General features: G+C 43.2%; 1 protein-coding gene and 1 long non-coding RNA gene across 3 annotated transcripts; one reads left to right on the top strand and one right to left on the bottom strand.

Moving 5' to 3' along the window:
* The first annotated feature begins 54366 nt into the window (after window positions 1–54366).
* LOC143924102 (uncharacterized) lies at window positions 54367–75868 on the top strand. The gene is made up of 4 exons (XR_013261819.1): window positions 54367–54521; window positions 57882–57910; window positions 60628–60837; window positions 75650–75868. It is a non-coding gene; the product is annotated as an uncharacterized LOC143924102 (long non-coding RNA).
* Window positions 75869–79216: 3348 nt separating this feature from the next.
* Window positions 79217–131095, bottom strand: COL6A2 (collagen type VI alpha 2 chain). Of its 2 annotated transcripts, none has more exons than XM_077448159.1 (28): window positions 130941–131094; window positions 127431–127525; window positions 122746–123368; window positions 119979–119999; window positions 115591–115656; window positions 113809–113862; window positions 113677–113721; window positions 113560–113586; window positions 113448–113474; window positions 113318–113362; window positions 112934–112987; window positions 111724–111786; window positions 107616–107678; window positions 104863–104952; window positions 104685–104747; window positions 104530–104592; window positions 102335–102397; window positions 100056–100118; window positions 99614–99664; window positions 96381–96416; window positions 95682–95744; window positions 95434–95496; window positions 94321–94356; window positions 94067–94112; window positions 92146–92298; window positions 90221–90673; window positions 89810–89848; window positions 79217–81070 (listed from the first exon to the last, which is right to left on the bottom strand). In XM_077448159.1, exons 2-28 carry the CDS (start codon window positions 127516–127518, stop codon window positions 80472–80474), a joined length of 3057 nt encoding a protein of 1018 aa, XP_077304285.1. In that variant the 5' UTR covers window positions 127519–127525; window positions 130941–131094; the 3' UTR covers window positions 79217–80471. The 2 variants fall into 2 exon arrangements, with proteins under 2 accessions (XP_077304285.1, XP_077304286.1); XM_077448160.1 differs by lacking the exon at window positions 79217–81070 and adding an exon at window positions 83871–84420 and having other exon boundaries at window positions 130941–131095.
* Between the last annotated feature and the right edge of the window lie 13084 nt (window positions 131096–144179).

Genomic DNA, 144179 nt, shown 5'->3' with positions numbered 1-144179 from the left:
AATCAGTGGGTGGATCAGTAGCATTTACTGGCTGCAAAGCATAGATATGGGGCTTGACTCCCACTGTAGGGTGACCAGATGTCCCCGGTTTCAGGGGACAGTCCCCAGATTGAGGACACTGTCCCCGGGCCAAGTCTGTCCCCGGTTTTGTCCCCGGATTTGACTTCAACAGGAGCTGGGGGAATTTTCAAAGATAGTCAGTGCAGAATAAAAAAAAAAATCAGAATTATACACCCCTGCTCCTACTAGCTTAGGGGTGTATTTTTTCCATTATTTGTGTCCCTTTCTGATGATGATGCGCTGGTCAGAGCGGATGGACTATTTCTTCAGTTTACGGCACATGCCCATTCAGCTCCGCTCACATGTTCTTCTGCCTTTGCTCAAATCCCGGCCAGTCGCCTGCCTGCTTATCTCCTTGCCTTCCCCGGCAGAGTCATTTTCCTCTGCTCCCCACCATGTAGTAGCCGGGGCCCGGAGAGTGAGACCTGAGAGGCTGTGGGGCCGGCGGAGGCGGTGACGGGCAGAGAGAGGCAGCTGAGCTCAGCTGATGATGTCCAGCAGCAGGAATAGAGGAGAAGCAGATCCAATCATGGGGCTGCGAGTGCCTTCAAGGCTTCAGCACAGGTGTGCTTTGGGGGTGTCTGTGAATAGACTACATTGCACTGTGTCTGTCTCTCTGGCATAATGGATGGTATTAGAACTCACAGGTAAAGATGGCCTTGCGGTTTGCCCAGCGGTCGGTTCGCTGCGAATTTTGCTCGTTCGCGATTCGCCAAACCGGCGGACTTCTGGCGCTGTTTGCGAGGCGGACATATGTGTTTACATTGTGAAGAACTTTGACCCATGATGGGGTACAGGACAGCCAATTGAGACATTTCAGCACATGGGCAATTGGACATACCCCCTACCTTATAAATAGACCTGATCTGGCGGCCATTTTACATTCTGTCTTTTGTCAGTGTAGGGACAGGACACTGTGTGGAGCAGGGTCAGTCAGTTTAATCACTAGCTATTACTATTAGGTCCACAAAAGTCCTTTTAAGGACTGGTATAGGTGTACAGTATATAGGGTTGTAATACACTTAGAATATACTTTCTTTCAAAGATACAAAGTATATTCTGGTGCACTGCTGCTGACTGCTGTGCTGCTGAGTGCACTGCTGACCGATTCTGCAGCTGTCTTTTGTCAGTGTAGGGAAATTACGCTGTGTGGAGCAGGGACAGTCAGTTTAAACGCTAGCTATTACTATTAGGTCCACAAAGGTTCTTTTAAGGACTGGTATAGGTGTACAGTATATAGGGTTGTACACGCATAATATACTTTCTTTCAAATATACAAAGTATATTATGGTGCACTGCTGACTGCTGTGCTGCTGAGTGTTGACCGATTCTGCAGGTGTCTTTTATCAGTGTAGGGACTGAGGGACAGTTTGTTGTTTGGAGCAGGTACTGTCTGCAAATCACTAGCTACTAGGTCCACAAAGGTCCTTTTAAGGACTGGTATAGGTGTACATTATATAGGGTTGTACACGTATAATATTGTCAGGGCTGGCTTAGCCTTTCCTCCTCTGGGCTGGCCGCTCAGCTGTCGGCTAATTGCCAGCTCTCTTCTCTTTCCACAGTTACCAGCTGTTCCCGATGATGCTCATCTGACCTGCCTATTTAAAGCCTTCCTGCTCACTTTTCCATTTGCCTTCGCGTTGGTCACATCACAGGGAACCATCTCCTGCTGTTTGTTTCAAGACTGGCTTGCTGACATCCCACCTGGCTTCTTATCCTGCTTGCGGTTGCTCTCCTTGGATCCCTGACTTCCGGCCTGGCTGATTACCCGATCTGGTTAAAGAACTTTGGACTGGCTGACTACCCGATCTGGCTACTGGACTCTGGCTATGCTTGACTACGTTTTTTTCTATTTACCTTTTTATTTTTATTAATAAACAAGTGTGATTTGATTGTACTTCTGTCTCAGTCTGTTTCATAGTTTCTGACAAATATACTTTCTTTCAAATATAGAAAGCATATTATAGTGCACTGCACTGCTGTGCTGCTGACCGATTCTGCAGCTGTAGTTTTTCCCAGTGTAGGGAGGGACATTTTGGTGTTTGGAGCAGGGACAGTCTCCAATTCACTAGCTACTAGCTAGCTATTATTAGGTCCACAAAGGTCCCTTTAAGGACTGGTATAGGTGTACTATTTGGTGTGCAGTATATAGGGGTGTAATACACGTATAAAATACTTGCAAATATAGAAAGCATAGTATAGTGCATTTCCACTGTGCAGCATTGTGACTGCTGAGTGGTTCTGCAGCGATACTACAAAGAGTGACAAACGCAATTAGAAAAAAGTATTATAACTGGTGTGATAGACCAGTGACCCCCCAAAATGACAGATTGAAGCGGGGTGTTATATACCTTCTTCCACGTATACTGCACTTTTCTAGAGACTTTTGTCACAGGGTCATTTAAAAAATTACAGGCAGATGAAGAGGCAGGACCTTCCGCAGGGGTGGTAGGGGTAGGGCAGGAGCAACAGGCTTGAGCCAAAGTGGCAAATTGAAGAAGGTGCGTTCGATTACGTCAAAGGACGCACCAGACTTGGTTGAGTGGCTCACTCAGCCTTACTCTTCTGCACCCTCCTCATCCTCTCGATCTGCACCCTCTTCTTCCCTCTCTGCTGTGTGCACTCCCAAAGACGCTACCACCAACACCACCACCACCACCATATACCCTCTGCTTGAGTCACAGGAATTATTTTCCGATCCATCACAAGACATTGATGCGCATCCAGTCTTGGCATTGGATCAGGAAGAGGAGGTAGCAAAAACCGCCACTCAGCAGTCTGACGACAGTACCCAGATCAGCCCAAGGAGGAGGTTGGTCCCCGGTGTTGCTGCCTACTCCGAGATCTCTAATTATAGCGGTGGGAAAGATGATGTCGATAATGATGTGTCTAGTGATGTTACGTGGGTGCCCACAAGAGAGGAAAAGGAGGGGAGTTCAGAGGGAGATATGGACCAGCAGATAAGGAGGAGAAGCAGGCGGAACTTAGATTGCACAGGAGGGACAAAGCAGACTGCTAATGTATCAGGAGCGAGGCATCAACCATGTACGGTCACATCTGGCGCTCCCAGGACGCCGGCACATGGCTCCGCAGTGTGGGATTTTTTTTAACGTGTCCACTGCTGACAATAGTGTTGCCATCTGCAATCTTTGCAGTCAACGCATAAGTCGCGGTAAGCCCAACACTCACCTAGGGACGACCGCATTAAGAAGGCACATGAGCTGCCATCACCGAGCCCAGTGGGAGCAACGGAACACACAAAGCCACACTCCAGGCTCTCACTGTCCAGCCTTGTCTTCTACTTCTCCTCTCTCCTCACAATTGTCCTCCACTCCACCTTCCATCATGCCATCCTCACGTTTTTCTGGAAAAAGGCAGACTTCCGTGGGCCAAATGTTCGACCATAAAAAAATGATGACGCCGGATAACCTTCTTGCCCAACGGTTGATGGCTGGCTTGTCAAAACTGATAGCCCGCCAACTACTGCCATATAAACTGGTGGACTCGGAGGCCTTTTCGAAAATTTGTGGCCATTGGAACACCACAATGGAAGGTCCCAGGAAGGAAGTATTTCTCACAGAAGGGCATCCCAGAGCTAAATGGCCATGTTCAACGGCGAGTGAATGTAGCTCTGGTACACAGTGTCAGTGCCAAGACACATCTGACCACAGACACGTGGTCTAGCAAACATGGGAAGGGAAGGTATATAACTTTTACTGCCCACTAGGTGAACCTTCTGATGGCCGTCAAGCATGTAACCCGTGTTTTACCGCCACGGATGGCATGCAGGCCTGGCTCTTCTTCTCCTCCTCCTACTCCATCCTCCTCCCTCTCCTCCTCGGCTGACTCCTCCTTTTCTGCTACTAGCGCCTCTTCCGGTTCGCCACCCAAGATCCCCAGAACCTATTCGACATGCCAGGTGAGATGTTGCCATGCTGTGCTGTGTCTGTTGTGCCTGGAAGCCAAGAGCCACACTGGCCCTGCACTCCTTTCAGCTTTGCGTCCACAGGCAGATCAGTGGCTAACACCGCTCAATTTGACAGTTGGTAAAGTGGTGTGACAACGGTGCCAATCTGCCTAGCGCATTGAAACAGGGCAAAATTACACATGTGCCATGCATGGCACACGTCGTAAACTTGGTCGTGCATCGATTCGTTGTCAAATACCCTGGGGTCGAGGACATCTTGCGGCAGGCAAGGAAAATCTCGGCCCATTTCAGAAGATCTTCCACGGCCATGGCTCGCCTTGCTGACATTCAGCTGCGAAACAATATGCCGGTCAGATGTCTTATTTGCGATTGCCCGACGCGATGGAACTCAACCTTCTATATGCTTGATAGGCTGCTCCAGCAGAAACGTGAAGTTAACGACTACCTGTACTAACTCTGCGGCAGAACAGGTTCTGGGGAGCTTGGTTTTTTTTCACCGCACCAGTGGCTGCTCATGCGCGACGCATGCAGACTTCTGTGGCCATTTGATGAGATCACCAAACTGGTCAGTCGCAGCCATGGCACCATCAGTGACATCGTACCTTATGCCTTCTTTATGGAGCGTGCATTGCATCGTGTCATTGATCAAGCCGTGGAGGAGCAGGAGCAGGAAGATGAGGAAGTCGCAATGCTGGATGAATTTCCAGGGGGGGGGGGGGGCTACTCTATCTGAGACAAGTCAACAACAGGAGTCTGAAGAGGAGTCAGAGGAGGATGGTGCCGGGGCGGAGGAGGAGGAGCAAGAAGAGCACCTTTCTGGGATCCCTGTTGTTGTCTGTGGATGGGGAGAGGAGAACGAGGAGGACGACATTATTCTGGATGATGAGCAGGAGCCAGGCCACCACACCGCTTCCAGTTTAGTGCAAATGGGGGCCTTCATGCTCCAGTGTTTTAACAGGGACCCCGTATAAAAAGCATAAAGGTCAAGGACCAGTACTGGGTGGCAACGTACTTAGACCCCCGGTACAAACACAAAATGGTGGAAATGTTACCACCGTCACAGAGGGCTGTCAGAATGGAGCACTTACAGGCCTTGCTTCGAGAAATGCTGCATTCTGCTTTTGCGTGTGCTGGTAGAGGAGGAATTCCCACTCCCAGAAAAAGAGTTGCGGGTACCAATCCAACAGCGCCTGCAAGAAAAGGGCGGTTTGAAGATGTGTTCGTGACTTCTGATATGAGGTCATTCTTTCAGCCGACCCATCGACAGGTGTCATCCGGATCCAGCATCAGGGAACGCCTAGACCGACAGGTGTCTGACTACATCGGGTTAACGGCCGATGTGGACGCTCTGAGAAGTGATGAACCCCTGGACTACTGGGTGGGCAGGCTTGACCTCTGGCCAGAGCTTTTGCAATTTGCAATGGAACTGTTGGCTTGCCCCTCGTCCAGTGTCCTGTCCGAAAGGACGTTCAGCGCAGCAGGGGGGATCGTGACCGATAACCGCACTCGCCTAGTTCACGACAGTGTTGACTACCTCACATTTATAAAAATGAATGAGGCATGGATCTCGGAGGAATTCAACACATGTGACCAGTAGACCATGTATATGCATAACTCTATAAACGATTTATATAATCTAGCACACGGACCTTTTTTCTTTTTTCCTTTGGCTCACTTCCTTGTACAAAAAAAGCACACAGTACTATATGCCCGTACCCTTCTGTTTGAAGAGGTTGAGCGGTGTCATATTTTTGGGTCCCGCAGCGAGTTGCTACCGGTATCAGTGCTGGGGTCAGTGCTCTCTATCTCGGTGCTGGTGTGGTGTCAGTGCTCTCTATCTCGGTGCTGGTGTCAGTACTCTCTATCTCGGTGCTGGTGTCAGTGCTCTCTCTCTCGGTGCTGGTGTGGTCTCAGTGTTCTCTATCACAGTGCTGGTGTCAGTGCTCTCACGGTGCTGGTGTCAGTGCTCTCTATCATGGTGCTGGTGTCAGTGCTCTCTATCATGGTGCTGGTGTCAGTGCTCTCTATCTCGGTGCTAGTGTCAGTGCTCTCTATCTCGGTGCTGGTGTGGTCTCGGTGCTCTCTATCATGGTGCTGGTGTCAGTGCTCTCACGGTACTGGTGTCAGTGCTCTCTATCATGGTGCTGGTGTCAGTGCTCTCTATCTCGGTGATGGTGTCAGTGCTCTCTATCACGGTGCTGGTGTCAGTGCTCTCTATTTTGGTGCTGGTGTCAGTGCTCTCTATCATGGTGCTGGTGTCAGTGCTCTCTATCTCGGTGCTGGTGTCAGTGCTCTCTATCGCAGTGCTGGTGTCAGTGCTCAGTCTCTATCGCGGTGCTGGTTTCCGATAGTGAGGGAGATAGCAGCGGAGAAGCCAATCAACAGGCAGTGCCAGCACCATGGCTGAGGATCAGCACTGGACTGGCACCTCCGGACCACCACAGTGGAGCCCTGCATAGGTGGGGTAAGGGCCGGGCAGAGGGAGGGGTTCAAGCACAGGTTGGCACACTGGGACACTGGCACAGGACTGCGCTGCCCTGGCTGTGGCACTGATCATCTCCTGCACCCCCTTCATAACCTGGCCTGACCTTGCCTCTCCTCCATGGCCTTCATGTGCTCCTGAATTGTCGAAATTTCACAGATAAAAAAAGAATGCTTGTCGTTGTCGATCCCAGATTCACTTAATACTTTTGTTATGTCAGTGTCCATGTTGTGGGACTATGTGTGCACAGCTAGTAAGTATTTTGTGGCTGAAAATATGACCTGGAGGTTTTTAAGGTTCGCTGCCATTAAAGTCAATGACCTTGCGGTTCGCAAACTTTTGGCCGCGTTCGCGGTTCGTGAAACGTCCCGTCGGAAGTTCATCCATCACTACTCACAGGCAGCAGGCACTTATTGGTCAGAAGTGTAGCACTGACCCCCGAAGGAGCGGCTGAATTTTTCTGGGCTTACCAAATACCTCCACCAGCTCATCATTCGTTATTCTTGTCTAGGGGTTCCCAGGGTTGATCACCCAGTAACTGTAGAGACCGACACTTGAGTTCCTTTTTAGGATTTTTATTTTGCATAAAACAGTCAAACAAACTCAGTCTCTTTGTTGGGAATAGAAGGTATAAGGATAAAGTTTAGCTTTAAGTTTTAGCTGCTGACTTCAAGTCTCTCTGTATACAATCCAGGGAATAGCCACTCGCAACTGGATTCTTTAACTGTTGGATAAATCCTTGATCTTGGATCTAGCAGCCAACAAGTATTTCTAGCCTTGCAAAGTCTCTCACACAGACTTGGTTGAAAACTTAGTTGCAAACGGAAGGATAGAGGTAGTAACTTTTCTTACTGTACCAGAATCTTGCAGCCAGTCCGGCGATATCGTAAGAAATGTGGATTCAATCAATGTCCATGGCAGCTCAGCTTTCAGGCTCTTATCGAGCAGCCAGCCTCGTGCGTTGCCCTCTTACTGAAGAGCCCTCCCTTGGTTGCATGTAGAGTTGCTGGGCCTCTCCAAACCCGAGACGGCACCGGAACACCTTAAGCCGCGTACACACGGGCGGATTGTATGGCCTACTTAGTCCGTCATACAATCCGAAGGACAGTCCGTCATACTTTCGAATGAACGGACTTGACCACACACGGATGCACAAACAGTCCGTCGAAAGCTTGCGCAATGACATGTACAGCACGTACGACGGGACTAGAAATAGGAAGTCCAATACACAGCAATGCAACCTTCCGCCGTGTAAATCCTTTCTGAGCATGCGCCATTCTTAGTCCGTCGAACTAGCCTACTCACGAGCGGATTGTCCGCTGAAACCAAAGTATGACGGACAGTATTACGGAAATTCCGAAATACTTAGTACGCCAGACTGCACGCTGAAAAAGTCCGCTGAAGCCCACACACGAGCGGACTGTCCGCTGAAATGTGTTTCGGCGGACTAAGTAGGCCATACAATCCGCCCGTGTGTACGCGGCATTAGAATCCTCCTTCCAGTTACTGTGCCTCGAACTAGCCAGTTCCGAGGCTTGGAAATGGATGGATCCGCACCCCAGGCCATGAGGGCCTCTGGGGGCTGGTCAGGAGGACCAGGACCAAGGAGTCAGCAACAACTTCTGGACCGGAAACCCGTGACTTCGGCACCTTAATTACCCTCTCCCGGAATACACAGCGAGACAAACGCACCCACTGATTGGCTCCGAGAGAGAGATTGGTACCCAATGCGTCCAACCAGACTGCGTTCTAATGCCTCTCACAGGTGTGAACCCCACCTATGAACAGGCAGAACCTTAATACAGCCCAGCCAAACTGATGCCAAAGCATAATTTAGAACAATTAACCCCAAAACTCAACTACAGTTAAGGGAAAAAACTAAATTTACAAACATAGCGCGTACTCATCAGGAGTGCCGTCGCTACAGAAGTTAACAAAACCAGCACCCAGCAGCCATGTTATGTGACACACTGTGACAGAGCCAGCCAGAGCCATGATAGAGTGCCCGCTGCCTGTGAGTTATCATAATGCTGATGATCTTAACCAGATTTACTGCTACAGGGCGTTCGTGCTGCGCAGGATCACTTATATGCGTGATCTTGCATTTCTGGGTGTCAGAGCCAATCAGTGGATCCGGCAGACTCGCTTAGTGGTCTACCTATGTAAACAAGGCAGTTCGCCATTCTGTCAGTGTGGAAGACATTGATCCTGTGTTCCTGCAAAGCAGGTACAGGGATCTATGTCTTCCCTTAGTAAAAGCACCTCCCCCACAGTGAGAAAACACTTGTTAGGCACACATTTAACTCATTGATTGCCCTAGATGTTATCTCCTTCTCAGCCAGTGTCAGTACAGTGACCTATTTTTAGCACTGATCACTGTATTAATGTCACTGGTTTCCACAAAGTGTCAAAAGTGTAATTTAATGTCCGATTTGTCCACCGCAATATCACAGTCCCACTATGAGTGGCTGATTGCTGCCATTACTAGTAAAAAAATAAATGTCCCCGGATTTAATTTTAAAAATCTGGTCACCTTACTATACACACCATACCCCCCCCCCCTCCCCCCATGAGATGATGCCGCTGATTGGCCCTTCTCGCCACACACTCTATCAGTGTGAGCTGAGGAGAGCTTATAAACAGCACTTCCTTGTTTACATGTGACCGGGTGTGATTGGACCCAGCCGATCATATGGGTAAAGAGCGGAAGTTCTGGGGTGCCATCAGATGATGTTGTCATAGAACGAGAGCGCATCCCACCTGCCGTCATTTTACTATATGACGGGTGGGAAGTGGTTAAAATAACTTTGTTGTTAAAGCGGTAGTAAACCCGCAATTTTTTATTTTTTTTTAACACCTGCAAAGCAAAAGGCATAATGAGCTAGTATGCACCGCATACTAGCTCATTATGAAATACTTACCTTAGAACGAGGCCCCGACATCTGGCCCGATCCACACCGAGAGAGCTGACATGCTCCCTCGGCGTTTCTTCCGGGTATCGCAGCTCCGGCGCTGTGAGTGGCCGGAGACGCGATATCGTCACTCCCGCACATGCGCGCGGGAGATTTCATTCCGGCCGGCCGGCCACTGCCAGATTTTCAGGCCGAGAATACCCTTGTGCGCATGCGCCGCTGCAGTCAGCGGCGCATACCGAGGGGAATATCTCCTAAACCGTACAGGTTTAGGAGATATTTTTTTTACCTACAGGTAAGCCTTATTATAGGCTTTCCTGTAGATAAAAGTTAAAAAATTGAGTATACAACCACTTTAAGTAAGATAGTTAAAGTGCTTTCAGGTAAAAAATCCTGGCACAGAGTGGTACCAGTATGTATCAGCAGCAGCTTCTCATTGTACTTTAATGCAGCACATTATAGTGATCTTCATTGAGTACAGATCTGCATAAAAAGGGCTAATCTATGCTATTCCTAGTACCTTGTGCAAACAATCTCTGTTTGAATGTACAAAGTCTAATGCAGGGCCAGTGCTGCCCTATCTTGCGCCCCAGGCACGACCAGCTACTTGCACCCCCACAAATTATCATTATATCAAAAAAGCATATGATCTGCTGAATGTGGTGAGAGAGAGGAGGAGAAGCTGTCTTTCAGTGGCCGTAGGAAGAAAATACAGATGATTGGTTCTAGTAAATGCCACCCCTGCTGCCTTTCCTCTCCAGGAGTGACAGGGAGGGTGACCTGAGGCTGTCTATATCAATTAGTCAAATCTGAGCATGTTTGATGCTATAGCAACACTTACATTTTTCTCCCTTTAATAAATGCCTGATAGTTTGTATTGTATCTAGCAGCCAATAAGCTTTTTAATCTAATGAAGCTAATTGGTTGTTAGTGACACGGTTGCTAATCTGGCCTCTGACCATAAGGCAGAATGTAGAAGGTGCAGTGGAAAGTTTTTGCCTTCATATTTTCCTGGTGTAAACAGCATGAGTCATAACCTCACCCTGCAAGAGACAGAAAATACACATTAAAAGCAAACATTGTAAAATGTCCATAACTGGAAAAAAACTGTTAAAAGACTGAAGTTACACAAAGGTGCGGTACTGTAAAACAATAAAGGCAAAAATAAAAAATCTGACTTTTACTTGCCTTATTATACATAAATCAGTGGGTTCCCAGCTGATTCACATTCACTGCTTTACCTTACTGAAATATCTTGAAGAGACACTGTCACCTTACCTATGCAGGGCAAGGGTGACAGCGTGTCTCTGCAAAAGACCAACAAGATAGAATAATAGTTTGTCAGTCTTTGTCATATCCTTCCCCTACTATTCAGTACTTTGGGGTCCAAACCCAGAATTGGAGTGCTCAGATAAAGTTCCTCTGAACCTGGGTGTAGGCAACTGCACAGTGTCCCAAGAAAACTTTACTGTTCCTCTTTATTAGGGTAACATTAAATGTGACCTCTAATAATAGAAAATAAAAATAAAAGTATAGAATTTGTACCATCATCCAGAAATCAAATAGTGTAAGGATTGGTAGCCTGATCCCCAACCAGGTTACCAGAAATGGGGGCAGTTTGGACTATTGCGGTACAATAAGAACAATACAATGAATAATATAACAAGGTAATAATAATGAAAGATACAGATGATTTTATTGATGCCAGAAAACAAATCATCATTTACATATTAAAAACATAAGCGCAGTACATATGTATATCATCAGTGAGTAGTCACAATACAACTGTTGATCACAGATATCAGTTTCCTCGACTAGTTTCGCAGACTTATACTGCTTCATCGGGAGGTTATCTGTGATTAGATCAAAAAAGCGAAAAAATAATCAAAAAAGGAAAAAAAAAAAAAAATATAATAATAATAATGAAATTTTATGCAGCATCCCAATTAAGAAAATTGATTCAAAAAGGTTAAAAACGGGGAAAGAGCGACACAGCTTACCCATGCTCCAAACAGGCGTCAAGCTCACAGTGCTACCACCTGATAAATAGTCCCCTGCGGCAACTCGGGGAAGCTATATAGTGTGATGATTAGGGTCTAGGTAATGGAATAAAATAAATAAATGAATAAAATAAATCAGTATACTGTCAGCTTATCGGGGTAAGTCAAGTGAAGTGAGTAGATAATTGGATGATGGTGCGAATAATTGTGAAACCATATAAGTGAAACAAATGGAGGAAGGAACAATTGCGCGTGTATTGGAATGTGTGAAAAAAAGAAACCCAACAAGTCAAAAAGTGGTGGTGAAACGGTGAGAATTAGTGAAATTGGTGAAGGTTAGGGAGAGCGACGTGTGGGAAAAAAGAAAAAGAAAAGGTGAAAAGGGGAAGGGAAGGGAGGGGAGGGGAGATGGGGACAGTGAGGACGTGGGTAAAGATAAAAGTGCATGAAAGAAAATGAGTAAGGCAAGTGTGGATAAGTATGAAATAAAGTGAATAAAGAGAAGCAGGGTATACCTGAGATTGTTGTTAATAAAGGTAGAAGGATCCCGGGAGGGGCACACCCAATAGGGGAAATGATGCCGGTGCATGACCCCAGTAGGTAGTGATAAAGACCACGGGTTCAGAGTGGAGGCATAGTAAAGCCTATCCACCCATGCCTAAGTCTCCTGTAGAGGAAATAAATGGTAACACTTTTAAATTCGGTTCACAACGCCAGTAGTAATACCTGAAAATACAGGGTGTTATCTGGGGATTTAAGAGAGATATATAAGGTTGGAGAGAAACACTTACTGAGGGTTAGCTGGAACATACCATCCCGGGAACTCAAATCTAGATCCACACATCACAGGCAGACACCTGTTCTATATAGCTCCCAACCCTGTGACGTTTCAACAGCGCCATAAGGCGCCGGTGCATGACGTCACAAAGCCAGGCCAACGCACAGTGCGTGGGCAAGATAACAGCGCGCACGCATGCGCACCAGCCCCGCAAAGCCCCGCGCACAACGCCACAAGGTCAGAGCTCCCACACAGCGCATGCGTGAAATAGTCGCGCACACGCATGCGCATCGGCCACTAAGGCCAAAGGGACATAGTCCCTGCCAGTGCCAATGCAAGGGGAGGAGACCGACCCGTAAATGGGGTGGGCTCCACCACCCGGGGGCTCACCGGGCTGCCGCAAGGGGACGCAGATGGAACAATCCGAGTGAACGCCTGTCAAGGAGGGGGGTGAGGGAAAGCAGGGAGCTCATTTATAATAATACATAAAAGGGATGTATTAGCCATAAGGATTAATAGAAATATGTTTAGCACAGTAGTTAATTATATAACAAAAGGTACATATGAATAATATACATAGATAGGATGAAACATCCTATGAAGCCAATGCAAACTACAGATTCGAAAGAGGTCCAAGGTATCAAAAGGGCAAACGATTAGAGGCCATGATAGGGTATATCATGGTCAGGGGTGGCGGGTAGCCTATGGTTGGATCATAAAATATATCAAGCCCGACCTAATGGATGTCTAGAATGAATAGTTGCATGAAGGCTTACAGTAATAATAAATTAAATAGTAAGATAAGAGTAGTTAAATATAGAGAGAGGTCTTTGTAATGCTAGGAAAGGGGTTAGATAATGACGTCAAAAGTGGGGGGCAAAGGGGCGGCCCATCCCACCTAGATCATTCACCAACGAATCCAAGCCTAGCAACATGCCAGGTGTGTTATCCACCCAATAATTATGAGAAACATTAAATGTGACCTCTAATAATAGAAAATAAAAATAAAAGTATAGAATTTGTACCATCATCCAGAAATCAAATAGTGTAAGGATTGGTAGCCTGATCCCCAACCAGGTTACCAGAAATGGGGGCAGTTTGGACTATTGCGGTACAATAAGAACAATACAATGAATAATATAACAAGGTAATAATAATGAAAGATACAGATGATTTTATTGATGCCAGAAAACAAATCATCATTTACATATTAAAAACATAAGCGCAGTACATATGTATATCATCAGTGAGTAGTCACAATACAACTGTTGATCACAGATATCAGTTTCCTCGACTAGTTTCGCAGACTTATACTGCTTCATCGGGAGGTTATCTGTGATTAGATCAAAAAAGCGAAAAAATAATCAAAAAAGGGAAAAAAAAAAAATATAATAATAATAATGAAATTTTATGCAGCATCCCAATTAAGAAAATTGATTCAAAAAGGTTAAAAACGGGGAAAGAGCGACACAGCTTACCCATGCTCCAAACAGGCGTCAAGCTCACAGTGCTACCACCTGATAAATAGTCCCCTGCGGCAACTCGGGGAAGCTATATAGTGTGATGATTAGGGTCTAGGTAATGGAATAAAATAAATAAATGAATAAAATAAATCAGTATACTGTCAGCTTATCGGGGTAAGTCAAGTGAAGTGAGTAGATAATTGGATGATGGTGCGAATAATTGTGAAACCATATAAGTGAAACAAATGGAGGAAGGAACAATTGCGCGTGTATTGGAATGTGTGAAAAAAAGAAACCCAACAAGTCAAAAAGTGGTGGTGAAACGGTGAGAATTAGTGAAATTGGTGAAGGTTAGGGAGAGCGACGTGTGGGAAAAAAGAAAAAGAAAAGGTGAAAAGGGGAAGGGAAGGGAGGGGAGGGGAGATGGGGACAGTGAGGACGTGGGTAAAGATAAAAGTGCATGAAAGAAAATGAGTAAGGCAAGTGTGGATAAGTATGAAATAAAGTGAATAAAGAGAAGCAGGTGGTAGCACTGTGAGCTTGACGCCTGTTTGGAGCATGGGTAAGCTGTGTCGCTCTTTCCCCGTTTTTAACCTTTTTGAATCAATTTTCTTAATTGGGATGCTGCATAAAATTTCATTATTATTATTATATATTTTTTTTTTTCCCTTTTTTGATTATTTTTTCGCTTTTTTGATCTAATCACAGATAACCTCCCGATGAAGCAGTATAAGTCTGCGAAACTAGTCGAGGAAACTGATATCTGTGATCAACAGTTGTATTGTGACTACTCACTGATGATATACATATGTACTGCGCTTATGTTTTTAATATGTAAATGATGATTTGTTTTCTGGCATCAATAAAATCATCTGTATCTTTCATTATTATTACCTTGTTATATTATTCATTGTATTGTTCTTATTGTACCGCAATAGTCCAAACTGCCCCCATTTCTGGTAACCTGGTTGGGGATCAGGCTACCAATCCTTACATTATTAGGGTAAAGTAGGTTTTGCCAGTGGCCTCTCACCAACTCCTGGGGTGACAAATGGTCTCCTTCAGCTCTCCAGTGGTGGCTCAGCGAAGTAAGTGGTAGTGACATTCTCCAAAATGATCAGGCAGCAGGATCAGTCAGAAACAGTGACATTCTCAAATACCAGGAGATGTCTATTACTCCATAATGCAGTAGCAAATGTCTCCCGCAATTTCCTCCCCATATCTGCCTGGGGCCCAGGAACAGACCTTCCTTTTCCTCTCCACAGAGCTCCAGGTCATGCTGGGATATGTAGTTCCATTGCCATTCTGATACACAGGCTTAGTCTGTCTGGGGACTACAACTCTCACAAGTCTCAGTTCCTCCCAGCAGGCTCTTGTCACTCCCAAGATGCACAGCAGTCCATATCCCCTTCCTCTATGTCTTCCTTTGGCCAATCACAGTCCATCCAGCTTACATATTGGCTCACGCAAAATGGCCTCTCCATGGATTGAAGGGACTCCCTAGCCAAGTATTGTTCATGGCATTCCCCAAAATGGACACTGAAGCTCAGCATTGCAAGCAATTTATTTAACCCTCCTTGTATCACAGGTAAGGAACTGAGCTTCCAAACAGGGAAAAACATTTGTAACCACTGGCTACTGCTTCTTTATACCAAGTGTGTGAAGCTGGGTATGCTCATAACTAATAGCTCCTAAATACATCATTTTATGAAGGACATCAAATCTTTATGTGAATTAAGTTATTTTGGTGATGAGATGCTATCCATTTTCAGAGGCTATTGGTGCAGGACAAGGCAAGTACTGCAACACACAGCAAAGTTTATACCACAGTGCATTGTGGTGCCATTCATTTTGTGTTATTTAGACCCCAACACACTAATATAGTAGTGGCCATGCATATGCTGTGTGTTGTAGTGCATTGTATTGAAAAAAGAAACATTGGTCCTGCACAAAAAAATCTGGTGTCCTAAGTTCCACCCATAAAAGGGCACACCCAAGCCATGGCATGGGTGGTAATGATTCATTGGAGTCTCGAAGGGAGGAGGCAGAGTAATATAAGGGGTGATAGGATGACGGGAGGAATGTTAGAAAGGACATGTACGTTTACAGGAGGAGGGTAACATGGTTAGAAGAGGGAGAATTTGAGTATGTAAAGGAGATACAGGTTGCCAGGTCGGGGTTTAGACTCAACAGCATTATGGTCACCCTCAGATGGCCAGTTCTATCTGTAGCCCCCCACCATCAGAAGTCAAAGAGTCCCCCACCCTCCCTTACCATGTGCTGCTGGGGGTAGAGCTGGCAAGCAGAAACTGCAGGGTCTGGAGGAGGGTTGGAGTCAGCTGCCTAAGTCTGCTGAATGCTGAGACCAGTGGAGGCAAGGGGGTGCTGCGGCTACACAGAGAGGTGCAGGCTCTGTAGGAGGATTTATGTCCTCCTCTCTGCTGCCGACTGAAGAGATGGGGGGTGACAGAAATGAGCCCCTCTGTGGCTGCATGGAGAAGCACAGAATTCGGCAGAATATCTCTGTCCTCCTCTCTGCTGCCATCTGCTCAGACAAGGTGGGGCAGTGATGAGGGAGGTGTTGCAGATGCAGGAGAGGTGTAAGGGTCACATAAAGTGGCCTGGAGGGCCAGATTTGACCCACGGGCCTTGTGTTTGACACGCGTTATACAGTGTACATGTAAAGTTTACATAGGTTTAGCGCTCCCCCTTAGGAGCTGCAGGTGAACTTGGATCCCCCATTCCTGCACAGCCAGGCACACTGAATCTTCGTAAGTACCCAAGAGTCAGAGAACAATCCATGACTTAGTTTTTTTTTTATTAGTGGGTTAATAATCTAGATAGGAATGGGAGGGTTTTGGATGCCCACTTGACTTCAGCAAAACATCAACAACTTTAGGGAAATCTTCCTACATACAGGTATATACAGTCTCCTTTACTTTCCTCCTGTATACCCTTGCTGTTGATGATTTGACAGACTCCCTATCAGATTTATAGCAATAGCCTTTTACAGGCAGGGACTCACAGCCCCTTGTTGTGTACTAGAAATTTCAGGGAAACAGTGTGGCCGCTGATCCCAGTACCACTTCTTCAAGCATTGCCAACCCACCTGGCTGCAGCTGCTCCTTTTGCTCCTCCAGGCTAACTCTCACACCAGTCCTCCCAACTGACTTACACCAGCCCAACAATATAGGAGGACTCACACCAGTCCTCCCAACTGACTTACACCAGCCCAACAATATAGGAGGACTGCCATTGTTATCCAGGGATTTTCCTGCTGAATGGGAATTATTAGGTTGCCCCTATTTTTTGTATTGTACATGTGGGTCTCCTACAGGGACCATTTGATACATGTTTAAGGATCTGGAATAAATATGACTTATGTATGTATTTATGGGGTATAGGATGGAAGGTGAGTTGTAATTTTGGGATTCATACCACAGTGTTTTAACAATGCGTATGAGTAATAAAGATCTAAAGAAGAACATAGCTTTATGATTGTTTTACTGTATATACTAATATACTAATGACTAATGACACCACAAAGCAACTTATTCACTATTTACTTGATTATTTCCCGCCTTGACTTCTGCAACTCTCTCCTTAATGGTCTACCCTTACGCAGGCTATTCCCCCCTTTCAGTCTATTATGAATGCTGCTGCTATACTAATACACCTCACTAATCGACCTGTGACTGCTACATCACCAACCTCATCTGCAGATATCGCCCAAATCTTCCCCTTCGCTCCTCCCAGGACCTCCTGCTCTCTAGCTCCCTTGTTACCTCCTCTCATGCTCTTCTTCAGAACTTCTCCAGAGCCTCTCCCACCCTCTGAAATTCCCTGCCCTGGTAAATCCGATCAGCCCCTAACCTGTCCACCTTTAGGAGATCCCTGAAAACTCACTTATTCAGAAAAGCCTATCTCTCACCACCTAACAACCCAATCAAATCATTCCCCGCATCTATTAACTTTTGTATCACCACCCCCTCCCTTTAGAATGTAAGCTCTATGAGCAGGGCCCTCCTATCCCTTCTGTATTGTACTGTAATTGTGCTGTCTCCCCTCTACAATGTAAAGCGCTGCGTAAACTGTTTGCACTATATAAATTGTGAACAATAATAATAATAATATACCATATATTTTGCGTAAGAGAAATTTAAATAATGCTATACTCTTTCAAATAGGTCTTTTTTTGTTTGCTAAGTATGATATTCTGTACTGGTAGACTCCAGAATTTTTAAAGGCGTTTTGAAGGAGATGTGCTTTTGTGCCAAGACAAGCATTATGTAATACATTAAATGAATGAGTATTGGTGATTTTGACATGTGTTCTGTCAATTCATGTGAATTTTGACTTCAATTCATTATTTAAATTTCAGACAGGGCTGATAGACCTGTAAAAAAATATACCAATGTCTTGGTGACATCTGGTGGTAAAATAGTAAATTGTTAATGAACATATGAATCTAACGCAGACAATTGGTTTTTCTTTAGTTGTGCAAAGTGTGGGATTTAAATTGCTTTCAGGTATTTATTTCTGCACTAGGGAGATTTTTCTTGTTCTTGTGACACCAGTACAATAATGGTGAGGTGGTGACACTCAGATTGGTAACCCAGGGGACAGTAAACACAGCAATTAAATCATTGTCAGAAGCTCTAAGCTCTCACCTGTATGTCTGTTGGACAAAGATTCTATTGTTTCTTTTGTTGGCAAAAAGTTCTGCACTATAGCACAGTTTTTTTGATGTACACAGATGCTAATGCATATCAGATCAAGATACCCTAGTGAACTGCAGATATGACTTGCTGGAAGTTTCATTTGCACATTGTCAGACAAGTAAAGTCAGTTTTGCAACTTTTCATTAGTGAAAATTAGATTGTACTAGGATATTATGCAAAGCAATTTGAAGATAATGTTAATTTCCATGCCATGCTAGTACATGCAGATGTTGCTCTCCAGTGAGTACATATCATTTAACAGAAGTAGTAAAACCAACAGTCTCGTCCTCCTGTATATCGATACTTTATCATACTTTATAGAGCATAAAAATCTTGTAATTTGTGGGGAAAAAAATGCAATTTCAAAAAAGATTTTCGTAGAAATGCAATAGTTCAATACATCTACATGGTCTGTTGCATGCAGAAATGAATTCAATATAACTAAAAATACACATTACTGCAGTATAAATATAAAACACTCTCAATACACCATAAATAATATACACATTAAAAATAGAACATGAAAACCACCATAGCCACATAAAAGCAGAAAGAAATGAGAACCCTTAGGACTTCTCTGCCAGCAGAATACACTCATTAGCGCTACTGGCTATAGCCGGCGGTAAGCGGCAAAAATCCAACAGGGCAGTTGTACAGAAGTCGATCGGTAGATCAACTTCTGTACAACCTCCCTGCCCATACATTGTACTCACAATTACAGGGTTTTGCGGAATGAGATGATAAATAGGCTTACCAACCCCACTTGCAGGATGGTGCTATCCAAAGGATAGCGTTTCTCTATTCCGTCAGCAGCTCCCAATAGTAGTATAGAACATATCCCTTTAGTGCCAGAGTAATAGTTTGTATATTGTGTCAATTTTATGTAACCCACAAAAAATTGGCAATTTATTTAGTAATAGCTGGTATATCTGGAAGATGCCCAAGAGGTAAACCATCAAATAGAGAATGCCAAAGGGGAAAATCCTAGACCATTTTTTTTATCTGTAAGGTACTCTGTTAAATACATTTTCTTAATTTCAGGTCCTTCTGCGACCATAAGGCAGGGTCCCATTTTCCTATGTATTTTTTATTTTAGAAATGCATTATAAAGTCAGGAACTTTGTCAGGGAGATCTCACTGTTGGAGAATATAAGACATTTAAGAAGCCAGTGGTGCATAGCAGGAGATCTAGGAAAGGTGGTGTGTGGCATGCCTATATGGATAATTAAAAACTGTAACAAAAAGATTTGGAAATTTACTCTGTGAGAACAGTATTACAGTAGAGAGCAGAAAAAAAAATATTTTCCTGTGCAGCATATATAAGCATACAGTCCCTTGAAAAAGTATTCATACCCCTTGACATTTTCCACATTTTGTCAGGTTACAACCAAAAACGTAAATGTATTTTATTGGGATTTTATGTGATAGACCATCACAAAGTGGCACATAATTGTGAAATGTCAGGAAAATTACAAATCTTTTACAAATAAATATGTGAAAAGTGTGGCATGCATTTGTATTCAGCCCTAGCCCCCCGAGTCAATACTTTGTAGATTCACCTTTCGTTGCAATTACAGCTGCAAGTCTTTTTGGGTATGTCTTTACCAGGATTTGCACACCTAGAGTGAGTTTTTTTCCCATTCTTCTTTGCAAAATAGCTCAAGCTCTGTCAGATTGGATGGAGGGCGCCTGTGAACAGTAATTTTCAAGTCTTGCCACAGATTCTCAATTGGATTTAGGTCTGGACATTGATTGGGCAATTCTAATGCCCTGTACACACGGTCGGACTTTCCAATGGAAAATGTGCGATCGGATCTTGTTGTCGGAAAATCCAATCGTGTGTGGGCTCCATCTGACACTTTCTGTCAGAATTTCCGACACACAAAGTTTGAGAGCAGGATCTAACATTTTCCGACAACAAAATCTGATTGTTTAAATTTCAATCGAGTGTAGACAATTCCGACGGACAAAGTGCCACGCATGCTCAGAATAAATTACGAGATGAAAGCTATTGGCTTCTGCCCTCTTTATAGTCCTGTTGTACGTGTTCTACGTCACTGTGTTCTGAACGATTGAATTTTCCTACAACTTTGTGCGACCGTGTGTATGCAAGACAAGTTTGGGCCAAAATCCGTCGGAAAAAATCAGACGGATTTTTAGTCGGACTGTCCGACCGCGTGTATGGGGCATAACACATGACCCACTTTGATCTAAACCAGGGGTCTCCAAACTGTGGCCCGAGGGCCAGATGTGGCCCTATGCTAGCCTTTATCTGGCCCTTGGGGCACTATTCCTCCCACTGATATGGGGCTCTATTCCTCCCGCTGACACCAACAATGGGAAACTATTTATTCAACTGATACCAATGATGGGATACATTTCCTCCTACTAATAGGGGTAATCCTCCTCCTCCTATTGACCACCAACCATGAGGCCTTATTTATTCTCAATGATGCCAGTTTTGGGACATTTTGTGCCCCCGCTGGCTACAATTTGGCCCTCCTAGAGTCCAAAGGACATTAAACTGGCCCTTTGTTTGAAAAGTTTGGAGACCACTGATCTAAATCATTCCATTGTAGCAATGGCTGTATGTTTAGAGTCGTTGTCTTGCTGGAAGGTGAACCCCCGCCCCAGTTTCAAGCCTTTTGCAGACCCTTACAGGTTTTCTTCTAAGATTTCCCTGTATTTGGCTACATCCATCTTCCCATCAACTCTGACCAGCTTCCCTGTCCCTGCTGATGAAAAGCATCCCCACAATATGATGCTTCCACCATCATGTTTCACAGTGGGGAGGTAGGTGTGTTCAGAGTGATGTGCAGTGTTAGTTGCAAATGGGACGTCTTATGGCTTTCTTTCAACAATGGCTTTCTTCTTGCCACTCTTCCATAAAGGCCAGATTTGTGGAGTGCACGGCTAATAGTTGTCCTGTGGACAGATTCTCCCACCTGAGCTGTGGATCTCTGCAGTTCTCTCAAAGTTACCATGGGTCTCTTGGCTTCTTCTCTGATTAATGCTCTTCTTGCCCGGCCTGTCAGTTTAGGTGGATGGCCATGTCTTGTTAGGTTTGCAGTTGTGCCATACTCTTTCCATTTTCGGATGCTGGATTGAACAATGCTCTGTGAGATGTTCAAAGCTTGGGATATTTTTTTATAACCTAATCCTGCTTTAAACTTCTCCACAACTTTATCCCTGACCTGTCTGGTGTGTTTCTTGGCCTTCATGATGCTGTCTGTTCACTATGGTTTCCAGCTTTCGGTTTCTCCTTATCCATGAGTGGAAGCCGCGGCAGCACAGGATGTGAGACCAGCGGCAAGCGATTCCCTCATACAGTTTGGCAGGCTATCCTCAGTGCCAGGTTAGGCACCCACAAATGTAAGCAGACACCTTTTATGTACATGCAGTTTTAAAAATAAAATGCAGTATTGCGCTATGTAGTGCCCTTTGTCTTTCCACATGGGAACATTGGTGGACAGGAGGTCCTACTACTGAAGTGAAGATCCATCTGATAACCCTAGGGTATCCAATTCCAGGATTTCCCAAAATTGCATTAGACCGTTTTCTAATTAAAGAGGTCACAGACATCTGGTGAGCAGTTTTTAATTCTGAGCACATTGGGTGGTCCCTAAGACATACGGTGAAGGAATTCTTTTTTGTTTTGGGTTTGGGTCCATCAATCAAGATACAGTGTTATATATCATGGATGTTATATAGTTTCATCAAATTTTATTAATTAACTTTTGATAATTTTCACGTTCACTTTAATCCTTGTTGCAAAGTTTATTTATTGCCCTTTTATGCACATGTCCAATTTATTTCCATGTCATATGGTCATATAAGGGTTTTTCATTTTTTTACTTAGTGCCCCTTATCACCTCTCTTTTATTCTACAAGGTATTGATTCAGGGGGTTGAATACAAATGCACGCCACAATTTTCACTTATTTATTTGTAAGAAATTTTGAAAACCATTTATCATTTTCCTTCCACTTCACAATTATGTGCCACTTTGTGTTGGTCTATCACACAAAATCCCAATAAAAAACATCTACGTTTTTGGTTGTAACATGACAAAATGTGGAGAATTTCAGGGGGCATGAGTACTTTTTAAAGGCACTGTACCTCTGAGGGCTTCAGAGAACAGCTGTATTTATACTGATATTAATTTACACACAGGTGGACTCTATTTACTAATTAGGTTACTTCTGAAGGCAATTGGTTACACTAGTATTGACTTAAAGGGGGCTGAATACAAATTCACACCACACTTTTCACATATTTATTTGTAAAAAAAATTGAAAACCATAAATTTTTTTAATTCCACTTCACAATTATGTGCAACAAATACATTTACGATTTTGGTTGTAATATGAAAAAATGTGCAAGATTTCAAGGGGTATGAATACTTTTTCAAGGCACTGAATAAAAACACACATACTCTAGTATATCACTACAGTGCCATCTATAGTTCAGAGTGCATAGTACATGATGTTGCACATCCAACAGTCAGGTCACAGCCTGTCTGGGCTGAGGGGAAAATAGTTGAGTGATGCCGGCCATCAGTCTGAGGGCATTTTTTCGTGGAAAAGCAGAGCAGAAGAGACCTTTGGTATAAAAGTGAATATTGAAACAAAAGCTTTTTTTAGGTTTATCTTTTACAAACTATTTACTGTATCTTTTTATTTTTGTCTGTAGTTCTGCTTTAAATGAACAGGCATTTGGTTGAATGAATGAATGAATGAAATACTTATATAGCGCACAATGCGAACTGAATCGCCTCTAGGCGCTGTGGCGAGCTTTGATCATCTGCTAAAAGAGGAAGGTCTTGAGTTTTTTCCTAAAAGCCAGGTGATTTTCTTCCAGGCGGATGTTTATTGGTAGTGATGGACGAACTTCCGACGGGACGTTTCGCGAACGCGAAACGCGAACGGACACAAACGTTCGCGAAAACGACCGTTCGCCGCGGGCTCCATTGACTTCAATGGGAGGCGAATTTCGCAAACCTTTAGGTCGAATTTGCGGCCACGGGGTAATTATTAGGGGGTAGCACGTAGTCCCACCACCTGGACAATAGCATAATACATGTATGAGGTGAATTTGGGATCGATAACTACAAGCATTTTTTTTTTATTTGGGAAATTGTTCTGACAATTCAGGACTATGGAGCTAATGAAGGCAATGGAGGAGAGGGAAGGTCAGGGACCAGGGTAGGCAAACAAGAGGGTGCAGGAGATACAGAGCACTGACAGCAGCACCGTAATACAGAGCACTGACATCAGCACCGTGACATACAGCGCTGACAGCAGCTCCGTGACATACAGCGCTGACAGCAGCTCCGTGACATACAGCGCTGACAGCAGCTCCGTGACATACAGCGCTGACAGCAGCTCCGTGACATACAGCGCTGACAGCAGCTCCGTGACATACAGCGCTGACAGCAGCACCGTGACATACAGCGCTGACAGCAGCTCCGTGACATACAGCGCTGACAGCAGCTCCGTGACATACAGCGCTGACAGCAGCTCCGTGACATACAGCACTGACAGCAGCTCCGTGACATACAGCGCTGACAGCAGCTCCGTGACATACAGCGCTGACAGCAGCACCGTGACATACAGCGCTGACAGCAGCTCCGTGACATACAGCGCTGACAGCAGCTCCGTGACATACAGCGCTGACAGCAGCTCCGTGACATACAGCGCTGACAGCAGCTCCGTGACATACAGCGCTGACAGCAGCTCCGTGACATACAGCGCTGACAGCAGCTCCGTGACATACAGCGCTGACAGCAGCTCCGTGACATACAGCGCTGACAGCAGCTCCGTGACATACAGCGCTGACAGCAGCTCCGTGACATACAGCGCTGACAGCAGCTCCGTGACATACAGCGCTGACAGCAGCACCGTAAGCAGCCCCAGGAGGAAGTCAGCACAGCACAGGGATGGTGTGATCCCCTCATAATAAGAACCCCCAGGAGGAAGTCAGCACAGCACAGGGATGGTGGGAGCCCCTCATAATAAGAACACCCAGGAGGAAGTCAGCACAGCACAGGGATGGTGGGAACCCCTCATAATAAGCAGCCCCAGTAGAAATATGACACCGCTCAACCTCTTCAAAGAGGAGGGTAGGGGCATATAGTACGGTGTGCTTTTTTGGGTCAGGGAAGTGAGCCAAATGAATTAAGAAGGTCTGTGTGCTTGATTCCAAAAATTGTTTATAGACATATACATGGTCTACTGATCACATGTGTTGAATTCCTCCGAGATCCATGCCTCATTCATTTTTAGAAATGTGAGGTAGTTAACACTGTGGTGAGCTAGGCGAGTACGCTTATCGGTCACAATCCCCCCTGCTGCGCTGAACGTCCTTTCGGACAGGACACTGGATGAGGGGCAAGCCAACAGTTCGATTGCAAATTGGGCAAGCTCTGGCCAGAGGTCAAGCCTGCCCACCCAGTAGTCTAGGGGTTCATCACTCCTCAGAGCGTCCACATCGGCCGTTAACCCAATGTAGTCGGACACCTGACGGTCTAGGCGTTCCCTGATGCTGGATCCGGATGACACCTGTCGATGGGTCGGCTGAAAGAATGACCTCATATCCGAAGTCACCAACACATCTTCAAACCGGCCTCTTCTTGCAGGCGCTGTTGGATTGGTACCCGCAAATCCTTCTCTGGGAGTGGGAATTGCTCCTCTGCCAGCGCACGCAAAAGCAGAATGCAGCATTTCTCGAAGCAAGGCCTGGAAGTGCTGCATTCTGACAGCCCTCTGCGACGGCGGTAACATTTCCGCCATTTTGTGTTTGTACCGGGGGTCTAAGTACGTTGCCACCCAGTACTGGTCCTTGACCCTCATGCTTTTTATACGGGGGTCCCTATTAAAACACTGGAGCATGAAGGCCCCCATTTGCACTAAAGTGGAAGCGGTGTGGTGGCCTGGCTCCTGCTCATCATCCAGGATAATGTCGTCCTCTTCATTCTCCTCTCCCCATCCTCGCACAACAGGGATCCCAGAAAGGTTTAAAGCATGCTCTTCTTGCTCCTGCTCATCCGCCCCGGCACCATCCTCCTCTGACTCCTCATCAGACTCCTGTTGTTGACTTGTCTCAGATAGAGTAGCCCCCCCTGGGAATTCATCCAGCATTGCGACTTCCTCATCTTCCCGCTCCTGCTCCTCCACAGCCTGATCAATGACACGACGCAATGCACGCTCCAGAAAGAAGGCATAAGGTACCATGTCACTGATGGCGCCATGGCTGCGACTGACCAGTTTGGTGATCTCCTCAAATGGCCGCAGAAGTCTGCATGTGTCGCGCATGAGCAGCCACTGGCGCGGTGAAAAAAAACCCAGCTCCCCAGAACCGTTTCTTTCGCAGAGTTCATACAGGTAGACGTTAACTGCACGTTTCTGCTGGAGCAGCCTATCAAGCATATAGAAGGTTGAGTTCCATCGCGTCGGGCAATCGCAAATAAGACGTCTGACCGGCAGATGGTGTCGCCGCTGAATGTCAGCAAGGCGAGCCATGGCCGTGTAAGATCTTCTGAAATGGGCCGAGATTTTCCTTGCCTGCCGCAAGATGTCCTGGACCCCAGGGTATTTGACAAGGAATCGCTGCACGACCAAGTTTAAGACGTGTGCCATGCACGGCACGTGCGTGATTTTGCCCTGTTTCAATGCGCTAAGCAGATTGGCACCGTTGTCACACACCACTTTACCAACTGTCAAATTGAGCGGTGTTAGCCACTCATCTGCCTGTGAACGCAAAGCTGAAAGGAGTGCCGGGCCAGTGTGGCTCTTTGCTTCCAGGCACAACAGACGCAGCACGGCATGGCAACGTCTCACCTGGCATGTGGAATAGGTTCTGGGGAGCTTGGGCGGTGCAGTGGAAGAGACGCTAGCAGCGGAAAAGGAGGAGGCAGCTGAGGAGGAGAGGGAGGAGGATGGAGTAGGAGGAGGAGAAGAAGAGTCAGGCCTGCATGCAATCCGTGGCGGTAAAACCAAATCTACACGGGTGCCACGGGTTACATGCTTGACGGCCGTCAGAAGGTTCACCCAGTGGGCAGTAAAACTGATATACCTTCCCTGCCCGTGTTTGCTAGACCACGTGTCTGTGGTCAGATGTATCTTGGCACCGACACTGTGTGCCAGAGATACATTCACTTGCCGCTGAACATGGCCATATAGCTCTGGGATGCCCTTCTCTGAGAAATACTTCCTTCCTGGGACCTTCCATTGTGGTGTTCCAATGGCCACAAATTTGCGAAAGGCCTCCGAGTCCACCAGTTTATATGGCAGTAGTTGGCGGGCTATGAGTTCTGACAAGCCAGCCGCCAACCGTTGGGCAAGAGGGTTATCCGGCGTCATCATTTTTTTACGCTCAAACATTAGGCCCACGGAAGCCTGCCTTTTTGCAGAAAAATGTGAGCTTGGCGTGATGGAAGGTGGAGTGGAGGACAATTGTGAGGAGAGAGGAGAAGGAGAAGTAGAAGACGAGGCTGGACGGTGAGAGCCTGCAGTGTGGCTTTGTGTGTTCCGTTGCTCCCACTGGGCTCGGTGATGGCTGCTCATGTGCCTTCTTAAGGCGGTCGTCCCTAGGTGAGTATTGGGCTTACCGCGACTAACGCGTTGACTGCAAAGATTGCAGATGGCAACGCTATTGTCAGCAGCGGACACGTTAAAAAAAGCCCACACTGCGGAGCCATGTGCCGGTGTCCTGGGAGCGCCAGATGTGACCGTACATGGTCGATGACTCGCTCCTGATACATTTGCAGTCTGCTTTGTCCCTGCTGTGCAATGTAAGTCATTGCTGCTTCTCCTCCCTATCTGCTGGTCCATATCTCCCTCTGAACTCCCCTCCTCTTCCTCTCTTGTGGGCACCCACGTGACATCACTAGACACGTCATCATCAACGTCACCTTCCCCACCGCTATAAGTAGAGTAGGCAGCAACACCGGGGACCAACCTCCTCCTTGGGCTGATCTGGGTACTGGCGTCAGACTGCTGAGTAGCGCTTGTTGCTACCTCCTCTTCCTGATCCAATACCAAGAGTGGCTGCGCATCAGAAATGTCCTCTTGATATGGATCGGAAAATAATTCCAGTGACTCAAGCGGAAGGTATGTGGTGGTGGTGGTGGTGGTCGTGTTGTTGGTGGTAGTGTCTTTGGGGGTGCACATAGCAGAGAGTGAAGAAGAGGGTGCAGATCGAGAGGATGAGGAGGGTGCAGAAGAGTAAGGCTGAGCGAGCCACTCAACCAAGTCTGGTGCATCCTTTAAAGTAATTGAACGCACCTTCTGCAACTTCCCACTTTGGCTCAAGCCTGTTGCTCCTGCCCTACCCCTACCACCCCTGCGGAAGGGCCTGCCTCTTCCTCTGCATGTCATTTTTTAAATGACCCTGTGACAAAACTCTTAGTCCCTATACCGCTGAAGGACTGCTGCAGTATAGGTGAGCGGTCAGCAGTGGTGCACGTCAACCCTATCTATTGTGGACCTATAGCGGTCCTTACAGAACAGCAGACTGTACCGCACTCAAGCCTATGTACCGTAGCACCCTATACCAAGTTACCAGTCCTTATAAGAACTTTTGTGGACCAAGCAGGTTGTGTATTAGTGTTTAGCAGACTGTACGTCAGTCCCTATACCGCTGAAGGACTGCTGCAGTATAGGGCAGCGGTCAGCAGTGGTGCACGTCAACCCTATCTATTGTGGACCGATAGCGGTCCTTACAGAACAGCAGACTGTACCGCACTCAAGCCTATGTACCGTAGCACCCTATACCAAGTTACCAGTCCTTATAAGAACTTTTGTGGACCAAGCAGGTTGTGTGTTAGTGTTTAGCAGACTGTGCGTCAGTCCCTATACCGCTGAAGGACTGCTGCAGTATAGGGCAGCGGTCAGCAGTAGTGCACGGCAACCCTATGTATTGTGGACCGATAGCGGTCCTTACAGAACAGCAGACTGTAACGCACTCAGGCCTATGTACCGTAGCACCCTATACCAAGTTACCAGTCCTTATAAGAACTTTTGTGGACCAAGCAGGTTGTGTGTTAGTGATTAGCAGACTGTACGTCAGTCCCTATACCAATGAAGGACTGCTGCAGTATAGGGCAGCGGTCAGCAGTAGTGCACGGCAACCCTATGTATTGTGGACCGATAGCGGTCCTTACAGAACAGCAGACTGTAACGCACTCAGGCCTATGTACCGTAGCACCCTATACCAAGTTACCAGTCCTTATAAAAACTTTTGTGGACCAAGCAGGTTGTGTGTTAGTGTTTAGCAGACTGTGCGTCAGTCCCTATACCGCTGAAGGACTGCTGCAGTATAGGGCAGCGGTCAGCAGTGGTGCACGTCAACCCTATCTATTGTGGACCGATAGCGGTCCTTACAGAACAGCAGACTGTACCGCACTCAAGCCTATGTACCGTAGCACCCTATACCAAGTTACCAGTCCTTATAAGAACTTTTGTGGAACAAGCAGGTTGTGTGTTAGTGATTAGCAGACTGTACGTCAGTCCCTATACCAATGAAGGACTGCTGCAGTATAGGGCAGCGGTCAGCAGTAGTGCACGGCAACCCTATGTATTGTGGACCGATAGCGGTCCTTACAGAACAGCAGACTGTACTGCACTCAGGCCTATGTACCGTAGCACCCTATACCAAGTTACCAGTCCTTATAAAAACTTTTGTGGACCAAGCAGGTTGTGTGTTAGTGTTTAGCAGACTGTGCGTCAGTCCCTATACCGCTGAAGGACTGCTGCAGTATAGGGCAGCGGTCAGCAGTAGTGCACGGCAACCCTATGTATTGTGGACCGATAGCGGTCCTTACAGAACAGCAGACTGTAACGCACTCAGGCCTATGTACCGTAGCACCCTATACCAAGTTACCAGTCCTTATAAGAACTTTTGTGGACCAAGCAGGTTGTGTGTTAGTGATTAGCAGACTGTACGTCAGTCCCTATACCAATGAAGGACTGCTGCAGTATAGGGCAGCGGTCAGCAGTAGTGCACGGCAACCCTATGTATTGTGGACCGATAGCGGTCCTTACAGAACAGCAGACTGTAACGCACTCAGGCCTATGTACCGTAGCACCCTATACCAAGTTACCAGTCCTTATAAAAACTTTTGTGGACCAAGCAGGTTGTGTGTTAGTGTTTAGCAGACTGTGCGTCAGTCCCTATACCGCTGAAGGACTGCTGCAGTATAGGGCAGCGGTCAGCAGTAGTGCACGGCAACCCTATGTATTGTGGACCGATAGCGGTCCTTACAGAACAGCAGACTGTAACGCACTCAGGCCTATGTACCGTAGCACCCTATACCAAGTTACCAGTCCTTATAAGAACTTTTGTGGACCAAGCAGGTTGTGTGTTAGTGATTAGCAGACTGTACGTCAGTCCCTATACCAATGAAGGACTGCTGCAGTATAGGGCAGCGGTCAGCAGTAGTGCACGGCAACCCTATGTATTGTGGACCGATAGCGGTCCTTACAGAACAGCAGACTGTAACGCACTCAGGCCTATGTACCGTAGCACCCTATACCAAGTTACCAGTCCTTATAAGAACTTTTGTGGAACAAGCAGGTTGTGTGTTAGTGATTAGCAGACTGTACGTCAGTCCCTATACCAATGAAGGACTGCTGCAGTATAGGGCAGCGGTCAGCAGTAGTGCACGGCAACCCTATGTATTGTGGACCGATAGCGGTCCTTACAGAACAGCAGACTGTAACGCACTCAGGCCTATGTACCGTAGCACCCTATACCAAGTTACCAGTCCTTATAAGAACTTTTGTGGACCAAGCAGGTTGTGTGTTAGTGATTAGCAGACTGTACGTCAGTCCCTATACCAATGAAGGACTGCTGCAGTATAGGGCAGCGGTCAGCAGTAGTGCACGGCAACCCTATGTATTGTGGACCGATAGCGGTCCTTACAGAACAGCAGACTGTACTGCACTCAGGCCTATGTACCGTAGCACCCTATACCAAGTTACCAGTCCTTATAAAAACTTTTGTGGACCAAGCAGGTTGTGTGTTAGTGTTTAGCAGACTGTGCGTCAGTCCCTATACCGCTGAAGGACTGCTGCAGTATAGGGCAGCGGTCAGCAGTAGTGCACGGCAACCCTATGTATTGTGGACCGATAGCGGTCCTTACAGAACAGCAGACTGTAACGCACTCAGGCCTATGTACCGTAGCACCCTATACCAAGTTACCAGTCCTTATAAGAACTTTTGTGGACCAAGCAGGTTGTGTGTTAGTGATTAGCAGACTGTACGTCAGTCCCTATACCAATGAAGGACTGCTGCAGTATAGGGCAGCGGTCAGCAGTAGTGCACGGCAACCCTATGTATTGTGGACCGATAGCGGTCCTTACAGAACAGCAGACTGTACCGCACCCAAGCCTATGTACCGTAGCACCCTAGACAGACCAAGTTACCAGTCCTGATAAAGAGCTTTGTGGAACAAGTGAGTTGTGAATGATTAGCAGACTGCAGCAGAAGGGCAGCAGTCAAGTATAATATTCTTTCTATATTTGGAAGAAAGAATATTATACGTGTACAAGCCTATTACCGTACCACTGATACCAGTCCTGAAAAGAACCTTTGTGGAACTAATAGTAACAGCAAGTCTTTAAAATTATCCTCACTGCCTGACACACTGCTTCCTGCCTGTCCCTATACAAATTGGCAAAAAAGAGTAGGCTGGAACGATTAGCTGGAACAGCTCTTTTGTGGACCTGATAGTAACAGCTAATGATGATGATGATGATGATGATGAAGAAAGACTAATCTGGCTGAGCTGTCCCTAAAATAGCAGCATACAGCGCTCTGTCCCTTTATCTAAACTGACAAAAGAAACTCAGGCTGCTGACCTAACACCTATACCAGTCCTGAAAAGAACTTTTGTGTACCAAATAGCTAGCGTTTTCTCTGTCCCTACTCCACACAGGATCCTTTCCCTACAGTGACAGAAGAAAGAATGTAAAATGGCCACCGGATCGGGTGTATTTATAGGTTAGGGGGAATGTCCAAGTGTCCATGAGCTGTCATGTCTCAATTGGTTGTCCTGTAACACATGATAAACGTGTCACGAAAGGTTAAAGTTCTTGTATACATTAAACACGTAAGTCCGCCGGGGCGAACGACGGAAAAAGGCGTTCGAACCCGCGGACGGCGAAAGTCGGAAATTCGCCGCGAAACGACCGCCGGGCGAACCGTTCGGCCATCACTATTTATTGGTAGAGCATTCCATAGCCGAGGCCCTTGGACAGCGAATCTCCGATCCCCCTTGGATTTATACCGGGCTTTGGGCACGAGGAGGAGGTTTTTGTTGGCTGATCGAAGACTGCGGTTTGGTGTGTAATGATTTATTTTCTCCATTAGGTATTGCGGAGCTTCTCTATGCACGCATTTGTGGGTGAGGCAAAGGGTCTTGAACGTGATCCGATTTTTTACGGTTAGCCAATGTAAGCTCCTCAGTGAAGGAGAAATGGATTCCCAGGGTTTTTTTCCTGTTATCAGCCTTGCCGCCATGTTTTGGATCAGTTGTAATCGCGCAAGTTGATATTGTGGTAATCCTATGTAAAGCGAGTTTGCGTAGTCCAGTCGTGAATTAATGATTGTTCCAACTACCACTGCTTTGTCATTCTTTGGGATAAAAGGGATGAGTCTGCGAAGCATGCGCAGCAGATGGTGAGATCGACTGACTACTGCTCCTATTTGCGCATCCATTGACATTTGTGCGTCTAAAATAACCCCGAGACTCTTCGCTTTGGTCTTTGGGGAGATAGTCTGCCCAAAGACGGTTGGTGGAGACCAGGAGGTTTTGGTTGCGGGCTTATGATTTGGGTGTAAGATAAGAAGCTCTGTCTTTGATTGGTTCAGCTGGAGGGAGTTGGTGGTCATCCAGTCCTCTATTGATTTGAGGCAGTTTTCAAGTTGTTGTTGGTGATCTTTTTTCCCATTGATCCGGAAATAAAGTTGCGTGTCGTCAGCGTAAGAGTGGAAGCAGAGATCTGAGCATCTGATGATTTGAAGGAGTGGGCGAATGTAAATGTTGAAGAGAACGGGTTAACCACTTGCTGACCGGGCCATAGCCAAATGATGGCTACAGCGCGGTCGGATAGTTCTGGGAGGGTGTACTATGACATTCTCCCGAACTCGCACTTCCCGCACCCACCCTGGGGCGTGCACCCGGAAGTGTCCATGATCACAGATCAGGGTAAAGGGCCAATGACAGAGGCCCTTTACCTTGTGATCACTCCATCCAATGACTGAGTGTTTACATGTCAACAAACCGCGCATGTCCGCAGGAGACACACAGGTGGGGGGGGGGGCGACAGAGAGGAGACACAAAGGAGGGGGGGACAGAGAGGAGACACAGATGAGGGGTGGGAGGACAGAGAGGAGACACTAATGAGTGGAGGACGACAGAGAGGAGACACACGGGAGGGGACGACAGAGAGGAGATACATAGGAGGGGTGGGGGGACAGAGAAGAGACAGACAGGAGGGGTGGGGGGGACAGAGAACAGACACACAGGAGGGTTGGGGGGACAGAGAGGAGACACGCAGGAGGGGTTGGGGGACAGAGAGGAGACACACAGGAGGGGTTGGGGGACAGATAGGAGACACACAAGAGGGGTGGGGGGACAGAGAGGAGGCACAAAGGAGGAGTGGGGGGACAGAGATCAGACACACAGGAGGGGTGGCAGAGAGAAGACACACAGGAGGGGGAAGGGACAGAGAGGAGACACACAGGAGGGGGAAGGGACAGAGAGGAGACACACAGGAGGGAGGACAGGGAGGAGAAACATAGGAGGGATGGGGGACAGACAAGATACACACAGGAGGGGTGGGGAGACAGAGAAGAGACACACAGGAGGGGTGGGGGGACAGAGAGGAGACACACATGAGGGGTGGGGGGACAGAGAGGAGACACAGAGGAGGAGTCAGGGGACAGAGAGGAGACACACAGGAGGGGGTGCAGAGAGGAGACACAGAGGGGAGGGACAGAGAGGAGACACAGAGGAGGAGTGGGGAACAGAGAGAAGACACACATGAGGGGGGAGGGACAGAGAGGAGACACAAAGGAGTGGGGGGCAGGGAGGAGACACACAGGAGGGAGGGCAGAGAGGAGATACAGAGGAGGGGGGACAGAGAGGAGACACAGAGGAGGAGTGGGGGGACAGAGAGGAGACACACAGGAAGGGGAAGGGACAGAGAGGAGACACACAGGAGGGGGGACAGGAAAGAGACACACAGGAGGGAGGGGCAGAGAGGAGACACACAGGAGGGGGGGCAGAGAGGAGACACACAGGAGGGGGGGCAGAGAGGAGACACACAGAAGGGGGGGGCAGAGAGGAGACACACAGGAGGGGTGGGGGGACAAAGAGGAGAAACAGAGGAGGAGTGGGGGGACAGAGAGGAGACACACAGGAGGGGTGGAGGAGACACCCACTTTCCTGACCGGCCAGGCTAAGGGTCTGATATAGACTTTGGGGGGGACCACCACGCCGTTTTTTTCGCCGTAGGGCTTCTCCTTTAAGTCCATACCAGGAGACGGGGCTAGCGAGGTGTCAATCTCGCCAATGGAGGCGACATTGACTTCCTGCGCTAGTCCCGTCTACCTGGAGCCGCGTTCAAAATGAGACAGACTTTTCTCCGTGTGTGGGCAAGTCCCTTCATTTCAAAAGTCCAGCGGACCTCCTCTGCAAAGTCCGGCAGTTTGTCCACCAGATAGTCCGATCGTGTGTACATGGCATCAGAGTGCCGCCTCATCACTAGTAATCAGTGCAGCTTCATAAGTTACAAAATATCACAGCTTACCAGTGTATATTAATTATGATTTGATTATAACATGGAGCACTTTGCAGTGCATGAACTTTACCTGAATGTGGATTGTTTAATGAGTTTGTAGAACGCATGGAACACTTTATTATTATTATTATTATTATTATTATTAACGATTTATATAGCGCCAACAGTTTACGTACAATACAAAAGGTACAGGAGGGCCCTGCTCATAGAGCTTACATTCTAAAGGGAGGGGGTGGTGGTACAAAAGGTAATAGCTGCAGAGAATGATTTGATGGGGGTGATTTGATAATATACATTTAATCCATGTTGAGCCCTTTATATGGACATGATGACTATATACAAATAATAATAATTAGCTGTACCCTCTGTCCTGACCACCACCTGAGGGAGTTCCGTCATCTTCCTTTCTCCTCCTCCTCCTATAGTCAAAAAGAGACTCCTCCCCGGGGTGGGGAGAAGATGTATTGTAAGGATGTCGCTCGTAGGAGGAGGGTAGGCGGAGCATATTGAAGATCAGTGCTCATCCGTGCCACATCAGTGCCCATCCGTACCACATCCATGCCACATCAGTGCTCATCCGCACCACATCTATGCCACATCAATGTTCATCCATGCCATATCAGTGCCACATCAATGCCACATTAGTGCTCATCCATGCCTAATCAGTGCTCATCCATGCCACAAAAGTGATTATCCATGCCTCATCCATGCCACATCAGTGCTCATCCGTGCCTCATGACTGCTCATCAGCGATTATCTGTGCCTCATACATGCCACATCAGAGCTCATCCGTGCCTCATTCATGTCACATCAGTGCTCATTCGTGCCACATCAGTGCTCATTCGTGCCTCATCTGTGACATATCAGTGCCACTACAGTGTCCATCAGCACCACTACAGTGCTCATCAGTGCCCCACAGTGCATGTAAGAGGTAGTCAGGAAATTAGATGCATGTTGGGCCTCTGTATGTGGCCAGGCTGTGCAAAAGTCTCACACATGTGGTATCGCCATACTCAGGAAGAGTAGAAGAATGTATTTTGAGGTGTAATTTTTGCTATGTGTTAGAAATAGTTGATAAATTTACAACTTTGTGTAAAACAAAATGCGTTTTCATTTTCTTTCCACATTTTCCAAAAACTTGTGGAAAAAAATGACATGTTCAAAAGACTCATTATGCCCCCTAGATTATGTGTTGGGGTGTTTGTATTCCAAAATGGGGTAATTTTTTGGGCATTTCTATTATCCTGGTGCTCCAGGGCCTTCAAAAGTGTAATAGGTAATCAAGAAATTAAATGTGTAATTCAGGGGCGGAACTACCAGGGTTGCACTTGCGACCGGGCCCTGGCATTCCACCACTGTCGGAGGGGTTGCTAGTCCCAAGGCTCTGAGCAGAGAGCATATCTCTCATACAGCTCAGAGCCGGCAGGTCTCCCTGCTCTCTCCATCCTCCCTCGCATGGCATGAGGGAGAAGACACAGCCAATCTGCTCCTTCTCCACCTTCCCTATCCTGTGTGTGTACCGCGGGAAGTCAAATGTGAAGCTAACAAGCTCACACTTCCCATAAAGCGTGGGGGGAGAAGGAGCAGATTGTCTGTGTCTCCTCTCTCATTCCGTGTGAGGGAGGATGAAGGGAGCAGGGAGAACTGCCAGCACTGAGCAGTATGAGAGATACACTCTCCACTCAGAGCCATGCTGAGGAGGCAGGTGGCATTGATGAGCACTGATCGGCTGCACTGATAGGCAGTGCTTATAGGAGGCACTGATGGAGACCAATAGGTGGGATCAATGAGCACTGATAGGCTGCACTGATAGGTGGCACTGATGGACACTGGTAGGTAGCACTGATACGCAGCACTGATAGGTGGCATTGATGAGCACACGTAGGTGGCATTGTGGCACTGATAGGTGACACTGATGGGCATTGATGAGCACTGATAAGCAGCACTGATGTACATTTATGAGCACTGATAGGTGGCACTGATGGGCACTGATAGGCGACATTGATGGGCACTGATTGGCGGCACTGATGGGCACTGATAGGCATTGAGCACTGATAGGTGGCACTGATAATTGCTGATAGGCAGAATTGATGAGCACTGATAGGTGGCACTGATGGGCACTGATAGGCAGAATTGATAAGCTCTGATAGGTGGAACTGATAGGCATCATTGATGAGCACTGATAGGCATCATTGATGGTCAATGACAGGCGGCACTGATGGGCATTGAGCACTGATAGGCAGCACTGATAGGTGGCACTGGGCACTGATAGGCAGCATTGATAGGCATTTATAGGTGGCACTGATAGGCAGAATTGATGGGCACTGATAGGCAGTATTGATGAGCACTGATAGGTGGCACTGAAATGAAGCACTGATATGCAGTATTGATGAGCACTGATAGACAGCACCGATGGGCACTGATAGGCAGCATTGATGGGCACTGATAAGTGGTACTGATAAGCAGCATTGATGAGCACTGACAGGCGGCACTGAAATGCAGCACTGATAGGCAGCATCGATGGACACTAATAGGTGGCATTGATGATCACTGATAGCCAGCACTGATAGCCAGCACTGATTATCCGTGTAAACAATTTACTGACATTCTTGGCTTTTAACGCCTCTCCTTTCCTTACACAGACACAGTGTGGGAGGAAAGGGCTGCCGATAACCAGCAAGTCTGTTTACATGTGATCAGCTAACCACATGGTAAAGGGCTCCCGTGATTGCGTTGGATGCATGTTCCAGGGGGCATACGGGAGACAGAGTTCTGGGAGGATGTCCATGAACACCCTCCCAAAATTGGAAGCCCAGGGGTCAGATGGAAGGGGTGGCCAGGGGGGGGGGTCCATCATGGTTTCTTACACGAGGCCCTGAAAGTTATATTTACACCCCTGGTGTAATTTATGTCCCTGACCTAACGGTGCTCCCTGCATGATGGGCCTCTGTGTGTGGCCAGGCTGTGAAAAAATGTCACACATGTGGTATTGCCATGCTCAGGAGTAGCAGAATGTGTTCTGGGGTGCAGTTGCAAGTATTCCTATGCCATTTGAGAGAAATAACCTGTTAATATGACAATTTTGTGGGGAAAAAAAGAAAAAAAATGAATCTTCATTTTACAAAGAATTGTAGGAAAAAAAATACAACTTCAAAAAACTCACCATGCCTCTTACTAAATACTTTGGGATGTCTCCTTTCCAAAAAGGGATAATTTGGGGGGTATTTGGACTTTCCCGGCTTGTTAATGTTTCAAGAAATTAGAAAGGCTGTCAGTACATCAGGTGTGATCAATTTTCAGTGATTGGCACCATAGCTTGTATAACTTTTACAAGACCAAATACCAATATACACAAATTTTAGTTATTTTTATCAAAGATATGTAGCAGTATAAAATGTATGAAGAAAAATTACTAATTTACTACATTTTATAAGAGAAACAAAGAAAAATGTATTTTTCTTTTACAACATTTTGTTTTTTGTTTTTTTTTAATTTATAGTGTAAAAACCCAGTGGTGATTAAATACCACCAAAAGAAAACTCTATTTGTGTGAAAAAAAGGACAACAATTTCATATGGGTGCAGTCAGTGTTGGATGACTGAGTAAACAAACATGACTTGTCACATTACTTCATGCTGCAGCAACATATTGCTCCTAATTGTGTATGAATCACTGACTTGTGACTTCCACTGTGGAAACTAAATACCACTATAATAAAATATTTTCTTAAGCTGGCAAAACATGCAAAAGAGTTTCAAAATCTGTGTGGTTCCAATAGAATACAGCATTGTTCCAAAATATTATCTTGTATAATTGGTCTACCTCTCCACAGGCTATCCTCTCTTTAGTCTCTTTAGTCTATCACGAATGCTGCTGCCAAACTTATCCACCTTGCCAACAACTCAATTTCTGCCACCCCTCCCCGCCAATCCCTACACTGGTTCCCGATCGCCCAGCGAATTAAATTCAAAATACTAACCACAATATACAAATCCATTCACAACTCTGGCCCGAGCTACATCAGCAATCTTGTCTCCAAATATCACCCAAACCATCCTCTACGCTCCTCTCAACACAGACAAGCTCCCTTGTCTCTCAAGGTCCCTTGTCTTCTCCTTCAATGCAACAATTACAATTGTTGTTATTTCAAATGAGTTTGGCTCCCTCTAGTGCCTGCCGGGCTCTTTTAGGATTTTTCCTTATTCCTGAGAAAGAATGCAGCAAAGTATTGTGGGAGCCTATACAGTGGAGAGCTAAATCGCCCACCTCTGAGGGATCTCGGCGTACTAGACATGTGCATTTTTTTGTCCAAATGCATTTTCGTCCGAATTTCAGGTATTTTCGTTATCGTTTGTCAAAACGATAACGAAAGCACAGAATCCGAAAAAGGAAAGATCCAACATAAATAAATGCTTTATTTTCGTTTTGACACAGTTCGATATAGATAGGAGATTTGACGTGACTGTAACAATAACAATCTGTGTCTATTGAACTTGTATCATAACAGTCCATTCATTCACACAGGGGCAACACGACTTCCAGCATGACGTTGGGAGGCAACTTGGACACGACTTGAGTGTAAATCACAGCGCGACTTACAACACGACTTTAATATAAAAAAAAAAAACGTCAGGGGTTCCCCTTCAAGAGCATACCAGGCCCTTTGGGTCTGGTATGGATATTAAGGGGAACCCCGTGCCAAAAAAAAATGGTGCGGGGGTCCCCCTCAAAATCCATACCAGGCCCTTCAGGTCTGGCGTGGATTTTAAGGGGAACCCTGCGCCAAAAAAAATGGTGTGGGGGTCCCCCTCAAAATCCATACCAGACCCTTCAGGTCTGGCATGGGTTTTAAGGGGAACCCCCGGCAAAAAAAACCCGAGGCAAAGGTGTTTAGATTTCTATCAGGTGTTCTAAGTGGTTGCGGTCAGAAGGAAAGTAGGAGTTGTAGCTCTTGGTTGACTTAAAATTAGTCCAGCAGGCCCAGGTGTTTGTGAATTTTTTATGCATCTTGAGAAGTGAGGATCAGTTCCTCCATCTCTTCTATTTTAGATATCCTAGTCAGCCATTCCCTGATTGAAGGTATGACCACGGATCGCCAGTGAATTGGAATTCATAGTGTGGCAGCATTGACCATGTGCATAGCCAGCGATTTGTGATAGTCCTTTTTAGGAAGAGACATGTGGTGTTTTTTTTCATCTCCAGCAGATATTTTGATTTGTGGGGGAGCATTTGTATAATCGAGCTGGGGTTCTATGCCATTAAATTGCAATTTTGTATCCATTTTCCTGGATTGCTACATTCAGTGAGCCTTTGTGTGTATGTTTGTAGATATCGACCTGGTTTTCATCAGTAAGTGTCAGTTGCAAGTCTGTTTCCCAGGATACATGCGATATCCTTTTGTTTGGGGGCTGGGAGTCTTCTTGGAGTATGAAGTACATGTATGATATGAGATGTCTTTGTGGCGAGTTCTGTAAGCACAGGGATTCCAAAGATGTAGGTTGCCTGTTTCAGGTAGTCCCTGGGTCTCGTGATGCAAGAAAACGTCTCACCTGTCTATATGACCATAAGGGGAACGATTTAGTGCATGATGTAGACACTAGATCCTCATATGTACATATGCGTCCTTTGCTATAAAATAGGTGCACCCATATGTCCCTGAGGGGCCATTCTTGTTGTTAAATTGTGTTAGATATTCCAGGTGGGAACTCAGGATTTCTCCTCAGAGATGTCAGTGGACCTGGGTGAATAGAGAATTTAACGGAGCCAATTGTCTTTCTAAAAGCTGACAGCGTGGGATGTATGAGATGGTATTTCCTTAGGTTTAGTGGCCAGAGAAAAGGTGCCAGCCAAGGCATTATGTGTGTTGGGGTATGCATGAAGGAGTCCTCTAAAGAGACCCATGACTTCCTAGATTGTATCAAGAGTAAAAGGTTTCAAATTGACTGGCTATACCTTCATTTTTGGAGAATTGTGTGCCTTGCTTGTCTCGTATGTGATGGATTGTGGACGATGATTTAGCCAAGTGTACCATGCATGCCAGTAGTCTCCCACTTTTGTTACCGTGTTCATAGAATACTCTTTGTTTAAGTATGTATCGCCTCCTGGTGCATTTTCCCAATTTGTCTAGCAGTGTGGAGCTGGTGAGAAATAAGTCTTGTAGTGTTGTTTGTGAGAAAGTTTGTTTGTGGGAGGCTTCTAAATGTTTGATTTTTTTCTATGAATAATTTGATCTGTTCCTGCAGTCTCTTTTTGGCTCTTGTTACTAGGGATATTAGCTTCCCCCTTATGACATGACAACGTCATGAATCCATGCTGACTTTTGCTTAAAGCGGGAGTTCCACTGTTTTTTGTTTTTAAAAGTCAGCAGCTAAAAATACTGCAGCTGCTGACTTTTAAAATATGGACACTTACCCGCCCAGCGCGCCCGCAATGTCAGCACCCGAAGCTGATCTCTCGATCGGCTCTCGGGTGCTGTCGCCGCCATCTTTGGTATGGGAATCAGGAAGTGAAGCCTTGAGGCTTCACTTCCCGTTTCCCTACTGCGCATGCGCGAGTCGCGCTGCGCAATAAGGATGGTCCCCGCTGTCTCTGGGATCTGTGTGTTTCCCAGCAGACAGCGGGGGCCCCGCAGGAAGTGGCGTAAATACCCGCAGAATCTGGGACTATCTATGCCGGAAGTGGGTGCAAATACCTGTATTATACAGGCATCTGCACCCCCCTGAAAGGTGCCAATTGTGGCACCGGAGGGGGGGAGGGTTCCAATGAGCAGAAGTTCCACTTTAGGGTGGAGCTCCGCTTTAACTGGGATGATGCCTGCAGCTACAGGCATCACTCTGGCACCATTTTTTAGAGCTGGCTGTAAGCTCTCTTGTAAAAGCAATCCTAGTGGCTAGCCACTGGAATAATTTGGCTTCATATTTTCAGAACCTCTGTAAATCTAAAGTGGTAACCTGTAAAGGCTTTTAAAGTGTTTCCTATGGATAGTAAAATTTACTTTGTTGCCGTTGCTTGAGCATGCGCAATTTTAAAGGATGACATGTTTGGTATCTACAGTTGTGCTCATAAATTTACATACCTTGCCAGAATTTATGAATTCTTGGCCATTTTTCAGAGAATATGAATGATAACAGCAAAACTTTTCTTTCATCATGGTTAGTATTTGGCTGAAGCCTTTTATTATCAATCAACTGTGTTTACTCTTTTTAAATAATAATCACAACAGAAACTACCCAAATAACCCTGATTAAAAGTTTACATACCCTGGTGATTTTGGCCTGATATCATGCACACAGGTTGACACAAAGGGGTTTGAATTGCTATTAAAGGTAACCATCCTCACCTGTGATCTGTTTGCCTATAATTAGTGTGTATGTGTAAAAGGTCAGTGAGTAGGGATGAGCCGAACACCCCCGGTTCGGTTCGCACCAGAACTTTCGAACGGACCCCAAATTCGTACAAACTTTAGAACCCCATTGAAGTCTATGGGACTCGAACGTTCGAAATTAAAAGTGCTAATTTTAACGGCTAATATGCAAGATGCTGTCCTAAAAAGGGTTTGGGGACCTGGCTCCTGCCCCAGGGTCCCCAAACATAGGTCAATGCCTAAAATGTTTTTAAAAATGGCCGTTTTGGCGGGAGCACTGATTTTAATGACGATTGAAGTGAAAAAAAAGGTGAAATATTCCTTTAAATATCATGCCTGGGGGATGTCTGTAGTATGCCTTTGAAGTGCCACGTGTTTCCCGTGTTTAGAACAGTCCCTGCACAAAATGACATTAAACAGAAATAACATCATTTAAAACTGCTTGCGGTTTTAATGTTATATCTGGTTCCTGCAATATGGTTGAAAATCATTGAGAAAAATGGCATGGGTAGCCCTCCCTGCCCATTACCAGCCCCTTTGGGTCTTGTACGCATATTAAGGGGAATCCTGTACTCATATTAAAAAAAGGAAATGCGTGTGGCCCCCAGGCCCTATATACTCAGAACAGCAGTATACAGCCGGTGCAAACAAGACAGGGACTCTGTAGGTTTGTTGTGTTAAGTTGAATCTGTTTGTAATTTTCAACTGGTACATTTTTAAAGTGTAGCTCCAGTCAAAAAAACTATTTTTAAGCTTTTTGGAAAACATAGGGAAGGGTTATCACCCCTGTATAATTAGTTTTGTCGTCCATCTTTTTTCATCTCACTTGCTGTTTTCTTCTTCCGTTTGCAAGTAGATGTTTGTAAGTTGGATGTTTGAAAGTAGGGGCCTGCCCTATATGCTCTGCAGAAATGGCGGAACAAGGTGTTGGTTTTGCCACAATATTGTAAGCCCTCAAAGTGACTCTTGGTGGGCGCTGGAGCGCCCTGCTGTGAACGATTATATCAAGAATTGTAATTACATGCCATTGTTGAACAGTGGTAGAAAAATTGACCTTTGGTGGTTGTGGTGCTGGTGCCACAACACTATAAGTCCTCACAGTTACTCTGGGTGGGCACAGGAACAGGCCCTCCTGTGAAATATTATATCAAGAATTGTAATTACATGTCCCTGTTAAACAGGGGCAGAAAAATTGGGCCTTAGGCACTGGTGCTGGTGCCACGACACTGCAACCTCTCCCATATACTCTAGTTTTATTGCAGGAATTAGCCCTGCTGCAAAGCATTGCATCAAAAATTGTAATTAAATGCCCCTGTTAAACAGGGGCAGAAAAATTGGGCCTTAGGCACTGGTACTGGTGCCACGACACTGCAACCTCTCCCATATACTCTAGTTTTATTGAAGGAATTAGCCCTGCTGCAAAGCATTGCATCAAAAATTGTAATTAAATGCCCCTGTTAAACAGGGGCAGAAAAATTGGGCCTTAGGCACTGGTACTGGTGCCACGACACTGCAACCTCTCCCATATACTCTAGTTTTATTGCAGGAATTAGCCCTGCTGCAAAGCATTGCATCAAAAATTGTAATTAAATGCCCCTGTTAAACAGGGGGAGGAAAAATTGGGCCTTAGGCACTGGTACTGGTGCCACGACACTGCAACCTCTGCCATATACTCTAGTTTTATTGCAGGAATTAGCCCTGCTGCAAAGCATTGCATCAAAAATTGTAATTAAAAGCCCCTGTTAAACAGGGGCAGAAAAATTGGGCTGATGGCATCACCCAGAACCAGAAATGTTCTTCCAACATATCAGCGGAGGAGGAAGAGGATAGACAATCAACATAACAGGACAGTCACTCAGCATCAGCATAGGCAGTCTTGAAGGGATGTGATATTTCAAAAAAAATTATTCGGTTACATCAGCTTCAGGTGCTTGGTAGCTGTGGGTTATCCAAGACTGATTCATCTTGATGAAGGTCAGTCGATCAACTGAATTCAGTGGACAGGCGCACCCTGTGATTGGTAACAAAGCCACCAGCAGCACTGAAGGTGCGTTCCAAAAGAACGCTGGATGCAGGACAGGCCAGTAGCTCAATTGCATACTGTGCAAGCTCTGGCCAGTGATCCATCCTCAAGACCCAGTAAGCCAGAGGATTTTCGGTGGGAAAGGTGTCCAAGTCTGACCTTGCCCCTAGGTATTCCTGCACCATGTAAATCAGACGCTGGCGATGGTTGCTGGAACCGATCATACCTTGGGGCTGCGGACTAAAAAATTGTCTGAAAGCATCAGTCAGACGGCCACCTTCTCCACCGCTCCTTCTGACCGATGCCTCAGCAACACATTTTGCAGGACCAGGAGCTTGTAACCTCCCAGTCTCTGGGAACGCGTTGCACAGACCTTTCGCAAAGGCCTCCCGGAGATGTCTCATCCTCTGCTCCCTCTGCGATGGCAAGATAAGGTCGGCAACCTTACCCTTGTACCGTGGATCAAGGAGAGTGGCCAGCCAGTAATGGTCCCTCTCCTTGATCCGAAGTATACGAGGATCCTTCCGCAGGCTTTGCAGGATTAGGGAGGCCATGCAGCGTAGGTTAGCTGAGGCATTCGGTCCGGAGTCCTCTGGGTCACTAAGGACAACATGATCCGCAGCTACCTCCTCCCAGCCACGTACAAGTCCACGGGTTTCTTGGGACTGTAAATCATCCCTACAAGACTGCTGCTGCTGCTGATGCTGAGCGCCAGCCTCCACCTCCATGCTGACACAATCATCCTCCTCCTCCTCTTCCTCCTCCTCATCCTCTTCCTGTGTGATGGGTGGCACAGCAGGAACACTGTCTGGATAAACTGGGCCTTGAGAGGCAAGGAAGTCCTCCTCTTCCTGCCTCTGTTCTGCCTCAAGTGCCCTGTCCATTATTCCACGCAGCGTATGCTCCAAGAGGTACAGTGTCACTGATGCATGCACTGTCACTGCTCACCATCCTTGTGGCCTCCTCAAACGGTGACAGGACAGTGCATGCATCCCTGATCATGCCCCACTGGCGTGGTGAGAAAAAACCGAGCTCCCCTGACCCTGTCCTGGTGCCGTAGTCGCACAGGTACTCATTGATGGCCATCTGCTGCGTGTGCAGCCGCTGCAGCATGGCCAACGTTGAGTTCCACCTGGTGGGCATGTCACATATAAGGCGGTTCTTGGGCAGGTTCAACTCCTTTTGGAGCTCAGCCAGCCGAGCACAGGCATTAAATGATCGGTGGAAATGCACACAGACTTTCCTGGCCTGCTTCAGGACATCCTGTAAGCCCGGGTACCTGCCCAAGAACCGCTGCACCACCAGGTTAAGGACGTGAGCTACAAAGGGCACATGGGTCAGTTGTCCCTGTCGGAGGGCGGAGAGGAGGTTGGTGCCATTGTCGCAAACCACCATTCCTGGCTTAAGCTGGCGTGGCGTCAACCACCTCTCGGCCTGCCCCTGCAGAGCTGACAAAACATCCACCCCAGTGTGGCTCCTGTCCCCCAAACAAACCAGCGCAAGCACGGCATGGCATCGTTTTGCCTGCGTACTTGCGTAGCCCCTGGAACTCCTACGGAGCACCGCTGGTTCTGAGGACAGAGCACTGGAAGAGGCCATGGAGGAAGAAGAAGAGGAGGGGGTGGAGGAGAGAGGTGTGTCATAACCAATAGTAGCATTTTGGAGGCGTGGTGGCGGAACAACCTCCAACACTACTGCACCTTGTCCTGCATCCTTCCCAGCTGCCAGCAGAGTGACCCAATGGGCCGTGAAAGACAGGTAACGTCCCTGTCCATGCCTGCTGGACCATGAGTCAGCGGTATTATGCACCTTACCGCTGACCGCCCTGTCCAGTGAGGCAAGGACATTGCCTTCCACATGCCGGTAGAGAGCCGGAATCGCCTTCCATGAGAAAAAGTGGCGTTTGGGGACCTGCCACTGAGGAACCGCACATTGTACAAACAGACATTTGCCTGCTATAATCGGACATGGGTGTACTGCTAGCAGAGTGCCCGGAAGCACTTGGCTGTGACACACCTAATTCTACACCTTCATTCCTCTCAGAGCAGGTTTCAGAGAGGACTGAAGATCCTGAAGGACTGAAGGTCTAGTGGGGTTGGAGATGCCAGCTGATGAGGAGCAAGGAGAGGTCCGCTTTGTTCTTTGATGTGGGTCTTTGAGGTACGCTTGCCAACGAGCTGCATGGCAGGTCAACATATGTCTGGTCAAGCATGTGGTGCCCAAGCGGCTGATGTTTTGGCCACACGAGACACGCTTGAGACATATGTTGCAAATAGCAGCGGTGCGATCTGATGCACTCGTCTCAAAAAAGGCCCACACCAAAGAACTTTTAGAATAACGCGCAGAGGCAGCGCCCTGCACAGGCGGAGCTCTGCGGTGTGATTCAGTCGGTGTGCTGCCCCTAAGCCTGCCTCGTTGGACATGTGCCTCCTCCTCCTCTCTCCTACCAGGCACCCACGTGGAGTCAGTGCCCTCATCATCCCCTCCCTCTTCATCGCTGTAGCAAACCTGGCAGTATGCTGCAGCTTGTGGAACATGACTGCCAGATTGCTGTCCTTCTTGAGCATCCCCTCTCTCTGCATTCACGCTACTGCCTTCCTCTAGCTGAGTATCATCATCAGAGCCTACAAAACACTGGGCATCCTCCTGGAGCATGTACCCAACACTATGCTCAAAGAGTTCAGGAGACTCCTCAGGAGGACGTGGTGGGTCTAGGGAAGGAGTCACTGATGATGATATTGAGACGAGGGAAGACGATGCGTTGGCAGCTGCTTTGCTAGTACCCTGAGACTGGGTGAGAGAGGATGAGGAGGATGAAGAGGGCTTGGTCATCCACTCTACCAAGTCGTTGGCATGTTGCGGCTCAACATGTCCAGCTGCCGAAAAGAAGGACAAGCGTGTTCCATGGCCACGTGCTGATGATGACGATGCACCGCGTCCACGACCAGCACTGTTGTCTCTAGACACAGAGCCTGCTTGCCCTCTTTTATTGGCTCGCGCCTGTCTGCCTCTCCTTGCTGGCCTTCCAGACATGGTAATGGCCTGAAGGGAGTTGGGTAAAACAGCAATTGGGTAGTATATATTGTGCTGGAGGCACACAACACCCACTAACTCCTGCAGATGCCTTTATTATAGAACACCAGCAATAAAGGGTAGATAAAGGGGTATACTGTACTGGAGGCACACAACACCCACTAAGCCCTGCAGATGGCTCTATTAGAGAACAGCAATAAAGGGTAGATACAGGTGTATATTGTGCTGGAGGCACACAACACCCACTAACTCCTGCAGATGCCTTTATTATAGAACACCAGCAATAAAGGGTAAATACAGATGTATACTGTGCTGTGCTGGAGGCACACACAACTTCCAATAACTCCTGCAGATGGCAGATGGCTCAAATAGAGAAGAGCTATGTAGGTGGATATTGCGGTGTGTACAGGGTACAGAGCACGCAGACAGCACGCACAAGCTCCTAACACTGACTGCAAGCTCTATTATAAAAGATAGATATATCGTTAGCTATATAGGTGAGGTGAATATAGCGGTGTATACTGCGGTCAGGGCACGCAGACAACAACCACTACAGAAGAGCAAGATCGAAAAATCGGCCAATAACGATCGGTGTATACTGTGTTGAAGGTACACAGAACACCCACTTACTGCTTCAGACGCCAACACACTACACAAGGCCGCCACGCTGGCGGCCTTATATAGTGTGGGGCGTGTACTACACAGCCTGAGCTATGATTGGCCACAGGCATCCTGCCTGTGGCCAATCATGGCTCTCCTCGCTGCCAGCGCTGTGATTGGCCAAGCATGCGGGGTCACAGTGCATGCTTGGCCAATCATGAGCCAGCAATGCACTGCGCCATCGCAGTGCATTGTGGGCCGTGAGCGCCACACGAATTTGGCGCAAACGGCCCATAACGTTCGGAATTCGCCGAACGGGCAAACAGCCGATGTTCGAGTCGAACGTATGTTCGACTCGAACACGAAGCTCATCCCTATCAGTGAGTTTCTGGACTCCTGACAGGCCCTTGTATCTTTCATCCAGTGCTGCACTGACGTTTCTGGATTCTGAGTCATGGGGAAGGCAAAAGAATTGTCAAAGGATCTGTGGGAAAAGGTAGTTGAACTGTATAAAACAGGAAAGGGATAAAAAAAAAGATATCCAAGGAATTGACAATGCCAATCAGCAGTATTCAAACTCTAATTAAAATGCGGAAAATTAGGGGTTCTGTTGAACCCAAACCATGATCAGGTAGACCTACTAAAATTTCAGCCACAACTGCCAGGAAAATAGTTTGGGATGCAAAGAAAAATACACAAATAACTTCAGGTGAAATACAGGACTCTCTGAAAACATGTGGTGTGACTGTTTCAAGATGCACAATAAGGAAGCACTTGAAGAAAGAAGGGCTGCATGGTCAAGTCACCAGAAGAAAGCCATTACTAAGCAAATGCCACAAAGTATCCCACTTACAATATGCCAAACAGCACAGAGACAAGCCTCAAACATTCTGGCACAAAGTCATTTGGAGTGATTAAAATTTAGCTTTTTGGCCACAACCATAAACAATCAATTTGGAGAAGAGTCAACAAGACCTATGATGAAAGGTACACTATTTCTACAGTGAAACACGGAGGTGGATTGCTGATGTTTTGGGGATGTGTGAGCTACAAAGGCACAGGAAATTTGGTCAAAATTGATGGCAAGATGAATGCAGTATGTTATCAAAAAATACTGGAGGAACATTTGCATTCATCAGCCAGGAAGCTGCAAATGGGACGTACTTGGACATTCCAACATGATGATGATCCAAAACACAAGGCCAAGTTGACCTGTCATTGGTTACAGCGGAATAAAGTAAAGGTTCTGGAGTGGCCACCTCAGTCTCCTGACCTCAATATCATTGAGCCACTCTGGGGAGATCTCAAACGTGCAGTTCATTAAAGACAGCCCAAGAATTAACAGGAACCGGAGGCTTTTTGCCAAGAGGAATTGGCAGCTTTACCATCTAAGAAGATAACAAGCCTCATCCACAAATACCACAAAAATACCAAATACCACAAAAGACTTCAAGCTGTCATTGATGTTAAAGGGGGCAATACACTATATTAAGAACTGGGGTATGTAAACTTTTGATCAGGGTCATTTGGATAGTTTATGTTGATTATGATTTAAAAGAGTAAACACAGTTGATTGATAATAAATGGCTTCAGCCAAACACTAACCATGTGTGAAAGAAAAGTTTTTGTGTTATCATTTATATTCTCTACAAAATGGGTAAGAAATCATAAATTCTGTCAGGGTATGTAAACTTATGAGCACAACCATATATACTCAGCGTAACATCATCTGTTGTATTTTGTGTAATGTGTAATGTTTAATGAGTTTTTTTTTTTTTATTAAAATTTAAAAAGTGTATTTCTTCCCCAAAAATGTAGTTTGAACAACCGCTGCGCAAATACTGTGTGGCATAAAAAATTGAAAAACCCACCAATTTATACTCTGGGGGTTCTAAGTAATTTACTTGAAAAAAATACTAATTGTTATTAAACAAAAAGTAGCAGAAAAGGCTTGGAGCTCAATTTTTTCTTTTTTTAAGCAAAAACTCATCTATGTGGTCTTTTATTAAACTCTCCTATATCTTCCCAACTTTAGAAGGTAAACCAACAGGTGTATAGTTCCTTGGTAAAGACTTTGACCCCTTTTTAAATATAGGCACCACATTGGCCTTACGCCAATCCAGTGGTACTATGCCAGTCATTAAAGAGTCTAAATATTTCTGGACCATATCAATTTTGAGACATAGTGGTTCATTGGGGGCTATGTCAATATAATCTCCTTTATGGACATATGCTCCCCATGCTCCTTTGTATACACAGAGCTGAAGAAGGTATTTAATACATCTGCCTTCTCATTGTCTCCATTTCACCCACTTCAGATTATTTTGTAAAACGTCTGCATGCTCAGACCTGATTTTTTTAATATTCATATATTTGAAGAATTTTTTAGGTTTTGTCCTACTCTCTTTTGCAACCTGTAGCTCGTTTTGAACTTTTGCGGCCTTGATTTACTTTTAAAATATTCTGTCATATTCATTGTAACATTTAAATGATGATAGTGTTTCTTCATTTTAATATTTTTTTTTCAAAATTGGATCTTTTCTGGTGGCATTCATCAGGGATACAGAAATGTAAGTGTGCAGAACCTAAAGTTGTTCCAGTGCTTTCTGGGGCTCTTTCCATGATTCCCATCTTATTTGTTGGGTATCCCAAACTGTGTTTTCAGAAGTAAGTTGTTTTATGCGGCGTACACACGATCAGACTATCCGTGGGTCTTAGTCCGGCGGACAATATGCCAGACTTTGCAGCAGAGGTCCGCCTGACTTTCCGCCCCCACACATGACCGGACTATGGTGGGAGTCTGCCGGACTTTTGAAATTAACGGACTTGCCCACACACGGAGTAAAGTCCGTTCATTTTGAACGTGGCTCCAGGTAGACGGAACTAGCAAAGGAAGTCAATTTTGCCACCTCCATTCAGTGAGACTGACACCTCACGAGCCCCGTCACCTGGTATGGATTTAAAGGGGAATCCCTACGCCAAAAAAATAGCGTGAGGGTCCCCCCAAATTCCATAGCAGACCCTTATCCGAGCACGCAGCCTGGCCAATCAGGAAAGAGCGCCCCCCCCTCCTGAGCTGTACCAGGCCACATACCCTAAACATGGGGGGGGTGCTTTGGGGCCCTGCGCCCCCCCACCCAAAGCACCTTGTCCCCATGTTGATGAGGACAAGGGCCTCTTCCCGACAACCCCCAGATTCCGGCCCCCTACCCTATGTGAATGACTATGGGGTATGATGTACCCCTACCCATTCACCCTGGGGAAAAAGTGTACATAAAAAAACACAACACAGGTTTTTAAAGTACTTTATTAGACAGCTCTGGGCATCTTCTTCTGTCTTCGGGGTCTTCTCGCCGGACTCCTCCACTATCTTCTGCTCTTTTGCTAGCTCTTTTACTAGCGGAGGAACCCGGCTTTCTCCTTCGTCACCGCTGCTGTCCGGGGGTCTTCTTCCGACTTCGGGGGTCTTCTTCTGACTTCGGGGGTCTTGTCCCACTCTTCGGTTCTTCTTGCCAGGCCTCTGTTTTCTTCTTCCAGCTCTTTTGCTAACGTTGGCCCGATCTTGTCGCTGTCGCCTTTAGCTTCTTCTGCTTCTTCTTCTTCCTTCTTCCGATGTTGACACGACAAATAAGCAAATCCACTTTGCAGTACAAGTGCACTGAAAGTGCACTTGGAAGTGCAGTCGCTGTTGATCTGAGGGGGACATTCAAGGAAAAAAAGCAGCATTTTAGCTTGCACATGATTGGATGATAAAATCAGCAGAGATTCCCCTCATTTCAGATATTCCCCTCAGATCTACAGCGAATACACTTCCAGATGCACTTGCAGTGCAAAGTGGATTTGCCTTTCATAAATATCCCCCTTTGGGATGCTTTCAAACTTCAAAATTAATCTTACAAAACTCAGAAATCCTGCCCATTCAGCTATCCCCTGCTATAGAAAATAGCCTTAAGGCCGAATTCCCCTTTGCGTGGGCCAAATCCTCCCTGAGCAATCTGGGTATCCAGCTTACAGACTGCTTTGACACTCTATACATGGCCACTTACCCCCACTATTGCTGGCTGTGGTTAGACGAGACCTGTAAATATGGACTAAGACTGCGTTCACCTGGCTGGGGAGGATAAATATATACAAATCAATATCCTTCCAAAGATACTATTTTACCTGCAGATGCTACCTGTGCCCTTGCCCAAAGGCTTCTTCGCCCAACTGTCTAATATGCTGGCTGGGTTTGTCAGGAATTCACGGAAACCACGAAAAGCTATGAGAGTACTGAAGTGCTCAAAATACGCAGCTGATTTAGGTATCCCAGACATACAGAGATACTATAGGGCTATGGTTCTGGCGCTTCCATACCCATTCCAAGCTTTGGATCTCTATGGAGAAGTATATGGTGGGCAGGAACTTGTCCTACACCAATGGCACTGTTGGGAACACGGGGGGTTGTCAGATGGCACGACTCATGCACTTAAGGTATGGTGCCATTGGGGGGGTTTTCTTTGGTTCCCTCCTGGAGAACAGATGGCATTCTTTGGGCCCCGGGTGGATGATGGTAATGTCAGTTGTGGTAAACTTATGAGGAATGGTAAACGGTTGCCCTTTGAGACCTTGAAAGCTCAACAAATGAATTTCTGGAGGTACAGACAATTACACCACTTTTTTTTTAAGTATATGGCAGTTCTATAAGAGATGTTACTTCTCTTACGTCATTCAAAGGCGTTTTTATAGCTGATGAGCCTATACTGCATATGGTCTCTGAACTTTACCAACTACTGGGGTCTACAGCCTCTGCCGCCAAGCCTGGGAAAAGGACCTTGGGTCCGAGCCTACCACTGCTCAGCTGACCCACCTGTACCAGCTCACACACTCAAGCTCCATTAACTCCAAAATGCAGAAGACATATTATAGGATCCTGGTACCGAGTGCCCGCTGACTTGGCCCAGATTTACCCTTACCTCAGAACTATGTTGGTGTGGCTGCAGAGGCCGTGGTACGCTTTTGCATCTATGATGAACATTAGCGCTTAGATGATAGAAATTATGGGCCTTAACATCCCCTTCTGCCCAATTTATTTTCTCCTGCATATTCCCCTAATCCCACTAAGTCAGTATAAAAGGAGCATATTGCCCCACTTGTTGAACACAGCCAAGCGGTTGCTCCAAATCTATTGGAAGCGACCAACAAATTCCTGGTAGGGAGGAATGGGTACATATGGTGAATGAGATCAAAGAGGCTGATTGTATTGGACTTGTAAAGGTACCTGGGATCGTTTTGCCAGCACTTGGTCATTATGGTTGGACCACATTCATGATTTAGACCACGTAACCTCCAGTTTATACTTAGCACTGTTGAAACTAGCAAAACCATCTCTTATGCCACGTACACACGATCGGAATTTTGGTCTGAAAAACTCTGATGGTTTTCCCGACGGAATTTTGACGGGATTTCGCTCAAGCTGTCTTGCATACACACGGTCACACCAAATTCCGACCATCAATAACGTGGTGACGTACAACACAAATGACGGGACTAGAAAAAGGAAGTTCAATATCCAGTAGCCAATAGCTTCCATCTCGTAGTTGAATCTGAGCATGCGTGAGTTTTTGCACGTTGGAATTGCATACACACGATCGAAATTTCCGATAGAAAGCTTTTCCGTCGGAAAAACTGAGAACATGCTCTCAAATTTTTGCTGGTGGGAATTCAGCCAGCTAAATTCCGACGGAGCATACACACAGTCGAAAATCTCTCATCTGTCTTTTGCTGGCTGAAATTCCAATTGTGTGTACGCAGCATTAGATAGCGTATTCAACCCTAGCGGTAGTAGGACTAGATATACTCTCAGTAAAGGCTGTGACATTGATTATCTACACTCCTTGCTTCGAAGAACATCTTTTATACTCTATGATGATGGACTTGGCATGGACGATGACGTGAGATATCAGGTATCATCCTGATTCTTTCTTTTCTTCCCCTTCTTGCTAATCCTTTTTTTCTCTTTGAATTTTTTTTTTATTATTTTGAAAGTTGTTTTATATGTTTTCTTGTGTATGTATTAACCCGACAAGTGATACCAATGTCCTGCCACTATAGGGGAACCCACCTGACGTTTAGATGAGTGCTTGGATATGGTTCCGGCCTGGGTGTTGTGTTGGAGGAGGCCAGCTGGAGGTGACCGTTGCCCACCCCTTCTCTGATGTATGGCCCAGGAGGAACCATCTTGAAGTCAAGCTAGACCTTTTGCTAACCTGGGCTGTATGCCTTTTTTGCTAAGTATATAACATGTATGTCTCAACTGCATGCTGATATATTAGCTATTCAGAAAATGTTTGTTATAACATGTGTTCCTGCTCTAAATAAAGATGATATAAAAAAAGAGCTAGCTGAAGACCTAAAACCTCCTTTGAGCTTTTCTCTTCAGAACTACAGTGTACCCTCCCCCACCCCTCCACAAAGAGCAAAGACATTTGGTGCCTATTCAGGCCCATACAGTAACCAAGGGCTCTGTTTGTTAGAGCATAGGGATAGGAACAGTGTCTGCTAGTGTGAATTTAAAGTTTGCACAATTCTGGGGCTGTAATGTCAGGGGATTAAAGGGAGAGGCTTGACCGAAGCCTGGTCACTCCTCTACCCTTTTCTTTGCCTGTAGCTATAGACTTCAGTCAGGGCTAAACCTTGCTCTATATAGTTGGGTTTGCCACCAGCTTATTAACTGTGTCTTACCTATTGTAAGATACAAACTCTTGTTGCTGAATACATTGCCATTAATCTTCCAGTAAACAAATCTAACTGGTTTACATTGCATGTGTGTGTGCCTTTGAATTATTTTGCTTATAGCAGAAATGTCAGAACCCAGAGTGTCAGAGGTGTTGGAGGACTAGGCAAGGTCAAGGCAACCAGTGGGGTATAGAATCTTTGAACGGCCCCATCCAGGGGTAGCGCTGCACATTTGTCACCTATGACAGACACAGCTATGACCTAAGTTAAATGTTTAAAAACTGATGTGTTGAAATAATATGTTTATATATAAGGAACGGGGTCACACACACAGCAATCGTGAAGAATGTTCAAAATATTCTGTGACCTGTTCATGTACAGTTTTGTAGAGTGTTTCTATGTTTGTCTTTACACTATATAGATGACAGTGATGACTTCCTCTGAGTTAGGGAGTGTCTAGGTGTGCTCTGTTGCCAAAACAGCTACATTCCTAAGTTCAATAGGTTCAAATAGGTTTTTCTAAGCTGTATTATTTCACTTATCTCCACCTTGGGATCACTTGTAGATCTGACTTCCAGCTAAAAGGTCAGCCAATTTTATTCTGTATCGGTAACTGAACTCCTAGTACTGCAGGAGGTATGTATAGTACATTATATTATTTATAGTTTCATTTTATCAGTCTAGCTAATCTATCTATCCATCTATCTGTTCACATCATATGTGGTTATTATATATCCAGGATACATAGTAATGTATACAAGTGCATATTATAACTAAAGACTCATGCACACAGCTGCAAAGTTACACGCACAAGGACACATGCCCAAATGCCGACAGTCTACGTTCGTGGCATACGTCCTTGCTAATGCTTTACACATAACCACATACAGCTGCATCTTGTAATTGCTGTTTATGAGCAGCTGTGGGTCCTTCGGATGATTTTACGGAGGTTCTAGATGCTCATGTACGCTGTATGGCCTCCTTGCAGTTGTGTGCATGGACCCTAAAAGAATGCATAAAAAATATTTAAAATATTTATTTGTAGGAAGTAAATTAACTGCTTCAGCCCCACAAGATTTTACCCCCTTCCTGACCAGAGCACTTTTTACAATTTGGCACCGCGTCACTTTACCTGACAAATGCGTGGTCATGCATTGCTGTACCCAAACGAGATTTGCATCCTTTTTTTCCCACAAATAGAGCTTTCTTTTGGTGGTATTGGATCACCTCTGCGTTTTTTTTTTTTTTGCTCTATAAATAAAAAAGAGCGACAATTAAAAAAAAAAAAAAAATTATAATATCTTTTTTTATAATAAATATCTACAAAAAAGTTTTTTAAAAAACGATTTTTTCATCAGTTTAGGCCAATATATACTCTTCTACATATTTTTGGTAAAAACTAAAAAATCGCAATAAGCGTATATTGATTGGTTTGCTCAAAAGTTATAGCGTCTACAAACTATGGGAAAGATTTATGACATTTTTATTACTATTATTTTTGTTTACTGGTAATGGCGGTGATCTGCGATTTTTAGCAGTACTGCGACATTGCGGCAGACAGATCGGACACTTTTGACACATTGTTGGGACCATTGACATTTATACAGTGCAGCACAGTGGTGTAGTGGTTAGCACTTTCACCTAGCCGCATAAAGGGTCGCTGGTTCGAATCCCAACCACGACACCATCTGCCTGGAGTTTGCATGTGTTTTCCCTGTGCTTGTGTGGGTTTCCTCTGGTTACTCTAGTTTCCTCCCACACTCTAAAGAGATGCTGGTAGGTTAATCAGATTGTGTCTAAATTGGCCTAGTATATGTAAGAATGTGTGTTAGGGACCTTAGGTTGTAAGCAACTTGAGGGTAGGGACTGATGTGAATGTATATGTAAAAGCGCTGTGTAAATTGACTGCGCTATATAACGACCCAAAATAAATAAAAATACAGCAATCGCAGCTAAAAAATAGCCACTGATTACTGTATAAATGTCACTGGCAGGAAAGGGGTTAACACTAGGGGGTTAACTGTGTTCCCTAGTTAGTGCTCTTAACTGTATGGGGATAAAACTGACTGCGGGAGGAGATATATCGCTGTTCCTACTTAGTAGGAACAAATGATATGTCTCCTCTCCCCTGACAGAACAGGGATTTGTGTGTTTACACACACAAATTCCTGTGTTAGGTAACCAGTGGCAATCACGCTCGTTGGCCATGTGCATCGAGTCCCCAAGAGGATCTGACATGCCTGAGCATGAAGAAGGGCACTCCACAGACCAAACTCTTCACTCCTAATCAGGATACCGTGGACGATTTTGTGCTGTGTTCAAAGTGCCCTAGGAGGACGAAGGTTTGTTTTTTAGAGGGCTAAATCTGCTTGTGCAAAATACCTTGCTCTTTAGGGGGTCCACCACTGGTTCTTTTGACTTCAGGATCTTCCTCCCCTTTTTTCCTTGTCTTCTCCCCTCCTCTTTTTCTTCACTGGTAAAGTGGGAGGTGGAAGGATTTTTCACTTAGTTTTTTGAGATTATCGTTTCTTTCACAGTTTTATTTATAAACTCAATTGCTATTATTATTTATATTTTTATGAAGAGTTTTTCATACAGGCTTTTCACACACAGATTTTTAGTCACTGTTTGTCATGCTTTTCACTGCCCTCACTCTAGCATTATACTGAGGCCTTTACCCCTTCTCTCACCAGTACTTTCCCACACTCTCAATCCACGCCCCTCTCTGCTTTCAACCTATGCCTGTTGGAAGAAGTACACCCTTCTTCTTACACCCAATGCCCTTGTAGCTAACCCCCCCCCCCCCAGATAACCCCCTCTTTTCCAATTCCCTGCATCCCCACTACTCATGCTCAAACCACCCACACCTCTGCCCCCTCCCTCTTTGCAATCTTCTGGGACACGTCACAGGTCCCAGAAGATTGCCCAGCCAATCACAATGCATAGTGCGGCTCGCTCATGCGCAGTGCGTGCCTGGCTGTAAAGCCACAGCCAGGCGTCCACAGTAACAATGCCGGTGCCGCAGAGAGGAGGGGGAGAGGAGCGGAGCTTCATGCGCCTGCATCACTGGACCGTGGGACAGATGAGTGTCTGATTATTAAAAGTCAGCAGCTACACTTTTTGTTGCTGATGACTTTTAAATGGGTGGAATTCCGCTTTAATCTTTGATTAACTAATTATTTTTAAGTGCAGTTTTTTTTTTTTTGAATTATAAATGTGCTGTTCATAAGCCTGACTGGATCACACCAATGGCTGTAAACAATTAAAAATCTCTTATGCCGCATACACACGATCGGAATTCTTGTCGGAAAGAGCTCTGATGATTTTACCGATGGAATTCCGATGGGATTTCGCTCAAGCTGTCTTGCATACACACGGTCACACCAAATTCCGACCGCCAAGAACGCGGTGACATACAACACGTACGAGGGGACTAGAAAAAGGAAGTTCAATAGCCAGTAGCCAATAGCTTCAATCTCGTAGTTGAATCTGAGCATGCGTGAGTTTTTGCGTGGCGGAATTGCATACACACAATCGGAATTTCCGATAGAAATTTTTTCCGAGAACATGCTATCAATTTTTTGCTGGTGCAAATTCGGACAGCTAAATTCCGATGGAGCCTACACACGGTCGCATTTTCAGATGAAAAGCTCTCATCAGTCTTTTGCTGCCCGAAATGCCGATCGTGCGTATGCGGCATTAGAAGGTAACAAAATATGTACCCAAATTGTGTATTTAGCTGTTTTCCTGTACTTACAGCTTTAAAACAGTTTCAGCAATTTAGTTATAAAAAAATATTACTTGAACTACCTAAATGTAGCAATGAAAATATTTAAACAACTTTTAGCTGAAAAATAATAGTCTTTAGAGCTATCTTTTTGTAAATGTGTAAATATAATACAGATGCAATAATATCTATAAATATTTTTTTTCACTGAACAAATGTATGTTTTTGAATTATGTACATAGCTGATTTTTTTTTTTTTTTTTTTTCAGACTCGTTGAAATGGGAAATACAAACCGAGGTTACTTTTTTTTGCTCATTTTACCTCTTACTACTACTTACAACTTACTTACCTCTTACTACTGCTTACTTACCTCTTATGCCCCGTACACACGAGCGGACTTTTCGACATCCAAACTCCGACGGACTGAGTCCGTCAGACTATCCGATCGTGTGTGGGCTGCAACGGACTTTAGCTTTGCTAAAGTCTGACGGACTTTAGAAATGAAGCATGCTTCAAATTTTCCCGACGGAACTCCGCCGGACCCGGTCCCCTTCGAAAAATTCGCTCATGTGTGTGCTACTCCGACGGACTAAAACCGACGCTAGGACAGCTATTGGCTACTGTCTATGAACTTCCTACGTCGAATCCAGTCGTACGTCATCACGTTCGACTCCGTCGGAGTTTGGTGTGATGGTGTGTGGTCAAGTCCGTTCGGTCGAAAAGTCCGCCAGAACTCCGTCGGAACTCCGGCGGAACTCCGGCGGAACTCCGGCGGAACTCCTTTGGAGGTCTGTCAGACTTAATCCCTCTCGTGTGTACGGGGCATTACTCTTATCTTTCTTTCAGTCTTGGTCTCTGCATCACCCACTTTATGGCTTAGCCCTACTTCAGCGAAATTTCAAAGTCGCACATGATTGTGATTTGCATTGCCGATTTCATTACTGCTTACAACTGTATTTAGCAGAAGTCTATTCAAGTCGCAATGAAATTGGTAAAAAAAACTTTTTTATAATTGCGTGACATTGCGGTTAATATGAACAGTTCCATTGCCGGTGATGGGGTGCGACTTGTCATGTGATTTGGAACTGTCAAATTGCATGACAAGTTGCACCGTTGTGAACGGGGGCTTAATATTTTAACCTTCCATGGACTAGATCAGTGGGGAGTTGACCCTGCATTCATTATATCTGGTCTCCCACAGTACTCAGAACATGGAAATGCAATTATTTAAGAACATATAAATTGCTAAATACCTTTTCTCGTCAGCAGTATATGGCAGTCTTGTGACCTCTATCAGTGTCGGGTTAAAGCTTGTAGGAGGAGACTTAAAGCGGAACTGAATCATCCTATCGTTTTCAGCCAAGGAAGCTGCCATCTTAATAAAAATATGTTTTTGGTGTGTTCGGTTGGGAAGATTTCTCCTCTTTTCTTTCTCTGACAGGAATGCCTTGTACACACGGTCGGACATTCCAACCACAAAATCCGTCTGATTTTTTCCAACGGATTTTGTCCGAAACTTGTGTTGCATACACACGGTCGGACAAAGTTGGCAGGAAATCCGATCGTTCGGAAAGTGGTGATGTGCGTTGCGTATGATGGGACTACATAGAGGCTAGTAGCCAATAGCTTTGGTCTCGTAATTTGATCTGAGCATGCGTGGCACTTTGTCCGTCGGAATTCTCTACAAATGATCAGAAAAAGTCAGATCGGATTTTTTTGACGGAAAATTTTAGATCATGCTCTCAATTTTTTTCTGTCAGAAATTCAGACGTAAAAAATTTGAGAGCAGGATCTAAAAAATAAAAAGAAGTCCGATAGAGCCCACACACGATCGGATTTTCTGACAATATAATCCAATCGGACCTTTTCCGTCTGAATTTCCGACTGTGTGTACAGGGCATAAAACAACTGGTTTTAAAGGCTCATGGATTTTTACCTTCATAAAGGTAAAAAACCTTCTGTATGCAGCACCCCCTTCCCCTTAATACTCACTTGAGCTCCTTCTCGATCCAATGATGTGCACGAGAGCTGAGCTTCTCTCTGGTCTCTCATTCCTCATTGGCTGGTGCTACTCTCAATCACAGCCTGTGAGCCAATAAGGAGACAGTGGAGGGTGAGGCTCAGCCATTGCTCTGTGTGTCCTATGGGTGCATAGAGCCGGTCTCGGGAGCGAGCATGCACCAGTGCCCCTAGAGCAAGCGACTTGCTGTTGGGGGCACTGGCTGAAGAGAATGAGCCAGGAGCACCAACAGGGGACCCACAATGAGGAAAATCGGGGCTACTTTGTGCCAAACCCTTGCACAGAGCAGGTAGCAAATAGTATAACAAGCTTAAAAAGTATAAAATGCTTATTTTTTGAATGAACCTTCGATGTCACTTTAGGATAAATGTCCCGATGTGGTCTTAGGCACCAATACAACCTGAAAGAGGTTCTTACTCTTCCTCACACTAAAGTGTTTGGCTTTAAGTTTAGAAGGAAATTACTGCCCTTACCTGGTCCCATGTGATGCCATATGGTAACTTGCATTATCATAGCCCTGGTTGCTGGCAGCATAGTAATGCCTTGTACACACGGTCGGACATTCCGACAACAAAGTCCGTTGTATTTTTTCTGACGGATTTTGTCCTAAACTGGTGTTGCATACACACGGTCGGACAAAGTTATCGGAAAATCCGATCGTTCGGAACGTGATGACGTTCGTTCGTTGCGCTGGGACTACGTTGAGGCTACTAGCCAATAGCTTTGGTCTCGTAATTTGATCTGAGCATGCGTGCCACTTTGTCCGATCGGAATTCTCTACAAGCGATCGGAAAAAGTCTGATAGAGCCCACACATGATTGGATTTTCTAAAAATATAATCCGATCTGACCTTTTTCGTCGGAATTTCCGATCGTGTGTACAAGGCATAAGTCTTTACTTTACTTTACTAGCCTACTGATCTATGCATATATGCATTATTCTGACTTATTTGTCTGAGTTTACAATTAACTACAAATATTAATGTTTTATTCAGGACCACATCACCCTCACCACGACCACCACCACCACCACCACCATCCCCATCATCATCAACCCCATCTTCATGTAGGTCATCCTCCACACCATCAGATGGGTCCACATATACATGCTGGCCATCATGTGCACCATGGACCACAAGGCCATCATGGAATTCATGCGCATCATGGGCACCATGGACATCATGGAAAACACTAACTCTAGAACGGTGAGACTATAGTTGTTCTGCTAAAAACGTAACTGTGTAAGCAGGGAAATAGTTATAATTCATATATGTCTACTGTTTTACATGCCAAAGTATTTGTAATTCTGGCTAGACAATCTTGTGATTTACAGAGTTGCATGTTACACCCAAATAGATGATACTTAATTCCTGTTTAACCACTTGCTTACTGGGCACTTAAACCCCCCTCCTATCCAGACCAATTTTTAATGCACTTTGAATGACAATTGCGCAGTCATACAACACTGTACTCAAATTAAATTTTTATCTTTTTTTCCTCTCCAAATACAGCTTTCTTTTGGTGGTATTTGATCACCTGTGCGATTTTTATTTTTTGTTAAAAAAATGTAAAAAGACCGAAATAAATTTTTTTGTCTGTCATTGATGTACGCTGATGAGGTGGCAGTGATGGGCACCGATAGGTGGCAGTGATGGGCACTGATGGGTGACAGTGATGGGCACTGATCAGTTACACTGATAGGCAGCACTTCTAGGTGGCACTGAATGGCACCACTGGTGGGCATTGATAGGTGGCACTTGTGGGCACTTTTAGGTTGCAATTATGAGGCATAATTGCCCCTTCCATTTCGGGACAGATGTCCCTTTAAGGTGAGCCGGCAATCAGCTTTTTTTCTCCTCCGATGTCAGCGTGAGGAGAAAAAAAAAGCGATCACCAAGCTTTTGTTTAGATCATGTGATCAGCTGTCATTGGCTGACAGCTGATCACATGGTAAGGGGCCGGGACTGGCCCCTTACTCAGATCGGTGATCACCCGAGTCTCAGTGACTCGGAGATCACAGCGCACGCAGGGAGCGTGCACAGGGGAGGCCGTCATATGACGGCCTCCCAGGAATTCACATCCGTGCTGTGGCCGTCATTCGGCCATAACGCGGATGTCAGGTGGTTAAGCAATTCAGCTTCCTGGTTTCCTGGCCTCCTATGTTGTTCTCCGCCATTTTTTATGTAAAGCGCTAGATCAACTACTTAAATGTAAGTTTGATATTTGTTTTAATAAATTGAGTTGTTTTATGGAATTACGCTATATGGCCCCATCTTTTCATCTGGTATGTCCATTTCTGGGAGTTTGGCCTGTTTTATGATTGGAGGATACCGGTTATGTGTGCATTTACATCCTGGAAGAGATCTTCCCAATTGGGTTCCATGTTCCAGTGCCCGTTGGTTTGATTGATCTACAGTCGCCTCAAAATAAAGCGCGATTGACCCTTGGAATATATGTTCTTTTGGGTCAGATACATTCGGTAAGCCTACATCTGTTAAGGTGGTGGTATTGGCACAAGGGTGTTTGCACATCTTAATCCTGAGGATTGGAGGGCATATATTCCTTTTTTTTCATTGCACCAAGGGGGATTTTGATCGCTCTTTTGAGAAAGGACTTTATTGAGCTTATTGAGGGACACTCATTTTTTTTTTTTTTTTTGCATAATTTTTATATATATGTTCACATTGAAGTCATTTAATTAATATTTGTGTTAAATTTTCGATAATCATGATAATTCATGTCATTTAACCACTTGAGATCCGTGCTATAGTCAAATGACGGCTACAGCGCGGATCTCAATTTCCGGGACTATGTCTATTGACGTCGTCCCCTTTAAGAGCTCCCCACGCGCTCCCGGGAGCGCGCATTGGGGAAAATCTGTGTTGGCCGTGTCCCCTGGATACAGCCAATCACAGATCGCTGTAAACGGCCAATCACAGCGGCCGTTTACAGCGCGATCGCCGCCTCCAATGGGTGATGATCTCAAATGTAAACAAATGAGATCATCACCCATTGAGAGATAGCGTGAGTGACAGTTTTGTACCAATATAAACCTTGCCAGTGCCAATATAAACCCTACCAGTGCCCAGATCTACCCCACCTGTGCCCAGATCTACCCCACCTGTGCCCACCTGTGCCCACCTGTGCACCGCCAGTGCCCCATCTGTGCACCGCCAGTGCCCGCCAGTGCCCATCTGTGCACCGCCAGTGCCCGCCAATGCCCGCCAGTGCCAATCGGTGCCCATCTGTACCAATCGGTGCCCATCTGTGCCTCAGCAGTGCCCATCTGTGCCGCCTCAGCAGTGCCCATCTGTGCCGCCTCAGCAGTGCCCATCTGTGCCCATCTGCTGCCTCATCAGTGCACATCCATGCAATAAATCAGTGCACATCTGTGCCGACCAATCAGTGCCCATCTGCCGACTCAGCAGTGCCCATCTGTGCCGACTCAGCAGTGCCCATCTGTGCCGACTCAGCAGTGCCCTTCTGTGCCGCCTCAGCAGTGCCCATCTGCCGCCTCAGCAGTGCCCATCTGCCGCCTCAGCAGTGCCCATCTGCCGCCTCATCAGTGCACATCCGTGCAATAAATCAGTGCACATCTGTGCTGACCCATCAGTGCCCATCTGCCGCCTCAGCAGTGCCCATCTGTGCCGACTCAGCAGTGCCCATCTGTGCCGCCTCAGCAGTGCCCATCAGCCACCTCAACAGTGCCCATCTGCTGCCTCAGCAGTGCCCATCTGCTGCCTCAGCAGTGCCCATCTGCCGCCTCAGCAGTGCCCATCTGCCGCCTCATGAGTGCACATTCGTGCAATAAATCTGCACATCTGTGCAATAAATCAGTGCACATCTGTGCCGACCCATCAGTGCCCATTTGTGCCACCTCAAAAGCGCCCATCTGTGCCACCTCAAAAGCGCCCATCTGTGCTACCTCATCAGTGCCCATCAGTGCTACCATGGCTAAACGTGTCTTTTCTGCTGAGGAGGCGTACCAAATTATTTCCACGGCCGACGAGAGCAACGGGGAGCTCTCCTCTTCAGATTCCTTTTCGGATTCTGAAGCCGACGTAAATTATGAGCCAGTCCTCAGCAGTGAAACACTGACTGAATCCGAGGAGTAAGATATCCAGGCCCATCAAGCGAAGGCGTTCTAGTGAGGCAGTGCCGTCCACCAGCACCGATTTGCCGTCCACCAGCACCGCAGTGCCGTCCACCAGCACCGCAGTGCCGTCCACCAGCACCGCAATGCCGTCCACCAGCACCGCAGTGCCCCAGCAAGAAAGGCCAAGTACCAGTGGGGTGTCATCTCAGCCCCAAAGGGTTAGGAGCCATGCTGGCCTTCCCTATGCCCTTCAGAAGCCCTTGTGGCTTCCTCCTAATTCAGGAGAGGCCAATGTTCCCCCTTTCACCGCCCAGTCAGGAGTCCAGGTGGACACGGAGAATTTTAGCCCTATAGATTTTTTTAATTTAATTTTTACGGAGGACATGTTGGCGTCAATTGTGGCCCAGTGCAACCTGTATGCACAACAATTTATTTTTCAAAATCCGACCTCTTATTATGCCCGTCCCTACGAATGGAGAGACCTAACGGTGGAGGAGTTCAAGGTTTTTTTAGGCCTCACATTTAATATGGGACTCAACAAAAAAAATCAATTACGTAACTACTGGTCAACCCACCCCCTCCACCACTCACCGCTCTTCTCCGCGGTAATGCCCAGAACCAGGTATCAGATGATCCTGAGGTTCTTACATTTCAGTGACAATTCCCAGTGCCTTCCACGAAATGATCCAAATTATGACCGGCTTTACAAAATTAGACCAATACTAAATTATTTTTCAGAAATATTCCCCAAATTGTTTACCCCGGACCAACACATATGTGTGGATAAGTCCCTTATTAAATTTAGTGGCAGGCTTAGAATGAAGCAATTTATGCCCAGCAAAAGGGCCCGCTATGGGGTGAAGGTCTACAAATTATGCGACCGAGCCACAGGGTACACATATTCATTCAAGGTGTACGAAGGGAAGGACACCCAGCTACAGCCCCCTAATTGTCCGGACTACTTGGGATCCAGCGGAAAAATTGTTTGGGACCTCATATACCCCCTACTGGATAAAGGCTACCACCTCTATGTAGATAACTTCTACACATCTCTGCCCCTGTTCCACAACCTTCACCGGAAGAAGACGCCAGCATGTGGCACTGTAAAAAAGAATCGGAAGGGCTTTCCTCAAAGTCTGGTGAACAAGAAGCTGCGGAAAGGAGAAACCGCAAGTCTGAGAAACAAGGAGGTTCTGGCAGTGAAGTGGAGGGACAGAAGGGATGTATACATGTTATCTTCTATCCACAACGATACCTTCGTGGAAATCCCCAGAAGGAATGGCCCCGTAAAGAAACCCAAATGCATTTCCGAATATAATTTGTTCATGGGAGGAGTCGACTTCAACGACCAAATGATGAAACCATATCTTGTCACAAGACGGACATACCATTGGTACAAAAAAGTAGCAATTTATTTTTTTCAATTGGCCATTTATAATTCCTATGTCATTTACCGCAACGCCACCCAAAACCCCAAACGTTTCTTTGGCTACCAGGAGGAAGTTTTCACTGCCCTTATTTTCCCAAACGGCCCACCAGAAAATATCAGATCAGACGTTGTTAGTCGACTCTCCGAGCGCCACTTTCCCGATAAAATCCCCCCCAAACCAACAGGCAAAAGACGCCAAAAAAGATGTAAGGTGTATACCAGAGCAGGAGTCAGAAGAGACACATCTTATTATTGTGCACAATGTCCTTCCCAACCAGGCCTCTGTATAGGCGACTGTTTTCGGCGTTACCATACTTCAATACATTTTTAGTGAAGTATGGTAAACATAATCCTCAGTTCCTGCCTTCATACACCTTCACACCCCTTATGCCACTGCCTGCTCTGTAACTGACCCTGGCTTGTTATTTGACCACTCTTATGCCTGCCAATTCTGTACATACCGCTGCCTGATCTGGAACTGACCCTGGACTGTTATTCGACCATGCTTCTGTCTAACGATTCTGTACATATCTCTGCCTGATCTGGAACTGACCTTGGACTGTTATTCGACCATGCTTCTGTCTAACGATTCTGTACATATCTCTGCCTGATCTGGAACTGACCTTGGACTGTTTGACCACGATATTTGCCTGCCTCTCGGACTGATCTTGTATTCTGCAACTGGACTAGTGGGATTCAACACGGGGTCTCACATATGTGAGGGGCTCCAGTATAGTTTTTCTGGAAGAAGAAAACAATTTTCTTTGTTTTCTTATTCCTAGATTAGGGTCTGGAGACTCGGAGGCTTCAAAGAGATTTGGGAGGGAGAAGCCTTTACCCCTATCCCCATTCTGTCCTGAACGAGGCTCTACTTCTGTCTGCTGCCTGTAGGACTTACTGCCATCATGCCGCACTGACCACACCACAAGGACCTGCCTACTACCAGGACCAATATTTTTGGCACTGCTGACATCTCTGCACTGACCCTGGACTGTAATATGGACAGTATCCCTGCCTGCTGCCTAAAAAACTGTGTTCGCTGTTGCTGACCAAGTCCCTGCCTGCTGCCTGGACCAGTGATATCCTCCTGTGGACAACTGCGCTTCTAAAACCACAGGTAATCTTTTCTTTACCCTTTGCTCAGCATAATGTATTTGGGGGTGTAATTCTTGGTATGTGCAGGCTATGTGTCCCTGGAACGCCGACGGTGTTTCTTGCATGTTGCGCCTCTGTATGTGGCCAGGCTGTGTAAACGTCTCACACGTGGTATTGCCATACTCAGGAGGAGTAGTAGAATGTATTTTGGGGTGTTATTTTTGCTATGTAAATGCTATGCGTTGGAAATATCTTATAAACGGTCAACCCAGAGGACACGGGGGCACTCTTTACGTCTAGAGGAAAAGAGATTTCAGCTTCAAGTACGGAAAGGTTTCTTCACAGTTAGAGCAGTGAAAATGTGGAATAGACTCCCACCAGAGGTGGTTCTGGCCAGTTCAGTAGATTGCTTTAAGAAAGGCTTGGATACTTTCCTGATGGTACATAATATAACTAGGTACTAACATAGGTAAAGTTGATCCAGGGAAAATCCGATCGCCTATTGGGGGATCAGGAAGGAATTTTTTTCCCCTGCTGTAGTAAATTGGAGCATGCTCTGCTGGGTTTTTTTTTCGCCTTCCTCTGGATCAATTGTGGGCATAAAATTGGGTATCTGGATTGTACGATTATTTTTTATTTTATTTATTTGTTTTTAAGGTTGAACTGGATGGACTTGTGTCTTTTTTCAACCTGACTAACTATGTAACTATGTAACTATGTAACTATGTAACTTTGTGTAAAAAAAAAATGCGTTTTCATTTTTTTCCACATTTTCCAAAAACTTCTGGAAAAAAATGAACCATTGAAAAGACTCATTATGCCTCATAGATTATACGTTGGGGTGTTAGCTTTCCAAAATGGGGTCATTTTCTGGACGTTTCCATTGCCCTGGTTTTCCAGGGCCTTCAAAACTGTAATAGGTGGTTGAAAAATGAAATGTGTAATTTATGCTCCTAGAATGCCTGAAGGTGCTACTTCAAAATTAGGCCTCTGTATGTGGTCAGGCTGTGTAAAAGTCTCACACATGTGGTATCGTTATACTCAGGAGGAGTAGGAGAATGTATTTTGGGGTGCTATTTTTGCTATGTAAATGCTATGTGTTGGAAATATCTTATAAACTGACAACTTTGTGTAAAAAAAAATGCGTTTTCATTTTTTTCCACATTTTCCAAAAACTTCTGGAAAAAAATGAACCATTGAAAAGACTCATTATGCCTCATAGATTATACGTTGGGGTGTTAGCTTTCCAAAATGGGGTCATTTTCTGGACGTTTCCATTGCCCTGGTGTTCCAGGGCCTTCAAAACTGTAATAGGTGGTTGAGAAATGAAATGTGTAATTTATGCTCCTAGAATGCCTGAAGGTGCTACTTCAAAATTGGGCCTCTGTATGTGGTCAGGCTGTGTAAAAGTCTCACACATGTGGTATCTTTATACTCAGGAGGATTAGGAGAATGTATTTTGGGGTGCTATTTTTGCTATGTAAATGCTATGTGTTGGAAATATCTTATAAACGGACAACTTTGTGTAAAAAAAAATGCGTTTTCATTTTTTTCCACATTTTCCGAAAACTTCTGGAAAAAAATGAACCATGGAAAAGATTCATTATGCCTCACAGATTATACGTTGCGGTGTTAGCTTTCCAAAATGGGGTCATTTTCTGGATGTTTCCATTGCCCTGGTGTTCCAGGGCCTTCAAAACTGTAATAGGTGGTTGAGAAATGAAATGTGTAATTTATGCTCCTAGAATGCCTGAAGGTGCTACTTCAAAATTAGGCCTCTGTATGTGGTCAGGCTGTGCGAAAGTCTCACACATGTGGTATCGTTATACTCAGGAGGAGTAGGAGAATGTATTTTGGGGTGTTATTTGTGGTATGCACATTCCGTGTGGGAGAAATAAGCTATTACAATGAAAATTTTGTGGGAAAAAAATAAAAAATCGTAATTTTGCAAAGAATTGTGGGAAAAAATGACAACTTAAAGCGGGATTCCACTGCCGTTTTTTTTTTTTTTACCTGTGTCACTGTTGGGCGATTCCTACCGGGTCTTTGCAGCCACGATTGGCGTCTTTTTAACCCCCGGCGTGACGATTTCATTGCTAAGGAAAACTTTAAAAAAAGCAGTCCGGCGGTTTCCATTTTCACTGTGGGCGTTTGAAGCCCACAGGCATTTACTTCCTGGATGCGATGACACTGAGCTCCCAGCATCCACTGCTCCATCTCGCACATGTTCATTGAGTGTCCTCTTTGTTTTCCTTCCTTTTGTCTCCTGTGCTATAGTGATAATGGCTGATAGAGCTGCCTGCCCACTTTCAAAATGGCAATTTCGGCTTGACTGTGTCCCCCATGGATTCCTGGGAAATAGCTAAAAAAGTTCCCAGGGACCATTGCGAAGCCGATAAACACGCCTACTCCCACGGGAGGAGAGCCCAGAAGTCGGCATAAACATTAAAAATAAAAGGTAAATACTGCATATTATTTTATTTCAATGGTCATAACTGCATCTATGTTCCAATGCCATTTGAATAAGACGAACTTGCAATTTTCTGTACAAAACCACTTTAAAATAACTCACCATGCCTCTTACTAAATACATTGGAATGTCTACTTTCCAAAAAGGGGTCATTTGGGGGGCATTTGTACTCTCCTGGCTTGTTAGGGTCTCAAGAATGGAGATAGGCCTTAGTACATCAGATGTGATCTTTTTTTGCAAATCTTTATGATTTGCACCATAGCTTGTAGACTCTATAAATTTAACACAGATCATATAATATGCAAAAATTTGGGTTATTTTTACCAAAGATGTGTAGTAGTATAAATTGTGGCCAAAATTTATGAAGAAAAATTGCTAATTTGCTAAATTTTGTCACAGAAACAAAGAAAAATTCATTTTTTTTCAAAATTTTCGGTCTTTTTTCATTTATAGCGCAGAAAATAAAAAACCGAGAGGTGATCAAATACCACCAAAAAAAAGCTCTATTGGTATGAAGAAAAGGACAAAAAAATCATTTGGTTACAGTGTTGCATGACTGAGTAATTGTCATTCAAAATGTGAGAGCACTGAAAGCTGAAAATTGGTCTGGGACTGAGGGGGGTTTAAGTGCCCAGTAAGCAAGTGGTTAAATCACATATGACATATAGGGGAAAGACAGATTTGGTCACAGATTTGTACACATATGTTTTTGTAATTTTTAGCGCTACACTTCTTTATTATATAGGTTATCTGAACTAAAATATCAATTTTTAGTGTGTTAGCTGCTTTTCCTGCGTAGATAGCGCAGTCCTTTTGTTATTTGAAATCACCTGTCATTGGCTGACAGCTGATCACATGGTAAGGGGCCGAGATCGGTGATCACCCGAGTCTCAGTGACTCGGTGATCACAGCACGCGCAGGGAGCGTGCACAGGGGAGGCCGTCATATGACGGCCTCCCGGGAATTCACATCCGCACTGTGGCCGTCATTCGGCCATAGCGCGGATGTCAGGTGGTTAAGCAATTCAGCTTCCTGGTTTCCTGGCCTCCTATGTTGTTCTCCCACCTCCAATCTGATCAGTGGACAATAAATCAATTTCTTCCGTCCGATGAGAAGGAAGCTGAGGCAGGTTGCAGAAAATAATAAATAGAGTAGCAGAGTGATCAGCAGAAGTGTGTGTGTATCACAAGAAATTGATGTTTGCTATACCACATTCCTTCTCAAATTGACTTCTAAAACTGGCTACAAACTATACAATTGTTATACAATTTTCTTGTACAACTTTCCTTTAGATTTACCAAAACTATATAATATGAGGTCAAACCTAAACACTTTCAAATTGCATACAATCAGGCAGGTCCTTGCATTACATAGTTCAGATGGTGAACCTTGGCACTCCAGATGTTTTGGAACGACATTTCCCATGATGCTCAACTACACTGCAGAGTGCATGTGCATCATGAGAAATGTAGTTCCAAAACATCTGGGGTGCCAAGGTTCACCATCACTGACATAGTTGAAAGTATAGCTAAAGGGAATTTAATAACAAAAATTGTATAATGTGTATTCAGCTTAAATTGGATAGTGTGCTGTTGTTATTACTGACTGAGGACTCTCGTTGTTATAAGAAAAATTCCCTTAGCATGGAAGTATTCAATGCCCTCAGCAAAAATTAAACTATTGTTGCATGGAATGATTGTTATTTGATTTCCAGCTCTATTGTGTACATATATGGTGTACAGAATACTTACAGTTTGCCATATTACATGGAGTACATATTTGAATTGTTTAGCATTTTAAACAAATATAGCTGGGCACAGACTGAAAAGGGTTATTATTATAATTATTATCTAGAAAAGCTACAATTTCTGGGGAAATTGTGTAAAGTGTTCTTGCCTTCACCTACTGGAGTGGGTGGAGTAACTTGGTGGAGTGCCTTGAGTAATTGTTGTCTGGTTGGAGTGGCTGGAGTAACAGTGAAAAGTGTTAAAAAGATTAATATTTTATTTTAAAAATTATAAATAGTAGTAAAAAAGTCGAAGAAGTCCCATCATTAGCTGAAAGAGCTGAACATTTTTTCAAAAATGATTTTTTTCCCCCCAAATTATTATTTTTTTAAACTATTTTTTTTCAAAAATCACGGACGGGGGAGGGGGTGTTTAGGGAGATAGGAGGGGACAAGGACATAGAGAGATAGGGGTTAGGGAAGCATGGGGGGGGGGCGGGTTTTGAGAAATAAAGGAGGGGACAAGGAGATAGATGGGGGGAGATAGAGGAAAAGAGAGGGGAGAGAGATGGGGGGTGTTTAGGGAGAAAGAGGAGGGGACAAGGAGATATATGGGGGACAAGGAATTAGAGAGATAGGGGTTAGGGAGGTGGGGGGGGGGTGGGTTTTGGGAGATAAAGGAGGGGGACATGGAGATAGATGAGGGGGGTGGGTCAGGGGTTGGTGTAGTGGCGTTTTGGGGGGATGCTGGAACCTTGAGTGTGCCCTCAAAAAGCCCCAGGTCTCAAATTTTTTTTTCAAAAACATTTTTTTTCATGGGGTAGTCATAATGTTTCGGCTGATCATGGGGGGGTCAGCTTTTGTCACCTCCCACTCTAGTTTTGAACATTTCGCCATTCATTCCTATGGGACAAATTTCGCTGCAAAAACAACGATATTTTGTGAACCATTCGGCGAAACGTTCCACAAAGTAATAGCACACCAATCGGGAATTCGCAAGTTTCGGTATATTACTGTCTATTTAGTGTAAAAGCTGTGGGAGGAGTTAGGGTGGTAAATTTGGCTATAATAATAATATATATGTGAGATAACAGTAAGTGGTCTTGCTATGCAGGAACACTTAATTAGATAATGACATGTGTAGCAATTACATATTGTTAACTTTTAAGATAAAGTGGTGTTTTCTATGACAGTGTGCTCTGCTCTGGCATATTGTACATGTTGTTTCATCTACAAACCATAAGAAATTTGTTTATTCACAAATTTATATTTATGGTTTTGTAAATCATTCCTTTCCACATACCGTTAGTGACTGGTAGTAGATAATGTCTAAACAGCCCAAATCTGCCACTGTGACGGCTGCTTGGATTGGCTCCATTAGGCCTGGTTCTGTGCATTTTTTAGTGCGTTTTCAGTTTTGCAGAAACACACTACAGTCCATTTAACATGGTTTCCTATGGATGTAGTTCACATCTGTGCATTTTCTGGAAAGGGCCAGGGATTTTCTTCTGGTTTTTGGTTCCAAAGACTTCAATGGATCAAAAATGTATATTGAAAAAAGAAAAATGCTCCTGGAAGGTGCAAACTGCAACCAACCAACATAGATGAGAATCAGGCCTCACCTTGTTAATGTGCGTGTTACGCTCTGTTTGTCTTTGTACCTACATGACCATGATGGTACTGGACATGAATTACAAGCATGTGTAAACACCAGTATGTAATGATGAGGTCTCTTTTACACAAAGCATTAGTCTTCCCACACTCCTCCTCTGCAACAATAAACCACTAAAATACACTTAGAAAACAGGTTTGTTCTGTTTCCACATCATAGTCTTAGTACTTCTACAGTCAGACTTAAAGCAGAACTCCAGGCAAACATTTTTCCTTAAAAGTCTGCTGTGCAAAAAGTTTACTCACGTCGGGTGTATGCTACTTTTAGGATTCCCACCTTTACTTTAATATTTACAGATTTATTTATGCTGCACTGCAAAGATTTCACTATACTTCCAATGCTGTGTGACAGCCATAGGAGGCAGAATCTGGTGCAGTCGTGCATAGTAACCAATCAGCTTCTGACTTCAGCCTCTTCAATTAAAGCAGAAGTAAACCCATCCATAAAACAGTTTACTTTCCAGCACATGCCAAAAATGTAACGCTCCCATTGGCTGTGCTCTCAACTAAACTGTCAAACCAACCAATGGCTGGTGTTATAACTGATCACATGTGCAGCATCATAGCAGTTTTAGATTCATCAGAGGCAAAGATGGCAGCTTCCTTGGCTGAAAACAATAAGGGACTTTACTTCCACTTTAAGCTTTGACAATACACCCTAAAAGCTGATTGTTTACTATCACAGCTGCACCAGATTCTGTGTGCACCTGTATTAGTAAGTCTCCCCCATACTGTCATTTATCTACCCCTCCTCTCCCTGTTCCGTTCACAAAATGCTTGTATTTTGTGAACTATTCACAAAATCCAAGTTGTTTTTTGAATGGATACAAGGAGAGGATGGGTGGATAAAAGACAATACGAATCCTGTTTAGTGGACCCATAGCTCCCATAGTTGCAGCAACAGAAGTATAGAGAAAATGATTCTATTTGTCATGATTTCAATTTTAGGGTAGCAAAATGAATTAAAGAAAGGGCAGAAATCCTAAAAGCAGCATACACCCTAAAAGCAGCATACACCCCATGTGACTAAACTTGGAGTTCTGCTTTAAAATAACTGTTATGCCGCGTACACATAATCAGACTTTTGTTTGAAGGGTGTTGGCTCCAACCTGTCTTGCATACACACGATCACACAAACGTTGGCCAACAGATACGAATGTAGTGACGTACAAGATGTACGTAATATCTCCATTAGGAACGCTAGTTTTACAAGACCGAGCTTTCGGCTCGTCCTTGATTCCGAGCATGCGTGTTGGTACTTTTGACTTTTGTCTGACGGACTTGTGTATACATGATCAGTAAGTCCGACAACACACATTTGTTGGTGGAAAATTTGGGAACATGCTAGCCGACAATTGCTCCGACAATTGTCCAATGAAGCATACACACAGTCAGACTTTCCACCAACAGCCTGACATCCAACATTTCCTGTCAGAAAATCCGATCGTGTGTACGGGCCTTAAGGATCCTAAGGTTAAAATCTATTATTTAACTTTTTTCTTTCATACTGGAATATTTGTTCTGACAATATTACAATATTGTAGGTTATATATAGCTTGCTTATATTAAGGGGTGTTAATGTTTTCATGTTAATGTTTTCAACATTCTTTGTAGAAGCCTAAGGCCCCTTTCACACGAGGAAGACTCCGCTTCCATGGACCGCCTCTGTCCGCCGGCTTAGCGGGAGATACCTGTTGATCTCCGTTGAACCGGCGGATGACAGGTCCCTCTCTGCTCACTGAGCGGGTGGGGCTTGTCCAGTGCCACTGGTCTCTATGGAGAGATCGGATGAAAATGGACAGCATGTCCGTTTTCATCATATCTCACCCGATCCGCCAGCGACGGATCCGGACGTAGGGTCATCAGTCTACTTTTGGAGGATCGGACCGAAATGTCTCCACTGACATCCATCGCTCCATAGACCAGCATGGAGTGCCCGTTCAGGTCCACCGTCAAAACTGACAGGCGGACCTGAACGGTCCGTCAGTGTGAAAGGGGCCTTATTGTTATTTTGGGACAATGGGGTTGATTTACTAAACCTGGAGAGTGCAAAATCCGGTTCAGCTGTGCATGATGGCCAATCATCTTCTAACTTCAGTTTGTTCAGTTAAGCTTTGATGAAAAAAAAACTGGAAGCTGATTGTTTTCTATGCAGAGCTGCACCAGATTTTGTACTCTCCAGTTTTAGTAAATCATCCCCAGTATCACCTAGCTAAAAAAGGCTTTTCACAATGTTTTCACTATTTTTTTGCCATATTTGACTCTGTGAAATTCAATACAAACGATGATCTGTACTAAGAAACCACAGCTCTGCTCAACTACGCTCTCTAGTTGAAAATTTGACAGGATGTATACTATATATGAGCTCAAGGCAAAGGCAATCTGCCATGATGCAAACTACTTGACTAGTGGAAGGAGAAGCTTGAGATCGAGAAGCTAATGTTCTCACATGTTGGGCTGCATGATAGTTTTTGAGACAAGTAAGCTGATACTAATTAGCTTAATTACTGGTGGTCACATAACTAGCCCTAAGATGAGAGAAGGTAGCTTCCATTTAATGTTTCTTGCTTGAGTATTTTGCTATATGACACACATGCCCAGAAATTGTAGAAATCAATGCAAATAAAACAAGTACAGTAAAACCTTGGTTTAAGAGTAACTTGGCTTGAGAGCGTTTTGCAAGACAAGCAAAAATGTTTAATTCATTTTGACTTGATATACAAGTAGCGTCATGTCACAACTGAGTATAAATGAGAAGAGATGCGTCTCTAAGTGTAGCAATATGGTTACATATAATGAAGGTACAACATTTAGCAACTCACATGGTTGATGATTAAAACAGGCACATCTAAGTATGCAAGCATCCGGGGTAAAGCTGTCCACAGACCATCCACCACACTGCCGGCTCTCACTGCTGTCAGTCTGCAATCATGACCGGGAAGACTACCCTGCAGTAGAGCAATCCAAAAGTGAGGCTTGAATCGCTCGTGGAGTGTAGCGTGGAAGGGATGACGTTGATGGCGGTGCGGAGGACAGTCTATGTGAACAGCTTTACCACGGATGCCTGCATACTTAGATGCGCCTGTTTTGAATCATCAACCATGTGATTTGCTAAATGTTGTACCTTCATTAAATGTAACCATATTGCTACACTTAGAGTCGCCTCTCTTCTCTTTTATACTCTGTAGCCCCTGCTAGATTTCTCATCTAATCCCCTTGTGGAGGCTGCCATTTGTGGATGGACATTTTATAGTTACACAACCTATCGCATTGCTATAATCTTTTTATATGGACTAAACACTGAAGGACTTATGAATAAATAGTTGTGGAACTAGTTTCCATTTGATATACAAGTGCTTTGGATTACAAACACGTTTCCGAAACAAATTATGCTCGCAATCCAGGGTTTTACTGTACTTATTTGTAGTATTTCCATTGACCTGTAAAATTCAACAGTTTTCTTATAAATCTTGACAATGGGGATCATTTGTTTTGCTCTAAGACCACTAACTATTGTATTCTTTTTGTAGATGTGGAGTGAAAACCCGGTAATAGGCACAGCACCACAATGGCAATCTTATGGATCACTTACCGTGACCTGAACTACCTGTCCTGAATCAACAAACATTTAAGAAACTTATATAATTATTTTCATATTTGATTATGTAACTTTCAATAAGATAAATACCTTACCAAACAGTAATCTCCATAAATTACTCAATGTGCAAATAAAATGTTTTCAATAATAACATGTCTTAAGATAATATGACAAATTGATTCTTGACAGACTTCACTGTGTTTAAATGATGTGTATATACAATGAGATGTGTACTTCGTGCTCTGTACTTTGCCATGGTATTGATTTCATATGTTGTTTAGAAAAGTACGCTGTACAGCTTTGGGCGGCACAGTGGTGTAGAGGGTAGCACTCTTGCCCAGCAGTAAAAAGGGTTACTGGTTCAAATGCCAATCCCAATCCCAATCCCAACCACAACACTACCCACCTGGAGTTTGCATGTTCTCCCTGTGCCTGCGTGGGCCCCCTCTGGGCACTCCAGTTTCCTCCCACACTCCAAAAATATGCAGGTAGGTTAAATGGCTTCTGTCCAACATTGGCCCTAGTATATGAATGGGGACCTTGGATTGTGGGCTCCTTGGGGCTAGGGACCAATGTGAGTGTGCAATGTACAGGGATAGGAACAATTGTAGACACTCACTCAGGTTGAACTGGATAGACTGGTGTCTTTATTCAACCTTACTGACTATGTAACAATATAATTGTTCAAATGCATGACAATGAGTGAAGGCAAAAATGTATCCTAAACTCTACATGGTGAGTTTCTAAAAGGCGATGGCCTGAAACAGGCTTACAATGAAAAAACTATTTTAGGATCAGATATTATCTAACAATATGTGAATATAAAAACTGAATTGAAAAAAAAAAGGAGTAAAAATTGTACTTGATAACATTCAGCTGGACGTGATTTATAATGTTAAAGACATTTTGCTAACCATCCAAGTGGCTTCCTCAGTTCTACTGATTGTCAGAAACATTATACCTGAGAAAGCTAGGGGGCGTGCGCGGCAGCAGTGCGACGCAGAGCCTATGCGCATGGCTGGTGGTTGCGATACCTGCCGGCCACCCATATCTATCCTGACAGAGATAGAACGGAGATCTGTCAATGTAAACAGACAGATCACCGTTCTGTCAGGGGAGGAGAGACAGATCTGCTGCTCCTTAAGATTAGGAACAGCGATCTGTCTCCTCCTCCAGGCAGTCCCACCCCCCACAGTTAGAACACACATGAGGGAACACATTTAACCCCTTGATCTCCCCCTAGTGTTAACCCCTTCCTTACCAGTGACATTTATACAGTAATCAGTGGCTATTTTTAGCTCTGATCGCGTTATAAATGTCAATGGTCCCAAAAAAGTGTCAAAAGTGTCTGTCCGCCGCAATGTCATGGTCCCGCTAAAAATTGCAGCCACCGCCAATACTAAAAAAACAAAAGTGAATAATAAAAATGCCATAAATCTATCCCCTACCTTTTTTGTAGACGCTATAACTTTTGCCCAAACCAATCAATATACGCTTATTGGGATTTTTTTACCAAAAATATGTAGAATATAAATTGGCCTAAACTGATGAAGAAATTAGTTTTTTTACTTTTTTGGGGGGATATTTATTATAATAAAAAGTAAAAAATATAGTTTTTTTTTAAATTTTGCTCTTTGTTTGTTTGCGACAAACCCAAAGAAAGTTCTATTTGTGGGGGGAAAAGGACGTAAATTTTGTTTGGGGACAGTGTCGCACGGCTGCGGAATTGTCAGTTAAATCAACGCAGTGCCATATCACAAAACGTGGCCTGGTCATTAAGCGGGCAAATCCTTCCGATCCTTAAGTGGTTAACATTAACATTGAATGTGGCTAACTCTTATTAGCTATACCATGACCTAATTCTTTACAGACATAGGGGGTTATTTACGAAAGGCAAATCCACTTTGCACTGAAAGTACACTTGGAAGTGCAGTCGCTCTAAATCTAAGGTATAGATCTGAAATGAGTGGAAGCTCTGCTGATTTTATTATCCAATCATGTGCAAGCTAAAATGCTATTTTTTATCTTCTTTGCATGTCCCCCTTGGATCTACAGCGACTTTACTTCCAAGTGCACTTTCAGTGCAAAGTGGATTTTCCTTTAGTAAATAACCCCCATTGTGATGCAGTGGCTGCAATCTTTTTTTTTTAGGCTACGTGCATTTTCTGTAAGTACAGAAAACACCTGTTACAGCTGGCGGGGGAAAGCTTGAAAGGGAGTATGTATGTTTGTTTATCTACCCCAAACTTCTCCTTTAATTTTTAATTGCAGTCTTTGGCCCTGCTGGTAAGATTCACCCACTATTGATCCTGGGGACTATGGTTTCCAGGACATAAAGTTGGGACACCTGTTGTGTGACAACTCTCTAAGATGGGAATTTCAGTAAACTCTAGAGAGATTTGCTTTTTGTGCCTTAAGGAAGGAAAATGCAGGGAAATCTCCATAGCAGGACGAAAAACAAACTGATAGGGGTTTTAAACCTTCCCTAACACAAAAAAAAAAACAGCTGCTGTTATTGAGAAGACAGGACCACCCCCTACCACCTCCTTTAACACACAACTGTTAAGGCCACATGTCATAGAGGTGGACCAATAGTAGGGCACAAGAGGGATAATGGGATGTGTCTGAACTATGGAATGGCAGAGCTGCGTTTTTGGTAATATGGTTTGGTGTGCAATTTTTTGTTCTTGTCATATCAATCTTTTTTTTTTATATTATTCTACATTCTGCAGTCCAGACATAATATCATAACACTATGCTCATTCTGTTGTTCATACTGGCCTATTGGACAAGGTCCAGCCACACCTTTTAAATAAGCTCGGCTATTACACTATTAGGATTGTAGGATTGAAGTAAATAGAAAAGCTACGAAAAATGATTGTGAAGTTAGAAGGTTCCTTTATCCTTTATCTGCATGGAGAAAGCCTTCTGTGTTCTGCAGCCTCCCCAGCACCCCCTAAGACGAGTGTCTCGACCGTCTGTCTCTCTGCCTCCTGATTAGCTGAGACACAGCAGCGGCTCACACTGCTGTCAATGAAAGTCAGTTAGCCAATCAGGAGATTGAGGGGATGGGGCCGGGTCGCGGCTCCGTGTCTGAATGGACACAGGGAACTGTGACTCGACTCGGGTGCCCCCATAGCAAGCTTCTTGCTGTGGGGGCACACAACAGGAGGGAGGGGCCAGGAGCACCGAAGAGGGACCTGAGAAGACCGGGATCCAGGCAGCTCTGTGCAAATCCTCTGCAACAGAGCAGATAAGTATAACATGTTTATTTTTATAGAAAACAAAATGAGACTTCCCAATCACTTTACAAGTACAGGTGATTTTTTCGACTGAAATAGAACATACTGGGTATAACTTTTTCAAAGAACTGACTAGCCACCTTTCTTTGAATTTCATTAAACTCTGCAGGCAGTTAAAGACAAAGTGATTTTTTATTATTTTCTATAGAAAGCATGTTTTTATTGGAAGTAAAGGAAAAAAGAAAAAAGACACAATATGACAGGAGAACATTTTATTGTCAGTACAGTTCCAGTAAAAAAAATTGAATAGTTCATTAATTCCTGGGTTTCTGCATTATGTGACAACAAACTGTTGTGTGGGCCTAATCCTCTCTTGCCAGTGTACAAAAATACCCTCTTGTGTACCCCCCTTCCCACCCCTGCCACAGGTTTAAATTCAGGTCACCATGTGACGTGAACTGCAGTTAGCACCACATATGTGTGACAAGCAACAGTGACACTGACATGTCTGAATGTGACACTATGAGCTGCATTGATGTTCAGTAACTAATCCAAGTCACACATAAAAAAAAAAAAAACTTTCCCTTAGTTACAATATTAACAAAACAAATTCAAATTTTAGAAACACAAGATACACTCATTACCTTTAGGTAAGTGCAGATCTAAATGTGCTTCCTGACTTACATTTTATGTTTCTTTGTGTTTCAAAAGTTGTTTGCCAAATTATAACTCTTTCATAAAAAGACATAGCCAGTTGTTTTAGAAGTATTTGTCCAAATTTACAAGTATCTGCATGTCTGTCTCTAATTTGGGACTCATTTAAAAACATGGCGCAAAAGGCAAAGGCGTGCAATTGCAGATAACAACCAACTGAACGTGTATTCACCGCAGTGAAGTATACCTCCCAATATGTTCACATGCAGAATTGTGACTGTTAAGCTCTCTTGCTGATCTGCTCATACTCCCTACAATATATCAACCCCCCCTAACAATCCAATCAAACTACACCCCATTACTATGCCCCTCTCCTACACACTACCAATAGAACAACCATCCATGAAATTCTTTGAGGTATTCTAAACTGCTAAAAACTGGTAGCTACAAGATTACTATAGGTAAAATCAAATCTTCTTATCATTTGAACCATGTTTTTAAATAGGCCTCTAGATTGATAATGATTTTTCTAATCTTTCTGATTTATTACATCGTTAGAAAATGCTCTCTTAATTACAATGCTATTATACGACTTGTGGATATACATGGTCAATCCAAGGAGTAGCACAGTAATTAAAACAGATTTATTTAAACATCTTCCAGCAAGACCACATTTTGCTCATTACACAATGCTCTGCACATAAATCTCTCGCATCTTTCTAAACTGCAGTAACCTAAGTGGAATCCTATGTATGATGTTCAGCTCAAACATTTAAGAGGATTCAACCCAGATCAATTAAGAAACATTAAAATAATTGTAGAGCATTGAGTAATAGGAATACCCTATGTGTTTCTCAATTAGCACACCCAACGCACAAATCTGTCCAAGAAGGCATTTTCAGCTAGCCTGGCATATTCCTTCTCTTTAAAGATGGCTGCACTCTCACCTAAACTAAGCTGCTTCAGAACCTGCATGTCAAGGTCTGTTCCCACAGAGACCAGAGTAGAGACCACATTATTCTTCTTCATTGCTGAAACAGCTTCCTTCAAGCCTTCATCACCAGTAACACCATCGGTGATTAAGACAAAAGAGGTCTCTGCAAACCTTCGTGCTCCTCTGGTTTTATCTTGAAGGATGTTGTTGATGGCATAAATGATGGCATTTCCAATGTTTGAGGATGAGTCAAAGTAAGTGAGACGTGAAAGACCTTGGGAAATCTCAGTAAGGTTGTAAGTAAGAGAGAATGCCACAGCCTGTTCATCTTTTCCACCATACTGAAGAAGGGCCACACGGGCATTAGCTGTGTCATCATCCTTCTTCGATAGTGACAGCTGTCTTGCGACCTCCTCCACAAAGAATGCTGCTTGTTTGAAGTTTTGTGCTCCAATCCTCTCAGAGCTATCCAGAAGGAAGACGAGATCCACTGGGCGCTGTGAGCACTGAGCAACGGCAAGCTCTGTGAAAGAAAGGTGTATATATACTATGTATACAGGTCATATACACACTATATATACTACATAGCTCTACATCCTAAGATATCTGCAGATAGTTATTTTTACATTTCTTCTTCCTTCTCTCCTCTCTCAGGATTATGTTAATAATCAGAAGGCTGACAAAGAGATAATTGACCTTTATATAGTAACATAAATATGTCATTACTTGTAGTGAAACGTGGATGGCTCACGCAGATATACTGGGGCAGAATGGCTCGCCTGGGCGAAATCCCGTATGGGTACGTCCATTCCTTTAGTGGCAACCAGAGGGCACTCATGTGCCACAGCACGACGGGGACCCAATGCGCTTGGCCAGTGGGCACGATCGCCACCGGCCACACACGATTGCGTGCACGAGTGCCAGCTCGGGTATTTGTGTGTGTAAACACACAAATCCCTGTGCTGTCAGGGAAGAGAAGCCATATCGTTTGTTCCTACTAAGTAGGAAAAACGATATGTCTCCTCTCAGTCAATCCTATCCCTCCACAGTTAGAACACACTGAGGGAACACACAATTAACCCCTTGATTGCCCCCTAATGTTACCCCTTCTCTGCCAGTGACATTTACACAGTAATCAGTGCATTTTTATAGCATTGATTGCTGTATAAATACTAATGGTCCCAAAAAAGTGTCAATAGTTTCCGATCTGTCCGTCACAATGTCGCAGTACTGTTAAAAATCGCAGATCACTGCCATTACTAGTAAAAAAATAAAATAAAAATAAAAATGCCATAAATCTTTCCCATAATGTGTAGACACTATAACTTTTGCGCAAACCAATCAATATACGCTTATTGCGATTTTTTTTACCAAAAATATGTAGAAGAATATATATTGGCCTAAACTGATGAAGACTTTTTTTTAAAAAATAAATAAATTTGGGGGTATTTATTATAGCAAAAAGTAAAAAATATTATTATTTATTTCAAAATTGTCACTATTTTTTTGTATATAACGCAAAATATAAAAACCACAGAGGTGATCAAATACCACCAAAAGAAAGCTCTATTTGTGGAAAAAAAGAATGCAAATTTAGTTTGGATACAGCGTCGAACGGACGCGCAATTATCAATTAAAGCTACGCCGTGTCAAATTGTAAAAAGTGCTCTGGTCAGGAAGGGGGTAAAATCTTCTGAGGCTGAAGTGGTTAAAGCATTTGTTACCCCAACACTTCATATTCCTGATATGTGGCTGTTGTACCATGTACTTGTATGAAAAAGTATCCTGTTCTCTTTGTATTTCATCCTTTGTGTGAAATCCCTGGTGTTCCTGCCAGTCCCCTTGTTTTCCTATTAAAAAATGACCAAACACTAAGCCGAAGAGCACCCCATGGTCAGTTTTCTAGCTATGTTGGGATCTCAGTGTACTCTCCTCCAATGACACACCCCTGCTGCACAGCCATTCAATGAGAAGCTCAGTATGCTGCTGTTTCTGTTCCCCCCAGCTCTTATGCAGCTGAGAACAGAGGGAATGTGATCACTTATAAAAAAGGGAAAAAAGGTATGTATAATATTTATTTTTATTTTTATATCTATAAAAAAATGTTTTGCCTTTCTATTTTAAACTGAATGGGTTGTTTTAAAGTGATCATTTACAATCACTTTAATGTATGCTGACTGTGTTTCTACCATTTTAAGGCATTTTTACCTTGTGGTCAAGTTTGCATATATATGTTACTACATACAGATCAATGATCATTATGCAAAATTTATATTTACCTTTGATCATAAACCGCATTTAGAAAAGAGGAGAGACTAAACAATGGTATCCACCCACACATATGCTCACCTAAACTTGGACTAAAATTATCTACGTTAAAGTAACATCTCCTTCAACACTTTAACAAGTTCAAGATTATCCTGCCACATTCAAAGCAACAGAAAAACAGCACAGTATTACATACTTGCAATATAAAGGCAAGCCATTGTAAGTATGTTCATGCATATATATGGTATATACTCATGTACACAATGCAGTATACAGTAGATCACAATGCATTGGTAAATAAGCTACATGGCATGATTACTGAAATAGGTTCCCCAATCAAAATTATTATTTATTTATATGGTATAAGGACAAGGAAAGTGATAAATAGTTGTCTCCTAAAGAGAGGCAATGCTTAGTAAATTTCGTTAATTATATTCAGCCTTAGATTCCTAACACAATGGTATTCCACGATTAGTCATTAGGTAGCAAGATTCTTCCAAATATGTATTTACCATAAGAGCACAGTGACAGTATAGTAAGGAGGGCACACCAAACCTCAAAATGCACAAATTATGAGGTTTTTTTTTACATTTTGTTTTAGTCTGTCCATGTTTTGACATTTGAGGCTAAATTTAGCAAAACTATATTGTAAGGGATGGATAATGGAAGGGATGCATTGTATTAAAATGGCTGCGTGACATGAAAAAATGTGGGCATTACTATTCATCATGACTTCAGAATGACAAATTGGCTTGGGGAGGGAAGAACATTTTTATGCACATTTTACTCTACATAATAAATAACTATTTTAACTGTTGAACCTAGTCAGATGAATAAGCAAAAGCTGTTAAGGAAGGTTGGATAAAAAGAATCAGATAGCGGTATACAAGAATCAGAGGATTAAGATGTCAACAGGGGACTTGTAGAAGGAATCAAATTATTCCAGCAAAACTACTTGCTACTGTTATTAATATGTATTAATAACAAGAAAATATTTCAAGAAATTTCAGAAAGGGGACTTGACAGAAACAAATTTTTAAATAGTTTTCAAAATATGCAAACAAATATATAATCTTTATATTTTATACATATACAAAACATTTACAAGACAAACTCTTCAATATAGATTTATTGATAATGCGCCCCTCCAGAATCCTGTCTGAGGACCAACTATATATCTCTACTTATAGTATAAAGCTACACCTGACTATGCTTCACAACTTGAAAATACAAACCCGAATGCATACACCCGTTAAACCTGTAACAGGGATCTACCACCTTAATTCTAACTGGGGGCGACCATTCTGATTTAACAGAGTCCAATTAGAGCTTCTGAGTCTCCTACAATGTCTGTGTGAACCATTTTAAAAGTGTCAATAAACAGCCCAGTCCACTTCTGCCTCTCATCTCCATTGGAAAACTTGGCTTTCTCAGCCGTATAAACCATCATAGCAATGAGCTGGGATTGCGTTGGGGGCTCGGAACTCGCCTTCTGGGACTCAAGGAATTCAGCAACCTGAGGGATGGTTTTGGGAAAGGCGATCTCCACACCCTCTTCATTAAGGTCGTAATTAACGATAGTTGTTGGGTTATGTCCCTTCCGACCTGCAAGTGAGTGTCAGAAGGACAGGGTCAGGGCTCCCTTTCCTCTGAGACAATTGTTATTAGACCAATAGCATTTAGAGATCCTTTTTGCCTTTTAACTTTATAATGTCCTCAGTGTTTTAGCCCTCTAATTCTGCAAAGATGTCACTGCCTCTTTTTTGACTACACCAAACTACCAGATCACACAGGGGGTCAGAAACAGGAACCAGATAGACAGATCATGCAGTGAAATCGCAGCAACAGAAGCAGTGTAAAAAAAAAAAAAAGTACAGTAGAAAGATAAAATGATCTTCAAAAAGATATAGTTATACATCCTCACATTATTATTTTGATCACAATTATTTGTAATAGTTAAATTATTTAAGGCACTTTTAGGGCCATGTCACGCTAGCTGTCCTGTTCCTAGGAGCATTCATCTGTCCCTACATGTCACTGCCTCCCTGACCAATTTGCTGCAGTATCTAATTCTTCAGCATGCAAATACTTTATGTACAGGTGACCATTCTTTCTTCTTTTGTAACAATCCTATCATTGACAAGTTGCTGCCATTGACTGGATGTGTGACATGGGCCATCCAATTAGGGGCGGGGGGGGATTAACATAGAAGAAGTTGACTTGTTTGTTGATTTCACTTTTTTAAATTTTTCATCTTAACATCTTGGAAAAAAGCTCAGATGGTCGTTAAAACAGCATGTCTAGTTGAACTCAAAGAAAATAGATCAACACTTGCAAGCAATATATAGGGGGTCTGTTTATAACAGCTTTCACTAGAGATTTACATAACTTTCACTTTTGTTTCACACATTGATTTCAATACAACATTTATGAATAGATTCTCGATTGTTCTGATCATTGCTAGCTGGTTTCCTAGTTTCTATAATTAAGATTTACTGTATACATGGGCTGACTGATGGGTAACAGGTGAGATAATAACTACAATTGCATGTCATCTGTTTCCCATAAAAATAAATGAGAAAGTATACCGTAATCATGGTGGTTATGGTGAGAAGGGGCTAAAGTAATCAAAAGCCCTGCGATGGAGTCATTGTGAAGCACAATAAAGCCTTCTTAGAACAGAAGGTATTTGCATGTCTCATTCATCACATATGCCAAATATAATGGGGATTATTCTTCATTTCAGGACAGTGGGCGAGCTATGAAAATAATTCCTTGGTGAGGAACTTTTTGGCTGAAGCCAGGTAGGCAGCATCTAAAAACGTCCTCACCAGTCTGTAACCAATTTTCCTTGTAAGACTGCATTTGAATAAATAAAGTTCATCCCTCCTCAATGGCAATATTATTTGTATGCTGTTAAATTGTGCCATGAAAGGCTGCTCTAGCACACAGCATTCGATTATCTTTGTACTTTTTATTGAGGAAAACCTCAAACTTTGTGTTGTGGAAGGGGGAATGCCAGAGTCTGTGACCACCTATGGAGTTAACAAAGTAATGCTCTGCTACAGGCCGCCATCAGTTCCCACCACTGAACAACTCTTCCCCAAAAGAAGGATCAGAGGAGCAACTCTCCTTAAAGCGGAGGTCCACCCTAAAGTGGAGCTTCCGCTCATTGGAACCCTCCCCCCCTCCGGCGCCACAATTGGCACCTTTCAGGGGGGAGGGGGGTGCAGATACCTGTACAGTACAGGTATCTGCACCCACTTCCGGCGTAGATTCTGCAGAAGGTACGCCCCTTTCCGCAGAATCTACGCCCCTTTCCGAAGGTCCCCCGCTGCCTGCTGGGAAACACAGACTCCCGCTTTAAAGAATAATCTTTTGTTTATTGTAACATAGCAATGCACCAACATACCACCTGGTGCTAAACAAACCTCACATGTTTCACTTCTCAAGGGAGATTAGTCATGACTCTATGACTAAGCTTCCTCGAGGAGTCAAATATGTAGGTTTGTTAAGCATCAGGTGGTATGTTGGTGCATCACTATGTTACAGTAAACTGAAGATGATTCTTTAAGGAGAGCGGTTCCCATTCTCTTTTTTGTTGGGACTTTAAAACTACAAGCATCTAATGAGTTTGCTAATTTCAGATTTTGGTTTTGAGATTACAGAATGGAAGGTCTCAACCATCATGCAGGCACATAGATGACTGCTGGGTAGTGGGGGTTGTATTTTTCCACAGATTTTCTTTAAAGGAGAAGTATAGCTTAAAAAGATAAACATTAAAGCCGTGTACACACGTAGCGGTATGTCCGACGTACTTATTCTGGCGGACTTCCCGCCAGACTGTCCGTCGGACTTTCCGAACGGGCTACTTGCCCACACACGGCACTTTTTGAGCGGACTAATACGGCGTACTAAGTCCGCCGTACTATCCGCCCTACTTTTGAAATGAACGGACTCGCCCACACACGCTGAGGAAAGTCCGCTCATTTCGAGCGCGTCTCCAGGTAGGCGTAGCCCGCTAAGGAGACGTCGCTGGCCCCGCCGCCTGGTATGGACTTAAAGGGGAACCCCAACGCCGAAAAAAATCGGCGTGGGGGTCCCCCCCAAGTCCACAACAGACCCTTGTCCGAGCACGCTACCCGGCCGGCCAGGAGAGGGGGGGGCGAGCGAGTGCCCCCCCCTCCTGAGCTGTACCAGGCCGCGTGGCCGCACAGCCCCCCCACCCCAAAGCACCTTGTCCCCATGTTGATGAGGACAAGGGCCTCTTCCCGACAACCCTGGCCGTTGGTTGTCGGGGTCTGCGGGCGGGGGGCTTATCGGAATCCGGGAGCCCCCTTTAAAATAAAAGTACAAAAAAAACACAACACACGAGATAAAATACTTTATTGCACAGCTCCGGGGGTCTTCCGTCTTCGGGGGTCTTCTCGCCGATTTACTCTTCCGCTATCTTCTTGTAGCTCTTTTACTAGCGGAGGAGCCCGGCATTCTTTCTCGCCGCCGGCCTCTTCTTCCGACTTCGGGGGTCTTGTCCCCCTCTTCGGTTCTTCTGCCGGGCCACCGCGCCTTCTTATAGCTCTTTTACAGGCGGTGGCCCGGTCTTCTCTCGCCGCCGCCACCGCCTTCCGTTCTTCTTCTTCTTCTCCAGGAGATGTTGACTCGACGATCTCTCCGGCCGCAATGCCAGGGACGCGCTGCGCTGCCACTTATATAGGGACAAGGGGCGGTGTCACATGGGTTTATGTCACATGGGTTGGTGTCACATGGTGACCCCGCCCACTTACGATGTCACAGTCCCGGAGGATGCTGGGACTGTCGCCATGTGACATCAACCCATGTGACCAACCCATGTGACATAAACCCATGTGACACCGCCCCTTGTCCCTATATAAGTGGCAGCGCAGAGCGTCCCTGGCATTGCGGCCGGAGAGATCGTTGAGTCAACATCTCCTGGAGAAGAAGAAGAAGAAGAAGAAGAAAAACGGAAGGCGGCGGTGGCGAGAGAAGACCGGGCCACCGCCTGTAAAAGAGCTATAAGAAGGCGCGGTGGCCCGGCAGAAGAACCGAAGAGGGGGACAAGACCCCCGAAGTCGGAAGAAGAGGCCGGCGGCGAGGAAGAAAGCCGGGCTCCTCCGCTAGTAAAAGAGCTACAAGAAGATAGCGGAGGAGTCCGGCGAGAAGACCCCCGAAGACGGAAGACCCCCGGAGCTGTGCAATAAAGTATTTTATCTCGTGTGTTGTGTTTTTTTTGTACTTTTATTTTACAGGTGAATGGGTAGGGGTACATTGTACCCCATACTCATTCACATAGGGTGGGGGGCCGGTATCCGGGGGCCCCCTTATTAAAGGGGGCTCCCGGATTCCGATAAGCCCCCCGCCCGCAGACCCCGACAACCAACGGCCAGGGTTGTCGGGAAGAGGCCCTTGTCCTCATCAACATGGGGACAAGGTGCTTTGGGGTGGGGGGCCGCACGGTCCCCCCTTCCCCAAGGCACCCCCCATGTTGAGGGCACGCGGCCTGGCACGGCTCAGGAGGGGGGGGGGGGCGCTCGCTCGCCCCCCTTTCCTGGCCGGCCGCGTAGCGTGCTCGGACAAGGGTCTGTTGTGGACTTGGGGGGGACCCCCACGCCGATTTTTTTCGGCGTTGGGGTTCCACTTTAAGTTCATACCAGGCGGCGGGGCCAGCGACATCTCCTTCGTGGGCCTCGCCTACCTGGAGACCCGCTCGAAATGAGCAGACTTTTCTCCGGGCGGGAAAAGTCCGCTCATTTCAAAAGTACGGCGGACTGGCATACACACGGCCGGATTGTCTGCCGAAATGCGAGTCCGGCGGGAAGAGTGCAACACGGCATTCTAAGTCCGCCGTACTTTTGGGTCAAAAAAGTATGCCGGAGGTTACACACGGGGGATTGTTTGGCGGACTTGAGTTTGCCGGACTTTTCCACCGGATTGTTTGATCGTGTGTACGCGGCATTATACTCACTTAGTTGGATGCAGCATCAGTTCAATGCTTCATCTGTCTCCCATTGCTTCTAAAACTGAGAACTGAGCGATCAAACACCACTGATTGCTCAGTTCTCAGTCTTCACTGAGCAGAGAGCCGGTCACTGTCAGCCACTGGCTGTCTGTTCTGCTCCTCCAGCACTCACTGGAGTGCCGGGCTGTGCAGGGGGCGGGAGCAGCTAGTTTAGGGTTTCAGCAACTCACTAAGAGGCTGAGCCAGCTGTCGATCCACGCATCTGGGTGGACCCTGACTTTACAGTCGTTATCTTTCCCGAGCCTGTAGCAGCCCAATGATGTCAGCTGACCTTGGACTTTAGCTCGATGTCGATTGAAAATGGGTCACAGAAGGAACTGCACTCCTGTATGCAGAAGGAACTGCACTCCTGTGATCTCCAGGAGAAGTCTATCCAGAAAATCTTTGGCTATACTCCTCATTTAAATAACTATATGTTGGAAAAACAGCAGCAATTTTAAAAAATAGTGTTCAATTAAAATTTTAGGCCCCATTCACATGTACTGACCACAGTGTTTTTGAATCTGCATTTTTATTGCCCCTTTTTGGAGCAGCACCAATCTTTTCATTGAGCTGCTCTCTGCATTATTGCACATGTTTTGTTGAGTTTTGTGCGGTTTCCAGCGATTTTACCACGTTCCAGAACCACATGGTTCTGCCAGTGATCTTAGACTGCCCGAATGTGAATGGTGCCTAACATTAGAAAAAAATGATAAACAAATGCAAAATAAAAAAATAACCATATTTAGGGATGTTTATTATTAAAAAATCTGCAAAGCTTTATAAATAGGCCCCCTCTGTATCACCTGTATGACTGTGGAGACAATCCGGAAGCATGCATGGTTAGGGTGCATTGAGGACTTGTGGCATTACCTTGAAATGTCTGTCTTTTCCAGTAGTGATAGTTGGACAAGTTCACACACTACGTATTGCATTAGAATAAGGGATAGATATGCATTACCTTTAAGTTATAATTACCTGATTGACATGGCAGGTCTGGACACACAATCTGAGGGTCTGCAAAGATTAGAACATTTAGACATTAAAGAACATTTTAGCATCTGAGAACATTAAAGCAAATGCAATCTAAGTGTAACACCTCTATAAGAAATTCTAATAATCAACCACATCATAATGTGCCTTTCAATGAACTATATACAGTAACTATGCATGTATAGAGTTGTTGGTCTGTGGAACAGTTTTACTTGAAATAGGAAATAACCAAAGTTGCATTACTGGCTCTTTTAGTCTATTATAATGTTTGGTTTATTCCTTCTATTTACCCTGTAAATCTGTGTAAAGATTGCTCTCAGAAACTGTGGAATGCTATATACTTACTATATAAGCTATTGTTTGTAGGGGTATGCCATAAATGTATATTCTATATACCTGGGCACAGTCGCTCCTCCATGTTGTCTATGAACTCATCAGCAACCAGTTCAGAGAAAAGTTTCATCTTCTGGATTTGCTGTTGGTTGTTGCAGGCGATGGAAGTCAGAGTCTCAGCATCATCCTCTTTGTTGAACATGTCACCGATGCCAATAGCATTGACTGTGACGTCCCCACCACACAGTGAATTCAGGCCATCATCTGGGTCTCTTGGGTCATGACGACCATCAGTGAGCACTACTGCAAAAACTTTGGCTTTGTCACGTCTTGTTTCTCTGATTAGTGTATTATAGGCAAACTGCAGAGCAGAGGGTGTCCATGTTCCTCCCGCAATCCACTCCAGACGCCTCACTGCCTCCTTAAAGCTGGACAGAGAGTCAATGCGGGGATCATTCAATTGAATAGCCTCAAAAGTACCCTCATGACTGTACTGGACAACGCCAACTCGAGCACCTGTAGAGTGATATCCAACTATATTAGCAAATAAGCTCTTATTATTATATCTAAACTAGCCACAATTCTTTTAAACACGTAAAACAAAAATATAACAGAAGGCTAATAGAAGGCTATTACCAAAATTAATAATTTTTTATAATATTGTCTCTTAAAACAAAAGTTCACCTTGCAGTGATTTTTCCATAGCTGCTTAACCTCCCTAGCGGTAATCCCGAGTCTGGCTCGGGTTGGGATTTTACTAACACGAGCGGTAACCCCAAGCCAGACTCGGGATCGCACCGCTGGATGCAGGGAGGAAACAGGGAGAGTTACTTACCTTGTCCCCTGGATCCAGGGATGTCCTCCGCGCTGTGTGATCGAGCTGTCCTCCGCTCGATTCACACAGTGTCAAATGCCGCCGAGATCCGTTCCCTGCGATGTTACGGCTCACGGGAGCGGAGATCGGCGCCAAATTCAAAAAAGTAAAAAGACACAAAACACACACAGTACTGTAATCTTACAGATTACAGTACTGTATTAAACAATTACACACCCCCTCTGTCCCTAGTGGTCTGTGCAGTGCCCTGCATGCACTTCTATATTATAAATACTGTTTTTTCTGCCTGAAATTTAGAGATTGTCCATAGCAACCAAAAGTGTCCCTTTTTCAGTGTTTTAGGATTTGATTACATTATTGAATAATTGTTATTATTCTTTATTATATTATAAACTTTATCATACCCAGGATGTCTGCTAGACACTGGTTTGAACAGATTTAAGAGAGTTATTCCTAAGAATTACAGGACTACAATATAAAACGCCAAATTTCCATGCAAAATAATTGTACCGCTTTCAGCACCTAAAACCAGAATGAATCATACCGCCAGGGAGGTTAAGGACTTGCATAAATGGCAATCATGTGCAAAAATAATGTTTTTTATTTTCCTTGCTAGTGATTGGCTATGCTCTATTCACTATGCTCTAGGGAAAATTCCTTTGCGAAGCTCAACTTTCATTGCAAAGTGAATGGTCTATCTGGCTTTAGTCAATCAACTCCTATAGGTCTAAAGTCAACCATTATGGAAAAGCTTGCATTTCTAAATAAGTCTAAGGCTGAACTAAAGAAAAAGGTTGTATTAAAAGAGATTTAAGCCCCAAACAATTCCCCCGCCTCAACCCCAGGCCTCTCTCATGGGTTGGGGGAAGGAGGGTCATTCAACTTGGAAGAGGATAGGTGCCGAATCATAGAGTGGGTGGATCTGCAGAGGACAGTGGAGGAGAGGGGGGTAGAATCGCTGGTCAATTATTGAAAAAATAGACTTGGTCTTTAAGTCATGATTGGATTTACCTTTGTCCTCTTTGAAACAAAATAAAGATCTGTGCGATGTTATGTAAAATACAAAATTCAATTGTTAAATAAATAAAATGTAGACATGATTCTCTTTTGAACACCTAATAGTCTTAGACTGCAGTGTTCTAAAGTACTGTACCTATGTCAGAGTTTGGATCTTTGGCGAAGGATCCTAGTCTGCTTACAACATTAATGACAAAGTTCTTCTCCAGAGTAAAGTTGGTATAGCCAATACTTTCAGAGCTGTCAATAATGAAAACAATGTCCAGAGCACCACAGCGCTTTTCACAGTCTGAAAAAGGAACAGGTACAATACAGTTCACACAATGCTAGAAAACATTCTTATATTTAAAGTGCAACCAAACTCTTTCAGTCAATATCAACATCAACTAGTTTAATCCTTATGCTGGTAGCCTTAGTAAATATACTCTGTATAATATATATATATATTTGTTTTAAACTTTTTTTAAAAAACATTTTTTGAGCTGCTTGCTGGTTCTTGTACTAGGCCAAAATGCGTCCATACACCTCATGAGTCTTCTTGGGCATTTTCTTTTCTTTCATCGAGAGTAGAGCTTTTTTCATCTAAGCACATTCTTCTGCTTGCATGCTTAAAGAGGTTGTTAAGTCACTAGTTGAAATTGATGGCATCCCCTCTGTTTTAGGCAGACATAAATTTTTTAAAGACTATATTCCTAAATAACTTTATCCACAGCTCTGCTGGAGAGCAGCAGGAGGTGCTGAGATTCCCCTCTGATGTTAGCCAGCAGAAGTTGACCACATGACCACATAGTGGAGCTGTGCAAGAAGGTATTAAGGATTTGTTTTTTGTTTTTTGACACATCTCATTGGAAAAAAACCTCAGTCCCAATCTCAGCAGTGAAGCTCAAAATCTCCTGGATTATGGCGCAGGGGAAAATAGTAAGTATTCTACAAGACAAGATCCATGTTTTCGAACTCATGTGGGAACCCTGGGCTAAATATTGTCATATACCTCTATACCCTGGAGATAACTCCTCCTAGGTGACCCATCTATCCTACCTCATCCTACCCCCTCTCTTACCTCACTTCCTCCTCTCTCTAGAACTTCATTACCTTCCTCTCTCTCCTCTTTCCCACCCCCTTTTGGGCCATAACTGAAATGTTGGTGCCATGTTGGTGTACAGATGGAATCTTGGTTTATGAGCTCAATCTCCCCGGATTATCTAACTGCACTCCTGATCAGCCATATATATATATATATATATATATATATATACTCTTGTTACAGATCTCACCCCAGTTCAATGACTTGTATCACATAGCAGTAATTCAATACGGCTCTAGGATATGTATCAGCCCCAAATAATTCCTCCCCCATTATCTAGGAGGAGACTCATGGCAATGTTAAATGGTTGAGGTGGTTTAGGCTCCCCTATCCACAGCGTGATCCCTTTTGGGGTGGCTGGTGGAACCCTTACCTTTCCTCTTTTCCCCCTGCTGATTAATAGACAATGTTGTGACTCTCCTACACGGTTATAATTCAATGTTATGGTTTCCCTAACATTGATTAACCATATCCGGACTGAGATCCATTACCGTTGGATGCACTTATTTCACCATCCATGGTACACTAACTAATGTGTTTCCAGAGTTTGTATTCTGTTCATCTGATGCTTTACAGGCCGTGTTAGCCAATACAATTTTATTCACTGAAAGTTATCTTCTTGAATGTTACTTGTATTCTTGCCTGTTAAAACCAATAAACCTCATTGAACGAAAAAAAAAAAATGACCCGTTCTTGTATTCGATAATAAACTTTTAGGCCCTATTCATACATTTGTATTGCAGCAATGCACATGTTACTGCAATGCATGTGCTCTATGGTTTATTTTTTAGTAGTGAACATAACAAAAATATATACAAAATTCTATACATTCTTGTAAAAACAAGCTAATTAAAAGTAAATAATATAGAACAAATATACTATACTGAGCATCCAATTAAAGTAGTTGATAATTCTTATCCTGTTTAGGATTGTTTGTAATAAATAATCACAGTGAACAAAACAGAAAACTAACCACAGCATCCACATGTCTCTCGTACGTATGTCATGACATCACATTCCTGTGCAATAATAGAAACAAATCATCTTGTAACATCCAGTTAATACAGCTGTTAAGCATTGTTTAAAGTAATATCATTTTGGACTTTAAGTAATACAGGGTAATTACTCTGTACAAAGTATGTTGCAATGACATGGCACATGATCTATCAATAAATAAACATTTGCTTCCAATTACATAACTTTATTATGACATCATACACTACTTACAGTCAAGGCAGGGTCACCAGGAGGTCCAATGTCACCCTAAATATAGAAAACATAATAAGTTACAATCTGCCATCAATCTTATATAATATTAGCTATTAAAGATATCTGGATTGTACACTACAAAAATACCATTAGATAAATTTTAGCCTTTGTACAATTTTTGTAGACCTGAGGTGGGGGAGGGATTGTGGCCCTGGTGCCTGTTAATCTCTAAAGTGCATGTAAAGTTCAAGCTTATGATACACCTTACAATCTGCTTTAAATCTACCAACATCTACTGTATGTAGAACATATATCTGCTTGACTAGATAATAAGATAATAATGGAATAGATTGTTTAGGTAGGGCCTCAAATAATATCAGAGATTGTACAGACATTGTACATTCAAATTTTAAGGTACTGTATATGGCCATCTTTAGGGAGGTTTTTTTATGTGCCCAGTGGGACCCATTGCACTTGTTGAGAGATCTCACAGACCCCATCAATCTCTCAACATTAGGTTAAACAGATAGAAATAAAACAGATTCCTCCAGGCAGAGGCAGATGCCAAAACTGGAGTCTAATCACAAATTAAGAGGTTACTCAACTTATGAAATTTCCCTTATGGCAGAACACAACATCGGAAGTGATGTAATGTGTTTTATTGTATTGTAATGTGTTCTTTTGTTTCCGAGCATGTGTGGTTTTGCTCTTCTGATTCTTTTTCAGATGAATACTGTACTGATTAAATGAAAATCGTACAATCTGTTATCGTATGACAATAAGTTTGTGTCTTTCCATATGGATAATTTCGGATGGACTGAGATTATCAGCTCCCGAAAGCTCTGTACTAAAGATTAGATAATCATATGATTGCTTCGAAAGCAGTATCTTTTGTCCGATTTTCTGATTGTGTGTACTAGGCTTTGGTGTGCCATAATGAATGGGTGATCTAAAAGAGGAGTGCTGAGACATCAATTTGCAAACAAAACAGGGGTCCTAGAAAGGTTTCCTGCCCTGGAATTTATGATGCCTCTCTGTGACCAGCGAGGTCTTCGATGATCCAAAAGCCCATATGATTTTACATTTGAGCTAATCGATTTGAAAACATGTAGGAGAAGGCACATATCATACCTCGCCTCCAGATTCCCCAGATGGTCCCCGGGGGCCAGGCTCTCCTGCGGAACCTTTGTCACCCTAGAAAAAAGAGACAGCAAAATGTATGTTACTGTACTTCATAGATCATTGTTTGGTCATAACATAACCAGATAACATGAAATCACTGAAAACACATGTATAAAAGAATCACTTAATTCAATGAAAGCAGGCTACCTTACTGGATACAACAATGATAGTGTCTTCTGTTTAGGTTGGCTACTTACAAATTCCCCCTTCACTCCTTTGGGTCCAGGGGCTCCTTTTTGTCCAAAGTCGCCACGTCCTCCCTGTGAAAACATTAAATGAAGATCTCATTGATGAAATGCAATATCATAAAATAAGCGTAATACAATTAGTCCACATCAGTAAGCACATCATATTATTTCACTGAAAATTAAATGCAACAATATCATACTAACTGTATATCTGCGTGCAAAAAACAGTGCAGACACAGAAACCAATGTAATTATTCCTTTCATTGGTATTCAAGAGTCTAAATGGTGAATGATAATTGCTAATTGTCTGCTCTAGATTTCTGTTGTTTGCACGCTGTTTGACATAAATAAATGATCGTTCAAAAAATTATTCTGCATGGCAACAGGCCATAGCAGATAAGGCAAACTGACCCCAGTTCATTGGTAAATATTAACCCTACTGATAAATTTAAGCTCATAATATGCATAACCTGCCTGGTATAAAGTTCTTTTAGGAAAATCCCCAGACTGAGTAGCTCTAGAAAATCCAATAAGCACACAAATTCTCTCAGATCCCTCAATCCACAGTTACTAAATTGTCCTGTTAAGTAATAATGTATAACAGTAGTTATATGTCATATGCTAAATAAATACATGTTTTTGTAGTTTAGAACACAAAAGTGGAAACCATATCTAGTGCAAAACACATAAAATATTATAATTTCTCACCTGAGGTCCTGCTGGTCCTTTGTCTCCTTTATCACCCTAGATTAAAATAAGAAAAAATAAATCATCTACTGTTTCCACTTTTATATAAGAATAAATAAACAGGACCATATATCTATGGTAACAGTGTGTCCATAAAACAATCTATACACTACACAGTGGTAGACATGAACTACAAAAGAAAAGACCTTGTGCAGAAAATCAACCATTCGGTGGCCATCATATCTGTAACATGTGCACAACCGCCTGTCAGGATTCCTACTTTTCTACAACTGTCCATACTATTTTCACTCTATATGTCCTAGGGGTAAACTCCACATAAGACTGGAGTCTTGATTCATACTAGTGTATGGCACACCATTCCAATTCACAGCATGGCAGTGACAGGTTGACCTTAAAGAGGAAGTAAACCCTGATGGGTTTACTTCCTCTTTCATTCCCTGCAAAGGCAAAGCATAACGGACTACTATGCATCGCATAGTAGCCCATTATGTGTCACTTACCTGACACAGGAGCCAGCGATGTCACAGCTGTCCCCTGTAGTCCGGCGCATCCATCTTTTCGGTGGGGTCTCGCAGCTCCGCCGCTGCCATTCGGCGGAGCCGCGATGACGTCACTCCCGCGCATGCGCACGGGAGCCGACATGCGCGGCAGCTCCATTGTTGGAAATGTCGCGCTCAGTGCGCCTGCGCGCCGCTGTCTACGGCACATGCGCCGTAGACAGCGGTGCCTGTCTTCGGGCAAATATCTCCTAAACCGTATAGGTTTAGGAGATATTTCTTGGACCTACAGGTAAGCCTTAATCTAGGCTTACCTGTAGGTCAAAGTGGTTTGTAAGGGTTTACAACCACTTTCAATTTTAAGCCATATTACTGTTGTTAACTGCATATATATCACAGAAGAATTCCTAGGTAGTTATCTCTCACTTTATGGTTAATTCCCCATGAGACTATATGACAGACTTATAGTGATAAAGTTGGCTTGGTTGAAAAGATAGAGGATGATATCTCCACCAAAACCCTAGCTAGTAATTGACAGGGGTTGAATTCTACTTTACTATACAGTACTTAAATGAAAAAAAAAAGCTTGGGCTTGCTTTTTATCAACACTTACTCCTCCATATCAAATGTGTATGTTTGGTCTTTGCCTGCCAGCTTCAGCCATATCATGTCATGTGTCAGAAAATGTGCTTATGTGGCAGAAAAACACCTGGGAACCCTACATGGTGCCTGGCTTCAAATTATATACTGTATTATTCTAGGCTAAGAGCCCAACCCTAACCCAACTTCACTGTTCCTATGGGCCCTTTCGTTTTTTGGAGTACCTACATCATATCCCGCACTACATAGACAAAAGAGTTGATTTTGCTAAAGGCAAAAAAGCTGTTCACCTTGCAAGGGAAGATGAACTTTGCAGTGAGTTTCGCCCCGGAGCTTAGTGATGAAGCTCATTCTGTCATGACTTCCGTTATCAAATCATGCACAAGCAAAATGTTGTTGTTTATTTTTCTTGCATATGATTGCATTCAATTTGTTGCAAATTGAAACTTATAGGGTAAACTCCATTGCAAAGGACAACTTCCCTTACAAAGTGAACCACCGATTTGCTTTAAGTAAATCAAACCAAACATGCCCATACCTAAATGTACATACTTAGAGAGAGCATGTGTATGTGATAAGTAGAAGTCAAAGAAGGCATCTGTTAACTGTAAAACATATCAGCCTTTATCAGTCTTATAGTAAAATGATGAATGGCACCTATTAAAGTTCATGCTAGCAATATGTCTCACCAGCACACCTCCATATGTGAAGAATTAGGTTTTCATTCAATCATTGTTAGAACTGCCACAATACAACCAACATTCCAGGTTTAAACACACTTTTATTTTTTATTATTATTATTTAAGGCACTTATATAGCGCCATCAATTTAAGCAGCGCTTTACATACACATTGTACATTCACATCAGTCCCTATCCACAATAAGCTTAAAATCTAAGGTCCCTAACCCACATTCATATACTAGGGCCAATTTGGGCAGAGGCCAATTAGCCTACTAGCATGTCTTTGGAGTGTGGGAAGAAGCCAGAGTAGCCACAGTAAACCCACGTAGGCATAGGGAGAAAATGCAAATTCTATGCAGGTAGTGTTGTGGGTGGGATTTGAACCAGTGACCTTTTTACAGCTAGACAAGAGTGCTTCCCACTAGACCACTGTGCCGCTTTGGCTAAGACACCTTTTTTACCAGAAAAAGTTATCCTGTGCTCTCCTGCAATTTTAGTGTAAGGATTTTGTAGATGATTGAAAATAAAATACATTTTTTACTTTTTAAGATGTCCTAGTGAATGATATTCCAAGCATGTAGATATCTATGGCACCACTAGCTAACAAAAGGCTGCTGATGGGAACTGTGGGAACTGGCAACTAGGACAACAGATGGCAGTCTGAAAATGTTTGTACATGCTCATGGTAGCCTATAAAAATTTTAGTTATGTAGTCTGGTCTTAAATTGCAGGAATAGAATAAAGGGTAACTAATGGACATACCATTTCCAAATATCTCTTACCTGACAGCAAAATCTAATAGTAACTCTACACAGTTTCTAAACCTGCTAAATTTCCGTGTGTGGTCAGATCAAATTAACAGCTTTACTGGAATCCTCTTCAAAGCAACCCTGGAACTTCCACACAATCCTATTGAAAGAGAGACTTTCTAAAATACGGTATTTGCAAATACTGATCCACACTCCCAAGGAAAGGAGGTATCAAGTGACCCCAGATGGTATACCATCTGGGGTCACTTGATACCTTCTTTCCTTGGGACCGTGGCCCCTCTCTTTTGTCAGTGTGTTTTCAGGTATGTTGATCCACTCTTGTATATGATGGAATTATGGATGCTTGTAATTGTCCCTCTCCCTTACCAATAGGGCATATTGGTGTTCTCTATTTTTGACTGATCCACACTTCTACCCTTCACATGACACTATTCTTGTCTGGCAATTGGCTGTCTAATTGTAACATGTCTATAGGTAAGGAGGACATGCTTACACTCTACATAACTTGATGGCGGAAATTCTTTAAAAGGCTCTGCCAGGGCACTAAAGAGGTTTCTTGTAAGCTTTCAGGTTAGATATAGCACATTACTAATATGTGTGTGTAATATATATATATATATATATATATATATATATATATATATATATATATAAAACACATGTGATTTTGGTGAGTCTACTTACTGGAGGTCCCCGTGGTCCTGGGTAGCTGATACCAGGTCTTCCTCTGTCTCCCTAAAATAAAATGCAATTGCATTAACAGACTGCAAAGAAATGGCATCATAAAATAGTTATCTTGCTGCCTTTGGGGGAACAGGATGACATTTTCTTCGCTGTTAGAGCAAACCAGAGCACACCTTTTAGGGGTTTTATGCTTTCCTCTGCATCTTGAGGACACTGTGTGTGCTTTTCATTTGTTTGGGATTAGGAATTCTAAGGATACAATGTTTGTTTTATTTTTTTGGGGTTGATATCAATAGATTTGTGTCTTTAACAATGTCTTTAGCCATTTGGCCAATGACAGACTGCCAGTCAGTATAGGTAAAGAGTGAGAAAAGATGGTCAAAGGAGGGATGGAAACCACATAAAAAGGCCTATAAAATGTTTATTATATATGCATGTCTACCTTAGGTCCTGGTGCTCCCGGGTTTCCTCTTTCTCCCATGTCCCCTGGATCACCACGTGAGCCCTGCAGAAGAAATAAACATTACTGTTTAACTACATGGGAGCATGGGAAATCAGTGACTGCAGAAGCAGACATAGATCAGGAATATGAAAACAATTCATTAGTTAAAACAATGTGAGTATTAGTGTATTTATATTAAAATAACTTGCCCACCAGGCCAATTCTGACATTTCTCTCCTACATGTAAAAATTATATTTTTTTTACTAAAAAAATTACATAGAACCCCCAAACATTATATATGTTTTTTAGCAGAGACCCTAGAGAATACAATGGCGGTCATTTCAATATTTATCTCGCACGATATTTACACAGCAATTTTTTAAACACTTTTTTTTGGAAAAAAAAGGTTTCATGCTTTAAAAAAAAAAAAAAACAGTGAAGTGAGTCCGTTTGCATAATGTGAAAGATGAAGTTACAACGAGTAAATAGATAGCTAACATGTCACGCTTCAAAATTGCACACGCTCATGGAATGGTGCCAAACTTCGGTACTTAAAAATCCCCATAGGCTACAATTAATTTTTTTTTACTGGTTACATGTTTTGAGTTACAGAGGAGGTCTAGGATTAGAATTATTGCTCTCATTCTAACGTTCGTGGTGACACCTCACACGTGTGGTTTCAACACCGATTTCATATGTGGGCAGGACTTACATATGCATTCGCTTCTGCGTGCGAGCACACGGGGACAGGGGCACTATAGTTTTATTGTTAATTTTACTGAAAATTTTCTAATTTGACACTTTAAAAAAAAACAATGATCACTTTTATTCCTATTACAAGGAATGTAAACATCCCTTGTAATAGGAATGGCATGACAGGACCTCTTTCGGGTGAGATGTGGGGTCAATAAGACCCCACATCTCACCTCTAGGCAGGGAAGCCTAAAATAATTAAAAAGAAAAATGATCACGGCTTCCCAGCCGGGGCAGCGCTGTTTTTTTTTAATGCAAAGGCTGGGCGTGACGTCATAAAATCGTGCCTGGCCTCCTATGATCATAGAGACTCCGGCGACCATCTGGTCCGCCGGAAATCTCTATGGTGGACATTCAGGGCTGGCACATCCGTTCTCTAACTCACCGATCGCAGAGGCGAGTCGGTAGAAGCACCGGAGGGCGGCGGGAGGGAGTCCCCTCTCAGCGCCAATAAGAACGATCTAGCGGCTGACTAGCCGCCATGATTATTCTTATGGTGTAGGAAATCACTGGCTGAAAACGCTGATATCTGAATGATGCCTGTAGCTTCAGATATACCACCAAAAAGCCAAGGACGTCCATGGACATTCAGCCGTCGGCAAGTGGATAAACATGACTATGGAAGAGATCAAAAACTCAATGATGTGTAGGTTTATTCAGAACAATTTCCAAATCAGCAGAACTGCCAGATGGTGATTTTATTTTACATGACTGCTAATTTGTATATTCTTCATAGATGCATAAAATCAGGACTGATTAAATGGCATGATTCTTCACAGATAAGACAGATCTATAAGCAAATATTCTGTCAAATTTTATATTAGACAGTGACAGATTTGATACAAACCACCACTAGGAATCATTTATTGAATCAGTGGTATTCAGTAATAAATAGAAGCACCATCATGCAGTGAATAGCTGCATAAAATACTCTCAAATATAGATAAAGATACCTTGCTAAAAAGACTATTTATAGAAAAATACTTTACCCTTTCTTAGTAACTTGTGTGGATTACTATTTATACATGATTGCTGTACTACAATGAAACAGAGTGCATAATTGCACAAAGTGCAAGCTACCCCAACATTTCATGTTACTAATATGTGTCTGTTGCACTGTATTTGTGTTAAAAAGTATGCTGTTCTCATTGTATTTCTTCCTGTGTGCAAAATACCTGGTGATCCTGCCATTCTCCCTGCTTTTCTATTTTAAAATGACCACGCTACTCATAGAAGCACATCCTTCCCAGCAGGGTCAGTTAGATAGCTGGGCTGAGAGCACAGCCTGCCTGTTCTCCAAAGGCCAAGACTTGCTCTTTCTCTGCCTGTTGACGCACTCCCCCATGCAGTCTCCACCCCCACCTCTCCAAGCCTCTTTTGCAGCAGAACAGAAGTCATGTGATACATACATACACACAAATGTTTTGCCTTTTATTTCTATGTCAACATGAATGGATTGTTTTACAAGGTAAGGGCTCACATATACTTTAAACAAGGACAGGGTAAACATAACAAGCATACTTACATTTTTGCCAGGCACTCCAACTGTTCCCTGCCCTCCCCTTGGTCCCGGAGCTCCACGGTCACCCTTTAAGGACAGAATTGGATTAGTATACAGTTTAATCACCACTACCTACAGTACAAGCATAGCTGTGGATTTTATACACACCAATAATATATTTCCATTTATTAATCCTAGGCTACACCTGGAGGTATTTGTGAATGTAGAGCAGGGGTCTCCAAACTGCGGCCCGAGGGCCAGATGTGGCTCTTTGCTAGCCTTTATTCGGCCCTTGGGGCACTATTCCTCACACTGATATGGGGCACTATTCCTCCCACTGACACAAACAATGGGGCACTATTTCTTCTACTGATACCAATGACGGGATACTTTTCCTCCTACAAATAGGGGCACTCCTCCTCCTCCTATTGACCACCAACCCAGAGGCCATATGTATTCTCAATGATACCGGTTTCGGGACATTTTCTGCCCCCGCTGGCTACAATCTGGCCCTCCTAGAGTCTGAAGGACATTAAACTGGCCCTTTGTTTGAAAAGTTTGGAGACTCCTGATGTAGAGTATTCATTCACTGTTAGGATCCAATCACAGCACAGGAAACACGTCTATTCACAGTGCAATTCAACACACACATTCTGAATAAGCTGTAGATGCACTTGCTCTATTTGTGCCGTGCCTTTGCATTTGTGTGGTGCACTGTACGGCACTGTTTATGTGCACTGGGATTCTATTAACAATGTATGGCAACACACTTCAACACATATACATGTGTCCTGTCAGTCACCGTTCTCTGCCTTGCCCCTCCAGTGCTCACTGGAGACCTGGACTGTTGAGGAGATGAGAGCGGCTGGCTCAAGTTCTCAACTACCAATCAGATATCTGGGTGGATCAACATTATTGCTGGGATGCTTCCAAAACCTGGAGTGGCTCTGTGTTGTCAGCCGACAGCAGACTTTAGCTCACTGTCGGCTGATGCTGGGTCACAGAAGTTCACAGGCAAGTGCACTTCAATGACCCAGAAGAGAAGTATGACCAGAAAAGCTTTGCCCATACTTCTCCTTAACCACTTGCAGACCGGACCAATTTGCTGGTCAAAGACCAGACCCCTTTTTGCGATTCGGCACTGCGTCGCTTTAACTGCCAATTGTGCGGTCGTGCGACGTGGCTCCCAAACAAAATTGACGTCCTTTTTTTCCCACAAATAGAGCTTTCTTTTGGTGGTATTTGGTCACCCCTGCGGTTTTTATTTTTTGTGCTATAACCAAAAATAGAGTGACAATTTTGAAAAAAACGCATTATTTTTTACTTTTTGTTATAATAAATATCCCCCAAAAATATATAAAAAAACATTTTTTTCCCTCAGTTTAGGCCGATACGTATTCTTCTACATATTTTTGGTAAAAAAAATCGCAATAAGCGATTATTGATTGGTTTGCGCAAAAGTTATAGCGTTTACAAAATAGGGATAGTTTTATAGCATTTTTATTAATAATTTTTTATTATTTTTTTTTTAACTAGTAATGGCGGCGATCAGCGATTTTTATTGTGACTGCGACATTGTGGGGGACCCATCGGACATTTTTGACACATTTTTGGGACCATTGTCATTTATACAGTAATCACTGCTATATAAATGCAGTGATTCCTGTGTAAATGACACTGGCAGTGAAAGGGTTAACCAGTGGGTGGCAGTGTAGGGGTTAAGTGTTCCTATGGGTGTGTTACTAACTGTGGGGGGGTTGGGCTTTCATTTAGTGAACACTGATCTCTGCTCCAATCACATGGAGCAGAGATCAGCGTCACTAGTTGCTAGGCAGAATGGAGAAATGTTGTTTACACAGCATTTCCTCCATTCGGCCGCTCCGTGAGACGATCGCGGGGATGCCCGCGGCGATCGAGTCTGCGGGTCCCGCGACCGGACTCACGGGGGTCCCGACCAGCGCGGGAGCGTGCCGCCGGCGGCGCGCTCCCGATGGCAGGGCGGCATTGAATATTGGACGAACCTGTACGCCAATATGCCTGCCCGTGCCATTCTGTCGACGTACATCGTCGTGCGCTGGTCGGGAAGTGGTTAAGGAAGGCTAATATTACAAGAATACAGGTAAGGATTATATAATATTATAGATGATTTCACAGTGGTCAAGCCAACAGATTTATTATGGATCCAGTTACTTAGCTAGTTGGCAAAATTTAGTATATACCTTTGCTCCTTTTTGGCCAGCTTCTCCACCAAGTCCTCGTGGACCCTCTGGACCAGGATCTCCCTGAAACCAAAATACATTATGACATCACATCCACCATGGTCATTTTAATAATATTTTTCTGCAACACATTTTAATGTAACTATTTTATTCACCTTCTCCCCTTTGGGTCCATCAGTGCCTGCACCTCCTTTGGTACCAGGATCTCCTCTGCGACCCTAGAAAAACATATGGAGTGAGTAAAAGCCTAATGCAGCAAAATATCTTGACTAATGAGCCCCCATATCCTGCAGGAATATATATGCAGCAATAACTGAGAAGATACTGTCTTACTGGCTCTCCTTTTGGTCCTATTGTTCCTGGTCCTCCTTTATTCCCTTTTGTACCTGGACCTCCAGGAGCCCCAGAATTTCCAGGTAGACCCTGAAAGATATAAAGAGACTTGTGTTAGAGCAGTAAATGCTTTATATTTTTGAAGATCATAAATAAGAACATGCATATAACACTGCAATAATATAAAAAACGACAGTTATGTTCCTAAAAAATAATTTGATGGTGCCTCCATAACTCTGATTGGATATGGCAACATGAAAGCAGAACTTCAGCCATTAAAATAACTTTCTTCCTTCTGGCTCCTCCAACCCCTATGACATATGGGGCTTATTACCTTATTTATTAAATGCATTCTGACTTTTCTGTGCTGCAGTGCAGCACTTCCTTCTTTGTTGTCTAAGCTAGAATGACGTGGACTGGGATATCTATGTAACACCTCCCAGGAGGTAGCTTTGCTAACGGGTGCATGCCAAATGTTCAAAGATGGTGCAGAGGGACAGGATCAGTGTATCGATGGATTGAAGTTCCTCTTCAACTCCTCAGAATGTCATATATATGTGTTGGGAAATTCTGAACATGGCTCATGTCAGGCTATGGGCCCGTTGGTTATGGTCTCAGCTCCACCAACCTTGTAGAGAGGTAATGAACAACAATGTGTGTGGATGTTGAAAGGTATAGTTTGTTAACCACTTCAGCTCCAGAAGTTTTTACCTCCTTCATGACCATGTCATCTTTTGCTATTCGGCACTGCACTACTTTAACTGGCAATTGGGCGGTCATGCAGACTCAAAATCAGTTTACTGCAGCAGATCATGCAGCGATTGCAATTGGTTGCCAGAGCTTACAACCTATCCTTACCACTCACTGGATGGTTTCTATAGGTTTACAATTGGTTGCTAGTGGTTACTGTGCATTTTACTTACTGATTAGTTGCTAGAGATTACAGCAGATCACTACAGTTCACTGGTTGGTTTCTACAGCTTAATGCACATCATTACCACTCACTGAGCAGTGGAGCAATCCCAAATAATTGAGCAAGCAAAGTGGCACATTAATACACATACTGCAGGAGAGGGCCAGAGACTGCAGACATACTGCAGGAGATGACCAGAGACTGCAGACATACTGCAGGAGATGACCAGAGACTGCAGACATACTGCAGGAGATGACCAGAGAGAGAGACACAAATAGAAACTTCTTTTGGTGGTATTTTATTGCCATTGGGTTTTTTATTTTTTGTGATGTAAACAATTTTTACTTTTTTTTAAAGATATTTTTTACTTTATGTTCTAAAATATATCCAATTAAAACATTTAAAAAATCAAATTTCTTCATACACTTTGGCCAAAATGTATTCTGTTACATGTTCTTGATAAAAAAAGAAAAAAAAAATCCAACAAGTGTATATTGATTGGTTTGCATGAAAGTTATAGCACCTACAAACTATGGGATATATACTAGATTTTTTTTTTTTCATTTATACATAATAGTGGGGTTAAATGATTTATAATGGGACTGCGATATTGCTGACTAACTGCCACTGACATCACCAGTGACAATAATACAGTGATAATACTACACATTGCCACTGTACTAATGATACTGGCTGGGAAGGGGTTAACATATAGGGCATCCTAAACCTGGAAGTAGGCAGCGATGTACGGTACGTCGCTTTGCTAACAGCGCCCATTCATCCGCAGTACATTGCAGGCCGGCAGTCACTAAGTGGTTATGTTGTACTCGTAGTAGAGACTCTGGGATACACTATGTTTTCTTGCTCCAAGTGAGCTTGTTACAGTTAAATAGAGAGACTGTCTTATGGAAATGACAAAGTCATAGAGGTTTACAAAGGGGTTACAAAAGTGGCTTTGGCTGGTATTAATGAGGAGTATGTCATATGATAATAAGCTTATTTGCATGAATTATCAAAATGGTATAATTATATCCTGAAATGTGAACAATTTAACACTTTCCTCTATGCTGTTAAAGTGCAATGTATATATGTTCAATAAACATAATCTGGAAAGCACCCCATGTGAAACCCAATGTCTGAAGGTCACTTCCAGGCTATCCAGACAACGTACAGTCCAGGACGCAGTACTCTAAAAGCCAGGCTGATAAGAGACAGTTATGATTCAAGAAAAAAACAAAGATGAAAAAACTAGCAAAAAATCTATTAGTCTTTAACACACTAGCAAAAACTGAGAAATCCTGGTAATAGGTGGCTGTTATCCTGGGCTGGCCTACAGATTTAAGTTTGCCACTCCCCCTGAAGGCATCCATATAACCCAAAAGTTAAAGACTTCCTGTGTCCCTCAATGAGTGAGAAAAAAAATAGACCTTATTTATGCATCTTTAAAACATGAGAACATAGAAGTATAAATATGACTAAAAGGAATCTAGCTACATAATATTTTTGGAATATAGCATTGTAACTTAGAGAATATGTACATTATGGAAAATATATGAATGACAGTTCAGACCAATATGTACTGCAAAATACCTAAATGTACCAGTGATTAAAATCATAAGAATTAACAAAAGTGGCAATAAAATGAGCATATGTGACGCTCAAATTGCAATAGCCAAGCGACCTATCAAATAATATCAAACTAAAGTCAGAATCTATACTCAAATATAGTACAAAGTCAACAATCTGATGGCGATGGAAGGGCTTTCTATGATAAGCATATTCCAAAAGTTCAGGTAGTAAGTGACACAGAAAGTGTGAAAATGTTTCCATGTTAGGTTACCTTATCTCCTTTCTCTCCGAATGGCCCTGGTGGTCCATTACGTCCAGGCCTTCCAGCATCACCCTTGAAAAAAAAAAAAACTCAAATATTAACAATCTAAAAAGAGGTCCATTAAGAAGTCAAGTGTGTGGTTATAACAATGAGCTAAGACATGCTAAAGTGATTCTCCACATTACATTGTGTATGTGTAGACACTAGCAAACTATGTAGAGCTCCCTAACACTTCTATACTATATTTTTCATTTTGTAATTAAACGCAGAAATTAAGAAAAGGTAATGTACAGTAAGTTGACTGTATCCTATATGTATTGGCAGACCTTTTATGCACTATGAGTTGGTACGTTTAATTTGTCACAAATCTTGGGGCTCCCTCTAGTGGAGAATGTTTAAGTAGCAACCCCTATATTTAGGAAAAAATGTGGCATTGAGACTTGAGGGCTATTTACAATAACATGAGAAAAGAAGTTGTACAAAATCAGCAGTTGTTGTTTATGATAGCCAAACAAATTTAATCTCTGGAAACAAAGAATCAGGTTGTATTAACTCACTTTTTCACATTTTCTTTTCTAATGTTTTTAAAAATTATAAAGTGGCATCTCAACACAAAATTCAAATAAAACTCTTAGGCCCCTTTCACACATGCGGACGATATGTCCGTATTTCATCCATCCCTTTGCGGATGAAATACGGGCATACATTCATCCCTATGGGATAGCGGGTTACTGCGGATGAACATCCGCAGACACCCGATTTCGTCTGCCTCCGCTACTGTCCGATACTGCAGACGGAGGAAAATCCTATTTTTCTATCCGTCTGCAGAGCGGATCGGACGAACACGGACAGACGGTCCGTGCGCATCCGATCCCCATAGAGGAGAGCGGAGAGCTGACAGTGCGGTCCCCGCACAGTGTGCGGAGACCGCCCTGTCCGCAGCCAGCTCAGCGGGGACAACGGAGCGATCCCCGCTGAGCGAGCGGATCATCACGGGGCGGATCATTACTGATCCGTCCCGTGTGAAAGGGGCCTTACTGTAGACCTATCGACTAATCAAAGTATAACTAAAGTCAAGGCTGCTTTTTTTGGTTTCGGATAGAGTGGAGAGGGTGTAGAACACCTGGCAGTTTTTATTGCTGTCTGCGTCCGCCTTAGGGAGATTCACCATCTCTGTTTGTCCTGTTTACTCTATCACTGAAAGTATAGGAATAGAGGACAAATCTTCCAATGGGGCCATTAGTTCTGGTGACCCTGGTAACCACCAGAGATTCCCTCGCTTTTGTGGGATTTCTTCTCACTTCCTGTTTTGGCTATGGGACAGGAAGTGAAGGAAAATCCCCCAATGGGACACTGATGACAACAAAGCCTGAAAAGTGTTATAACCCTCCTTTACTGCCTCCAAAAAAAAATGCCTTTTCTAGTTTAAGACAAATAATAACCAAAAAAGCCCACATTACTGTAAATATTGGATTTGTCAGCCAACTGTATCATATGTATATCTAAAACTGCCACAAAACAGGAAAGTTATCTGATGAGAAATCAATGTATGTTTTGATGAGCTTTTCCAGTCATTTGCCCAATGTGACCCAATCTAGTAGCAGATGTCAATGATGGTGATCATGGGTTCCAATGGAGCTTCCATCATCCTCTGTATAATCGGAATTTTTGACACTTATGCCTCATACACATGATCGGATTGTTGGCCAACAAAAACGTGGAATTTTGTCCGAAGGGCGTTGGCCCAAACCTGTCTTAATTACACACTGTCACACAAATGTTGGCCAACAATTACGATTGTAGTGATGTACGAGACGTACTACATGTTTTTTTTAGCTCTTTAGCGCCACCCTTTGGGCTCCTTCTGCTAATTTCGTGTTAGTAGAAGTTTGGTGAGTGTTTTTCATTTCGTGCTTTTCAGTTCATTTCTGAGCGGCCGTTCGTTAACCACACATGTTGCGGAATCGGAGGAGATAATGTGTTATTTATTATTGGCCTTGGAGTTATTGCTTTCACATAATTTTTTTGCTTGAACAATGATTTTATTTGGTATATTTTCTATATTTTAGATGCATAGACTGCACTTTTTGGTTAAGTTCTATTGGCAGATAGCATGTCTAATTGAATTTTTTTAATTTTTTAATGCACAATAAAAAAAACTGTGGGGAAAATTACTTGGCTATGTGTTTTACTTCAAATGACAATTTGGAAGTAGGCAGTTACATTTGTAAAATTGACAAGGGACACCAACATAGTTGTATCTTTGGTCTTAAAAACTACGGGATAATGGTGTTGTGGTAACTTGCCCAAAAAAAAAAAAAAAAAAGCATAATAATATTATTCTTGATATCACTAGGAAAAAAAAAGCGTTTGTAAATTTGTTTACAACAGGGGTCTCAAACGTGCGGCCCTCCAGCTGTTGCAAAACTACAAGTCCCATCATGCTTTTGCCTGTGGGAGTCATGCTTGTAACTGTCAGCCTTGCAATGCCTCATGGGACTTGTAGTTTTGCAACAGCTGGAGGCCCGCCAGTTTGAGATCCCTGGTTTACAATAACTCCATCAGTATCACCAGCAAAGCAGCTTCATTATTATCCCATTAAAGAAGACGTGTGCGCGTGTATTTTGAGATTTCATAATTTGCCACGTCACAAATGTTAATTCTCCATTACAAATTTGACAAGACTGACAGCTTCTGGCTCGCCCTTGCTTCCAAGCATGTGTGTTTGTACTTTTGTCCGACGGACTTGTGTACACACGCCCAAAAAATCCGACAACACACATTTGTCCACGGAAAATTTGAAAACATGCTAGCCAAAAATTGTCCGATGGAGCATAGGTCAGATTAACCGACAACAGCCTGTCATCGAACATTTCCCGTCAGAAAGTCTGATCTATGTACGGGGCTTTAGACTCAAAATACCCCATTTGTTAGGTTTAACCTAAATGTTCCAACAGACAAGGATTAGCAAATGGCCAAATTAGATCTTATATCTGTGGGTGCCTGCAGATGCCTCCAGATATTTGTTGTTGAGGGGTACTCGCAATGAGATTGGTTAGAAACTCTGGGGCAGTTGCTCAATGCTGATAAGTAACAGCACTTCTTTCTATCTGTTCTATATCTAGTCTCCACTAAACTAAAACTTGTAAGCTTGGTTGAACTATGCCTGCATGCTCACCCAACATTTAAAGGGCATGGGCAGCCTAAATCTCAATGACAAATGCAATTGTAGATTAGACTGTCCACAGCTAAGCAAAGTGTTACTAGGAGTCTGATCAGTCCCATCAGTAACAGCTACTTGATAGTGTAAGGTGATTGTAAACCTCTGACATGGAATATGAACAAAGCATATCCCTCTATAGTGTGTACTGGTCTCAATCCAGAGCACTAAGTTTCATTTCTGTCAGCTGCCTTGTTCCTCTGCTATTAGAATGAGTCACTTCTGACAGGTTTTTCTAAGGGCCGGTTCACACTGCGACGCGAGGCGAGGCGACACGGCTCGCCTCGCCTCGCTCCCGCAAGTCGCCCCCATACAGTGCTATGGAACCGTTCTGAGAGGAGCGACTCGAGTCGCTCCGACTCAGAAAAAAGGTTCCTGTACTACTTCGGGGCGACTTCGGGGGCGACTTGCATTGACTTCTATGCAGAAGTCCTCTGCAAGTCGCGGCGAGGAAGTCGGAGACGCCTCGCCGCGGCTCGCAGTGTGAACCGGCCCTAACACTGAGAGAAAAAAATTGACAGGGGAGGGAGCTTCAGCACACAGCCTATAACTGACAGCCTCAGCTCTGTTCCTGTGTGCTGTGTGAAGAGGGGTGTCCCTTCCCTCCAATCAGCTCTCAGTTCAGCTCACTGAGCTCTATGAGTGTAACTTCATTTCCTCGCCTCCTTCCTTCTGTTAGCTCAGACAAACTTTATAAAATCTGTACTTTGAATGGATGTAAACTGCAAATAATCAGGGAGAACCTATGTAGAAGGATTTGTTTAATCGCTATGTATTACTTGCAAAGGCAAGACCTTGTTAGATGGATAACAGATGTAAGCCATCTTGAATGTAAATAAAGTCTTCTATGATATCTTAACTCCTATGGCTGAAAACATAAAGATACCACACACACACCTTTGGTCCGGGGTCTCCATCATCGCCTCTGTCTCCAGCATCTCCTGCATAGCCATTAGGGCCCTGAAGAATAAATAATATACATATGTGAAATTTCAAAGTACAGAATATGTTTAAAAAGGTCTATAGCATTAATAGTTTCTATGAGCAACTCAAGAGCAATACAAAAACTTCCAAAGTCACCCAATAACATAGCCTAATCAAGCAAAGCAAAGCTTTCCTGCTCTGCCCTGACTCTCCAACCAAGTCCAATGTAAGCTGACAAATGTTCTTTTGTCAGATCCAAGTGTAACTTTATTTCAGAAGGGCAACAGGTACACAACCAGGAGCTTGGTTATGTACCTGGTACCATTCAGAAAAATCTATCTACACTTGGATTATTTGTAATTTGTCTAAATATTTACCTGTACTAGCAATGCATAACTCAGTTATTCTGTACATAGCAGATAACCCTTTAAAAAAATGGCATGGCTATGGCTAAGCAGTTATGTTAATTTGTTTTTCTTATTTTAACTCCAATAAAGTTGTTATAACTATATTTATAGAATAATCAAATATTTATGTTTTTTTTTAAATTGCCCAATAAATATATTGCTCCCATGCAACCATAGCAAACTCAGGGTGAACATTGTCAATGTGCAGAATGCCCCATGGAATGGTCACACACAGATATCCTGTATTATTTATTAAAGGGAAAGGAGCACCAGAATGCTGTAATTTGCAAATAGTGACTTTAGGTAATGAAGTCTAATGGACCGAATCTTCTTCCACATATTACTGTTACTATATTCTCATAATGGACAGCATCATTCACCAACGGTGAGGCACAGGAGTAGGCAGGGGATAGGTATTCACAGGAACCATATGGATATGAGAGGTCAAGGTACTTACTATGCATGGCTGCCTGTTAGGGAAGTTCACTTAGCTTATAAAAACTAAAATTGTAAATCTATCAGAATAAATGGTTATTTCATTAGATCAAAGCAGTACATGACCAATTTCAGAGGTAGGTTCCTGCTAACGTTGTCAAGGCTGTATTCAGACATCATGCTAATCTGGGCTCATGCGTACAATTTTATTTTATTTTATTTTATAGACTCTCCATGCTTTCTTTTTGCACCAGTTAATACAAAACTACGACAGTTAAGCCGGTACACTATTTGATTTTAAAGTTTTACACCTTATGGTATAAATGACCCTGAAAGCTTACCTTATCTCCAGGATCTCCCTTACAGCCAGGAGAACCAATTCGACCCGATTTACCCTAAAAAAAAATAAAAAAATTAAAATGTTGAAATTGGCCGTCAGTGACATTCATTTATTGTAATCAGAATTGAAACCCTTTTACCCTTTATTTAACAAACACTGAAAAGCTGTATAATAAAACTGCATTTCAAACAGTAAAAATGCAGGGTTATTTATATATATTCGTTTTAGCTTGTACATTGTTGTGCGGGCTAAATGATGCCCGATTCTATACAGTATCTGTCTACATAATTTAGCAATTATCTTCTTCTTTTTATGTAAATTTGAATAAATTTGTATATTTAGTATATACAGTGTTAGTATAGTGAAGATAGAGATTTGCGCCTACCTTCTGTCCATCTGTACCATTTCTTCCAGCCAGCCCAGCTGATCCCTGTGTCATAAGGAGAAAACAGTTAATAAAGCACAAACTTCAACCTCCGAACCCTTTAATTACACCCATCCACCAAACTACCTACCTTTCTTCCATCAGATCCAAAATCTCCCTGTGAAACACAAGGCAAAGATAGTTACAGGTGACCAACCACACTTACCATATAAACCATGACTGATGAAGGAATTTTCTTTTACCTTTTCACCTTTCAACCCTGAAACACCCTAAAAGAGAAGGGACTGTGGTTATATAAAATCACTTATAATGAGAACAGTACAGATTGGTGATAAATGTAGTTATTTTGAACTTCAAACCTTGGGCCCAGGATATCCAATTGGTCCTTCAATTCCAGGGTCTCCCTAAAGAGAAGAGATCAAGACATGAGCACGGTCAAATATTAGGTCAGGTAGATTACATGCTTTCTAGTACATAAATTGGTTACTGACCTGCCGTCCTTTTGGTCCAATGGATCCAGGTTCACCAGCATTTCCTTTGGCACCCTAAAAAATATAAGAGAAAAGATCAGGTGTGGAAGTAAGTAGAGGTATTCAGAAATGTGATCAAAGGATGCTTTAATGCTTCACGTTCTTCTGCAGATGTCTCTGTAGGGTATATACTCAAAGAAAAAAATGACCTTTCTATGAGTTTGATCTTTAAGTCCAGTCTTGAAAATCTTTGCTGACCTATTATATTAATTTGTAGAGTTGGGCAAACAATTTGAGCCAAGCAAAAGTTTGGCCTAAACATCGCCTGTTCAGCGAACACCGGGGCGGTCGGTGTGCCGTTTCGTCTGCCGAGCACCCCACAATGCCATTCAGGGCATAGTGAATAGCTGGTTGTTAAGGAGCAGGCCAGGAAGTCGGTTGCTGCATCCTTAACAATGGATGAGCCATAAGCTGTCCACTGAATGGAAAAAATCAAAACATTGGCAGCAGTAGCAAAAAAAAAAACGGCCTAGGGGTGGCCTGGTATGCTTCAGGACTGCCGGACTGCATGCTCAGATAAGGGTCTGGTATGAATTTTGGGGGAGGGGGAGGGGGAGGGGGAGGGGGGGGGGACCCATGCCATTTTTGTTTTACATTTTTGTATTACCGGAAATGGTATTGTATAGCTGGAAATTTACATTTTATTTTGTTTCTTTATAAATGTCAGTTCTATACATAGTACAGATGCGCCACTTTACAGGCAGACTAAGGGGATCCTCAGGCACTGTATTTAAAGGAATTTTTCATTTTTATTCTTTAACTTTAAGCATCATTAAAATTAACAGCTCCATTAAAAACAATCTTTTTAAAAAGTTTTTTTTGCATTGGTACATTTCCCCCAGCGCAGTATCCGGGCCCCCATACCCTTTTTATGGCCAACAACTTGCATTTATGCTTTCAAAATGGGCACTTTTCATTTTTAATAGACTTCAATGAGGTTCACTGTTCAGACCAAACTTTTGCAATGTTCGAGAGTTCTGGTGCGAACCAAACCAGGGGGTGTTCGACCCATCTCTATTAATTTGACTTAATGCTGTTTCTATTAAAGTAACATGGGTAACACCTTCCAAAGGTAAAAAGGTAGAAGAAAATAAGGCTGCTGCTACTATGGGGATAAATGGGCAGTCTTCTAGAGACAGAGATTCATTGTCACAGCTCTAGTCACCATGCTACCATACATACAACAGAATGGTGATGCTCTTTGGTACAATTTTCTTCCCATTGCATCATGTGATTATTTTATCTAAAACTACTGCTAGAGAGTGCTATCGGAAGCAGCATGGTATATATTCCTAACTACATTTTGAATGTGTAGGGTGGCAACAAAGAAAGATGGTTTCAGGTCTCCTGAACTACAAAGAGTCTTCTGCCTTCTGTCAACATACCCTGCATCCTCTGTCTTCTACGTGTGCTTCCTTCATTTAGCCTCAAATGTCCAGAGGTGGACAGATGAGGGAAGCAAAAAAATTTACATTCTGAGACATGGTGGTACCTCCAGTAAGTCTGCTGCCATAGACCCTGACCCACAAATGTCCTATTTTGCTGCTACTTTGGTGGAAACTGACTTCTAGAGGAATCAGCAGCACCAGAGTTATACACCTGAAGTAGTTTATTTTAAAACTTGAAGGGGATCTAATATCTGACATTTTTGTATATGCAACACGAATAGTTTGCACTACAAACTTTATAGAGAACTAAAGAAAAGAGAATTGGTTGTATAGGGGGCAAATGTATATAGGTTACCTTTTGTCCTCTCTGTCCATCTACACCAGGGGGACCTGGAATCTCCAAGCAGCTCAGTTTATAGCACTGAAAGAAACAAAAGAGTAATATGTATGAACAGAAATACAATATCAGCAACACGGCTAAATGTACACATACATTCAAGTTTCCTGACCCCTGGAAGATCTAGATTTCATCTAAGATGCAAATATATATTTAGTGTATGTAATGACATGATGTTTGCCTCCAATTGCTCCAATAACAGAGAATAACAGGTGTTCAGCTGCAATTTTCCTCTTGTTCTGTTTATACACAATTAGACTGACTCTTAATTAAGATTGAGTCACCGATGCCATGCTAAACAGGGGAAATTATATACTTCATTACATAATAAGAAATTAGCACACTATTCTAGAGGTAAGTCGTGGTCACCCTAAACCCTTTTCTGATGAGCAAAAGGCAAAATAACATAGTTAGATAGATGAAAAAGATTGAGATACAAGGATGGAGTATTATAAAGGAGCCAAACACAACAAGGAGAGAAAAAAAAATACTAAAGCTGGCCAAAGATGGATCGAAACTTAGCCAGTTCAGCAGGAACTGGCCCAATTTCGATCCATGTGTGGCTGTGCATATTAAACAGAAGTTGATTGTTAGATCAACTTTTGCCAAACAGGCTTGCTGGAAATTTTTTCTCAACCAGTCAGCTGCAGCCACTGATTAGTATATTTTGACAGCAGAGTCCCGCTGTCAGAACATAATGTCCCAGCGGGGAGGATATCTTTATCCACATTGTTTGTGTGGATGTAGGAATCTGCTATGACCAGCTTAAGGAATGTGAAAAGGAGGGAGGATAGCATGGAGACATTAGTTATGATGTACTGAAACCAACATACAATGATCCTGCAAATGTTTTAAAAATTTAAATGGTAACTAATATTACCACTGAAAGTTCACAAATTGTGTACAATAGAGCACGATCCTTTACAGACAGGTTAGTGTTCCAATAAGTGAATATTATAGTCATAAAAAAGTGGTGTATTGCAAATATCAAGTGATGATTCTGTGCCGGAAATGCACATACTGCATTATATATTTAAACTGTAAAAACTATAGCTACAACCCTTGAATGCACCGTGAGATGTAGACCCTTTGCTAACTGTGGGACACAGAGTAATTTACTTGCTAATATGCAAATGCATTAATTTTATGTGGAAAAGATAAAAAAAAAAGAATTTCAGACAACTTTTATGACAGGTTTGTTCAACCTTATGTCTCCTTAACACACCACGTGGTAATTGAGCACTAAGGGAGAGATGAAAGTTAACAAAAGTAAGAGGGGATGAGACATGGACAGATTACTCCTACAGAGAGAATGTAGGTGGATCCAGGTTCAGTTGAGAGCTTTTGATGATCCAGTATTAGGCTTGGTTCACACCAGTTTGAATTGGATGGTAATACTTAAAATCTGGCCTGTTGGTGGGTTCTGAGGGCAGGAGTTGAGAACCACTGGTTTAAAGAGGGATTCCACCTACAAAAAAAATATTAAAAGCCAGCAGCTATAAATACTACAGCTGCTGACTTTTAATAAATGGACACTCACCTGTCCCGGGTTCCAGCGATGCCGGCAGCCGAGGCCGATCGATCGCTTGGCTCTCTGCTGCTGCCGCCACCATTCTAGGTGAGGGAATCAGGAAGTGAAGCGAATCGGCTTCACTTCCCGGGTCCCTACTGCGCATGCGCGAGTCGCGCAGCGCAATAGGAATTGTCCGCGCTGTCTCTGAGACCCGTGTGTGTCCCAGCAGACAGCGAGGCAGGACAGGAAATGGCGTAGACTCCCACGGGAGTCTATGCCCGGAAGTGGGTGTAAATACCTGTCTTTGACAGGTATCTCCATCCCCCTCCCCCCTGAAAGGTGCCAATTGTGACACCGGAGGGGGGGAGGGTTCTGATCAGCGGAAGTTCCACTTTAGGGCGTGATACAATAGATGGGCACACATTGGCACATATTGAGGTATGCATTAACTGAGGTTGATCTGTGTATTAATAACAACCAAACACATTTGGATTAAGGTATATAAAATAAAAAGGGTTAATTTAACCGAGATTGTATTATGAAAGATGTTATGTACAATTTTTAGGAGATATGAATTGATGTGGAATCCTTAAAATAATTGCTAATATTGACTTATATGTCAACTTGTTAATTGATTAAATCCACAAATTTATATATTATACACGGTTTGGGATCAGACAATATAGAGTACACTGATGATATGCGCACTTTATGCATTCTCATTCTTGTCCTCACGCTCTTCTCCCCACCAGGTTCAGTAAACCATGAGGTTTGTGACATCCAGCAATTTGTTTGGACCAGTACGAGGTGGCATACAGGAGAGGGGTTGTACCTTTCATGGATTGAAAAGCTGGATGTGTGAATCACAGCATGAATGGGAAGGGGAGATGGGGTACAATAAAGGTGTATTGAGAACAAGGCCATACCCTCTCTAAGAAAGTCCCTATCTGGAAAGACATAGAACAGCAAACTTTTGGCTTGGTGCATCCGTGGCAGGCATGATAGCTCTAGCAATATGTTTACTGGGACCAGACAGCCTGTACATGCATGAGTGTTGTGGTGCTTAGTCTATGGGCTTTATGGCCAAATGACCTAGTTTATAATCCTCTCCCCAAAATGTTCGACAAATGTGGTGTGTTGGTTAAACAAAAGCTACTTGATGAGAAGTACCAGGTAGCGCTACACTCTTCTATGAGTATGCGGGCTAGCACATGCAGTGGATGATCCCATGATTTAGTATAACAAAAATCTCAGATTCTGGGCAATTATTTAATATCAAACCCGCATGCATACAATTTTGAGAAACTGCTCTGAAGATACAGTGCGTGAGTACAATATAAATGTCCACTTGAGATATCCAGGAAAATAGCTCCTGTCCTTTGAGTGGCTTATATGAGTGCCCTGATACCAGCACATAATCTGTAGGCAACATCAGCCTTATGCGGTATCTTGACATGTACACTCTACAGTTTGGGTTAACCACACTGATCACCACATTGCCATTAAAAGGGAGACATTACTGATACTGAATGAACAGGTGCATGTCTCCCTACTAGGAGCAGGGCTGGGACAAGAGGTGGGCAGCAGAGACAGTTGCCCTGGGCGCAATGGTTTATTGCAGGGATGTGGGCATCCTGACCCTAACCCTAAAGGAAGGAGGGGCGCAGTTTGGCATCTTTGCCCTGGACGCTGGATGATCTTGTCCCAGCACTGACTAGGAGCTTGAAACATCTGATCACTTGTATGTGACGATTGTCTGACTATGATTTTATAACAAGTTTGGATTTATTAGTACAGAATAGTGTACAGTTGCTGTAGGGTTTACTGTTAGTAGGGTTGCATTACGTACCACATTGGAATAGACAAAAAACAACTATATGCTAATACACGAGATGACTGGAAATTCTTGCTACATTCTATACAGCAGTTATTAAAACTAACAAGACTGGAGCTATATAAGCATGCCTGCGGAAAATGTTTTAAATCAGCGGTCTCCAAACTACAGCCCAGGGGCCAGATGTGGCCCTTTGCTTGGCTATATCTGGCCCTTGGGGCAATGTTCCTCCCGCTGATATGAGACATTATTCCTCCAACACCATGGGGTAATATTCTTCCTATTAATACCAATAATGAAGCTTTCCTACTGACTCCAATGATGGGACACGATTCTTCCTACTGACACCAATGATGGGGTACTATTCCTCCCACTGACACAAATGATGGTGTACTATTCCTCCCACTCACACAAATGATAGGGCACTATTATTCCCACTGACACCAATGATGGGCTTCTATTCCTCCCACTGCCACCGATGCTGGTGTACTATTCCTCCCACTCACACAAATGATAGGGCATTATTTTTCCCACTGACAACAATGATGGGGTAATATTCTTCCCACTGACTACAATGATGGGGTACTATTCCTCCCACTAACACTAACATCTGGCCCACCTAAAATCTGAAAGACAGTAGATTGGCCGTTTGTTTAAAACATTTGGCGACCCCTGTTTTAAATGATTTTTGTTCAGCGTGTAATTTTTTGATATACCTTAATACAAGGAAAATACAATATAATCAAATGTTATCATAAAAAATTGGTATTTGGATGTGATTAGTGGAAGAAGTGTAGTTGACCCAGACAAAGATATCTCCAGACCTTTGTTGGTGGTTTATACTATTTATAGTAGGAGTTTCCTCCATTTTAGTCAGATAGGTCTATGTACTAAAATAATTCTTGTGGTTTACCATATATTTGTTTATATCTATATCTATACATATCTGTGTGTATCATTTTACCTACAAAAACGACTAGTCAACTTGTGTTTACATACCTCTCCATAAGCTTCGTGTTTCTGCAGAAAGATACAAAGATACAGTTAGATTTTCAATAAATTCACAAAAATCATAATGTACTTAGAATATTACCTACATACTATCATCAAATGTCCTATGTTTTTAACCGATAAAGCTTGTTTTTTAAATCTAGTAGTCCAAGGGCAGAGTCTATGGTCAGTAAACATTAACACAATGGACCCATTCACACTTGTCTGCTTAATACTTTGCATTTTGAATGAGCTGCCAATGCACCAGAGCAGACATGGTAGTGCGTTCCCATGTGTTGTGATACGCAGCAACACAGGTGTGTTGGGTTGGCATTCAAAATGAATGTTTCCGCAATACACAGTGGCATACCTATGGAGACAGCTGCTGACCACAAATGCTGGAGGGGAGTTATTTTTACACACTGCCACTACTGACCAGCAATACTAGGGGAGTAATGTTTCTACCAATGACCACCAAAGAAAGGGGAGATTATTACGGCCACTTACATCAATGCAGGGGGTTATTATTGCTGCCAAAGGCACCTAAGCTGTAGCGTATTTTACTGCACCTCCCACCCCCCTACCCCCTCTGTGTGCATGACATTTTATTTCATGATTATCACTGAAAATAATTTTGATGTATGGGGGGGAAGTTTAAAAAAAATGAACAGCCCCAAGTGCCTGATATGCTAGGTGGGTGCACCACTAGCAACACACCAACATGCACACCATTTGTTAATGCAATCGTTCTCCAGACTCTATTTATAGGTATAATGGCACTTTTGGACAGATGGACCCATACAGTCCTAAATATAGAGGACAGGAGAGTGAGTACACTATGCTTTATGCAATTTAAAACAGAATTCAAGGAAAATCTACAAAAAAAAATCCTCTAGCCATTTAAAAAAAATTGGATATAGTGGTAAAGTGTTCACATTTCTTTTGGGTTTTTAATTCTGCTGATGACCCACTGATGGGATTTTCACTCACTTCCTATCCCTGTGGGGGTCAATGGTACAGGAACCTACAGACATAAAAAACATCAGAAGTGTTAACCATTTTTCACTTTGCTTGAATGTATTTACCATTACTACCTGCTGTCAAAGGAAGTGAGAGAAAATCTCCCCAACAGGAAGACTGTGGCAATAAAAAATCTTACAGAGGCTCTAGGCTTGATCCAGTTTGGGAGGCTGCCATTGCCTGACTTCTGGAGGCATTGCTGGTTCCAGGGCAGACATGCCACTGTCCATTATGCTGTAGAAGTGTGCTTTGGTTTGGAACAAGCACTGCCTCCAGGAGTCAGGAAAAGGTAGCTTGTGGCACTGAATATAAGCAGAATAGGACAGATAACAGTTGAGATAGTATTTCTTAAAAAACATTGTGTTCTTCAAGCAATACAAAAAGGTCAAAACTACCACTTCATAAAATGTTAGACAAATGAAACTGTAGGAGTCCACAAAATTACATTTGAAATTCTTATCTTATCTGAAGTTACAAGTTCAACAACCGTAAATAAACTGCCCTTCTTGCCCGGAATAAATGCTACCAGCATGATATACAAAAGCCAAAAAAAGAAGCCCTCCTTGAAACAACCATGGCCTTTTTGTTTTATTGATGATTAATTTCCCTGGGTACTTATCATATACACATTTTTAAACCCTTTATGACAGCTATTCAAATATATGTGGCCTTAACGCCAGGCTGCCACGTACATGCTGTCTTGTTCTAGGGTGCGCTTCATCTGAAAGTATCCATCATCAGCTGCTAGGATGGGCTCCCAATGAAGTTAGCACTGTACAGCCAATCACAGATAGGCTCAATCAGGTGGCCCTTTTACCAGCCCAATTGTTAAAGTGCCATTTAAAGGGTTGGCTCTTGCCAATGTTATAGGGTTATGTCAGCTATTCTTAAATATATTGTAGTGCAGCTAATGTAAGTATCTGAATTTGACATAATATCATCCTCTTGTAATCACCTATACAGCAGTACTTAGATTGAGAAAGCAAGGGGCAGGTAAGCTGCATGTAAATGAGCTGACAAGGGACACGGTGACAGGAGGGAAGAGCCTAGTGAGCAGAGATATAACTTCATTAGTCATCTGCTGCTCATTCACTGTCCAATCCAAGGACTGGTGTAGGGAAGATGACACCTTTGTAAACAAAGAAAATTATTCCATCATCCTGGCTGTGCTGTGCAATGGAGCTGTGTAAAACTTTAGGACTGGATGGACAGAAATCGAAAATCATTTTGTGGGTGTATTCAGCCCCCCATGTACAGTATGTCATCTGTGTATTTAGATCTCTGCTTGGAGTTAAAGAGAAGTTCCGCCCCCCATCCAAAAATTAGAAGTCAGAAGCTACAAATACTGTAGTTGCTGACTTTTACTATTAGAGAACCTACCTGTCCAGGCATCCAGCAGTGTCCTCACCTGCGTCACCACCTTGGCTAAGGGAAGCCGACAGTGAAGCCGCCTGGCTTCATAGCCAGTTTCCTACTGCACATGAGCAAATTGCGATGTGCTCTGTGAATAGGCTGGTTGTGGGGGGAAGGAAGAGGGGGTACCAGGTACCTGCTGCCCCAAAAAAGGTACAAAATGTGGGAGTAAAGGAGGCAGACAAGCAGAGCTTCCCCTTTTGGGTGAAGCTCCGCATTAAGCTTTTACCAGAAATAAGTTCTGACCATATGATTCACTAGTTTCACAGTATTTTTTAGACTAACACTTTGTAAAGTTTAGGTATGCTACTTTCTAATGTTTGTTTCAAGGCACTGAACTTACCATAACTTGAATGATTTTATCAATGGTTCTCTGATCGATCTCAGTTTGGTCATTGGGGTTGGTCACTGTATATGCATTCCTGAACAGCTCATAGGGTTGGCTTGCAATCTCCCTGAGACCAGACTCATACACATCACGACTTGCAGCTACAGAGAACAGCTTAATGCCTTTAGACTGGGCTGCTTCGACCTGTGCCTTCACTCCTCCGCATGGATTTCCAGTCACATGACCATCTGTGATCACTACTGCAAAGTTGACCACATCCTGACCTTGGCTAGCCTGAGCCCTTATTGCAGCATCAATTAGTGCTGTCATATTAGAAATGGCGCAGTCAGTGAAGGTGCCCCGTCCAATATACTGGATTCCACGCAGTCGTGAAATATATTCATTCTTGTCGGCAGTAAGTTGGCTGTAGATTTGGACCTCATCTGAATAATGCAGACCACCATACACCCAGTTCAGAAGGATCTGGTCCCGGTAGGCAGCATTCTCTAGCTTTGCCAAGAAGGCTGGAATGAAACGCTTCATATGTTCCAGCAAGCTCTGAATTGGAGCGGTCTGTAGAATTATACTTTCGGATGTATCAATGATGAAGAACACATTGACTGGACATTTGGTTTTATCTGTAAGAAAGTATCAAAGAATATGTTAGTGCTGAGTGAGCTTGTGCCTGGCAATATTCCCACAACAAACTGCTGAGGTCTGAGGGACACACATCATATGGGTGTTTATTTATTCAGTTGGACAGAATTTTTATTTATTCTGACTATTGAAATGAATAAATTCTGAAGTGATAAACACACATAGCGCTTAGGCATGTTTAGCCACGTTTGGTGTTTTTATCCTCTTTTGAACATGATACTTCTGTGTTCAGGAGAATAAGCTTTGAATGTAGCTAATCTCTTCTGCTCCTTTGTGTTCTAGTGGGTTGTGGGTATAAAAAACAGTAGGGTGGGTTTCCTGCAAATTTCATTGTCCAAGTCACCTCCTTCCTTGATATGTGACACAGTGTTCAGAAAGGGTAATTTGTTATTCTGTGTGTCTTCCCACATAAGCGTAATAATTTTTTTATTTTTTTATTTCAAATTGTTTTGTCTTGACCCATGTATCATCTACATGCCTGAACCAAAAACTCTGTGTTGTACCCCTGAATGAGCTCTAAATCCTCGATTTACAGGTGAGCTAAAATGGGAGACATACTCCCAATCTTTGTTCTTGCTGGTGTTGAGACAAAGGTTGGACTGGCTTGAGTTCCATTCAGCTGCCAAAGGTCTTATCCAATTTCAGATGTCTCATGGCAGTCTCATCAGCCTTGTTTCTGACAATCATTAGAACTGATAAAGCTACTTGGATGAGTAGTAAAACATCTTCAACATTAAAGAACAACTCCAGTTTAACTACTACTTGCTATACTATGACCTGGATACATGAGAACCTTCACAAACACCCTGTCAGAAAGTCTACACGTCATTGTGAAAAAACATCCAATCAAGCCACAGTATAGGATAGGATTTAGTATTTATCATTCAACGGAAGACTTTGATGTTCAGTTACGTCTCTTTTGGACGAGACTCTGAAAGTCTTCCTGAGAAAAACACCCTGGAAGAATAATGACACCTGAATCTGCTGTAGTTACCATTCACTGGGAATGTTGTAAAATTATAACTTTCTGCCAAGGGACACAGTCAGGGCTGGATTTACCATTGGGCTTGACTGGGCTCAAGCCCATGGGCCTCACCCAATAGGGGGCCCCGCCGAGATACATAGCCGAGTGTACTTGGCTTGGCTCAGCTCACAGTCACGCCCAGTCCTGCTCTATGATGGACATAACACAGAGACTGGGCGGGACTGTGAGCCGAACCCAGTACACTCGGCTACTTTCGGCTCCGCTCGGGACTGAGAGGGGACACGAGAGTCGCCGAGATACGCAGGACTCTGTATCTCGGCGGCGCCATTTTTAAACTTCAAGACTGCAATGACAAGGCTGCAAATGACACTGGACAAGGTTGCAGATGGATGGGCAAGGCTGCAGATGGACACTGATAAGGCTGCATTAATGGGCATTTAAAATGTAACATTTTTCCTTAACCTCCCTGGCGGTACCATTATTTCGGATTTTAGGTGCTAAAAGCGGTACCATTATTTTGCATGAAAATTTGGCGTTTTATATTGTAGTCCTGCAATTCTTAGGAATAACTCTCTTAAATCTGTCCAAACCAGAGTCTAGCAGACATCCCGGGTATGATAAAGTTTGAAAAATTAAATCATAAATTATAATATAAGAAATAATTATAAATAATTGTACCAAATAATAATATAACAATAATAAAAATTATTCAATAATGTAATCACATCAAAAACACTGAAATTTGCTCAGTTGCAGAATTGTCACTGTCATTACTTTTCAGTATTTGATGACGAATCTCCCCACAAATCGCTATCGCTCAATTCTGCGAGTGATTCTAATTTATTATCGCTGTTTTCTAGCTGCTCTAAAATCATTTTTGATGTACAGTGACAGTTTTGGTTGCTATGGACAATCTCCAGTTTCCAGGTATAAAGAACAGCTTTTATTATATAAAACTACATGCAGGACACTGGGCAGACCACTAGGGACAACGGGGATGTGAAATGTTTACATACAGCAATGTAATCTGTAAGATTACATTATACTGTATGTATACTGTGTGTTTCACTTTTTGAATTTGGCGCCGATCTCCGTGCCCGTGCGTCGCAACGCTCGCAGGGCACGGAGATCGCCGATGTGATAGATCGAGCGAGACACGGCTCGCTCGTACAGCGGGGAGACGACGCTGGATCCGAGGGAGAAGGTGAGTAATCCTCCTCCTGGATCCAGCGATGCAGTCCCGAGTCTGACTCGGGGATACCGCTAATGGTATAAAAAATCCACCCCGAGTCAGACTCGGGAAAACCGTCAGGGGGGTTAAACTTCCCTCCTAAAAGTTTTTTCCCTTAAAATTCCCTCCTACACTTGGGGTGCATGTTATACGCTGGCGCGTGTTATAAGCCGATAAATACAGTAATGTATAGAAGGTAGGGCCCGAAAGTGACTCAAGCCCAGGGGCCCACACCACCCTAAGTCCTGCCCTGGACACAGTGGTAGGCAGTAGTAGAGGGGTGATCAGTATGAGACAATGTGTATACAGAGCCATAAACATAAAGTCTAGGGTGCAGACACTAGCATCTTTTGACTAACATCTTAGCTTAAAAAGTAGATACTAACCTTGGCACATAGATGGCAATAGAGAGAAAGGAAGTTCAGAGAATTTTCAGAGCATGAGCAACAAGGCATTATCTATTGTTAAAACAATCTTTTCAGACATAAACGGGTGAAAAAAATCACAGGCTGCATTACACACCTCGAGACAAACACTGTCGGTGCACCCAAGACCTACTGCTTTACTCTTCGCTGCAACATTTTGTGGGTACACCCTACTGGATCTTCTTCCCGCTGGGTAGTTGTGCTTTGTTGAACCTTAAAGGAGAAGTGCAGCCAAAGCTCGTTTGGCTGTATTTCTCCTTTGGCTCACAAGAGTGCAGTTCGTTCTGCACTCCTGTGACCTGTTTTCAGCAAACAGCAGGCTGAAGCCCGCTGTCGGTTGATGTCACTGAGCCGGTCCAGGCTGGGGAAAGATTGCTACCATATGGTCAAGATCCACCCAGATGCCTGGACCAGCACCTGGCTCAGGCTCTCAGTGAGCCCCTGAGAGCTTGAGCCAGCTGCTCCTGTCCCCTTCACAGCCCAGCGCTCCAGTAAGCACGGGGGGGGGGGGGGAGGAACAGAGAGCTGGTGACTGACAGAGCACTGAGCAATCAGTGGTGTTTGATCACTCTGAGAGTCTGAGAGCTGGTGAGGGACAGATTCAGCATTGGGTAAGTATGATTAAAAAACAAAACAAAAACAAAAAACCATGCTTCTCTTTTAACTTTAATACAGTTCTGTATCTGAAACTGGACTGTGAGTGTTTACTGCAGCTGCCCCACGCTGCACCTCCTCGCACACTGTTGATAATCCAGCTGAAATTCATTTATAGGGTCGATGTGTTGCCTTCCTCTAGTCAGACATTCTTTGATTGAAAAAATCTAAGGAGCTGGGTCTAAAACAATTGTCGTCCAAAACAGCAGCAGGTTTGTGTGTTCAATAAGCAACCTAGCCTTCGTCATCTACTTTAATATTACATGTCCATAGCTCCCAACTGTCCCTGATTTTGATGGACTGTCTCTGATTTGGAGCTTCTAACCCTCTTTCCTCCTCATTTGTCTCTCATTTTGGTCTGATCTATATAGATGTATATAAAATGCACTTTTTTCTTTCAAAAATTGTTTCCCAGTGCTAAACCTTTCATCTGATTTCTAAATTGCTGCATTTGTCAATTCCAAAAGCCAATATAAAGGAATAATAGTGGTAAAAAAAGCACTTGTGGGTTTAATCAAGCTTGCTTTTTATGTACAATTCTCCTTTAAAGGGGTGTGGCAAGGGGTGTGTCCTATGCCTGAATACTTTTGCTGATAGGTGTCCCTCATTCCCATCTCAAAAAGTTGGGAGGTATGCATGTCTAGTGTTCTCAAGCCTATGGTTTAATCAACATCCACAGAAACATTATATCATTAATAAGTTTGCAACCTCACAGATCTTCTGTATTGTGAGAAAAAGATCAAGTTACCTGCACATGATTTTTGATCACCATTCTGTGCCCAGAGAGAGCCAAAAGTGGTGGCAAGCAGCAAACACAGCACATGGAGCTTGGCCATGACTGCTCTGTGGAGATAAACAGAGGACAATACACTGCAATGTTAATGATACATAGCATTCAGATACTGATAATGTAATGAGATATATTAGTCACATAAATGAAAGCACCACAAACTTTAACATTCAAATTAACCACATTCACCACATTCTTTAACATTAATTTCACAAATTCACCACATTCTTTAACATTAATTTACATAAAGATTAGTGGTGGAAATATAAACATATCCTTTGTTAAAGTCAAACATTTTATTTCTAGTTTTTGATAGATAATGAGTTAAAGCCCCTGCCTGGCATTCTACCTGTGTCCTTCCTGGAGAACTCCCTCCTTGTCCGGATGACCATTGTCACTGGGACAGAAAGTGATCGAAAATCAAACGTTTTCATTTTTCCAGGAACAGAAGGTGAGGGGAAATCTTATAACTGGGGACACTTGTCTACCAAAAATTATTATTCCCTAAACAGAGATTCCCTTACTTCCTGTTGTGTCTGCAAGACAGGAAGTGAAGGAAACTCCCAACAGAGCACATACAGAAAATCAAACAAACACCTATGGTGGAATGCAATTGGGGTATAGTGAGTAGTACAACTGAATTCAGAATTATAAGGAGGCCCAGGCTTAGCCAGTACAGGGCCTGGTTTGCATCCTCATGACCGACAGAGATTTGTTTATTTTTATTTACTGATATTATATGGAGTATCTTATGTTTTATTGTTGAATGGAAACATTGTCCTCACTATCCACATCGGCCAATGAGATTCTTTCATTGTGCCATACTACGTTGGTGGCATAAAAAAGAAAATATGATTGGTTGTTATGAGCAGCAAAAAATATTATTTTTCAGAAATGATCATAAAGAGGCCCTCAGTTATGGTGGTCTATGTAAAATAAAGAAAGGAAAATAAAAATAAAGACCATCTCATCAGGCTTAAATAACGTACTTGGAGTTGTGGCCTATAGCTTGGTAACTAAACTGGGCAATGCCATTTTTATTAATTTTTTTTTTAATTTTTTTAGAAGGACCATATTGTTTTTAAAGCTTATAACTACCTGACTTATCCATCACAATCACAAAAATGTCATAGATTTAAAGTAAACCTATCACAAACCAGAGCAATTTAAACTTAACATATGATGAAAAAAATAAATCCGAAGTGGTTACCTTTATCAGGAATCAAAAATCAAAATCTCATCTCATCTAGAGATACAAGCTTTTTTCTATAGTTAGGCTTTTCTTCAACATTAAACCCTTACATACTGTATACCCAGCCTCAGGTGATAGGCAGAGATGAAACAAATCCTCCTACACAAGTTGTACCTGTTTATCTGAATTTTTCTCTTTTCTACACCAATTCAAAGTGCTAAATTATAAAGCTTGACTGCAAGTTCAGAAAAAATGGGGTGTGATTCAGTTGGGAGAGCTCTGGGATCTGATTGGAGGGACGGGACGACCCCCCCCCCCTTCACACAGCAGACACAAATGACATTTAGTGCTCTTAAATGAGACAAGTACACACTATAGAGCAGGGGTCTCCAAAATATGGCCCTCCAGTTGTGAGTGTCAGAGTTTTACAATGCCTCATGGGACGTATGGTTTCGCAACAGCTGGAGGGTTATACTTTGGAGATCCCTGTAGGGATATGCTTTGCCCCTATTTCATGTCTCAGGTTTATAACCACTTTAAAATCTTATGTAAATGTTGACTTTTACTACAAAGTCAAGTTTGCCCCTTGATCCTCTCAATTTCCACTGCTCTCTATTGCTCAGTGAGGCCACCATCACCCAAGGAGACTTGGGAAGAGGTACGGTATAGGGCCAACCTTGACTTTTGAATGTAATCTCAACTTCCTAGATTTTTTTAGATCTATTGAGAATTTTTTACATTTTATTCAAAGTAAAAAAAATGCTCAATTTTATCAGTTTAACAAATGTTTTACTTGAGCATAGAGTAAAGCCCCTTACATGGGCCATTTTGATCTTGTTTTTCAGGTGTATAATGATATCACAAATCAACAAATATACTGTCTGTTTTGTTTTTTTTGTTGCACTATTTATTGGAATTTAGAGTGGAATATAGAGCACATTGCACTTCATTGCTAATTCTTTATTTATTTTTTTTGATTAATGAATTTATAGTGGATTGCACTTTATACTATTTATATTTCTTATATACACTTTTTGATATTTGCAATAGCTCTGCTCTTATTTTAAATTTTTTTTTTTCAGATGGACCTGTTGGAAGCTCCATGTATGTTTATGGGCAGTCATTTAAAACCAACTACCTCCGAGTCTGTCCAGGACCAGATAAAAAGGAAAAAGGTCTGCCTCCTTTTTCGATCTTACAGACCTAAACAAGATTGATTGGTGATAGTCTAATGTAAACAGATACAAGTCCGTTTTTACCAGCTGCCCATGGACCCATTGTGGGTCTGGAAAGCTCCTCTTTTGTAAAGGGAGAATAAAAGTGAATGGGCACAAAAGTCACAAAAGCAATACCTGTCCTATTCTGGTCCAATTCAGCGGATCTGTTTGTAGATCCTTTGCTTGTCTGATTGTATGGCCCCCCGAGTGTTAGTAGACCCTCCCCCTTCTAATAAATGTAAATCAGAAAAGGGTTTCCCAAATCCAGGCACACATGACGTCATATTAACAGTGGAGATGACTTGCAAGATTATATTGAAAATCAATTCAAGTGCACCTTTTAAAAGCTGAAAAAGCATGAAAAAGTATAAAAGAGCTTGAAAAGACCGAAAATAATAATGATAAAGTATTACTAACATAAAATATCCCAAAGACACTGTACCTATAGGGTCTGAGTCATACCCCTGGAGAGGACACAATAGTAAATCTCATAGCAACTTTACCTTTTGACAACACACAGGTTTGTCTAAACAGGTATTTACAAACAGTTATTAGTTAAACAGTTAAAAATAATTAAAAACCTTTTTAAAAATTGTTCCAATAAAGAACAAATGTCAAATATATTATTTATTTATACCTATTCAAGTCGACTATTTTGCCCATATTAGGCTTCACCAGGCTGCATGCTGTTGGTTGATCACAGAACTACAAGTATCAGCAGTCTCTGTCCACATAGCAAACAGCAGGGTTGCATAACTTGATTTTAGGCAGATACAGATTAAAAGCTTAAACAATTGATTTGTTCTGTGCGGTATACCATAATGGAGAAACAATACAACCACACGCAAGATTTTGCAAAGTAAAGTAACCAGAGTAATAAAAAATAGAGTACTAATATAATTATCACTGATGCTTTGTACAAGCTATGTATACCAAGCAAAGCAAAAGAAAAAATAAAGTGAACAGCAGTGTGATTGTCACTCTCTGCTGATTTCGCTGCCCTTCATCCTTTTGGAAGTTAATAAAAAAATTAAATGTATATGATGCATAGACACTTACCTAACAGATAGTCAAGCAATCAGGGATGTTTTATTTGCTCAGTTATTGGCCAGATCTGTGCATCCTCTGTGGGGAGAGAGAAGCTGCTTCCTAGGATGGGACCTGCTTCCACCGACAGAAACTTTTTCTCCCTACACCCAAACTCAGTTTTTTTTTTCCAACTTTGGCTCATCCCCTTCCAGGCATTGGATATTATAAGTGGGCTCTGTGACCACTGGGTGGTGCTGTGGATCCACTGTATGGAGGGCTGTAGGATGGTCTCATTTTATGGGAAGGGAAAGTCTGATCCTAAATTTTTTCCTTTGCAGATTACTTTTTGATTAGCAAAATCATTATTTAGTGGTCTGATTCACTTATTTCCTGTGAGCTTGAATAGATACTAAGGGCTTAATGCTTTCCAGCTGCTGTAGGACTACAAATCACAGCAGACAATGACAGTGTGCAGGGATTGTGTCATTTTTCCTGGCTGTAGTACTCAAAATTGAGTGACTATAGCTAACCATAAACTTTCTAGTGCTGAGATATCTGCAAGGGTGTGTCATTGACAGAAGTACCGATAGTACAAGAATGAGAGAGGCCAGATGATACGTAAGGTATCGCTGTGCGTCACACATTCTTGGAAATCAACCATCACACTGGCAAATTATCACAAGAACTCAAAATTACCCAAACCAGGTAACAACCATAAAGCAACACAAACCCCAATATTCCACTGCTGCCACTAGATGCCTGGACTAGCTGATAACATGAGCTAGATCCTTGTTTGGTGAAGGAGGAAAGAGAAGAAAGCTTTCCTTGTGCAGGTAGAATGGGGCAGTAGATGTTATCACCAGCTGCAGAAGTGCTGGTCACCACCGAAGGGCGACCCGACATCTAGTTGGCTGATAAGCTCCTCACTACTATCTCTAGTGACCCGTTCCCCAAACATAAATGCATGCTTATAATAAGAGAATTTCATAGGCAGCACTTTAGACCTAGGGGAATGGGAGGACATTTTGAAAACACTAATAAAACATCAATCTGTGCCCTCTACAAAGAAAACCAATCCAAAATCCTCTATCACTGGTACCTTACACACCTCCATATAATAAATCCAGCAGCCCCTTCCACTTTTTGGAGATGCAACATATCAATATGCAACCTATACCACATCTACTGGGAATGCCCTAAAGTACTTAGGCTATGCTGCATAGTCCAGTAAGCATATAAAACCTATTTATAAGGAAAGATTATTTATTTTGCATCTATGCGTTATTTCAGGCCTGCAGACCTGAGCTGTTTTTCTAAATTGTGAACATTTGTCTAAACTGTTGACCACCAAATTAAGAAAATATAATTCCACTTCTATATATTAATGTGAAGGGTGAAACGCAATTTACTTTTTTTTTGTATGATGAATGTTGAATCCCTTGGCATGACAATTAAATAGTTAACACTGCCTATCTTGTTTGAGTTCTCGGAGTATCCCAATATTCTCCATGGTGATTGTTTACTTTGTAAAAATAATGATGAATGTAATGATAGCACAGCTGTGCTTATGAGATGCTACCAGGTACTCTTCCAACAGCTTGCAGCATTCATAGATACAGATGTGCATTCTTCATTTAAATTCAATGGACAACAAGCAAAATTTTAAATTTTTGGCCACATCTGATAATGTAAATAAAAAGGGTTGTTGTAGGTAATAGAGTCAACGTAGGGCTGACTATTTTGCTATTCTACCTTACAACCTTTTCATCAGAATGGTAGATTTGAAGTGCTTCACTAAAATGAGCATAGACAGTCATTGTTTAATTAGGGTAGTATTATATTTTGGGTAACGAGCAGAGTGCCTTCACATAAAACTAGATAGACTGAGCTCTTGGCTGATGTGCCCTTTAAACAAATACACAGATGACTCTCTACCACAAGACGGGTGACAGCAGCCCAAAGATCTCTCATAGCAGTCTGTACTCAAATGTCAAAGAAAAGTTGGTTGCCTCCTTTCAACATCCATGCAACACCTTTCTCCTGTGATACCAGAGTAGATCTTTGGATGACAGCCCTCAGTCAGCTCTCTGTTGCTTCAGCATTCAGGCCCTCAGTTTGCCCACCTCAGGCCTTACAAACAGCAAGCACATGGCAGTGCTGCCTTGGAGGGCAGCAAGACCTCTAGGCTGTGTATCTCTCCTGATGGAAAAAACCCAGCAGCCCTGTTTTTCAGAGTATTTATACAGACTCCCAGCTGCCTTCAGGGCTAGCCTCCCTGGGATTGGCCAAAACTGTATAAATATTTATACTGCTATTTGCATTACTCCACACCTATGTTCCAAAGGATTCTACTGCTCTTTGGAAAGCAGAGGAAGCAGTCAAACCAGCAGCAGCTGAAACACTGAACTATCACATGCAGCTGCCTGCACTGATTATAGTGAGCACAACTAAATTTACCTAACACAGCAATTGCAGCCACTAATTTACCTAGCAACAAAAATACAGCTACACTGAACACAGTGAGCCAGCACTAAATCTAACTAATCCTTGCATCAATTTAGGAGGATGCTACATTATACAATGTATTATTCTGTAAGGTATTTCAGGACCTCTTGAGCCAAAGCTGTTTTTTTTTTAAGGGGGGAAGGATGATTACAGACACACACGCAATGTATACACTTGAAAGCAATACCGCCTTTTTCATACACCATATTTTCCTTTTTTTACAGCCTTTGTTTTTTACAGGGTATATGCTACTTTTTCCTGCTATGGTTGTAGTTCTCTGGGGGCCAGTAGACCTCTTCTTGAACATAGCGGGCACCTCCAGGATAAGGACAGATGCATATTCTTTACAAGCTTCAGAAGGATGTCCACATAGTTAAATATTTTCCTCAAATGTTTTACTATGTCTTGCGTTACAGATTGTAGCTCAGAGCAGCTAAGCACCTGGGAATTAGGTTTAAAACACAAATTCAGGTGGCCCAATTTTCACTTTCCTCTTTCTAGACAAGTCTTTATTATTAGGGTCCAATGTTTTTAATTCATAAATCCAATAAGACTCTCCCTGACTCATCCACCTTATAAAATTACCTCCCCTCTCCACTTTCTCTAGCATGTAATTACATCTTATGAGAGAAGAAGGAGGGATAAGTTCTGGATATCACACTGGATAATACACATGCGTTTATGACCTTGAGTAACTTTGAGGTCCACAAAAGAAGGAGAGCACTGGATGGTTCGAGTGGTAACAAGACTGAATATTTGAGAAAACATGGAAGATTTTTCAGTTGAATGAGATGGACTTGGAACACATTTTGTACTTTGTACTTTAATGGGGGTATTTTGCATGCATGAGGGTGTGCCATGTGGATAGAGGGATAGAGACAGGTTGAAAGAAGACTCTGCTTTGCTCAGCAGGGGATCACTCCGCTGATCCCTGCTAAGCAGATGGATGATAGGTCCGTCTCCGCTCAGTATGCGGAGATGGACATGTCAAAGCCCTACTCTCCTCTATAGAGATCAGATAAAAATGGACCGCATGTCCGTTTTCATCCAATCTGATTCTCCAGACGGATGGAAAAAAGTGTTTGGGTTTGTGGGGTTTTAGCTTTGAGCGTTTGAGCTTTGTGACATGGTGCATTATTCTAGATGAAGGATGAACAAACTCTGGACAGCCGCACTCCGGATCAGATGAAAAGTAAAAAGTGCCTTTTATATCTTCAGACTAAAATAACCTCACATCACACAAATAACAGCAACAAAGGGAGAAAAAGAAAAACAAAATTGTTGACGCGTTTCACACTAAACCTAGCGCTTACTCATCTGATCCGGAGTGCGGCTGTCCAGAGTTTGTTCATCCTTCATCTATTTGGTTTGTGCAATCAGCCTGCACCTGGGACCCTTACCTGCTTGGAGAGTGAGCAGTCTTTTGGTGAACTGTCGATTTTATGGTGCATTATTCTGCTGGAAGTAGCCATCAGAAGATGGGTACACTGTAGTTCTAAAGGGATAGACATGGTCAGCAATGATACTCAGGTAGGCCGTGGTGTTTGAACAATGTTCAATGCTGGTGCTCCATCGGTTTGGGGGAGGTGGGGAGGCAGACCGACCTGACATCCCCCTTGTCACTCCAGCCCACAATGCACCCACACTCCCCCTTCCTCCTTCGCCAGCTTCTTCCCTCAGACTCTCCCAGAATGCATCTCTTCGGTGTCCCGGGGTGCGTCTCTTTGGCCGTAAGTCTCCTCCTCGGCGGCCAATAGGGTGGCTTCTACTTTCGGCCAATAGGGAAACGGGTCTCACGACCCACTTCCTGATTGCCCAGGAGGAGAATCTGTGTGATAATAGGGAATATAATCTAGTGAGTCCTGGAGTGGCAGAGTAGACAGTGACTAAAGACCAACAACTGAACGATCAGCAGTCTTTGATCACTCAGCTGCATCCAGCTAGGTGAGGATGCATATTTTGTTTTTTTTAAACCCTCACTTCTCTTTTAAAGCAGTAGTAAAGTCTCAAGAACAAAATAAAAGAAATGGTCCCCCTGCAGGTTTAAGTCATAATGTACTAGTATGCACTTCATCTCTCCCCTAGAAATAACAAACAGTTAACCCAGGGAGTAGGTTTCCTAACACAAAGGTGGATTGGTGAATTTTTTCTTGGAGTTGGGCTTTATAGCATTCGAAATACAATTTTTTCAATTGTTGTCCTCTAATAGTCTCTGCATTTCATCAACCTTCAAAAAAGCTATATAGTTTTCCTACAAGAGAATTTGGTTGCTGGCTCATAACCCACCTCTATACTCCTTCCCATAAAAGCTAGTTATCATAAACAAGTGGTTGGTGCGGTTTTACCAAAGACCACCTACACTACACTTACTTTCCCGCTGAAATGTACATTACCAGCTCTCTCACTTATGTTTGCCTGGGAATCGTACCAAATATAAGGCTTGTTACAATACAGCCTGAGCCTTACTTTCCTATTTCAGAAGATATATATAAATGCTACTCTGTTATGGACTGAACAATAATGTATAACGTAATTATCTTCATAGAGAATTACTACCTGCCCATAGAAATAAATAAGATTCCATGTTTTGTAAGCACACATTAGAAAAGCTGAATCCTAGCTGGTTGCCATCATAAACGTTATGAACGAATATTACCTTTGCACCGGTTGCCATTATTCTCCCCAAACAAGCCAAAATGATCGAAGGAGAATACCAAGCTATGAGAAACCCGCTATGTCACTAGAGTACACATTAGTGAAGATGGAATCACTGTGCACAGCAGGGGAGGAGGTTTCCATCACTCCTGGAAGTGTGATGGATGATGAAGAGACTTCAGTTGGCATAGCTTTAGAAGTAAATGAAGATGCACAGCATGGGTGGCGGGAGAATCACTTTAAAGTGTTTGTTAACCCCTCCCCCCAAAAAAAAATTCAGATCCTGTTCCTTTAAAGCAGATTAAACAGCACAGGGCTTGTACTGTGTAATCTGCCCCCCTCTAAATTGTAAAAAAACCTGCCTGATCCTGACACTTTCTGTGTCCCTCTGTGCTGCTGAGCCCTGACCACGGTGGTCAGTTTACATCCCCCCGTCATCCGCAGCTGTCCTCTCTGCTCTCCTCTCTCCCCTCACCCCCTCCTCCCTGCCTGTCAGCTCTGTATTCTGTTTCTCTGCCCCCCCCCCCACTGCTATTAGTAAAAATAAAAAACTTACAATGGTCACTGCCAGTTCCTCTATTATAGGCAGGCATACTACACTGTGTAAGTTTTTTCTAAAAACAAGGATTGTAAATACATTTTTAGAGCTATCTTCAGGCCATTCACATGACTCACGACCGCTTTACATCTCCAATACAGGGCTTCTGAGGGAGGTGCTGAGCAGCCACGTGACCTCCCTGGCTGACATCAGAGGGAGATTTTGGCCCCTCCTGCAGTAGCCGTGTATCAAAGCTGTAAAGCGCCCATGAGTCACGTTACCAGTCTGAAGAGTGCCCTAAAAAGGTATTTACAAACCTAATTTTTCACAGTGTGGTATGCCTGCCTTTAATAGAAGAGCTGGCAGTGTTTTAATATTTTGTGTTGACAAACACTTTAAGAATTTCTAGATGCTTTTTGTTTCTAAATGTGCATATCATTTCCAACATATTATTTAGTAGATAAATGGACAGTTATAACCTTTGTCAGTTTTATTTTTGGCATATGTGTCCCATTAGGGAGATTTCCCTTCACTTCCTGTTCCAAAACAGGAAGTGAGAGGAAATTCCTCCAAAGTGAGAAAATCCCTGGTCCTCACCAGGGTCACCAGAACTAGTGTCTTCATTGGAAGATTTGCATTCTATTACTGTTTTGGGAAGGTGAAACTCCCTAATTGCGGCACAGTCAGCAAAAGAAAAAAAAAAACTGACACTCTATCCAAAATTAAAAAAAGGTTTACCTTTAGTTATACCTTAACTACTTCCTGCCTGTATAACTTACTTATATGGCAGGAAGATGGCACTGCTGTAGCTAGTACGTGATCTGACACTTTCGGGTCTGGGGCGCGCATGCGCGCCATCGGCAGCCTGTTCCTGCTGCGGTTGTACACAGAGGGAGCTGATCTGCGTACACCACAGACTCGATGTCTGTCGGCACCTTCTGATCATCCAAAACAAGGCAGAACCCTGCTCTGTCAGTAGAGAAGGCATGGATCCTGTGTTCCTGCAAAGCAGGCACATTAATCCATGCCTTGACCTAGTAAAAGCACCTCCAACAGTAAACTAAGACCTCTTTCACACTGGATGCATTTTTCAGGTGCTAAAGGGCTAAAAAAAGCACCTGAAAAATGCCTCCCCTGCAGCCCCAGTGTGAGAGCACGAGTGCTTTCACGCTGGAGCAGTACGCTTGCAGGACGTTAGAAAAAGTCCTGCAAGCAGTATCTTTTGAGCGGTTTAGGATCGGTGAATACACCGCTCCTCCACTGCCCCTGCACATTGAAATCAATGGGCACCGCTGCCGAAGTGCCTGCAAAACACTTAGGCAGCAGCACTTTGCGGGGGTTAAAAGCACCCCGCTAGCGGCCGAAAACGACGGTGCGATGCCAGTGTGAAAGGGGTCTAAAACAATAGTGAGGCACACATTTAACCCTTTGATCGCCTCTGATGTTAACCCCTTCCCAGCCAGTGTCATTAGTACAGTGACAGTGCATATTTTTTAGCACTGATCACTCTATTAGTGTCACTTTTCCCCAAAAAGTGTCTGTTAGTGTCCGACTGTTCCCAGGAATATCGTAGTCCTGCAATAAGTTGTTGATCACCGCCATTACTATTAAAAATAGAAATAAATAAATAAAAATATCCCATAGTTTGAAGACACTATAACTTTTGCGCAAACCAATCATTATACGCTTATTGGAATGTCTTTACCGAAAATATGTAGCAGAATATATATTGGCCTAAATTGATGAAGAAATTAGATTTTTTTTAAAAATTTATTGGATATGTTTTATAGTAGAATGTAAAAAAATATTACTTTTTTTTTTCTAAATTGTCTTTTTTTTTGTAACCCAAAAGAAAAATTTGCAGAGGTGATCCAATACCACTAAAAGAAAGCTCTATTTGTGGTAAAAAGAAAAAGGCCATAAATGTTATTGGGGTATAGCATTTCATGACCATGCAATTGTCAGTTAAACTAACGCAATGTCGTATCGTAAAAAATGGCCTGGCCAGGAAAGGTGGTAAATCTTCCAGAGCTGAAGTGGTTAAGTTAAGATTAGTTTTTGTTATGGTAGCCAGAATCTGATTCTCACTTTTATTCATTCAATGCACTATAAAGTTATGAAATGGAGTGTCTGAATGGCTTGGTTAAAAAAAAGAAAAAAAAGTTTTACTTTGGAGTCTTTGATAAATAAGTTCCACTATTATAGTGTTATAGATTACATGCACAGTTGGGAACAGTGTGTATTTAGGCTTCTTGATAAATTGATGCAGTACAGAACTTAGTATTGTTTTTGGACAGTTCTTGCATGTGGTTGTGAGTCAGTAATAATTACTCCTTTGCTTTATATTTGTCTCCATGCTTCTTTGCAGCCGTTAACATGACTAAGTTCCCTGTGTTTTTACCTGCATAAAGCTGCAATGCACAATTCTTTCCATACCACTATGGCAAGAGTTAAAACTTCGGCTTCTTGCTTTTTCCATCAAATTAAAGCCACTTGGATAGAAAACATATGTTTTATTTTTCGGTCTCCAAGAGAAACTAAGGGGAAAAAAAGATCTGACATTTGGTTTCCATTAGGAGATCCCAGATTGTAGAGCATCTTATTACTCATAATACGCAGCCTGTCTGGGGACTCACCCTGGAGTGAGAAGTGAGTGGGTTATATCCTGAGACCTCTAAATTGTCAGACTGTTCCAAGAGGGGCACCCATACTTAAACTATGTAGAATTCTGAAGAAAATAAATACATTTGTTTCCAGTAAATATTCAATTAAGCATTTGAAAGTTTGGACCTCATACAAAATCCTTCTTTTCTTCAGTGGGAGTGCAGCCATCTGCCTTCACAATTGTCTTCAACATTGCTTTCCCGCCAAAACGGAACTCTCTCATATATCATTTCTGCAGAAACTTGGTCCCAGCTTCAGAATCTGCACTTAAGTTTATTAACACTTTCACAGTTAGAATAGTGTTGTTTTGTTGCCAACACTTAATTGGTCATACTGGTTGCAGATCATCAAAGATATGGGTGTTGAGCACTTCTCCACGATGCCCAGATTGCAAAAAGCCCTTTTTTTCTCCATATTGTACCTCCTACACAGATGCTGCTCCAGTAATGTAAGCTATGCCATATGACAACCTTTATGCCCGAAGATATACCTCTGTATTACTGGCATTACTGCACCTATCCTGTCACTGTGTTTACCAATATACAGTGCCTTGAAAAAGTATTTATATCCCTTGAAATTTTTCACAACCAAAAATATAAATGTATTTTATTGGGATTTTATGTAATAGACCAACACAAAGTAGCACATAATTGTGAAGTGGAAGGAAAATGATAAATGGTTTTCAATTATTTTTTTTTTACATATAAGTAGGTATGAGCTTTCTGTTTGGGTCGAACATGATTTCTACTCGAACATTGGCTTTTAGCCTGTTCGCCGAAAACGGAACATTGTGGGCCGTTCGCGCCAAATTCAAACGGCGCATAATGGCCCATAATGAATTGCGGGAGTGCAGTGCATTGCTGTATGATGATTGGCCAGTGCATGCACCATGACCTGCATGCTTTGGCCAAACACAGCGCCCTCAGCTAAGAGAACCATAATTAGCCAAAGGCAGGGTGCCTTTGGCCAATCATGGCTCAAGGGGACAAAGTCCACGCCCCACACTATATAAGGCCACCGGCCTTGTGTAGTGTGTCATTGCCTACTTCTGGCAGGCAGGTGATTCAGTTAGCTGCAGTGTATTTAATATATATGCAGTTAGTCCTGTATGTATATATATATATATATATATATATATATATATATATTATATATATATATATATATATATATATATATATATATATATATATATATATATATATACTGTTTCTAATATACACAGTACTGTTCACCCCTAGTGCAGTTGCTACTACTTTTCTGGTGGTGTACACAGTACACAACACATACAGTGCACCCATAGTTGTTTTTAGACTTCTGGTGGTGTACACAATACCGTGCACCCATAGTGCAGTTGCTACTACTTTTTTGGTGGTGTACACAATACAGTACACCCATAGTTGTTATTACACTTCTGTTGGTGTACACAGTACTGTGCACCCATTTTTCAGTTGCTACTACTTTTTTGAGGATGTACACAGTACACAATACAGTGCAGTGTGGTGTTGCAAAACAAAATCCCCATCATGTCCGGAAGGCCACCAAAGAGAGGCAGATGCTCACAGGCCACTAAAGGAGTGGAAACAGTCTCTGTGTCTACATTCCACAGTGCTGGTCATGGACATGGTGCATATTCTGTAGGTGGCTGTGGGGCACGCTTGTCCTTTTTTTTCTGCTGCTGGGACAGGGGCAGAAAAATTGTACTTGTAACACTGTAACCCCTCACAGATACTCTTGTTGGGCACAGGAACAGACCCTGCTGTGAAATATTAGATCAGAAATCATAATTACATGCCCCTGTTAAACGGATGAAAAATTGGGCCTTAGGTAGTGGTGGTGGTGCCCTAAACCAAAAATATTGTTGGAAGCTAGCATCATCAAGATTGGGGAGGAATAGGATAGTCACTTAGCATAGGGAGTCTTCAAGGGATCCCACATCCATAGAAAAATCAATCAGTTACATCAGCATCAGGTGCTTGATAGCTGCTGCTGATCCAAAACGGATTCATTTTTATGAATGTGAGCCTATCAAGGGAGTTGTGGACAGGTGCACTCTATGATCCATTACAAACCCTCCAGGAGCACTGAGTGTGCGTTCAGAAAGAACGCTGGATGCAGAACAGGCTAGTAGATCAATTGCATATTAAGCAAGTTCTGGCCAGTGGTCCATCCTCAAGACCCAATAACCCAGTGGATGCTCTGTTGGAAAGGTCTCTAAGTCTGCTCTTGCCCCTAGATATTCCTGCACCATGTAATGCAGATGCTGGCAATGGTTGCTTGAACCAATCAGACCTTGACGCTGAGGACTGAAAAATTATCTAAACGCATCGGTCAGCCGGCCACCTTCTCCACTGCTCTTTCTCTGACTGAACGAAGCTGCCATGGTTATGCATTAATCTTTGTCAGCTTACCTCTCCTCCATGTGTTCACCTTTAGAGGCCAGCCACTCTCACCTGGCTACTTAAATAATCTCTCCTCAAAGCATGGCTCCTGTGTGTTTGGCGGGCCTCCAGGAATAATATCTGGATAAAGGGGGCCTTGAGAGGTAAGGAAGTCCTCCTCTTCCTCACACTGTTCTGTCTTAAGTGCCCTGTCCATTATTCCATGAAGTGTGTGATCCAACAGGAAGACAGTATCACTGATGCATGCATTGTCGCTGCTCACCATCCTCGTGGCCTCATCAAATGGTGACAGGACAGTGCATGCATCCTTGATCAGTAGTCACTGGTGTGACGAAAAGAAGCCAAGCTCCCCTGACCCTGTCCTGGCTCCATACTCACGAAGGTACTCATTAATGGCCCTCTGCTGAGTGTACAGCCGCTGTAGCATTGCCAACGTTGACTTACACCTGGTGGACATGTCACAAATGAGGTGATTGGTGGGCAGGTTGCATTCCCTTTGAATGTCAGCCAGCCGAACACTGGCTTTGTATGACCATTGGAAATGACCACAGACTTTTCTGGCCTGCCTCAGGAGATATTGTAAGTCTGGGTACCTGCTCAAGAACCGATGCACCACCAAATTTAGGATGTGTGCCAAACATGAAACATGGGTCAACTGTCCCTGTCGGAGGTGGGAGAGAAGGTTGGTGCCATTGTCGCATACAACCATTCCTGGCTGAAGCTGGCATCACTTATGAGCCTGCCCCAGTATGGCACCTGTCCCGTAAGCAGTGGTTTAACCTTAAACTACATAGAGGGTTCTTTACTGTAAGAGCGGCAAGGATGTGGAATTACCTTTCACAGGCAGTGGTCTCAGCGGGGGAGGAGGGGGTGTCTCGATAGTTTCAAGAAACTATTAGATAAGCACCTGAAAGACTGCAACATATATACAATGTAATACTGACATATAATCACACACATAGGTTGGACTTGATGGAGTGCTTGCGTAGCCCCTTGAACACTTATGGAGCGCTGCTGGTTCAGAAAACAAATCTGCAGAAGAGGCCATAGAGGAAGAATAAGAGGAGGGGGTGGAGGAGAGAGCTGTGACAGAATCACAGCTAGCATTTTGGAGGTGTGGTGGCCGAACAAGCTCCAACAATACTGAACCCTGTCCTGCATCATTCCCAGCTGCCAGCAGAGTTACCCAGTGTGCCGTGAAGGAAAGGTAACATCCCTGCCCATGCCTGCTAGACCATGAGCCTGTAATATACACCTTACTGCTGTCCACCCAGTCCAACAAGACAAAAACATTGCCATCCACATGCCGGTAGAGAGCCTTCCATGAAAAGAAATGTCATTTTAGAACCTGCAATTGAGTTACAGCACATTCCACAAATTCACAAAAGGGGGCAGAGTCTACCAGCTGAAAAAGCAATTTGGCCAAGCTGACATTCAAGCTAGCATTCAGACTGTGAGCATATGGATGGCTGGGACTGAATTTCTTTTTTACGATTTTGCAACTGGGGTAGGGAAATTTGCCTGCTAAAATCAGATGGTGGTGTACTGCTAGCAGATTGGCTGCAAGTACTTGGGACACCTATTGCTATACCTTCATTCCTCTCAGTGCAGGTTTTCGAGAGGACTGGAGTAGGGTTGGAGATCCCAGATGAGGAGCAAGGAGAAGTCTGCCTTTTTCTTTGATGTGGGTCTACGGACTTGTTGCTTTGAGTTTATGTGAAATCTACATTAGTAGCTGTAAAATATTGGAGATATGAATATATTTAATTTATATTTAATTATTTATATTTATATATTTTTTATTTAATTTATTTATATTTAATGAATATATTTAATTTAGCTTTTTTCTATGTAGGGAGGAACATATTATCTTCACAGAAATCTTTGTTAGACCAGACAAGTCAGTGCCTAGGCTTGTATATACAAACAATGGTATCCAAACCTCATTGTTTTACACATACTCACTTCAAAGGATCCCTTTGGAAGCTTACCAATCAGAGCTATGCTATGCCAACCAATGAGGCATCAGCATGTAATGATATACACAGACTAGATGGGAGGGAAACACACACTTTTATGGGAGTGCAACCATCAGAATGGAACCTTGGTGCAATGGGTAATTATGGGAAAGGTCTGCATTTTACTTGTAACTAAATATGTTTGCAGTTTAATGTTTTAAGGAATATACTCTGTATTCCTTCATGTAATTCCCTTATTTTAACCTAATATTTTCTTCCTTGGTGTAGACTATAGATAGATGGTTGTGTATTAGATAGACTTTAAACTACTCACCAATAAATGTTGTTATTGTGTTAAAGCTTTCACTCATGGTCAAAGAACTCCCATTTAGACTCCTTTTTGCAGGCACTATAGCATCAAAAATAGCACCTGCAATCCGTCCTCAAACAGCTGCTCCACTGTCTCCAGTGTGAAAGCCCGAGGGTACACAACCAGAAAAGTAGTAGCAACTGCACTACAGCTACACTGTATTGTGTACTGTGTACA

This window comes from Lithobates pipiens, unplaced genomic scaffold, assembly GCF_037356315.1.
Source record: "Lithobates pipiens isolate NorthernLeopardFrog02 unplaced genomic scaffold, aLitPip1_a1.2 Scaffold_22, whole genome shotgun sequence".
Classification (NCBI taxonomy): Eukaryota; Metazoa; Chordata; class Amphibia; order Anura; family Ranidae; genus Lithobates; species Lithobates pipiens.
Note: the sequence above shows the minus strand (reverse complement) of the source record. Positions and strands in the feature narration are given on the sequence as shown.

What these genes read in the sequence shown, in the direction of transcription:
- COL6A2 (XM_077448159.1), bottom strand. Translation starts at nt 127,518, where the DNA reads ATGGCCAAGCTCCATGTGCTGTGTTTGCTGCTTGCCACCACTTTTGGC. An exon ending in CAGGGTTGAAAGGTGAAAAG is followed by an intron (nt 113,475 to 113,559) that starts GTAAAAGAAAAT and finishes TGTGTTTCACAG; the next exon opens with GGAGATTTTGGATCTGATGG. An exon ending in ATGGACCCAAAGGGGAGAAG is followed by an intron (nt 104,593 to 104,684) that starts GTGAATAAAATA and finishes TTTTGGTTTCAG; the next exon opens with GGAGATCCTGGTCCAGAGGG.